At 38.5% G+C, this 122,500-nt stretch overlaps 4 protein-coding genes and 1 long non-coding RNA gene across 14 annotated transcripts in view; 4 read left to right on the top strand and 1 right to left on the bottom strand.

Annotated features, from left to right (window-relative positions):
- LOC128608935 (RNA-binding motif, single-stranded-interacting protein 1) overlaps positions 1 to 23,593 on the top strand; it is a 66,085-nt gene extending 42,492 nt beyond the window's left edge. For all 4 annotated transcript variants that reach the window (XM_053627160.1, XM_053627159.1, XM_053627161.1 and 1 more), the window contains 12 exons: positions 38 to 96; positions 5,268 to 5,359; positions 14,115 to 14,272; positions 15,123 to 15,202; positions 16,383 to 16,498; positions 16,941 to 16,990; positions 17,103 to 17,187; positions 18,650 to 18,700; positions 19,836 to 19,946; positions 20,454 to 20,528; positions 20,640 to 20,718; positions 20,998 to 23,593. In XM_053627160.1, the coding sequence (XP_053483135.1) occupies positions 38 to 96; positions 5,268 to 5,359; positions 14,115 to 14,272; positions 15,123 to 15,202; positions 16,383 to 16,498; positions 16,941 to 16,990; positions 17,103 to 17,187; positions 18,650 to 18,700; positions 19,836 to 19,946; positions 20,454 to 20,528; positions 20,640 to 20,711 (949 nt within the window). In that variant the 3' untranslated portion in view covers positions 20,712 to 20,718; positions 20,998 to 23,593. The remainder of the gene's footprint in view (positions 1 to 37; positions 97 to 5,267; positions 5,360 to 14,114; positions 14,273 to 15,122; positions 15,203 to 16,382; positions 16,499 to 16,940; positions 16,991 to 17,102; positions 17,188 to 18,649; positions 18,701 to 19,835; positions 19,947 to 20,453; positions 20,529 to 20,639; positions 20,719 to 20,997) is intronic.
- Positions 23,594 to 30,384: 6,791 nt separating this feature from the next.
- On the top strand, positions 30,385 to 38,158 carry cd302 (CD302 molecule). The gene is made up of 6 exons (XM_053627157.1): positions 30,385 to 30,554; positions 32,862 to 32,987; positions 33,080 to 33,190; positions 35,204 to 35,389; positions 35,477 to 35,500; positions 37,071 to 38,158. The coding sequence occupies exons 1-6, from the start codon at positions 30,467 to 30,469 to the stop codon at positions 37,271 to 37,273; spliced, it is 738 nt and encodes a 245-aa protein (XP_053483132.1). The 5' UTR covers positions 30,385 to 30,466; the 3' UTR covers positions 37,274 to 38,158.
- Positions 38,159 to 54,398: 16,240 nt separating this feature from the next.
- LOC128608384 (bromodomain adjacent to zinc finger domain protein 2B) lies at positions 54,399 to 88,791 on the top strand (the record flags this gene model as incomplete). The annotated part of the gene is made up of 7 exons (XM_053626047.1): positions 54,399 to 56,663; positions 74,205 to 74,309; positions 83,976 to 84,149; positions 86,092 to 86,232; positions 86,710 to 86,945; positions 87,340 to 87,531; positions 88,543 to 88,791. Coding segments are annotated over exons 2-7 (1,095 nt in total), but the record flags the coding sequence as incomplete, so codon positions are not given.
- Positions 88,792 to 89,836: 1,045 nt separating this feature from the next.
- Positions 89,837 to 94,008, bottom strand: LOC128608933 (uncharacterized). Of its 2 annotated transcripts, XR_008386140.1 has the most exons (5): positions 93,723 to 94,008; positions 92,566 to 92,808; positions 92,234 to 92,364; positions 91,792 to 92,118; positions 89,837 to 91,638 (listed from the first exon to the last, which is right to left on the bottom strand). It is a non-coding gene; the product is annotated as an uncharacterized LOC128608933 (long non-coding RNA). The 2 variants fall into 2 exon arrangements; XR_008386139.1 differs by lacking the exon at positions 93,723 to 94,008 and having other exon boundaries at positions 92,566 to 93,290.
- Positions 91,546 to 115,063, top strand: LOC128608932 (bromodomain adjacent to zinc finger domain protein 2B). 6 transcript variants are annotated; one of them, XM_053627152.1, is made up of 30 exons: positions 91,546 to 91,682; positions 91,812 to 92,090; positions 92,283 to 92,337; positions 92,910 to 93,018; positions 93,785 to 93,886; positions 94,563 to 94,773; positions 95,135 to 95,227; positions 95,668 to 95,729; positions 96,167 to 96,232; positions 98,449 to 98,514; positions 99,113 to 99,157; positions 99,381 to 99,407; positions 100,363 to 100,428; positions 100,778 to 100,918; positions 101,306 to 101,560; positions 102,464 to 102,687; positions 102,849 to 102,923; positions 103,033 to 103,264; positions 103,431 to 103,493; positions 103,635 to 103,779; positions 103,970 to 104,601; positions 105,955 to 106,180; positions 106,286 to 106,441; positions 106,804 to 106,964; positions 107,051 to 107,319; positions 109,008 to 109,143; positions 109,335 to 109,481; positions 109,765 to 110,054; positions 111,348 to 111,491; positions 112,196 to 115,063. In XM_053627152.1, exons 1-30 carry the CDS (start codon positions 91,580 to 91,582, stop codon positions 112,350 to 112,352), a joined length of 4,737 nt encoding a protein of 1,578 aa, XP_053483127.1. In that variant the 5' UTR covers positions 91,546 to 91,579; the 3' UTR covers positions 112,353 to 115,063. The 6 variants fall into 6 exon arrangements, with proteins under 6 accessions (XP_053483127.1, XP_053483129.1, XP_053483128.1 ...); XM_053627154.1 differs by having other exon boundaries at positions 103,970 to 104,631; positions 107,051 to 107,214; XM_053627153.1 differs by lacking the exon at positions 93,785 to 93,886 and having other exon boundaries at positions 103,970 to 104,631.
- The last annotated feature ends 7,437 nt before the right edge of the window (positions 115,064 to 122,500 follow it).

The raw sequence follows: 122,500 nt of genomic DNA, 5'->3' as shown, positions 1-122,500 counted from the left end.
TCATACACCAACACTGTTCTCTTTGTTCTTTTCACAGTTACGGGAAAATAGTATCAACGAAGGCCATCCTGGATAAGACTACAAACAAATGCAAAGGTGTGTATGTTCTGCCATGTCTTCAGCAAGCATGTGTTTCCACTCTTTCCCACCAAAAGTTAATGAATGTTGTAATATAAACTAGAGTACAGAATGCACAAACCCACCATATGGTGCATAGAGATTGAATCATTCAAATGTACAGCGTTTATTTTATGCAGGTATAATACGCTGTGAAGGTATTGTGTGTAGTGTTCTATTTTAAGTTAATACAAACAATATTTCAAAAGTGAGCACTGCAGAAATACCAGCATGCCTCTGTGTAATGTTTGAATTTGTTTAGCCTGATCAAACAGCGTTGCTTGCAGAACTCGGAAAGTCAGCGCCAGCGCCTGTTTCCATGAGTTATACAGATTTCAGTGCCCTGCTCTGACTCATGACTTCTTGGCTGCTGTGTGTGCATGCACGAGTAAATGTATGACTCTGTCACTGCTTTGCTATGTGAGACTGGGAGGATCAGGAAACAGGTCCCAGGCCTTTAGTCTGGGGGGAGGATCAGGAAGTGTCCTCTGTATCTGCATTCACTGCTGTTATTTCTGCTCTGGCTTTGCTGACTGGGTCAGGCCCTTGGTGTGCTTCCAGGGTGGGGGTTATGCAAGAGAGACGACGGGAGAGAGATTGAAGGTGGCATAGCTCAGAATCTGGCTCAGTTCCTGGGTTTGGCACCTGTGGAACAGCCAGGCCGCGCTGCACCTCGCCACTGTGATGTGGATTATTTATGCGCTGAGTAATCTCAGCCTGCTCGAGAAGACTGACACGTGTGTGTGTGTGTGTGTGTGTGTGTGTGTGTGTGTGTGTGTGTGTGTGTGTGTGTGTGTGTATGTGTGGTGGTGGTGGTGGTGGTGGTGGTGGGGGAGGGGGGGGGTTAGGCATGAGCTGTAATTCTATCCCCCACTTGACTCTGTGTGCTCAGCTGGCAACCAAAAGGTTAGATCTCAGTCAGTAGCTTCGTATCTGTCCATAGACGCAATGGAACCTGAGGTGATCCTGTGATCTACACTTATATACCATCCCCATAACCAGTAATCAAATTTTATTTGTCACATGCATAACCATAGGCAGTATGACACGCAGTGAAATGCTTTTTACGACCACACCGATCTATAAAAGAGAATAAAATTAAATAAAATATAATAAAGATAAAAATATAATAAAGAATATAGTATAATAGAGAATATATGAATATATATATAGAATATATGAATAGAAAAATGTACAATTTAGAATATAAAACAAAAATTACAATAATGAAATACAAAGAAATGTACAATTATATACTAATTGGAGTAGAAAGCAGAATAGAAATGCGTATAAATAACTGGCAAAATTGTACATGTGCAAATTGTAAAGAAGTGCAAAAACCTTTGAATTCCTCTGAAAGCTCTGCTTTCGCTTTCTTTTACACTTCTGAAAGTTTAGCCCAGCGCTGTCTGCTTTCTATAATCACATTGCCGTGTTAAAAGGAGGGAAGTCTTGGCTTGCCTTTGCAGATTTCTAATTGTGTAATACTCACGCAATACTCATGTTTCACCTCTGTATCTCAGTCCCAGAGTCAATAGTCATAATCACCTGAATGGGTGGTTGAGCTGCCTGTATTTGCAGTTGGGCGTGTTTGCAGTTTAAATATGGAAGCAACCACAGTGTCCCTGCAGCTTCCACAGCAGTCAAAGATGACCAAGCATCAGACTGACTGAGTCACAGAATACTGAATTATTATCAGCATTCACAGTGTAGTATGTGCATCAAGAGAACCTAACTAATGAAATCAGGAGGCAAACTCCTAGCCTCGCTGGGTGAAATCAGGTATCCGGGCACAAGAATTGCATTTCTACTTTGGGAATTTGCAGCTAAGCAGCTCAGAGAGAACATTCCAGTCGTAAACAGATGTATATTTTATAATGAAACAGGTCTCCAAGTGGAACTTCTCTCCCCGGCTTTGCCAGGCTAATAGTTTTTAGATTTATTTTACTCCTCAGTTGTATTGTACCAAACCTATTTCCCAATTCCCAGCCACTAGCTAGTTCTCCCCTATTATACGACAGATACCACTTGAGGAAGGTGACGAATAATACAAGTTCTTTTGTACTGCTGCTCATGCAACATTACAGAGAAGCTGAAATTGCTGGGAAGACTTGCTAATAAAAATCGCTTCCTTATATACGAGTCCACAGACATCCACAACTGGCTAGTATTGCCATCCTTCCCACAAAGAGAGCAGGTCCAATTAGATTTTCTTGGGATAAGCTCTTACAATCTACCAACAACAGGGTGAACTCTTTTCATTTGCACCACTTGGGATCCCTAAATGCCTGATTTTGAATTTTTATAGTACACTGCAAAGATGACGAGTCGCGATGACAATGTAGCCATGAGCACGTGGACCAATTTCTGTTGTATCAGCCTGAGAAATTGAATCCTGCGCTGCAAATGAGGTCTGAGTTCACTGCAGACTCCAAGCAAGTTTTCTGCTATACTGTGCACTTTACCTGCTTATTACGTACATGTACAGTACACACACGCTTCTACATACAGTAGATGCAAACCCAGTTTAGCTGTTTAATTCATGGATTAAGTAATAACATGATTGAAGCAGTTATTGTGAATAAAAAACTTTAATTACGATTCATTCCGGTTTAGTTCCCCCACGACCATAGACTTGTAAGTTGTTCTAGTAGGCAAAAATTCCATTTCCTGTCTTTTCCTCATATGCAATCAATTTATTTGTTTGTTTGATTGTTTATTTATTTATATGAGATTCCTGTATTGCAACATGTTTTGCCATGTACAGTTTTTGTCTGTTCCTATACTTTTGCTCACCTAAAAATTGGGTGGTCCGTCACCAAAGATGTCATGTTTTAAGTTGTTTAACACATCTAGATGTAAATATGAGGATACGCAAGCTGATCTTCTGATCTATCGTCTCATAGTCATCTTATGATCTTAAACCCAAATGTCTTCAATGTATAGCCAAAACGATGGCCTTGCTGTTCCAGTATGTTCAGAGGGGACTGTAGCGGTTTAACTGAATGAAAACAGAGTGAAATGCAATGTAAATATTTAGTGTTTCATTGAAATTCATTTATAAGACGTAAATACCATTCATATGAATCCAAATTCATATGGGGCAGTGGTGGCTTGGTGGTTAAGGCTCTGGGTTGCTGGTCGGAGGGTCGGGGGTTAAAACCCCAGCACTGCCAAGCTGCCCCTTTTGGGCCCTTGTGCAAGGCCCTTAACCCTCTCTGCTCTCGGTGTGCTGTATCATGGCTGACCCTGCGCTCTGACGCCGGCTTCCTGACATGCTGGGGTATGCGAAGAAAAGAATTTCAGTGTGCATATGTATGTGATCAATAAAGACTCATCATCACTCAGTATGGGCATTCATATCCTAAATATAAAACCAAAAATACTGTACAGTACTTTGAACATGATAAAATCAAGTTAGGCTAATATGCAAGTAATATAAATAAATGTAAATGGTAAAATGATTCAAAGTGAGACATTGCTTTTGAAAGAATGAGATAATCCTGTTATCAATCTCCCACATCAGCCACACTGTCACTCTGATACATTTATTAAACACGTTACCAGCATATTGTGCATTCTGTTTCATAAAGAGGTTGGGTTTTTTTTTTTTTTTAAACTGAATGGTAAATAAAGTACATCTGAGATTTATCAATCAGTGCTTTGGTTAGTCTCCTAATTCAACCTGCTGTCAGCTAATTAACTACTCAGTAAGTGGAAAGACTTGATTTACAGCCGCTCTGGCACAGAATTCAGTCCAGCTTATGTTCAGTAACCTCTGCTGAATGTTCATAAATCAGTCTTTATAGATTTATTAGCCATACATCACCAACATTGTAACATTAATGATTGTCATTAGTAATTGTTATATAATTACCAAGGCAGTAAATGGCAGAACTTTAAGATACAGATTTCAGTAGTTTTAGTTGTTCAGCTAATATTCAGAAGCGCCTACTGAATGTTCATGGCAATAACGTAATATTGAATATATAGCTATGAATTTACAAGCTATACATTTACTATTATTATTATTTTTATTATTATTATTATTAAGCTTGGTTGCAAAACTAAACAGCTACATAGTGTAAAGGCTGTGTTGGTATGGGATGCCTGAACATGGTGCAAGGATAATACAGAATTTGCATGGTTTATATATAGTAAACGCAAGTGGAATGAAAATCCTGGACAATGAGAAAAGTTGACATGAGATTTACATACAATCAATTGGAAACTGTACAAAATTGAATTGTATCAAAGTGTTTTGCCTCCAAGTAGTGGAGTACTGTGGCTGTGGCTCAGGAGGTAGAGTGGGTTGTCCACTAATTGTAGGGTTGGCGGTTCGAAGTGGAGTAAAACACTGAACCCCAAGTTGCTTCTGATGGCAAGCTAGTACCTTACATGGCAGCTCTGCGACCATTGGTGTGTTTGTGAATGGGTGAATGAGAAACAGTGTAAAGTGCTTTGTAGAACCACTAAGGTTAAAAAAGCGTTAGATAAGTGCAGACCATTTACCATAAACACTACATTGTTTTCTTTTTGTACAAATCCTAAATATATTTAATCTATCAGTTATGTAGCTTGCCTGTTGCAAACAAAACAACTAAGTTAACAGCAACAACACCAAACTGTTCACAGGGACAATCTGTATTGTGGCTTCTTTTGATTTGCAATTATATTCAATTAAGAGAAATACTTTCACAAACAAAAGAGTAACCCTTTGATAACCTCTGTTATCTTTATTGTGTCATTTTGGGCTCACTGTGATCTCAGGTCAGAATTCTTTAGATACAATCAGATGACTGGTTCTATTTTAAGATTCCACGTTATCTAGTGTCGGACAAATACTTTCCATAGCGTACTGCTTTTTATCCTGCCTAGTAAGTATGAGAGTGACCTTTTTATGTGCATGATTACTTGTATGTATGCGTGTATGTATGTATGTATGTGCATATGTGCAAATTCCTAAAATGAGATTAAGCATAATACACCAACTTTTCTTGACTATTTTGCTTAAACAGGATATGCACCAGTCACACACCCCAGTCAAGTATGTACTGTATTGTATTGCATACTCTTGAGAGGCCACGAGATTCTATATTAAGTTGTAATCGAGAAGGTCTGAGATTAAAAAGACTGTTGTGTATTCCCAGGTTATGGCTTTGTGGACTTTGACAGCCCTGCTGCTGCACAGAAAGCCGTTAATGCTCTGAAGAACAGCGGCGTGCAAGCACAGATGGCAAAGGTAAGAGTACACCTGTTAGACTATCTGTCGTTTCTTCTCTCTTACCTGTTATTTTCTTTCTCTCTCTTCCTTATTGTCAGATGGTGCTTGTTTGTGCGCGCGTGTGTGTTTGATGGATGTGTGAATGGCACAGTAAAAGTCAGTTCTTTGGTTGACTCTTCTAAAATGAATGAGCAAGATTTTTGTAATTGTAATCAGCCAATTCTTTTTTTTTTTTTTTTTTTTTTTTTGCCTGAATTAAAAGCAGTAAAGCCAAACCCAGTCTTGGTGTCCTGTAGGCTCACAGTTCTGTTTTCATTTGACTGAAAAGGTGTCTTAACGAAAGCCAGATTGGACATGTCAACCGGCCTGTTCTCTGCAGAGGTGTGGTGATTTCTGTTTCTATATACGTCTGTGTTCATGCCTGTAGAACAGTGTATGAAAAGTGGGTGTATGTCTCTTGGGTGGAGAGAGAGAGAGAAGAGGAAGAGTATAAAGATAGTGTGATGACAGCAGGGTGACGATATCCAGTGGGAATTCTCCCTGGGGACGTGCCTCTCACACTCGTTCTGTCTCGCACTCAATACACACACGGAAACACACAGGAGCCTCTGTGTTCCCCTGACAAGGCTCTTCGCTTGCTACAAAGCAGAGACTGTTTGAGGCGCACCCAGCTCTGACACTAACCTGAATGCATGCTGTAATGTTACTCGTTACGCACGCACACACACATGCTTTGCAACTAATGCTTAGGTGTTGGTTGCAAATGGCATGATAAAGCCACATCTGACAGAATCTGGTGGAGAGAGAGACACAGAGGGAGGGAGGGAGGGAGGGAAAGTCACCGTTTTCACTATGGCAACTTCTTAGCAGTCTTCACCCCAACCCTCCCCATTTAGAGCTCTCTATTCATTCCTAAAGAGAAAGCACGGTGGGCTGAGTATGAAAAAGGATCAGCGAGACGAAGGAACGGAGAAAGAGAAAGGGGGAAAAAGACAGACAGACAAGGGAGGAGGGGCAGGACAGAGCGATATAATAAGAGGGATTATGAGTGCAATGGGATTTGCAGCTGTGCAGGTTTTCCTGTAGGCAAATTTGACTTCCACAATTAAGCACATTTCATGTGCGTCTGTGTGTAGGGGTGTGTGTGTCTGTAGCTGTACTCTCCTCTGTAGTGTGTACAGCTGAGCTGCTGCAGCAGCAGCACACTCCCTGCACTTTCACATAGCTCAGCTAAAGCAAAGGAAGTAAATAATTGGCAGTAGTCATGGTAACAGGCCCGCCGACGCCATGCCATCCAGTCTACATATAAAAGCTGAGTTCGGCTGTGCGGAGCTCGACAGGCGGGTACGAGCTGCTGGAAGCGCCCCTCGCAACCTTTTCCATTTCCAATTAGAGCTGCACTGTTCGGGGGGTGACGCGGGCGAGCTTAAGCCTGGCTTTTGTTCCGCACTCACTAGGAAGTTGAGATCTTTCGTTTAACTTTTCTTTTAAAGGTTTTTCTTTCACTGTTAGGACAATGAAGAGCCAGGCTGCATGAACTTAATGAATTCCTTCCCCATTCTGCGAGCTGCTCTTGGGTGCCTTGATGGGTTTCATTCACTAATTTTAATCTCTGTGTTAAATGAAAGGTGTGTAAATTAGAGGGCAGGAACTTCAAGTGGTTCTGGGGAGTTTGTTCAAACACATTTTCAGTCAATGCTAACAGCAGCGTAAACATGGACTATTATACCACAGCGCTTGTTGAGTTCTCAAAACGTATTTGTCACAAGGTGTTGATTTATTTCCTATAACAGAAACTCGGTCATATCCTAGTAGTATTGGATGTCATTCAAATAATAGGTTTATATTAATGCACTCATTCAAATTGTTGAACCATTATGAATTATTATTATTGTTTCTATAGTGACAACTTGTTCATAGAGACATTAAATGTCAACCAAACAAGTAAACTATGATGTGTCATTCTTTAATAAATTAAACTGTAATTGTAATTATTTGGCAAATTCCTGTTACATAAGAGGAATAAACACTACATGGCATGCTGTTATAGGAAAATAATCAACTTACGGGTTGTAACAGTCTTTCACTTTGCATTACACTGCATCATCCCACCCCATCGTTGATTATATTTCTGTAAAGCCATGTCCTCTTGGGTTTTATTCCTTACTTGAAGTTCAACTATAAGCTGCCTGGGCTGGGATTGCAAGGGGACACACACTGAGCTGTAAAAGCGTGTAGCACTTTGGGCAGAGTGGTGAAAATCATAAAGACTTATGAGTGAATCAAGGAGTGTTACACACATCTTTCATTTCTGCAATGATGTGCAAGTGTGTAGAGGCAGTACGCACCTGAATTACCGCGCTTAAAAAGTCTTATGGCCTGCTGACTGAAAGGTCTGTTTATTAAACATTGTACTGCAAGCTCTTTGACTGAGTGTGTGATTCGCATGGACATCTCCCTCATCTCCCTCACCCTGTGCTTTCTATAAGCAGATTGGTGGTTAACAAGAAACATTACTGCTGGTTACAGGCTTCTAACTCCTACACACATTACACACACACATCTTATACAGAGAATCACATGACCTGATTTGATTGAATGGTTAGCTGACCTGCTTCTCTGCACAGATGTCTTATCGAGGTCTGCCAAAATTCTGTCCTGCTGTTATTACGCACACACACACCGTCTCACAAATGTATATATAATCAGCAAAAAAAGAAACATCCCTTTTTCAGGAGACTGTATTTTAAAGATAATTTTGTAAAATCCAAATAAGCTTTACAGATCTTTATTAGAAAGGGTTTAAACGATGTTTTTCATGTTTGTTCAATGAACCATAAACAATTATTGGACATGTACCTGTGGAACAGTCCTTAAAACATGAACAGTTTACAGGTGGTAGGCAATTAAGGTCACACTTACAATAACTTAGGACACTAAAGAGACATTTCTACAGACTCTGAAAAACACCAGAAGAAAGATGTCTAGGGTTCCTGCTCACCTGCGTGAACATGCCATAGGCCTGCGGCAGGGAGGCATGAGGACTGCAGATGTGTCCAGAGCAATAAACTGCAATGTCAATAATGTAAGATGCCTAAGACAGTGCTACAGGGAGACAGGAAGGACAGCTGATTGTCCTTGCAGTGGAAAATTACATGTAACCATGTTTCCCACAAGATGTGATCGGGAACTTGTAAATGCCTTGGTGGAAGAGTGGAGTAACATCTCACAGCAAGAACTGACAAATCTAGTGCAGTCCATGAGGATGAGATGCACTGTAGTACTTAAAGCAGCTGGAGGACCCCCCCCCCTTTCAGGGATTCATTATTCCATTTCCATTATTCCATTTCTGAAAGATGTTCATGTCTCTGTTGTTGAATCTTTTTATGTTAATACAAATATTTACACATGTTAAGAAATTTGCTGGAAATAAAAGCAGCTGAATGTGAGAGGACGTTTCTTTTTTTGTAGAGTGTATTTACTCACATTCCTAGGAGGTAAATTTGTAAATGTTTGAGCTCACATACAGCAAAGGTTCGGGGACCTCTGGCCAAATGACGTATTTTGTTGAAGTGAAAAGAAGGCAACACAACACATTTTTTTCTGCCAGTATTCTGCAAATATTAATGCACATGCTTAGTAACACCCCCTGTATCCATTCTTTCATCTATCTGTTCAGTGTTTCCTGTGCCGCTAGCTGCCACACAAACCCAAACATAGTACAAGGTGTCCCAAAAGTCTCCATACATAGTGGAACTTAACACTTTTGAGCAAAATGTCTTCAAAAAATTTTCATACTTAGTTTATTTTATTTATATTTTTTTTCAGATAAATAATAAAAAATCATGATTAAAAAATGTGCTGATGCAGATCAGCCTTTAAGAATGCCTTTGACAAAAGAAGAACATATTGAAATCATTCTCATGGTTGGATCAGGAAACTGTCGCAAGATTGCGATGGACTTTAACAGTAAACATGGCAAGCACATCACCAGTGACATGCTTTACAATTTTTTTTCCAAAAGACTGGAAGTGGACGTCCACGAACGTCCACTGACGAAGGCACAACCAATGTGGTGCTGGTAAACATAGTCCCCTATGTACAGTATGGAGACATTTGGGACACCCTGTAGATGCACTCCCCTCCCTTTTTTCCTCCACACATTCCTTTGGTGATTATGGGAAAAGAGTCCCATTTTCACTTCGTCAGGATACAGCACTTGTTTCCAAAATGTCTCTGTCTTTGAAGATGGGATGGAAGAGTCATCAGAAGGAAACCTTAGCTGTGACCTCATCACAAAAGTCTTATGTTAGTAAATCATGTTTGTGCAAGGAGTGTTGCACAGTAGAATGGTGCATAACCACTCCTGTGTAAACCTTCTTGCAAGTCCTTAGTTTCCTTTGGGGGTTTAGCTTTGCCTTTCTACGCAGCATACAGGCAATTCTATCTGAGACTTTTCTTGGTCTTCCTAATCTTGATTTGACTTCCACATTTCTTCTTAACTGCCATTTAGTTGATGACATTTTGGACAGTGGAAATTGTGAGCCGGAAGAGCTTTTATATCTATTCATAGCCTTCCTCTGCTTTGTAGGCAGCAATTAGCTTCATTTTCAGATCCTTAGCCAGCTGTTGTTTGTTGTTGAATGTTAGTACAAGGTTTGAAGAGTCAAGAAAATTACATTCTGCAATTTTTATTCCTAATGACAATTCTTGACCTGTCTGTTGAGTCCTAATGAGTCAACTAAGGCTTAACAAATTAATTCAGTTGTGCGACTTTATAATTGGAAAGGTGTCCAAACTTTTACACATGCCACAATTATTATTGTATTATTTTCTGTTTTGTTTTGGGTTTGTTGTTTTTTTTTTTGTTTTTTTAAAGTTAACTCAAAGTAAAAAGCAATTGTGCATTAATGTTTGCAGAAAAATTTTATTTTTGCAGATAGTTTGCTGCAGCTGTTGTGTTGACATCTTTTTAATTAAAAAAAAAATCAATAAAATATGCACATAGTCCCGGGGTGCCTGAACTTTTGCATACAACTGTACCTCTCAGATCAGAGCTGTAGCTAAGGGGAAGGGCACATACTTTATTTTGCCTCAAAAAGCATCCTTAAGTAAGAGATGATGTATTTGAGATCACTATTTTTTATTATTATTATTTTTAATTTTTTTTTTACACATTTTAATTACATTGAAATTCAAATGATAGGCTTAATAACATGAAGTCATTTCAGGAAGCCAGATATCCTGACAGATTAGTTCCACATGCACCCTTTTTTAAAAAAATAAATAAAATGTCTTAGAATGATATTGTCTTAAAGAATTATTCTTTATGATCAGGTTCTTTATACCTTAAGGTTAGTACTTGATGGAATTACTCTTCAGTATGCATTTTCCTAATGTTTTTATATATGGATTATGGTCGAGTAATAGTAAGCTGCGAGCTGTTTGCACGACAGATTTTTCCTCCTTTTAAGGTTTGGCTGTACTTGAAGGAAAACTCCGGCATTTTGTTCAGATTTGTTCATCTGTAGCGTGTGTAATTAGCACAGACGAATTTCAGCATGTTTCCCTGTACTGAGAAAAGAACAGAAAATCCTGTTGACTTAATCATAATTTCAATAAAGTCTAAGGATAGTTGTTGAAGCATTCAGTAAATGGTTATGCAAAGCACACATTTTTTGTTAAATGCTTTCATGAATTCTTCAGTCACACTTCTTATTAGATTAAGCCTGAAATTTGCATAATTCATCCTGTGGTTGTGTGTTACCATAGGCACCAACCTTGATGAAAGTGTACATATAACCGTTTTTGTAGAGTATATTGGTTGTAGTTTTGCATGGGTGTTATATATAGACTTCCATTGAGTAAGTGTTTCTTGAGTAAACTGGTTTTACATCCTTTTCTCAGACCATGGAAGCGTACATGCCGTATGTAGAGGTTAGGTCAAGGGGGGAAGTTTTTTTATTTTTGTTTTTCATTTAACACTAAGGTATTATTTAAACAGATTATGTTGTTATAGTGTTGACAAACTCTGCCTTGTTTGTCTCAAACTCCATCTGCCCCCATGACACCCAAATGCCCCCCACTCCAAATGTTCTAGTTATGACACTATCTAAAATACCTCACTTGACCGAGCCACATGTGCATGTGAGTGTGCGGGATTGAGGAAACCTGGGAATTCCGATGCCTTTCTATCCAAACACACTGTAATCCCTATAAACCCCCAAAGCACTCTCAAGCTGTTAATACCAGAGCTGAGAGCAGTAATTTAGCATTGCGTGCCTGCAGCTAGCCGGCTTCTAGCCATCACTGCTAATCTCCTCTCACACATATAACCACTAATCTGCTGACCAAGCACTCTTCCCTACAATTCCAAATCATATGGTGCACACATGAGGTCAGAGAGCTGTCCTTGATTCCCAAGCAGAGACGTCATTTAATTACCGCTAGAGGTTTACCTCGCTTCCTCTGGTGAAAGTGATGGATCTGTTGAAAGCCAGCTCTGTAAAATAGGACAGCATTAACATACAGAGTGCCATCAAATATGATGGGCTGCGTGCCTGGTGCTGATTTGTGTTAAATGCCCGCCCCAGTCTTTTCTCTCTTTTTAGACTAACCAGTTTCTGACAGCTCTGCTGATCCTCCATCCTGCCTTCCTCATTTCACTGTGCTGGGTTCACACTCTCAGAGCTCAGCATCTCTCAAATCCTCACTGTTCCCTAATAGAGCCATGTTGATCTTTCTGCCAGAGTGTTACTTTGGTAATCCTACCCCCATCTCTCTCTTTCTCTCTCCTTTGCGCTCTCTCTCACTCTCTCTCCCTGTCCTTCCTTCTCTCTGGTTCTTTCTGGCGGGCGTTGAATGCAGTAGGATGTTAATGAATATTAATGAGGCAGCCCCTCACTCTCCTGGGAGCCTGTCTCTCTCGCGCTCTCTCACACACACACACACACACACACACACACACACACACACACTCTCTCTCACACTCACTCACTCACTCACTCACTCTGTTTCTGCTGATGTAACTTAGAAAGCTGATGTGATGCCGCGCAAAAACGACCACGGCTTGCATGTAGATCTCAGCTCATCAGTATTCATGCTGACTGACCCTTTATTGGCAAAAAGCACCTAGCACAGTAGTGAGAATATGAAGCAGTCCTGTGTACATCCATACACCTATATTAAAAACCATATAGTGCAAAAGAGAGAACCATTCTTATTCATCCTCACAGGGCACCCAGCAAATTACTCAAATGAAAACAGTTCTCCATTAATCTATTCCACACCATCATCCTTAATAATTCAGACTGGTTTTGGACAGCGCTGAGTGTCAGATGGAGGCATGTGACACACTACTACACTACTGTCCCTTGCACAATTCAGTGTATTTCATTGGTAATCATAATTTTTGTCTCTTTCAATGAATATAATCAACTGGCATTATCTAAAACTAGCTAAGTGTATTATAGTTAGATATTAGTATTGATCGTTTCCTTTCATACTGTCCTTAATTCGTGGTCTAATTATGTAATGATGTAAATTAGCATTTAAAAGATGCACTCAATTATTATGTCTATTGGACAAAAAGTAATAAGGATTTATAGGCATACCTATGTAAGGAATAAAACATGATGGGCCTTGCTGTTTTAGGAAAATATTCTACAATGGGGTGTTGTGATGCCACCCCATAGTGTTTGACTCCTCTTATACCACTGTTATTTGCCAAGGATCCCAATTTTTCATTTTATTTATAAACAAGACACACTTTTTAACCGTTTATGGTTACAGTTAGTGTTGCGGAATGTCCACGAAACAAGTTATTTCCTGTTCTCACTTACATTGTTTCAGTTATAATCATTCCCTCACCAGCCTCTATTGTTTTCCTCTCTCGAAGTTAATAAGACAAACACAAAAAATATCAGCTTGCAGTAGCAGCATGTTGCTAAGAAAATTGGAAACGCCTGTCGTGAAGACTCTCCCATGGCGGAAAACTAACTGTCTGAAACTCGAAGAGCATAGACTCCTAAACAGCTATCGAAAACTTCACCATATCAACAATAATATGGTTTTATTTAAACCGTTACATAGACACACGTTTCTACATTTAATTGTTAGGCTTATATTATGTGGAGTGTCTGCCATATAAGTTCCTGTGAATCAGTTGTTACTATAGAAACAATAACGTATTGGAACAAGAGCATTAATATGAACCTATCATTTGAATTACAGCTGAAACTACTGTTTGATCCATACCTTTAGATTTGAGAATATAGTGGTATAAATGCATGTTTAGTCGAATTTGCCTAAATTATTGTGATCAAGTATTGTAATCATGCAGCCCTGTATCCATGATTAGGTTTTGAATAGAAAGGATGAAAGGATGAAAGGACAAACTAACAGGACTGATTCTACAGGGATAAGTATGAGAAACCCTGTATGATTCTATCTTCAGGTTTTTAGAGCAAAAGCTTTGTAAGTGGTAAATCAGTCAGTAATGTTCCCAACAGCAGGCCAAATGTGCAGCCGTTAACTGATCAAACAGGAACCTGTGAAGATGTGTGTGTGTGAGAGAGACTGAGCGAGAACTGCATGCTTGGATGATAAGATAGGAAGCGCCAGGTGTTTTTACAGCTGTGTGAACCCAGGTGTTTGTAACCTTTTGCTGATATTTCTGTGCATAAATGTATCTGAAGTGTAAAGCACAAACACATTTCAGTTCTGTTACATTTTATTAACCCCCCCAACTCTTTCTCTCTTTACCCCTATACAGCAACAGGAGCAGGACCCCACTAATCTGTATATTTCCAATTTGCCGCTGTCGATGGATGAGCAGGAGCTGGAGACCATGCTGAAGCCCTTTGGCCAGGTCGTCTCCACACGCATACTGCGCGATGCTAATGGTGCGAGCAGAGGGGTTGGATTTGCGAGGTGAGGCTTTCTCTGGGTCCTGGTTGAATGTTTGAGGCTCAGCGGTTTGACTCTGGTTGTGGTTTGCATTTACAGTGACATTTAGTATATTTGCACCAAACGCACCCAAAAATGTGCTGATTCAGCTTTGGAATGGGGTGAGGTGAAAACTGACTCCAGTTAGAGTGAACACTCCTTTCCAACTGCCTCATAGCTCATCTCTGACGTGCACACTCACTGCAGGTGTGTTCACTGTGTGTGTGTGTGTGTGTGTGTGTGTGTGTGTGTGTGTGTGTGTGTGAGAATGAGTTAGCAGCCAGGATAATACAGTATGTACAGCTGCAGTATGTTCTTTTACTTCACATGCACCTGTCTCAATGTGTGAAGGAGTGTAATTGTATTTATATCTTGGCGGGGAACAAATTTTGTAGGGACATTTAGCTGGCTCCTGTGTGGAAAACGGAATTTGTTTGTTTTAGCTTTTATTTCTAAAGCTAAAAGTGCCCACCTGATTCCTTTGGATTACTGGGGTGAAGGTTAGGGTGAAATTTAGATGTAGTGGAGCATTATTGCATTTATTAACTGTATTAATAATTATATCATTGGGAGGTCTTCATAAGGATAATAAGACAGATGTGTGTGTATATTTATGTGTACTATTCTATTCTGTATTATAAGCTTAAAACAAAAAAAAGCCTTGTAATATTTCACTTTATGTGTAATGTATCTAGAATATATTAAAGTTCCACTTTTTGAAAGAAATTACAGGAAAAAATGAACTTTTTCACGATATTCAAATTTTTTGAGATGCACCTGCATGTGTGTGAGATATAAACGATCTTAGTGAGTTTTGATTCTTCTGTTTTTGTAGGATGGAGTCCACAGAAAAATGTGATGCTGTAATTTCTCACTTCAATGGAAAGTTTCTCAAGATGCCAGCCGGAGTCATGGGTAAGACAGAACTGTCTGTGTGTCTATGCATGTGCAGCTGTGTGTGTGCGTGTGTGTATGTGCATGTATGTGCTTAAATTCGTTTATATATTGTGCTTGGTTGTTCATTAAGACACAGCACGTTTCTAGCTGATTTCTGCTAGAGCAGATTCGTTCTCTATTCATTTGCCTGTAGTCATCCTGAGCTTTCAGCCATGGAGCCGTGCACAGCACAGATCAAACAAATGTGCACTTAGATTGAAGCAAGCACACAGAATCGTGATAGGCTTTGCTGTTACTATAGGCTTAATGCAGGAATAAGTGCTTATTGATTAGTGAATGCAGTTTGTGGCTAATGTTGAACATAGTGTGGAGGTTATCTCTTCTCCCTCACCCTGCCCTTTACAGTCTTTCTCATGCTCTTTCTCTCTCTCTCTCTCTCTCTCTCTCTCTCTCTCTCTCTCTCTCTCTCTCTCTCTCTCTCTGTGTGTATGTGTGTGTGTGTGTGTGTGTGTGTGTGTGTGTGTGTGTGTGTGTGTGAATAGTACAGGGGGCTCCAGTATGTCCAGTTCTGATGTTCACTGCTCTCCCTCACTAAGCTTTGTAATTGGATTATTAGACTGAAATGGTCTCCACTGCTCATGTTGCCTTGCTGAAAAGGGAGGATGAGGGAAAGGGGGATTATGGGAAGGCAACTGCCATGTTAGATGTCTATATTTTTAATATAATGGGAGGAAAAAAGTTTTGAGTGGGCATTCTGAATAGAGGGAAGCATGATGGTGCAATGGTTAGCTTTGCCACCTCACAGCTCCTGACCCTGAGCGTGGGTTACTGTCTGTGATGAAACTCACATGTTCTCCCCATGTCCGTGTGGGTTCCTCCTGGTTCTCCGCTTTCCTCCCTCCTCCCAAAGCATGTCAGTATGTGGACTGGTTACTCTAAAATTACCCCTAGGTGTGACATGCATGTGAAATGCGCATGGCGCGCTCCATCCCACCACTTACTTAGAGTTGCTTGGATAGGCTCTGGAGCCACTGATCCCATGACCAGGATAAAGTGATTACTACAGATGAATAAATGGATGCATTTGGAATAGAAGAGAGCTTATAGTCATAGTTATAGTAAATTATAGTCATAGCAGGCAAAAGACTAGAGACAATTGTGTTCTGTTTTTAATATCCATGTATCTCTTTTGCTGTAGCTCCCACTGAGCCACTCCTGTGCAAGTTTGCAGATGGAGGGCAGAAAAAACGACAGAGCCAAAATAAATATGTACCTAATGGACGAGCATGGGCCAGAGAGGGAGAAGCCAGACTTGTAAGTTCTGGAAGTGTGTGTGTGTGTGCGCGCACCATGAGAAGCCATGTTTTTAATCCATTTAACAAATATTTTAAGAGGGTATGCTAAAACCATCTATAGTGTCATTTTTCAGTTCTGTATACATTGTATTGCATGCATCATGAAGCAGTGAGTGTGTTTGACATGCTGGTATGTGAGTACGCATATAAAGGCGATGTGTACAGTGTATGTATATGTGTGTGTGTATATATATATATATATATATATATATATATATATATATATATATATATATATATATATATATATTTGTGTGCAGATAACAGACGGAGAAACAGAAAGAGATTGTGTGGGAGTAAAGTAGAAGGCTGTAAAATGCTGACTGGAATAAGAATCACAGTCATGGCAAAATATTCATGAGCTTCTTTCTGTCTCTCTATCTTTGTCTCCTTTTTCTCAGGCCGGAATGACGCTCACATACGACCCCACTGCTGCAGCTATGCAGAACGGGTACGTGACAGCCGCAAACCCTTTTCACCTCTCGCATCTACTTGACTAATGGACACGCTGCCAACAAAGTCTCTCATTCTGCCTGTTTTCTTCACTCTGTCTATCTCTGCAGGTTCTATCCTCCTTACAGCATCACCAACCGAATGATCGCCCAACCTGCCATGTCACCCTACATCTCCCCCGTGTCCACATACCCGGCATGTATCGATCCAGTTTGGGATAAACTCTGAAGAATTGGTCCTATTTTCATATTTGTGGACTTTCTAGCAACGTTCATAGAAGTTGAGCTAATGATTGATAAGCTGAGGGCAGTTTCATTTAGACATGGCGTCTCTTCGAGGCTTTCTATCCTGCCCTTTTGAAAATCCAAATTAAAAAACCTAATGGATAAGTCCAAATTTTGGGTTCTAAAAAGCCAAAATAACGCAAAAAAATCGTTTCTTTTGCTTGGCTGATATGGAAAAGTTAGTCTGTTGATAATAACCAGATGAATAAAAATGAAATAAATGTTGACATTGTTGCACTAAATTTTAGAAATCTAAACAGAAGCATCACACTCGTACTGTTTAAACAGACAAATAAAATTCTCGACTTTATTAATGGAAGCAACATCATACATGACCACAACCCTGACCAGGATAAAGCAGTTACTGAAGAAAAATAAACTGAATGAACGAAACATCAAATCTCTTTATCACACTGCTGTTTTAGTGCTCTATTCTTTTAATATACAAGCAGAAACTTTGGGTATTGTAGTCTTTTCTGTCATCTTCAAGATTTTTGCCTGACCTTTTGTCAACTTTTCAGAAATTCATTTTAAAATCAACTGTTCAAATGAAACCCTAACTGTGTTTCCCTTATTTTAGGTTTAGAAACACTTTTACACTTTACTTTTTAAAAAAAAAAAAAATTATTTAGCTCTTTCTATTTGAAAGACGCAGTAACGAAATGGAAAAACTAGCCACTGTTCAGTGAAGAGTTCATTTTCACGTCAGCACGTCCTGAGATGGTATGGATGCAATAAGATGAAAATTCTGAACCAAAGCCAATTACTGATATTTCCACGTTTCTGTTGACGATAATGATACTCGTGTTAATCTGACTGTAATTGTAATAGGGTTAATGTGGTTAATTAAGTGTTATGTGGCTTGTAGAATAGTTGAAAGTGACTTAGCAGACCTGATACAAAAACAGATGTTTTCTGTTCACGATTTAATTTTTGTACAAAAAAAAGGCATTTCATGTTTAACAGGGTCTGCTCGTGCATAGTGTAAGCTAATTAACGCATAATTATGCAGGAAATTATCTGAAAATAGCAGTGTACACCACCTACTATGGTGTATCCATAAAAAAAAATACACTTCATTATCAATAATTGTTGGGTATGCTTACTTTGATTTTAGAACTTCTTTTTTATTTATTTATTTTTTGCTTCTTATGATTATTATACTTATAATAGTCACTTGGAATAGTCCTCACACATTCACACTCATGCACGTCTGTGTATGTATCATTGTGTTAGCTGTGCACATACACTTAACATTTAAGAGGAAGTATCTCACCACTCGGAAGAGCAAGGGTGTGAAACCTGCAGAATCTCTCTCTCTCTCTAACTTATTCTCTCTTTCTGTATTTTCGTGTGTGTGTGTGATGTTTTAGGTGCAAACACCATCCTGGGTCACCCACCAGCCCTACATTATGCAGCATCCGGTAAGACTGCACTGAAAACTGATTCATGTTGTTGAAACGTTAGGACTATAAAGAACTATGGTAGCTAATTAAGATTCTATACACGTACATGCAAAGAGGGCCAAAAAAATCTGAGACCACACTGAAAATATGGGATTCTAACCACCCCCTCCCCCCCGCGCCCCCTGCTTTTTTATTTTTTTTTTTTATTGAACAAAAGCATATGCTCAATATCTTGCATATTCAGTATTCAAGGTTTAGTACCATTTTTAGGTCACTATTTAGATCTAAGCAAATTTATGATATTGACTGTTAGTACTGCTTAATACAAAAGATCAGATTTTCCTTGAGGCTTTAGGTGACTTGATGGATTTGACCTACCACTTGTGGTGTCCATGCCAGCTCAAGTGCCTGCGATTAAAGCAAAATGGGGAACATTTGTACCAAATACTAAGCAATTCTATAGTAAGAATATATATATATATATATATATATATATATATATATATATATATATATATATATATATATATATATATATATATATATATATATAGATAGATAGATAGATAGATAGATATACATATAGATATAGATATAGATAGATAGATAGAGATGTATAGAGATACAATAGGATTGTACTTTTCACTCAAGTTATTTGATGATGATAATTTTTTAAGGAAAATGTTTAGACAGAAAAGAAGACACTATTTAAGAAAACTGTTTGAAATAATATTGTCTTGCAAATCAGCTCTACAAGGTTCCCATTTGTATATTTAACACTGCATTTGTTATGCATTCCATCTAGCCATTTTGCACATTTTCACTAAGCGTGCCAATAAGATATAGATAGCATATATCTCATTACAAGCTCTAGGCCTCACAGAGCCATAAAGGGAAGTCTTTCTGCTTTTTTTTGTGGCAGAACTGGTGAGGGTGGGGTTTATCACTGACAAAGGGAGGACAGCTGATGTACAATGAATGACTGAAATGCGATATAGTCAGTGGAAAAAAGGAATCAGACTAGTGGTTGCTGTAGTGTATTTTTAGAGCCACCTCTAACACACTAGGCAATCCTTTATGGGCAGTCTGAATATTCGGCGTGTCTTGTTCTGTCATTGCGTGATGTCACTCTTGCCGTTTGGTTCCCTTGCAGGGAGCTGTAATATCGCCCTCTATGGATCCCTCCATGTCTCTACAGCCAACATCGATGATGAGCCCCCTCACTCAGCAGATGAGCCACCTCTCTCTGGGCAGTACAGGAGCGGTGAGGGAACACACACACACACACACACACACACACACATACACACACATACACATACACACACATACACACAAACACAAACAAACCCTAGCCATCCAGTCCACACATACGTAATGACTAGACCACTAAAAACATGTGCACACACAGACACACACACATAAGCATAAGTTTAAATGGTCACATGATATAAAAAGGAAGTGTGAAGCCAGGCAGAAACTGTGAGCCATTTTAAACTTAAATAAAAAGATTTTAAAAATGACTGTTCAATAATTATTCCTTGCATACATCAAACTAAATAAATTAAGTCCAAACTGCATATGAGAATTTGTGTTTATAACACTGTTATTCTGTAATTATATTTGATTGCTCACATGAGTTACTACAACTCACTAGTGTTATTTGCTTAAGGTGTGTCATGTGGTTTTACTAGTCACGCTTACATTCTTTGCATCTTTTCTTTCTCTCTGTGTGTGTGTGTGTGTGTGTGTGTGTGCGTGCGCGTTCCAGTTCATGCCGGCTAATGCAGCATTACAGGGCGCATACATCCCTCAGTACACTCCCATGCAGCCTGCTGCAGTGGAGGTTAGTAGAAGCATACTTTTACACACACACTTTTCACGTGCATTATTATTATAAAATACCCAAGTGTGTTTTAGTCACATGGCCATGACTGATTTTTATTTTCATTCCCAGGAGAATAGCTCACAGTCTCAGGTGGAATCAAGTGGGGATCATTCTCCCTACGCCTACCAACAAACCAAGTGATGAAGAGGTATGAGTTACAGTACGACGAATTTAAACCTCAGGTCTAATAAAACATTGACTATAATATTCTACATTACTCAGACATTACTCAACCTCTGCTCTTAGATTCTCCTAATCTGAAAAAGGTTCCAAGTTATTCAGACTGCTCTCTGTTTTATTCAGAAGCTTTTACTCTTTGCCATGTGCCACTTTTGTAATCATTCAGTTTAGTGGATGATACCTGCATGGTGTTGTTGTGCTTGATGTAAAAGATCTGTGTGTGATTGGGTGTGTTACTCTGGTTCAGGTTCCTCAGCACTCAGGAGACTGAGAGGAGCGACAGCTTCAACAATCATGCTTCCTCTGTTGGACTAAGCTCAACCGTCGACTGACGTTTGAAACGATGAGTTTTCTCTGTTTTTAAAAACAACTACCCAGACTATTTTTGGTATAAGTTCTATGAGGTGCAAATAAAAATCTTGATTTCATCAGAGGATGCTAGCTATCTAAGAAGAACATGAAAATGGAAAAAAAAAAGTTTTATTTTAATTAAAAAAAGAGCATTTATTTTTACCAAGGAATTGTCACATGGGTGCAAGACCTCAAAGGATCATGTGACTAGATGTACATGGTAGCAGGTGTTCATTGTTGATATTTTTTATGATTTCAGTTGTGTGTGGGTGTGTGAGATTTTTAATTTTTTTTCTCCATTTTTTTTTCCTTTTTACTGAACTAGTTGTGTTGATTGAAGAGATTTATTAGCCGGACATCCTGAGAAAGACATTTTTGTGCTTGCAGTGTGTGTTGCAATGGTGAAGTGTTACATGTGTCCTCTTGTACAGTGTGTTCTCTCCAGTTGATCTAGAATGATCTTTCTCTTTCTCTCCATACTATTTGCCTTAAGTTCGTTCCATACAGCTGTACATGTAGCCTCTAACTGAGGCTCAGCCGGAGAAAGAGACGTTCAGCTATGGCCTTGTAAATCAGCTGAATAGGGCTTTTCTTAGGATCTAGCTAATGAAATTTGGTTTGCCTCGTTTAAGTGTTTTGCTTTTTACTGATCTCCATAGTGCTTTTTTAGAATAGAAACCATGCTGAGTGATGAAAAATGTTGATTTAAGTTTAAATACGATGTACTGTTTTTGTAATCAGAGCGACAACGCCTCTGGTTGGTTGAATGTGGTAGAATCACATTTCACATTTTAAAAATGCCTTTTAGAAAAGAAAAAAATCTTGCTGTTGTAGTTTAGCTGCGGGGAAAGTGGTGTGACCAAGTCTTTTATTTTTACTTTTTTTTGGGGGGGGGGATTTTTGTTTCGCAGTTTTAACGTGCTTTTATGACCATGTACAGATGAACTAAGCCTTCCATGGCAACTTTAAGCAAGAATTAAGTGGAGGTTTTGAGATGTAGATTGATTTTCTGTAGATTTTAGTCTGCCTAGCTCTTTTTAAGGAAGCAAACAGAACTTGGCACTTTCAAGTTTACTTCACCAAAGACAGTGAGCTAGCAAGCAGAGATCAAATAATGAGTACAACGTCATTTCCTCCCTACGCAGGATAGGCTTTTTAATGGACTGGACTGCAATTTTAAGAATGTGCCTTCTTTGTATATATGCATCCGGTTGTCTTTAGTTGTTGTCTAGGTTTGGACACATGCAAGAAGGAAGATTTGGATCCGACAAGTGCCACATACATCACTACAGAGCACACGAAACTGAAATATGAAACTAGAACATGGAAAAGGAGAAGTTTGAAACTATGAACTGATCAGCACAGTGGTTATCTGCTATGCTTTTGTTCAGCAGGAGAATGCCTTTTTTTTTTCCCTCCCAATTTACAATAGGTTTTTGTTTTGGCTTTAGTAGGTTGTCTTCCAAAAGACTGTTTTTTGAACTGGTGGTCCTATTGACCAATTATCTACCTCAGATTTGCGTTCTCCTCTGTTTCGATTGGCCGGGCTAGCAGGTTCAGCCCCGCCCCTCCAGACCAAATGGCTAGCTCTGGAGCTGCCCACATCTACACTTGTTTTCTTTCAGGTTGTTTTTAAATGCTTTGGGGGTTTTTTTGTTTTGTTTTGTTTTTTTTTCCTTCAACAAATCTTTTTTTTTTTAATGCTAATGTTATTGTTATGAGGACAGATGTGTGTCGAACGTGATTTAATCTTGTCTAGACATTCAGTTTCATAGTTTCAAAGGCAAAAACACTGCTGCTTAATCACAGGATGTTTTGGTGGTCGGCCATGACAAAGAGATGAACGAAAGAAGGAGAAAAATAAAGAGGAACAAATCTAAACTGAAGGTTGTGGTATTCCTCGGATCTGTTCCTGAAACTTTGCCGCTGTTCAGTCCCAATCCAGACTTTTAGCAGCACAACCCTCACACTGCTGGAATGAGTCTGTGTGTGAGTCTGTGTGTGAGTCTGTGTGTGAGTCTGTGTGTGAGTCTGTGTGTGAGTCTGTGTGTAGCAGGAGCTCGTGTGTGTGTGGGCGATTCTGCCAGTTAACACCTGAAACAAGTGCCAATGTTTAGCTGGATGAACGAGTGGGAGACTGCATACAGAAAGAGTCGCTAATGAACATGAAACATCATATACTAGACAGCCATTAAGTTATGGAAAAAGTAATAATTTATGAACAGAGAACTTTGTACAGACTGTTTGAAGAAATAAAAAAGTTTTTTTCATAGAGATATCTATATGAGAGTTATTTTTATTTTATTTTACTTTGTTTTTATTTTACATGTGCTACAAAATTGCCAGTGGTAACTTGTCCGGTTAAAGAGAAATCTTCCTCTGTAAATTTTTTGGTAGTGTTTGTCAAAGCCATTTTTTTTTTTGTCTAGATTGTTCTTTACATTGTTTTTGTCCATTCTTGGATTTTTTTTTTAAATAAAAATTTAAATTGGTTTGTGTAGACTTTCTATCTTTTTATGGTTGAAGTAGAGGAAATACAGTGCTTTCCAGAAATATCAGCATCCTTCATAAAACAAAAATTATAAACATTATAAAGAATATATACATTATTATAATAATAATAATAATAATATAATACATACAATATATATATATTATAATATACATTAGAAAAAATACTCAAACACTGGTATAAACGTTAGTAGATACAATGTTAATTCTTTCATTTCCGCTATAAACTGAAAACGTGTGTGAGATGACTGAGATGATAGATCAGAAAAAGGAAGAAACTGCTGGTGTACTAACAACCAGACATCAAAAAGGTCAGCCAAGGAAAACAACAGCAGTTGATGAAAGAAACCTTATGAGAGATATCAAACAGTGATCTCCCAAACAACCTGCACAAGGCAGAGATGCAGTATCACAACCATTGTTTGAAGAAGAACAGAAATATAGAGGTCATACAACAAGATGCAAACCACGCATCAGCAGTAAGAATGCCAGAATGTAATTCCCATAGAAATATAGAAATGAGCCAACAGTTCTGGAACCAAGTTTAACTTCTAACAAAGTGATGGAAAGGCCAAAGTGTGGAGAAAGAAAGGATCTGCTCATGATCCAAAACATACGAGCTCATCGGTCAAGCATGGTGGAGGTAGTGTCATGGCTTGGGCTTGCATGGCTGTTTCTGGAATAGGCTCATAATTTTTTATTGAAAATGTCATTCATAATGGTAGCAGCAGAATGAATTCAGGAGTCTACAGAAACATTCTGTCTGCCAATTTACAGAGAAATGCATCCAGTCTTATTGGGAGGTTATCATACATCAAGGCAATGACCCAAAACACACTGCCAACACAACAAACTTCATCAGGGGGAAAAAGTGAAAGGTTTTAGACTGGCCATCATCAGACCTTAAATACTCAATTGAGCATGCATTTCACCTCCTGAAGAGGAAACTGAAGGGAGAACATCCCCCATCCCCCAAACAAACAACTGGAAGAAGCTGTGGTAAAAGCCTGGAAAAACATCACAAAAGAAGAATGCAACAATATAGTGATGTCAGTGGATCACTACCTTCATCCAGTTTAAGCAAGCATGGGATGGGCAACCAAATATTAAGTGTTATTTACTTTAATTTACTTTAAGACTATCTGTTCATATACTTTTGCTCAACTAAAAATTGGGTGGTCTTACACCAAAGGTGCCATGTTCTAAGTTGTTTAACACATCTAGATGTATATATCAGGAAATTAAATCTGAAATTCTGATCTATCGTCTCATATTCATATTTTGATCTCAAACAAAATGTCTTCAGTGTATAGCAAAAACCAAAGGTCTGGCTTTGCTATACCAAAAAAGTTTCTCAGGTCTAAAACAGTTGTAAATTTGCCAGGAATTGAAAGGTGAAAGAAAGTTAAAAGATCACAGTAGGCTTGCTGCGATAGTCGGTGTTACCGGTGTTACATGGTGTTACATGGTGTTCAGGTCACACACCGCTTACATCACTTGCCCACTGCAGCATCGCCCCACCATTGTTTTGCCTTTTTATACTAATAAAACCGTTTAGTTCAGTTACAGAGCGGACGCTACTATTAAAAACTGAACGTGTCTGCTCAATTCAGCATGAACCGAATGAGTCAGAGTCGCAGCACAGATCAGAAGGAGTCAGATTTCATTTAGCACGAGTGAGAGTGAGGCGAGCTGACTGACAAGATGATGGCGGAAGATTTGGTTCTATGTTTAATATAAGCAAGTTTGTCGTTGTACTGTTTTGTAGTTGTGTTTTTCATTAAGAATAATAATGAACCCACCATTTAAGCAATTCCTGCCCCCGAATTGCCGCTAATTGGAAGGCGAAAGTGAAATGCGCACTGCCGCATGGGGGAAATTAAATGGCATAAACATGTTTGGTGACAAAAGGGGCCAGCATATTTTGAAACCTGATAGACCACTGTAAACTATAGTGGTAGAACAGTGATGCTTTGGGCTTGTTTTGTGGCAGGTGGTTCAGGGGCTCTTATTCAGGGCATCATGAATTCTGTTAGGTATTATTTCAGCCGAAAACTTGCTTACCTCTGCCAGGAGATAGAGTCTTGGCCATAGAGTTTTCAACAAGATGATGAGCCAAACATACTCCTAATCTATACAGAATGGTTAAAGAAACACAAAATCATTTCAGTCTCCTGATTGGAAACCTACGGGAAACCTGTGGTCTGATTTAAAGAACTCTACATGCATATGTATAAACAAGTTCAAAATGTCCTGCATGGAGGAGTCAGCCAAGATCTCTCTACAAGTGTTTCCAACATTATGAGACATTACAGGGGGAAAAAGTTGAAATAAAACTATATAGTGTCTCTGTAAAATAGCATGTGTCGCAGGTGTTATTTTTTTATTTTCAATTTGCACGAGTCAGAACGTGTCTATTAAAAACCATTATGGTGGTTTCGGTTTCAAACAGAAAAAATAGTATGCACAGTTTTAACTAGTAATGCTGACGTTGCCTTTTCCCACTGTTCTTGCCATGAGAAATGCTCACTGCAAGTGTATTTGTTGGCACAGGAGAACATTACATCTACTTTTGGAATACATTGTTTTTAAGTGAAAATTTCTAGACTGCAGATTTATAAGGATTTATATCTGATGGGAAAATTGGGGCAGGGCCTATTAGCAGATGGGCCTGACAAAGATCTGGAGCTGTTAGGGGGCATGTGTGTGTGTGTGTGTGTGTGTGTGTGTGTGTGTGTGTGTGTGTGTGTGTGTGTGTGTGTGTGTGAGTGTGTCTAGTGGTGTTACGCCACCCTACAGGAGGCCTAGAGGGCCAGACTGAAATTCAGACTGCAGCTGTCTGCTCTCAACCACCTGCCAAGCCCTGCAAACTCGACACACTGTCCAAATGACATCATTCTAACATTAAAACTCAACAAAATGCTGACCAGAATGACGATTACAGCAGAGATATAAAGGGTGTGAGTGAGAATAATGAGACATGGGCTCATGGCACTGTGAACTGAAACTTGTTCATTTTTATGGTGGGTGGAACAATATGAACCAAAATACTTCATGAACAATTTTTGGCTGGTTTTATTTTATTTATTTTATTTTTTTTTTTACAATTTTTTTGCTGAAACACATTCTTGTTACAGATGTTAACTATCATGCTCCCACGTTTAACTCCTCATCCTCTCCCGCTCAGAACATACAATGAATGTACTGTCGTTTTGCTTTGTTTTATTTTAATACTCACTTGCTTTTGCCGTTTCAGATTTCACATGTTTGTGAGATACAAGTATCAGTGTTTGGACAGTCAATTATTCATTGGTCATCAGGCAATTAGAGTACAAATCATAGTCTGCATATCTGATTCACTCATAGTAGTAGTAATAGTACTAGTAGTAGATTTAAAATAAATAAGCTAGTGACAAAGATGTGATAGAGAATGGTGTTGGACTGTGAGACTGTAGTGAAGTCAGTCAAAAATGATCAGCCATGGGATACTGAGAAAACTGCATCTCAGAGCACTTTTAACTTAGTACACCATTCTTGCTTACGTCTCCTTATAAGTGTGCTCTGAATTACAATGTGTTACTGAACACCATGTCTTGAGTCAAGCTAAATCATTTCTTTATTTGAAATCGCCACTAAGCTCATACTAAAGATTTTCCCTGCTGTTTTATATGAGCTGTGAAAGCCGTCGGCCACTTTGGCACACTTTGGGGATGTCTGGAGCAGTAAGAAGCCACAGAGGCTGTGTGGCTGGCTGAGACTGGGTGTAGTTTTAGTGAAGAAGTCACCGAGGTCTTTTGTGTGGAACAGTGGGGTACACTCACACCCCACAGTTTGTTTGTTTAAAATTCAGTGGGACACACATGCACACACACTCCACAGGGTGTGCACTGAGATCTGCTCAACTCTTTCTTCTCGCCTCCAGTCTGCAGTCTCTCACTTCTCTCTCACTTTCTCAAGGCTTTCTCACTCGACTGCATCCATAGGATGTTGTTAGATGATAATCAAACCATGCCAGAACATACTTGGAACAATTTCTGAGAAATACAGTGTTGTCCGTAGTCACAGACATTCTGCTGTTTGGGACAAAGTATTTTGGAAAGGCAGTAAACACACCCTTTATAGAGTACACTTCCTAAGGGATAGCAATATGGTTATACTCCACTTCAAGGTAGATGGATAGTTGTGAAGCTCACTGTATTTATTTTCTCACTTCTTTTCACTGCTGTTACAAACATTCATCAGGAGTCACTTAGCATTCGAAATCCCCTACTTCCTGCTCAAGTTAAGAGCATTAAAGGCGACACCTAATGGCTGTTTAAGGAAAAATCAATCTCTAAAGTGTGTTTCCAAATGGGTCAAGGTCAAGTTGACAATTGATCACGCACAGGTGATTTTTCTGTTTGAAACTAAATAGTTCGTCTCAGCTCACCAGATATGTGACGTTCTGCTTTTTCAGGTGTGTTACAAGAGACAAATCAATATTCTGGACCTCCAGACACTTCAGATTGTATATAAGGTGGACAGTGTGCTGCCACTGCTCCCAACCAATGTGCCATTTTTAAGCCAAACATTATCTAAATTGAAAATTGCTATCTTCTTCTCTTGTATTTATGAAAACGAGTCAGAGCATGACCAGTACGGTCTTAGAACAAGTAACGCATGTACACTTGAAAATATCTAGAAATAGTAGAAATATCTCGCTTTCTCTTTCTTCACCAACAAGGTTTGTTTGTTAGGCATTAAATTTTTCTCTATAGTGTTTGTTGCTTCTTTCCTTATGCAGTTTGGTCTTAGATCATGTAGCGCACGTGCAGTACGGACTTAGATCATATAGCGCACGCGCCGTACAGTCTTAGATCATGTAGAGCACGCGCAGTACGGGCTTAGATCATGTAGCGCACGCGCAGTACGGTTTTAGAACATGTAGAGCACGCGCAGTATGGTCTTAGAACCGTGTTAGAACTGAGAACAGCACTTAGAACTTAGTGACAGGTACACAATACTGTAAAAACAGCACCGTCTTTCGGATGAGATGTTAAACTGAGGTCCGGACTCTCTGTGGTCATTAAAAATCCCAGGACACTTATCGTAAAAGAGTAGGAGTATACCCCGGTGTCCTGGTGAAATTCCCCCATTGGCCCTTCTCTATCATGGCCCCCTAATAATCCCCATCTCTGAATTGGCTACATCACTCTCTCCTCTCCACTACTAGCTGGTGTGTGGTGGGCGTTCTGGCGCACTATGGCTGCCGTTGCATCATCCAGGTGGATGCTACACACTAGGGGTGGTTGAGAAGAAACCCCCCCCCCACACACACACACACACTATGTAAAGCACTTCGAGTGTCTAGAAAAACGCTATATAAATCGAAGCTATTATTATTATTATTATTATTATTATTATATTGTTATTATTATTATTTTGGGTTCAAGCCCCAGCACTGCCAGGCTCTGGGTTGCTGATCGGAAGGTCGGGGGTTAAGACCCCAGCACTGCCAAGCTGCCACTGTTGGGCCCTTGAGCAAGGCAGTACGGTCTTAGATCATGTAAAGCATGCCAAGCATGGTCTTAGAACATGTAAAGCATGCGAAGCACGATCTTAGATCATGTAGAGCCTATGCAGTACGGTCTTAGATCATGTAAAGCATGCACAGTATGGTCTTAGATCATGTAAAACATGCACGGTCTTAGAAAATGTAGAACGCTTAAGGTTTCTTCAGGGGTGACACGGTGGTATAATGGGTAGCATTGCCATGTGATATCTCCTGGGTGTCCAGTTCAGTTCTGAGCTTGGGTTTCTGTCTGTTTGGGTAGTCAATTCCACTATTCTCTCTGCAGTGACACCTACACTCAACTTCTACACTCTAATATGTAGCATCAGTAAAGATTCTTCAGTTTGTATAGATCCCAGGGATTTCCTTTTGAGAAAACCTTAAGTAGAACCTTTTTAGAAGCCAGAACTGTTGACCCTCCAAAGTAGTACTATCATTACTACTACTACTACTACTACTAATAATAATAATAATAATAATAATAATAACAATAAGTTGCTCTTTATAATAACTTTCATTAATACATCAATATTAGATAGCTTCCACTAGTTTTGGTACTGCAGAAAGGTTTATATCTGCTGAATGCATGACTTTCACACTTTAACAATGACTATCATTTCTTTTAAACAGCATGCCTTAAACTGTTTTATTATACTTATGCCACAGCACTATTATTATTATTATTATTATTATTATTATTATTATTATTATTAAAGAATGACAGGTCATGTGTCATTTTTATCAATTTATAGTTATGGTTAATGTTGTGGAACCTCCATCAAACAGGTTAGTTCCTCTGACTGATATAGAGCACTGACACTGGAGACTCCTTCCAAACATCCTAAATAAACGTCTCCTCACAGATATCTTTACAATATCAACGAGTGCACTGTTTTTATTCTGCTTATGTGGATTCCTGCCATACAAGTCCCTGTTGTTACTATAGTTTGAAATGACCTTTTTTGAGGAACAAGCATGATTATATCAACTTGATCTGCCATTCAGCAAATCTGAGTCACTCTGTTATGGAAAATTAATCAGCACCTTCTGACTGGCTGTTGGTGTCATTATCGGCAATTATTCTGTAACAATTAATCAAATCAAACCACTTAGAGACAAGCGTGAGTAAACAAGTCAGCCAGAAGCGGATCGGGCCAGTCTGGTTGTGTGTGTGTGTGTGTGTGTGTGTGTGTGCGCGCGCGCTCGTCTGCGTGTTTGTGTATGTGTGCGTGTGTGCGTGCGCGCGCTTGCCTCACTCCAACTTCCTCACTGCAGCCATGATTTCTGTTCTGCACTGATAAGTATGGCGTCCAGAGTCTGTAACATTTTATCGCTTGTGAGCTTTATTTCGATTTTACTACGCTACTGCGCTCGCGCTCAGGCTAATGGCGGTAAGTAGCAATGTCTCACTCCCGTTTTGTTTAACAACAAGGTTTGTTTGTTAAGCATGAGCGTTTCAGTGTAGTGTTATTTATTGCTTCTTGGCTGCAGTCGAGGCGCTAAAAAAGTTGCGTTAATCCAAAAACTCCTTCGATGACAGCGCTACTAGAGGGTTTTTAAAACGTAGCATTGTTTGTAGCTCATAAACTCACGGTGCACGATGACAGCACAATGCCTTTAGCCTTTATGTGTGTTTTGTTAGTCTCCTCTTGTTGACAATTTAAAAAATAATAATAATTTCCTGAATCAAGCAGATTCGTGCTTGTCACGAGTTATGACGACTAATCTGGAAGGTTCCGTGTAGTGTACTTAAAACGAAGCAGGACGCACAGTACAGTATCCTTGATACACTGTTAGTATGGTAGTATATTTTTTGCACATATATTTATAATATCCACTGACTGACCACTTTGTTAGGAAGGCCAGGATAATACTGGTTAAGACCTCTGTTGGCTCTCAGAACAGCCTCAAATCTTCATGGCATGGATTTCACATATATGGTGTTAGAAACATTCCTCTGAGAATCTGGTCCATGTCGACATGATTGTGTCACATAATTGCTGCAGATTGGTCAGCTGGACATCCATGCTGCGAATCCCTAATACTACATTCCAAAGGTGCACTACTGGATTTAGATCTGGTGACTGGGGAGGCCAGTGAAGTATCCTAAACTCATTTTGAGATGACCATGCCATGAGACAATACTTTGAGACATGGTGCCTTAGTGTGCTGCAAAGTAACCATTATAAGATGGGTAAATTTTGATCATAAAAGGATAGTCTGATTGCATTCAGGTGATGTTTGATTGGTATTAAGAGGCCCAATCAGTCGCTCCAGGATTTTTGCAATTGCAAATTTTGCAATTAATGCAAAATCAAGCAAACTCCGCAATATTCGGAGGAGCTTGCAATTTTAAAAAAATTACCACAGATTTGGGCCAAGATGCGTCATGTGATGTCATCGCAACTCGCATTCAGCCAAAGTCCTCTTTGATTCATGTGCGTCGAACAGGAGTACAGTTAAATAGTCTCACTTCATCACTGCGAAACACTGCAATTTTACCAGTTCAAGTAGTTTTAACACAAAAAACACTCTCAAATTTTGTAAAAAGCCGCAGCAAAATCGAGCATTTTTGTTCACAGCAATCACAAAAAAACCTCTGTGAAATCCTGTATGGACTGGTCAATATGTGCCAAGAAAACCTTCCCCACACCATTGCACCACCATCACCAGCCTGAACTGTTGACACAAGGCAGCTTGGGTCCATAGACTCTGTGCCCTCTGTAGCCTCAAATTTTTTTACTTTTTGAGGCTGACAGGAATGAAACCTGATGTAGCCCATCTCCCTCAAGGTTTTACGTGCTTTCTGATATGCTCTTCTGTTTACCACATGGTTCTAATGAGTAGTTGTTCAGCATGAACCAGTCTGGTCATTCCCCTCTGACCTCTCCGATTAACAAGGTGTCTCTGCCCACGGAATGGCCACTCACTGGATGGTTGTTTTTTGTGTTTTTTTTCTTTCTTCTAGAGACTGCTGTATGTAGAAAATCTCAGCATGTGCATGTTGTTGTCTAATCATTTGGCAAGAGCACAACGCACAAAATCGTGCAGATACAGGACAAAGGCTTCAGTTAAAGTTCACATCAAACATCAGAATGAGGAAACTGTGATCACAGTGACTTTGACTGTGTTTGGTGAGGGGCTGTTTTGGTTTGAGTAGGAAACAGCTGGTCTCCTGGGATTTTCATGCACAGCAATCTCAAAAGTTTACACAGAATGGTGCAAAAGCACATTCAGCAAGCAGCAGATCTGCAGGCGGAAATGCAACTGTCCGGTTTCTGTGAACCAGTGCCCTCTGTAGCCCCAGATTCCTGTATAAAGCAATGAGAGTATTTGTATCTGTTTAGTGCTCAAAGTATTCATATTTGTAGGCCCAATCCAGAATACATTTTTAAAATTACATATTAAATATTTAATATGTCCTGGGAAGCACTGAAAAAACACTGACATTCTGTATTTGTATACATTTATAAGACATTATATGTTCAGTCAGACATAATGTGTTCATATTCAGTTATGTCTCTTATATCCTTATACATAATTTTCCCTCCAACTTCTGTGATCAACATTAAAGAATCAGCATTATTCTCCAAAGTATTTCTATAATCATAATCTGATATCAGACTGCAATTTCTGTTGGTTTCCTGGCTGCAGAGACCTTACTCAAAAATACTCTCACTATCTAAATGTGTTTACAGTTTGCCCAGCTGATGTACGGACATGGGTGCCCTTTGGCCAGAGTTGCTATCACTTTGTCCATGGAGAAGAGGATTTGGCCAAAAGTTACACCATAGAGAAAGCTAAAGATATGTGCCAAGGCTTTGGTACGAGTCTTTGGCTTTTCTGCATACTGTTTATAAGTAGGTGATAAATATGAACTCCTAACCACCCATTCTCTCCATAATTTCTTCATCAGCCCTTCTGACGGTGCGCAGTGCTGCAGTTAATGACTTCATCGTTCAGTACAGTCCTAAGGTGTGGAAAGGCACTGTGTACATCTGGCTAGGATTATATTATGACAGTGACGGTAAGGCCTAATGTTTGTCATTTCAATCTGCAATCTGTAGATTTCAAACAGGTAGCTTTACATCAGTTCAGTGGATATGGCTTTTGGGAGGAACCAGGGATCTGTAATATGAAAGGCATGAGGAAACTTCTTGTGTGAGTTAAGCATGAACTTCATGTACAGGTGCATCTCAAAAAATTTTAATATTGTGGAAATGTTCATTTTTTTCGTAACTTAAATCAAAAAGTGGAACTTTGATATATTCTAGATTCATTACACATAAAGTAAAACATTTCAAGCCTTTCTTGTTTTAATCTTGATGATTACAGCTTACATCTCATGGAAATCAAAAATCCAGTATCTCAAAATATTAGAATAAAGAATTTATAACACAGAAATGGCGACCTGAGAAGAGCTCTAATCAGCTAATTAACTCAAAACACATGCAAAGGTTTACTGAGCCTTTAATCTCTCGGTCTGGTTCAGTAGACACAACCACAATCATGGGGAAGATGAAAATAAAATGTGCAATTCATTTGGAAATCAAGGTCCCAGAGTCTGGAGGAAGAGTGGAGAGGCACAGAATCGAAGTTTCTTGAAGTCCAGTGTGAAGTTTCCACAGTCAGTGATGATTTGTGCTGCCATGTCACCTGCTGGTGTTGGTCCACTGTGTTTTCTCAAGTCAAGAGTCAATGCAGCATCTACCAGGAGATTTTAGAGCACTTCATGCTTCCATCTGCTGACAAGATTTATGGAGATGCTGATTTGCTTTTCCAGCAGGACTAGGCACCTGCCCACTGTGCCAAAACTACTAGTAACTGGTTTTCTTACCATGGTGTTACTGTTCTCAATTGTCTAGACATCTCGCCTGACCTGAACCCATAGAGAATCTATGAGGGACACCAGACCCAACAATACAGACGAGCTGAAGGCCGCTATCAAAGCAACCTCAGCAGTGCCACAGGCTGATTGCCTCCATGCCACGCCGCATTGATGCAGTAATTTGTGCAAAAGGACTAAATCCCCGACCAAGTATTGAGTGCATAAATTAACATACTTTTCAGAAAGTCAACATTTCTGTTTTATAAATTCTTTATTATAATATTTTGAGATACTGGATTTTTGATTTCCATGAGCTGTAAGCCATAATCATCAAGATTAAAACAAAAAAAGGCTTGAAATATTTCACTTTGTGTGTAATGAATCTAGAATAAATGAAAGTTCCACTTTTTGAATTAAATTACGAGAAAAAATGAACTTTTCCACAATATTAAAATTTTTTGAGATGCACTTGTAAACACACTTGCTTTAAAATTCCATTATGACCTTGAAAATTGGAGATTAGTGATTTCATTTGAAGCTTGAATGTATTAAAATGTGTTTAATGTTCTCAGAAGCATGACTCATCAGTTACTCAGCAGGCAGACACTGTCTTTTTTTTTTTTTTACTTCATATTTAATAGTAACTGAAAATTATTTTTGATAGACTGGTGGATTTTAATGAAAAACCTAGTTCAAAGTAAACATACATAAACAAATTAAGTTATTTTCAGACTCACTTTTCAGACATCTGTAAACTTTTTAATGATGCAAAAGAGCAGTGAGAAAATAATGTAGGGAACTCAGCACCGAATACAAACACCTCCAGCTGTGCTGTCTAAAGGGGAATAATACAACTTCCTCTCGCTTCATAACTTCAACATCCGGTTATTTTTAGAGACTTGTCTGTAGGTATGGGCAAAACAAAAGACTCGAAGAACATGTAATTCAACCCAGATAACATTTAAATGTGTATGTGTCAGATATCAGGTAATTGTGTAAAAACAGTGCTAGCATTTATTTAGTTTTATTTGTTAATCTATGTATTCATTTAAGGGAAGCTTTTCTGAAAGTTTGATCAAAATAGGTAGAGTTAACATGTACAGTGTAAACAGACTGATAAACTGAATTGATTCATTTTGCAGGTCATGTTGCTGTCAACTCATTGATTTCTCACTCTACTTGTGTATTTCTTTCTTTGTGTATCTGTGCTAGATGATCAGTTTAAATGGAACGATAATTCTATTGTGAGCTATAAGAACTGGGTGGAAGGGGGCTCAGCTGATTGGGACATACCTATAATGGACAAATGTGTGGTGCTGCACTCCACCACTGGCAAGTGGGAGAACATCAGCTGCTCTGAGACAAGTGAGAATGGAGTGGTGTGTGAAGCAGCCCAGAGTAAGCTACAGTCACATTATGCAAAATTATGACTGCATTGTTTCCTAAAAAATTTATTTATTTATTTATTTATTTATTTTTTGGCAGAGACTGTTGTAATTGGGAAAAAGAGTGAGTATGGTGTTGCCTTTTTTTGCCTAGATTCATCGTAATATTGAGACAGGTGACAGATTAAACGAAAAACCTGTGACTTGCACTGTGGAGTCCATAATTTGTGTCCACTTGTCTCCTTAGAGAGAAGTTACTGCAAAACAGTACAAAGTTCCTCTTGGTGATCTCCTTTATCCTATGATGAAAGAGTCCTATGACTCTGCCCAGATTCACATAGCCTGAGGGCTCACTGAATGCATTGATGAGTATGAAAATAACCTATAGACAATTTTTGAGTGATGTTAGTCAGTGTTCACCACCACCATGGTGGCCCAGTACCTTGGTAAGATATACTGATATATACTGATTTCTTCTACTTTTGTGTATATCTTGTACTAAATAGTTTTAGATCTTCAAACGAAATACAACATAAAACAAAGGCAACCTGAGTAAACACACAATAGTTTTTATTTATTTAATTTTTTTTTTATAGCAAAAAAGTTATCTAACACCTATCACCCATGTGATATAACACCTATCAGTAATTGCCCCCTTACACTTAAAATCTGGTTGTGCCACCTTTAGCAGCAATATCTGCAACCAAATGCTTCAGATCAGATATTCATAATTCTGTGGTGGAGTTTTGGCCCACCCTTTTGTGCAGAACTGCTTTAATTCGGCCACACTGGAGGGTTTTTGAGCATGAACAGCCTGTGTAAGGTTCTGCCACAGCATCTCAATTGGTTCAAGTCAGGACTTTGACTAGGGCACTTTAAAACTTTAATTTAGCTTTTCTTTGTGTCAACTAGTGAATGGCTTATACTTCCGGTTAATAAAAAAAACCACTTGTTTCATTTTAGACGATATCACCTTTCTAAAATTCATACACTAGACTCTAGAGTACACCGTGCATAGTGTAAGTGTATAGTACGTCATTTGGGACATAACTTTGGTCTGTGCTTTCTGATGCATGTTTTTGGAACAGTAATGTAATGTAAACGCACCCCGTGCCACACGCAGACCAACTAATCAACAAAGAGATTTGTTGACAACGATTTTCATAATCGGTTATTATCGATTTTATCAATTAGTTGTTGCAGATCTAATTTCAATCACCTTTTCCCTCATCATTTCTGGAATTTCTTTCAATTTTACCATAGTGTGTTACTGAGTAAGACCTTTTAACCAACTTCATGCTGTTGTAAAAGTTCTATTTAAGTGTTGATTTGATTGAACAGGGTTTGCAGTAATCAGGCCTGGTTGCTTCTGGTCCAGCTGAACCCCATTATGAATGCAGTTTCATAGATTTGGGGAATTATTAACTATGGGGACAAATAGTTGGTATTGCTTCATTAACATTTAAAAACTGTATTTTGTGTTTACTCAGGTTGCCTTTGTTTTATCTTAGATTTTGTTTTACTTTCTGAAACAATTTAGTATGAGATACACACAAAAAACAAGAAATCAGGAACAATACTTTTTCACAGCACTGTGTTTTTGATGGCTTTTCCTTTAATTTGTCACCCGTCAATAATCTCCTAAACTTGGCTATATATGGTTTTAATGTTTTTCTGTTTCGTCCCTTGTTCAGATGGCAGTCCTCTCCTCTCTGCACTCGTCATTCTGAGTGTGATTGCTATTTTGGGAATTTCTGCAGTTGTGTGGTTTTTCAACCAGAGTAGCAGCTCTGGCTCACCATTGCTTCCTTCCTTTGAGTACCATCCTCCTTTTAGATCACCCTCGGCTGATCAGACATGCTTGGTGGAAGCTGAAGAGCTTGAGGAAACTTCCTAAAGCCCTGAGTCTTGGGCCTTAATGATGCCGTTGTGTCAGTTACACCCCATTAGAAGTAAAGTGACACAATGGAAGTTAGATACTACACAATCAGCTGTTCTCTGTATATATGCCACTTATCTAGAGTGCAGTTAGTGAATAGTTCTGGTCCATATGCGTGATCTATTGTTTGTCCGCTGTGGTTAATGTATCACAGAAAGCAGAGGAGTGATTTTGGTAGCTAAAAATTTTTTGGCTCAAATATTTGTAACTATTTGGGAAACAGGAGAGATTTTCCATCTAGATGTTACATAAATAATGACAGCACCTTACCTAATCTTTTTGGTCAAAAATGCCCTAAGTGTCCAGGTATCTGTAAAGCTATTTTGTTTAGGTAACATTTATAGTGTTTTTGAGAATTGCACCTTCTGGATGCCTCCTTTTCACAATACAGTGGTAAAATTTTTTGACTTTTTGATGCTATTCTTTACAAACGGAGCAAAGAATGTAATGGGGCTTTTAAATCTGGTTTTTAACAGGTTGGGTTTTGGAGGTGCTTTGTACACAATATCTGCCTGATTTGTTGAAGGGATTGATTTTTTTTTTCCTCCTGTGCAATTTGTATGCTGCATTTGTAATATTAGCAGTGTAATGTAATTATCATCTAAAAGTAAAATGGTGCCTTAAGAAGTATTCTTAATGAAATAATCAGCACAGCAAAAATGCAAGTCTTTATAGTGTAATGAGCATTAATGTCACTGTTGTATTCAAGATTGCACTTTCATCCTGTCTAAGAGAGTGGTGTTTGTGTGTGGGGGGTGTTTGCGTGTGCACCCTACCTTGTTAGCTTTTAACTGTAATCCGATTGATTTAAAGTTGGAGATGTTTAATAAAAGTCTGAATTTATCTTTGTTGGAATTTTGTTCCTGTATTATACAAGTAAGAGGTCATTTTAATGTAAGACACTAAATACCGTTTGATTTTTGTACATACAAAAAAAACAAATACAGTTTTGTTCACTCTTGTATGTCTTTGTGTTAAAGGATACAATTTGAATTTAATACATTTAGTTGAAATGCAGCAATATAACTTGCACACAGAGAGCTTTAGTTATGAGAGGGATCCATCATGCCATGATCTGGCAGAACAAGTGATTTCCTCTGTTTCCTACGTGTACCTCATTTGCTAGGATTTACACTGAAGTCACACAGAAATTAAAGTACTAAAAATGCCCATGTCTGTAGTGTATAGATGATGAAACTATATGAATTAGTATAGCAGATTGCGGCCGGATTAATTACCCTTAGAGGCATTAATTGATGCACCCTGGAAGTGACATTCTACCAGTTCCACTTCAGCTCCAGTGTCTCTCACTGGCATTCCACAGATGCTAGCATTGCTCTAAGTCTTCAGCTGCTGTAAATACTTCATTACATTAATACATTATTCATGATTAATGAGTGCTTGTGGAATGATAAAGCTAATATTGTACCTTAGATTATAACTGCAGTCATATTGATTGGCAGCACTAATTATTATAGACATGAGGTTTATTGATTCATATTATGAAATTGGGGACATTTTCATGCATTTAGATGCATGAGTATTAGACATACTATCATTTCCAATCAGCAATGCCTTATGTAGGAGTACAGGAAACAGTTGTTACACTTGCTTCCTCTTTGTTGACTCCATTTCAAATAAAGAGAGTGATGTATTGAGTTCTCTGTATTAAATGTCATGTGCATATTGAGTCAATATGGGGATTTACAATTTTGAATAATTCCCACCATGCTTAGCGGTTATAGCAGTTAGGACACAGTGTTTACGATCTGTTTAAAAGACAAATTCAGTGTTTGAAATGTTGTTGTTTTTTTGGTAATGCTGTTAACCATATTATGCTGCTTTTGTCAAGTGTGAAGTTTCTCACTGTTCCTGTGTGCATGGATGGAGGAGTGACAGTTGTTATATAAAGAGTAGTCTGCTTAAATTAAAAGCTTCTGTACTACTCTTGAATATGGAACCCCAGCTTGTGACAATGTTTACAATCTCTTGTGAAAAAAAACTATAGAAACTATCACAGAAATTCTAATGGTTTCCACTAGAAATACCATTACAAACCATTAGCTAACCATTAAAATTGTCATTATTGGTCATTCATTTTATATACTAGACATAACATGCCATCTTTAGAAGGCAACAAATTACCAGTGGAGACCCACAGAGACTATTATATCCATCCATCTATCCATTTTCTGTACCGCTTATCCTATACAGGGTCGTGGGGAGCCTTGAGCCTATCCCAGAGGACTCGGGGTACAAGGCGGGGGACACCCTGGACAGGGTGCTAACTCATTGCAGGGCACTACGGACAATTTGGAAATGCCAATCAGCCTACAATGCATGTCCTTGGACTGGGGGAGGAAACCGGAGTACCCAGAAGAAACCCCTAGGCACGGGGAAAACATGCAAACTCCGCACACACAGGACAGAGGCGGAAATTGAACCCCCAACTCCAGAGGTGAGAGGCAAACTTACAACCATCAAAACCATTACAAATTCTATGAGGGTTTCTATTTGGGGGGGTTTCAGCAGGGATATACCACATGTTCAAGAATGCCTATTGCTTTGTTGTAGAAATGTTAACAAATTATAACATTTTGAGTTATTTGCTCAAAGTCTGTGACAAATCTGCCATGGTGTGAGCATTTATTTTAGGAATCACATTATTTGGCAATAACCACTCGTTTGTTAAGAATGTACAGTCAAATTATGACCACTAGAGTGCGCCATGTCTTATGTAAAATACATTGACCTTTCCCAGTTTTCCCAGGCATCGTCAGTGAAAAGTAGGTTACTGAGTCAGGCAATAACCGTTCAAAGATAAGCGTATATTTGTCCCTTTATAATAATTTATAATAGATTAGTGCAGCGCAGATATTAACATTACAAATGATTGGATTATACTATGACAAGTTATATGATACAAGTGAATCAGTTCATTTAGCATGCGGCTGCCATGAACAACATTTAGGTCTACAATCACAGTCACATTTGAACACAAAACAGAAGACATTAAAACTGACATTTAAGTTATTCTTAATTGTAATTGACTTCCTTGCTGAAAAATCCAGCTTGGCCTGAAACAAAACACACCTGATGTTCGAGACCATTTTCTAGCTGTCTTACTTGACTAAAGTAGTAGATTTTCTAATTGCCTTACTGTAATATTATTTTCTTACAGAATATCACTGAATTAGTAGCAGTTATTCAGAAATTGTTTCCACCTATCAGCATTTATCAGCTGACGAAACTGGTTTGACCATCAGCCTGTGTTTTCGCAGCTGCTATCTGTCAGACTAAACTGGATTTTTCTGCAGGGTTAACATACGTGTATGAATTTGAGGCTGTTGAGAGTGAGACTTGAAGCCTTGAGTGCAGAATGTAATGAACAACAGCCACTTTTGGTCATTATAATCACTGCTCCAAAGTCCACTAGGCTAAGCGCAGGTCAGCATGTTCACAGAGCATGCTGTTGTTATGACACACATATTTCCTGTCTCAATCTGAGCTGCCTTTGGATGCAGCTGAAACTGGATCTTACAGAGGTATGCATGCATTCACGCCACTTCGGTTATGGTGCTTTTTTTCCATTTGCACAAATAGCACAAATAAGTTCCTCTGATGAATACAAGTAGTGCATGAGTAATGTATGCTATGCCCCAGTAGGCATTTTGTAGTATGTCTGATTAAAGAGAACTAACACACTCCTACCATTCCTTCTCTAGATTAACATGTGAGTATCTGTCTGAGACTGGCAGGGTTTAGAGTAACAAGAGTCATGGAACATTGTGTCCTGCGATTTCTCATAATCATGCTCTTTGAAATAGCAACCCAGTCATGGAGTGTGTGTGTGTGTGTGTGTTTTCCAACAGTCACTTGCAGTCTTATCTGCACACAGTGAATCATCAGCAAAATAGCTGTAAGGTCAAACTGTGTCTCAAACACTGAACACCACACACATGACTTCCGGAGGTTTGCCTTCCTGATTCTACAATGTCTATCTACATCTAAGATAAATGGCTATTATAAGTTAAGAAACGTACCCCCTACAACCTCCCACACTTTTTTTTTTATCTCGTTCCCTGTTTCTCCTGCACAGATGTCTCAGAAAGCAAGAATTCTCTGTGACATTTTACCCCCTTTCTTTCTTGTCACTTTCCCAGGGATCAGGGGACCGTTGCAACCTCTTAAGTCCAGACAACAGAGAAGAGATGTGCAAATGCAACAAAAGCCTATTTTATTTGAAAGGAATATAATTACTGCCTAAGAGGGGGGGCAAACCGCAGGGGAGGAGACCCATAACAAACCTGCACTGAAATAACAATGGGAGAAATGCAACTACCCTCTTCTTACATGCTGTCAGTTTAATTTTACAAACCAGCATGCAAACAGTAATCTCAGGGTTAAAGACTGGCAGTGCTGCTTGGAAAAAGCATGATCATGCAGTAGTAGGCTCCCTGCTCTATTGTTGTCAGCTTGATTAAATGCAAGTCTTGCAAAGATGCAGTATACCTAGCATTTTAAAAAACAATCCAGAGTGCAGTATAGCACATTTAAATTTTCTTACCCTTACATATCACATTTATGTCATTACTTTCATAATAAAAACAACGAACTAGACAATAGCTAATATGCACTGATTAAGAAATGAGCAAATTGTCCGTCTTCCTAGCACTGTGCTCTTACATTGGTTTTCTTAAATTGCATGTTTCTTATCATGCGTTGAGGTGATTAACATAATTAATGGACTTCTTGGTATAACTGGAGGAAGGAAAAAAAAAACCATCCCCTTTCCATGCATGAGAATGATGGCCCCAGCTTTCATTCTAATTATCCTGGCCTGCATGGCATGGTGCTTTTTTTATTTTTTTCTTTTCCTTTTTTTTTTTTTTCTTTTTTTTTCTTTTTTTTTCCCTCTCTCTGACAGCCTTCAGCTTTGTCTTATCTCTCCTGTGTCTGCTCTCTCTCTCTCGCCTGCTGTGGCCCGTTCGCCTCAAGATGGATGGTTTGTGGGAAACATACATCACATGAGGCTTGTCACCATTATGATTATGCTTGTAATGGCCTATTTTTTATCAAATAACACGAAAGGGATCTCATTCACACATCCTTGCTCTTCGCCACTGCCTAAAGGCGTTAGCGCTGACCTGAAATTGCTAATTAACATGGACAGTGGTGTGCATTAATATGGCATGCCATCTCATGACAGCTGGCATGGAAACATGATCACAGGATAGGCTATTATAACTGCTGTTGCACAACACCATACATTTGTTTCACAAATGTGACTATCTGATGTTCTTTGTTTTATATATAGTTTTGCTTGCTTGGATTTAAATAGGTTTTAGATTTCAATATGGTTAAAGGTGCTGTAGTGATAATTGCACGTCTATAAAACAAAGACGTACATGCATATAAGTTTTACCACACTGCAGACCAACATTCATGTCTTTGTTACTTGCTCCCCTCTCTTTTCTCATTCTTACAGATGTGCAACCAGCCTCCTGCTATCTGTTTCTCATGCAGGATCTCTGTCCTGTCTTCTGCTCACAGACTGTCTCTAACCCTGACCCAATTAATACAGCAAAAACAATGTGGAATTAAAGATGGCCATCGGAGAAGGATAATAAAGCAAATGGTGTGCCTGCATTCATTTGTCTTCCCACATCAACATGACTCTTCCATCATTTCACAGCTTTAAGTTGAAGATGAAGCTTTGTTTATTTGGTGAAGCACAGCTAGCAAAGTGTGATCTGACCAGAAATGTTTTGTTTTTGTTTTTTTTATTATTATTTTTATCTGCACCACATGCCAAGGAATATCTTTTATATATATATATATATATATATATATATATATATATATATATATATATATATATATATATAAACAGGCTTTCTGTATTGCTGTTCTAAAATTTTCTGTACTGTATTGTAGGTAACATGATATACAGTGCCTTCCACTGATATTGGAACCCTTGGTAAATATGAGCAAAGAAGGCTGTGAAAAATTTCTTTATTGTTTAACTTTTTGAACTTTTGTTTAAAAAAATTCACAAAAATATTCTGCTCTCATGGATATCAAACAATTACAAACACAACACAGGTTTATCCAAAATAAAACATCTTTGTTAAATATAGGTGTACAACTATTATTGGCAACCTTTTAGTCAATATTATGTGCTACCTCCCTTTACCAAGATAACATCTCTGAGTATTCTCCTATAATGCCTGATGAAGTTGCAGAATACATGGCAAGGGATCTGAGATAATTCCTCCATACAGAATCTCTCCAGATCCTTCAAATTTCTACGTCCATGCTGGTGGACTCTCCTCTTCAGTTCACACCACAGGTTTTACGTGTGTTTCAAGTCAGGGGACTGGGATGTCTAAGGTAGGACCTTGATTTTGTGGTGACCGAACCCACCTCTGGTGTTTATTGCCAAAAAGCTCTATTTTGGTTTCATCTGACCATGGAACCCGGTCCCATTTGAAGTTCCAGTAGTGTCTGGCAAACTGAAGATGCTTGAGTTTGTTTTTGATGAAAGTAGAGGCATTTTTTCTTGAAACGCTTCCAAACAACTTGTGTTGATGTAGGTGACTTTGGATTGTAGTTTTGGAGACTTTCTGACCCCAAGACACAACTAACTTCTGCAATTCTCCAGCTGTGATACTTGGAGATTTTTGGTCACTTGAACCATCCTCTTCACAGGGAGTTGAGACAATACAGACACACGTCCAATTCCAGGTTGATTCATAACATTTACAGTTGACTGAAACTTCTTAATTATTGACCTGATTGTGGAAATTTTCAATGCTTGTGCTATTTTCTTATAGCCACTTCCCATTTTGTGAAGCTCAACAACCTTTTGCCGCACATAACAGCTGTATTCCTTGGTCTAACCCATTATTATGACTGACTAAGGGAATTTGGCCTCTGTGTTACCTCATTTTTATAACCCTGTGAAACAGGGAATCATGGTTGAACAATTTCCTGTTCCTAGTCACCCAGGTGTACTAAAAAAATGTAAAATATCAATGGGAATATACTTCAACTATATTTTTCCTCATTTAATTCATAGTGGTGCCAATAATTGTTGCACACCTAGCCTATATTTAACACGACTATATTTATAAGACAGACAAACATACTGTATATTTATAAAGTATAACATGAGGATCTATATGTGTAGGTGAGCAGTAGGTGCAAGATCTATTCCTTAAGCTTCTGGACTTCTGAGATTGACTTGATATCTGTGATATAGATATAGATCATGTAAGAATGTTAATTAGATATCATGGTGATGATAGCATGATTATAGCTTGTGGCCATCACTTCAAGATGAAAAGGTCATTATTAACTGATGGTGCACTGTAGACTGCTAGACTCTGGTGTCCTATGGTATAAAAGTTGAAATGTCACATACTGTATATGAACATCTCAGAAAGTAAGAATCACCAACTTTTTTCTGTATAGTGTATATTGTACATTAAAAGTTAGAACACTACAATGGTGTTTCATAAAGGGCTCCAAATTGAACCATTTTTTGGAAGATAAGAACATGTTGAAAATGAATTATCCAGTGAACACCTGAAGAATCCTTTTTTTGCTAGAAGTGTAGAATATTGACCCATACCTGAGCTATAGACAGATCAATTTTCACTGTCTATAAATTTGCTTAGCTCTCACTCAGTGCAGACATTTTTCTAATCAGTCTATGTTTTATATGAGCAATGTTATTTAAAATACAATACAAATATTTATTTATCAATAGAATCCCCTTTTTAACCAAAATAATTCATGAACATACCATAAGGATTACATTAAAGCATTAAATTATTATGGCCTTTACGGTTTGCTTTAATTTTCTTTTGTGTCTGGCTCTTTTGTGTCCAGCTGTGTGAGAGGCTCAGTAGCGGTGCTGGCTTGGTCGTGTGTGTGTGTGTGTGTGATCGCACTTCCAGCAACTCTCCCTGCACTCCTCTGATGTCGCATCATGACCACGCCACTCTCAGACCATCCATTAAATATTGATATGCATATGGAATGATGAAATTAAGGACATTTCTTATTTATAAATACAAATACAAAAACCATCATCAAGGGACACAGCTTTTGAATATTTGAATACATTGGTTCTTGTACTAAGTATATTTGCTATCACAATCTAAGGGGAAATACATAGTGAAACATGGCAGTAATGTATTCACAACACAACTACAGACATTAGAACAATTATCTAAAATAATCACATTCTAACCATTGAAACAATCAATGTAATGATGAATTATATTTGGTGTAGATTGACCACAGGAAGTAATGCCTTTATTGTGTAATTACTATCTTTCATTAGTAATTAAAGTAACATTTTTAAGAAAAGCTGAGCACAGGTTTTGCCTAGCAAAAGACAGAAATGACATTTCAATTAAATATTTTCTGTTATTTTCTCCAGGTGCTGGAGCTCAGGCTTTCAGTGAAATTATTAGGTAAGTTGAAGGATGGTTAAAATCTGTGTTCTGTAACTGTATTAGAATGAAAATCAATAGCAGAAAGCACAAGCCTGGCAGTTGATTACTCCAGGATGCTCTGTGGGCTAATAAAGAAAAAAAAAAATTAAAAGCAAATCAATCATCACATTAATTTGTTTTCCATCAGTCCTGGGAGAAATCATCTTTATGCTTTCTTTCTGTCTCATTATACTTTTTAATCAAGACTCTTTTAAAGCTGCTTTAAAAAAAAGTAAATAGGCTATTTGCCCTTCCCCCACAACCTACTTGCTTTGCAGTCATTGTACTTGCACTTATTATGCTACAAAGGACTGAGCGGGCCTGACATTTCCACGGCATGCATAAGAGCCTGGTATGCAAGCCTTCTGTGTTAATGACATTGCTTTGAGCTCATTCCCCCCACCATGCCTTCGCTAATCAAGATTCTCCAATACAATTAAAATCCCAGCAGCTCACAGCTAGGGTGACAAACGTGTCAAATAATTTCTCTCTCGGACGGCATCGAGCCAGACGGTGTTGTCTCTTCCTGCATCTCTAAAAGAAATGCAAAAACTGACCCCCCTCGCTCACAAGGATGGAAGATGGGGAAAATCAATGAGGTTGCGAGACAGCAAGCAGCCACAGAAACCTGCTTTAAATTCCAAAAGCTGAATAAGGATATTCATGCATCTTTAATTCAGGAGGGTCTGACTTTGTCTCTAAATGACTTCCACTATGCAATTACCAAGGGCAGCTATTCTCTGCATGGAACTGACTCTGATGTGATAGGAAACCATCAGTAATTTACAATTGGCCATTTTTCATTTAAAAATATAATGTAGCATGATGCGCATTTTTCATGTTCTTAGGGTAGGTTTTAATCAAGATGCAGCATTGTACATTTGTGCCATAGGGATTATTATCCTTCCCAATCAGTGGTGTTGATTCAGCTATTAAAGGAATTCCCATAAGCACTTCACATATCTCATTAAGTTAGAGGATTCTATGCATCCTCTACGTTTCGTATGTTGTCACCATGGTGTTAAAAATATAGCAGTTTACATGCCTTGGACCGTTGACTATCGCTATTATTTTCTTTGCACTGTATGGAATGTTGACAACATGTTGGTATTTTCTTTGTACTACTTCATCAATCTCAGCCCCTTCACTCACCTTTTGTCACTCCTGGCCCTGTCCAACCCACAGATTCAAAACTGGTCACCAAGTCTCTAGTCTTCATTTGCATTACAAAAACTCTTTCGAACACTGAACTTGACAGACAGCCTTTTGTCATAGTATGTATAAACATGTTTACAGTATAACAAATATTTTTCTCCACATATTTCAGTTTGGAAGGAAGTTGGGGTTGTGGTACAGCTACAGAACAGTAGAGTGTTAAGAGCACTGTTCGAAAAACCTGCAGTGGCAGATTGAAGGTGTTTAAATTTAAACTGTCACCATTCTAATCAGTAGTTCAGATTCAAAACAGATGAGAAACATATGCTACATGAACAAGAAGTACGATTTTACACAACGTTTCCCAAAACACATTCGAGGAGTTATGCATATTTTTGTGCTATATGAAGTCCTGTGTACAGCAGCCTTGTAACCTATTATATGTTCATTACCCTGGGCACAATATTTTGTCAAACAAAGTAGTCTACATGTACAGTTGAGTGCAAAATTTTGCACGTGCTTAGGAAAAGTGAAGAAATTTAATTTAAACCAACAGGACATATACTGTGTTATGTTTCACCTATGTTCCTTCATTATGACAACACAAAACACAAACGGTCAAATATTGTATGTTGCTCTAATAATGTAAAAAAAAAATATATAATCTCAAACACCTTAAAACATACAATTTAAAATATTAATTAATAAAGTGCAATGTAATTCTTGATGTATATGTGTAGGTGAAAAGTGGAAGATTCAGCGTAGGTGCTGTTTATTTATTATTTATTATTAAGTGGTCATCACTCCAAAATGAAAAGACTCTGGATAATTAATATAATAATCATATTAATAATAATAATAATGGATAATTAATCTGATTCTTTTCATTGCATGCTGTTTTGGTACAATATTGTAATTTCAAATGTTTTGAATTCTATTAATCTATTCTGAATGTGATAAAGAAAAAAAAATTCTAATAACTTACTCATTTGCTTTTATAGCTGTCCCCAATGCAACATAATCTCTGAGTAGCTTTAGGATCCTCTGTAATATTAATCTCCACTTTGTTCATGACTTTTCTGTTTTAACTATGCCAGATTGCTCATTTTTCTTGACATTTGTCAACTTTACCAGAGGTCCTCCACTCCTCCTCGGATCAGTGCTCCACTCCTCCTCGGATCAGTGCTCCACTCCTCCTCGGATCAGTCCTGCACTCCTCCTCGGATCAGTCCTCCACTCCTCCTCGGTTCAGTGCTCCACTCCTCCTCAGATCAGTGCTCCACTCCTCCTCAGTTCAGTGCTCCACTCCTCCTCGGATCAGTCCTGCACTCCTCCTCGGATCAGTCCTGCACTCCTCCTCGGTTCAGTGCTCCACTCCTCCTCAGATCAGTGTTCCACTCCTCCTCGGTTCAGTACTCCACTCCTCCTCGGATCAGTCCTGCACTCCTCCTCGGATCAGTCCTCCACTCCTCCTCGGATCAGTCCTCCACTCCTCCACTCCTCCTCGGATCAGTCCTGCACTCCTCCTCGGATCAGTCCTGCACTCCTCCTCAGATCAGTCCTCCACTCCTCCACTCCTCGGATCAGTCCTCCACTCCTCCTCAGATCAGTCCTCCACTCCTCCACTCCTCCTCAGATCAGTCCTCCACTCCTCCTCGGATTAGTCCTGCACTCCTCCTCAGATCAGTCCTCTACTCTTCCCCAAGAATGTCATGGCATAACTTCTTTATTTTGGTTATTTTCAAATTATCTGATGTTGATTCTAGGCAGTGAGTAGCATTATATTACCTAGATAAAATGGCAATAAAGATCTACCTAACCTGACGAATGCATGGGCGAACAAATTTTTTTAGAAGGCAGTTGTTTAAAAATAAACAAAAGGGGGTAAAAAAAAAAAAAAACTAAAGAAAAGCTCAAACTGGTCGTGTTAATGCAAGGCTGCATACTGATAATTAAATGCTCTATTGTGAATTATGAACAATTAGCCAGTCTACCTTTTTTTTATTTTTTTTTGCATGATCTCTATGAGAACAGTGGTCATCTGAGTAGCTCAGCAATGCACGCTCTCTTCATGAATACCACTATTTACTAAAAGCCATGACTTTGCAGATAGGAGAGAGGATACAGCGTGTAACCTGTTATGCTAGAAGTTTGGGAGTTGTATCTTGAATAAATATAGGCGTTCAGATCGACAGCGTGACGTCACGGCCGTTGGCCGAAGCGGAGCAGAAGTGAGCACAGTGTGAAGAGTCTCTCTTTTATCTGCGCGCGCGCACACACGCGCACAGTAAGACAACAGCACCGCTCCACTCTCCGGGTCTGACATCTGCTCACTGGCGCGTCGCTTTTTATAAATCAGGAAGAACCACAGATCTGTATGAAGACGCTGGAAGCTGCAGTTTAAAGGCAAGATCCGAGACCTGAAGGTGAAATCAGAAAGGTGAGATTTAATTTTTTTAAGATAATCTTTTAAAATGTATTTATTTATTTTTTACTAAGATACCACCTCTACTACCAAGCTTTGGTAAGGCGGTGTGTTTCTTTCCCTCTGTATATAAACTAGTGCTCCAGCTGCCGTTGTTTAGTGAGATTGTTTACTTTAACGCATTCCCTGATTAGCTCACAGGGTATTAATGCTAACACACACACACACACACACACCATATATAAAAATACAAATAAATAAATCAATCAATCAAAGAAAGCCTAAAGTGTTAACAGATACGATTACTTATTGTTTTGAATTTCTTTAAGATAAAGCCGGTACCTGACCGCAGACCAGCCAACCCCTTCTTGAAACTTGTGAAAGTCTTTTCTGTGGTTTTATTTCAGTTGTTTGTAATAGACCGCCTGATTTGTAATGAAATGAGCAGGCTAACAAGGCTGGCTAATCTCACCAGTGCTACTGACCTCTTTTGTCTAAACTCCAGGCTTCATTCATGTGCTTGGTAACAACTGGGGAAAGAAATACGTCGTTGTGTTTAGAGGTACGTGTAGGGAACAAAAACAAAATATCTATTTTGGAAGTTTCTTGTTGGATTTTTCTTTTCTTTTTTTGTTTGTCAACAACTCTGGAAGTGAGAGAAGAGTCAAGAGGGCGAGCAAGTACATTTTATCGCGTTTGTGGGGTTAGAAACAACATTCATTTAGCACAATTTTGTGTATTTATATTTACTTAACAATGTATTATTAATAAATTCTACCGAGTTTATCTATCTATCTATCTATCTATCTATCTATCTATCTGTCTCTAGTAAAATTAGCTATTTATGCAGCTTTTGAAGCAGCATTGGACTAATGAAATGACTTAATGGATTAATGGTTTGTTTGTTTGTTTGTTTGTTTTGTTTTGAACATTTATTGTACACCCCTTTGCAGATAGTATTCCTCCCCCATTTGAATGAATACCGTGAGCATTTCACCTTGCTGGGCTTGTAACACTCAATCATTGCTAGCTTTTACAGAAGAGAAGTCAGGTGATGGCACCTTGTAAAGATGTTAAAGGATTGTGTGCTGATTTGAGATTGCTTTATTCATGGTTCTTTTGCTATTTTTTTAAACTGATCATTACCATAAATGGCGTAGTTTACGTTTTAGATCTTTTCTTTTTTTTTTTTTAACTGGAACAAAAAAAGTTACAGTTTATAGTCATAACTTGATGCCTCAGTCTAATTATCATGACTCGGAAAGTGTTGACGTTTTCATTATGAAATCCTATTCTTGGGGATTTATATTCTGATCTTAAGCAGTAGACGTACTAAGTTGTACCTATTCTACGAACTCCTAAAAACTAAACTACAAACTTTACTCTACTTGCTCATTTTAATCTTGGTACATGATTTTAAGTCTGAGGTAAGAAGTGTGTTATGTGCTTGGCTGTGTTACATGGAAAACAAGGCTGTGAGCACGGCGTGGTCGAATGGAGATGGATACGGTGACATCCACAAGGTTGGGAGGAGGGGAGAGACGTTTAAACAAGCCTTGTACTTGTTCTGTCTCTTGCTACTTGTGACTTCTTGGTCCTGGTTCCTTTGCAAAAGAGATCTCAACAGGCATCACATGGGTAAATAGATCAGTCAATAAGTAATTACATATTAAATATATTTGAATGTATCACTCGCTGAAGTATTGAGTTGGAAAATAGAGGGTTTTATGTCCTCGTACTTTTAAAGCCGACATTGTGAAATGTGGAGACTGAGCCTTGAAACAGGATTAATTTCTCAGTCTTTTCAGCTTGCACTAACAGGCATTCTTGCGTGTGACAGAGGCTGGAGTTGTAAATGCCCCAGGTCTTTCTCTGGTGAAGAGGGTATTTCTCATCGGTGGAAATGGCTCAGAGGCTTTGTGCTCCTCAGCAAATTGCACAACTCGCGTTACACAGAAAATGCCACTCTACTGATGCAGCTTAACTCTATAAACTACATTGGTACATAAATGTAGTCCTGTTTTATTTAAAACGGAATCTTTCTTGGCTGAGATGTTATGTGCTTCGTGGCAGCATCCACAGCCCTATTGTTCGCTGTTTGTTTTGTATGGAGAGGCTAATATAAGGAATGAAGCATCTGTTCTGCTGAGCGTTCTGATGTGTTGCTCGCCTCTTCTGGGAAATGCAGCTCGCCACTCTGATGCATTCACTTGACAGCTGCTTGATTCTGTGGAGATGCTTGGAAACCATTAGTGGAAATGAATTGCAACCTCCCCCTGCCTTCCCCCCCTTATTCAGAGGCTTGCTCCCTCACTTAGACACACGCACCCACACTCACTCTCTCGGTTTGTAGTGCAAACAAATGGCCATTGTTGCTTTTTGTGGTACAGCAGCTGAACACAAAAGAAGGTCTTGATATACTTGTTGTAGTACCTCAGATGAAGAGCACGAAGGAGAGAAGAGTAGAGCTGTTGGGGCTTGTTTTTGTGGTTAAGATGTTTCCCAAGGAAACTGTGCAGTCGTTTTCCAGGTTTCGATATCAACATCCAACACAATATGCGCCTATTAACCTATCGAAAGTTCACATTTGGGTTGACGTTGCATGGATTTGTTCTGTAGGATACATCTTAAATTTCCTTTCACACTGTGTGCCACCTTTTTTTTTACCACTACTCTTAGAGCAACATTGAAAACAAATCTTCATCTCTAGTAGTCCGTCGTCTTCCCAGTTCCATAAGTAAAGTTAAACGTGATGGGCCATGCGGTTATGTGAAAAAGAATCAATGTCAGGGTGGCGTAATGCAAAGCGGAGAGCCGGTATTATCCCAAAGTGAATTTTCCATTTACAGCACATCCTGAAGTGTTGCACTCCTTTTATACCACAGGAATTTAGCAACGCTTGTATTTCCGTTTCATTTAATGTTGTTGAACAGCTGTGAGACAAGTTAGTTCCTGTTACCCCTTACATTATAACTGCTATAAACTGTTGTTCCTTGACAGTCTCCTGAAATTAATAAGATAAACAAAACACAGCTTGTCATGTTACTGAAAAAGTGCAAAGACAGAACATGTGCTAACAGTTATTGGAGACTCCTTCTCTAAATGCTAAATAAACATCTCACAGAAGGCTTCACCAAATCAACAATATGTATATCTTTATTAAATCACAACGCTTGTTAACAGCCTTGGCTTATGTGGAGCATTTGCAAGTCCCAGTGAATTAGTTGTTACTATAGAAAAGATAACTTATTCAAACAAGCACATAAATATATACTTACGATTAAAATAACAGCTGGAATTACTGTCAGGGCTGCTGTTATAGAAAATGAATCACTGTCTGATGATCAGACAGAATCAAGAATCCGACAGTGCTAAGTAAATGTAATTGGGTATTTGTTTATAAACTGTGATAAAGATTCACTTTGGAATCTAGTTTATTATTTCCACAACCTAAAGAGCCTGTCAGGCCAGTGGTGCAGATGGATATTAAATGCAGATGAATCAAAAAGATGCACAGCTTGAAAGGTCATCACATTACCTCATATTTATTCAACAGTGTCTTTATTGAGAATGCTTTTGGAATAAGGAAACAGTAATGGTCTACTGCAGATTCAAGGACTGTGCTCGGGTATTTAAAATTATGAAAAATAGCACCATGGCATTCGAGCAAGGTGCAGTCCCATGGTCACTGCGACCTTAGAACGCCACACATGGAGAACCGCTTTCATGAGTCGATTCCTCATTAAATGAGGAATATAAGTTGTTCCACATTCAAGTTAGGGCTTGTCAGCAGTAAGAAAATCTGGAGTGTGCTGGCCACCCTGTTCAGGTCAGCCATAACTGGGTTTGGAATGCTTTCAGTTTGTTACTCGATGTTTGTTACCAAGACCACACTCAAAGTTTGCCTTGTAATGAATGGCAAGTACTAGCAATGAGAGAACAGTTCATTTGGATGCTGGGTCCATTACCTGTGAGCATTTAAGTGGTCTTTTAAAAGGAAACATGATTGTTTTTATATAGATATCCTGAGCTTTGATGAATGAGTCATAGCCATCTTGAGATCTGGGATCATAAAGTGAATCTGGAGAGAGGGTGGTGTCATGTTGTTTATTTTTCTTTGCTCATTTCTTCCACCATGGGGTGGGTTATAAAAAGGTGAGCCTATCCGTAATTATGGAAGCATGTTCTCATTAGTCAGAGCCGTCATTTTTTAGCATGGAGGTTTAGGGTGTCTCAAAGGTAGGCAAAGCCCAGAAGTAAATAATTAACTGTTGACTTTATTTATTTATTATTTTTTTAGATTGATGTTTGTAAACAGTAGAGATTTGGCACATGTTCATTTCTAGGTCAGATGTAGGTGACGCTTTCTGATTGATTTAGCAGGGGAAGTTTTATAGAGTGGTGGTTTATTAGAAATGTAATGGGGTGATTATTCTCTCTATTGTTGTCTTTCCATGTCTCATCATTCTCCTCTATCTACCTGTCTGCCTGCCACCTATCCTTTTGATTGGCTGTGATGTTTTGGGAGATGAAGCGGAGTTGCTGCTCTGATGAAGACCTCCTACTGTGTAAATGGGGGTGATGTTTGAAATGCCAGTAGTTTGGGCTGTTTGCCCGCCTGCTACCCTCCATTAGCACCCTGGAGCGGAAGAGTGTGTGTTGTACTCACAAGAGCTGACTGGGGAGAGGGAGAAAGAGCTGTGTGTTGAGTACGGTCTTGCATATTCATAGCCAAGGGACAGCTGCTTTCACTTGAAGCCCAGAATCTCACTAGTTATCTCACACACACACACACACACACACACACACAGCCTGCACTTCTGCACGTAGGGCCTGTCTTATTTATTGATCTCTTTGCATTTAGAATTTGGTCACTGCTGCCACAGAGCGTCTCCATTTTAGCTGTGTCTGCAGCAGACAAGCGACCCCCCCCCCCCCCAAACCAACATGAAACGACCGAGGGAGGGTTTGAAGAAAGTCTGTCCTTGAAAATGAGTGTGTGGCAATGAGCAGAACTTCCTTATGTAGAATGTAGTATGCACATTATACACTCAGGTGTCAGTTTATCAGTAATGTATTAATGAAGTTTTTAGGCTTTTAATGACTGACTGGAGAATCAGTGTTGTGCTGTGTATCCTCTACACCATCCATCAGTGAACTGAAATAGTCATGCTGACTATGCTGGATGTTTACGAAGGCATTTTTAGCATACTGTTTTCCAAGCAAGAGATACCATGGTGAATAAACTGTATCAAATCTGCTTAATAAATTCGAATGAATGTAAAATATTCTAACAGGCACACAGACAGACAGATGTGATTTTGGTGGTTGTAATTCTTGTGAACCCCATAGTCATTTCCCTTAAATCACAGTTTCCTAACCCTGGTCCTGGAGTACCCCTAGAGTACATTTTAGTGTTTTTCCTGCTCGAACACAGCCACTGTTAATTATCTGATTAGGTGTGTTAAACGAGGACAAACACTAAAATGTAAATACTCCAGGTCCCGGGTTGAAATCCTTCGCCTTAAATGATCCATAGAGTCCTATGGCTGTAACATTAGCCATCTTTGCCTGTGTGACGCTTCAAAGACCATTTAGTCAGAGGCATGGTGGTGACCTTCTGTGCTCCCCCACGGCACCAAAACTGAACAGAACAGAAATAAGACTCCTGCATTATTTCAATCTCACTCTCTGTAGACTGGCCGTGTTGAAAGTGGCAGGAAAGGGCTGTCGTGTAGAAAAACATTTTAATGGGAGATGTTTCCTCTGTTCTTTATTGAGGCTGGTATTGATGTGCTGCTGCTGGTCGTTGTGCTTTGATGGAAATCTCCTGAGCACTTCCAGGCTCGCGTGGCTCTCCAACACAAGGCACATATTTAGACCTAAATAAAGCAGGCTGCAGCAAGTGTTAGCATCACTGACTTTTTGGAAGCGATACATTAGGCTTTAAATGCTTCCTGGGGTCTGCAGCTATCACTTGGTAGAGCAAATGAGCCTTTTAACAAATAATATTGTTGTTTTGTGAGTGTGTGTGAGAGAGAGAATGAGCGTCTTGACCTAATGTGCTGCCTGCAGTAATTAGGGATTGAGACTTGAGAACAACATATTGCTGAATTTCAAAAAGAAAACCCATTTAAAAAAAAAAAAAAAAAAAAAAAAAAAAGATTGAGATTATGGGCCACAAAGCATTCAGATAGTGAGATGTTTCAGTCAAAGCCCTGCAGCTGTAATTATGTTCTTTGGTATCGTAACCAGTAATTTGTAAATGTCGAATGAAAGTAAATAGATTAATTATGATTAATCACTGTAATGTCGGTTAGAAGCACGATTGCAGATTTATGAATTTGATTATAAATTTGCAATTGATAAAATATTAGGTTTGTGGGGTTTTCTTTTTTATCATCATAGTCTAGTGAGATTTCTAATCAGCAGGTGTCACAATTAAGGCATTATTGTTAGTGTAGCCTCAAATAGCACATACATGTAACTAGTGAAACCTACAGCTACTATAGGTAGTGCCTGTGTGTGTAAATAAGGTGTAATAGTGCTCACGGGAGGGTATAAATACACCCCAGCAGTGCGGAAGCACACCCAGATGGATCTGTGTTTAGTGAAAATAAGGCAAACCTGCTGGCTCACCACAATGTGTCAGAAGGGGGAGGACAAGCTGGCAGTCGTGCTGATAACCTACTGCCTCATCTAGACTTGGAGAAAGCTGAGAAAGAAACAAATTAATTCTCTTAGTGGGTATTCACCATTGAATTGCTTTAATCTTGGAACAGGTTTGATCTGTGTCCAGAAAAGCTTGGCACCGATCAAATAGTATTGCATTGTGCTCTCTTTTTTTAAATCCTAAGTGAGAGAATCATAAGTTTCCCCTCTCTTAACAATGAAATGGTTCCTACGAATTACATGCTGAATGTATTACCAGAACATCTATTGTTTTTAAAATAGTTTCCCTGTAACTTGATTTTGTACCTTTTGTTACTGTATATTTGTACTCAGTACTGCAGTACCAAGCCTATTGTCTTAACTTTCATCTTGATACTCTAATTTATAATAATAGCACTCTCTTACTCTGATATGGTTCATTTCAGTATGCTTTGATCTTTTCGCTCCTTCAGAGTGGAAGAAAATGAATAACCCAGATGAGATGATCATGTTGATAAGTGTGTATGTGTCTGTGTGTTTGTTTGGGGTTTTTTTTCCCAGGTTGTGGATTACTCATGCCCCTTCACTGACATTCTCTTCTTATAAATCAGTAAGTTTCTGCTCGCTGTGTTTTTTTGTGTACTGCTTATTTTGTGATTCACTGTTAAAGACGTGTGCTACACAGAAAGCAGCTGGTCCTTGCTTAACAATAGAACATGACCATTTAAAAAAAAAATGAATCTTGTTTGTTAGAGGGTGTTTTTATTTCTGCCTTTCTTTTCCACACTGTAATTATTTGATTTGCTCACTTTAATTGCAAGTTGGTGCATCACTGCCATGCCAAATCTGTGTGTCCTGGCAATTCACAGAATCTGTTTTATTTTATTTTTTATTTATTTATTTATTTTTAAATATTGACTTGTGTGATTAGGACTTGAGGAAGACAGCACAGCTTTGCTATAATTAAATGCAGTGAACTGAAAGGTAATAATTGGGTGACAGAATCAGAGGTACATTCTGTCTTGCACTTTGTAGCTTTCAGCAATAGCTGTATGTCTGATTCAGTTATTAATCCTTTATGCAGAATAAAAATATTTAAAAATGGTTGTTAAATATAGCAATATTCTTGATGTATACACTTTGTGCAGGTTAGGACTATTGTAAATGGTGGAGGTAAAAACAATTCGATGATGATGATAATGATGATAATAATAATAATAATAATACTTTGAAAAAATCATTCATGTACAAATATTTAGTGTAGAATTTATGTATAAAGTTTGCAAAGATATGCCAGAGACGTGCTGCATTGGCAATGCCAAATAGTCTAGAAAGCAACGGAAATCAGGATAATGATTTGTATTAAATTACAGTGCCTAATGCTCAAGAGATTTGGAGGTGCTTATATCTTATATTTTCCTAAAAGCAGCCTTAAACTAACTGACTATGTGTGGACACTATGCATGAAAGGGTTAATACAGTGAGCAAGACAATAGGAAGTTATAGAGACTTCTCTGTTTTCAGCATAAAATGATATATGATTTCTTCATGCATGAGTGTGGATCAAATTTAGTGATCAGCAGTAGGTTAAGCCTGACTTATTCATTGTCTTAAACCGCTGGAGCAGAAGCGCCTCACGCAAGTAACCTGTCTACACAGTAACAGTGCAAAGTTCACATTCTGCTCAACACAGACGGGACGAAAGGTGTGTGTGTGTGTGTGTGTGTGTGTGTGTGTGTGTGTGTGTGAGTGTGAGTGTGAGCAAAATACTTCTGTGTGCTTTCAGTTAATGGTGCAGCCTTAAATGTTTCACTGAGCCATGTTGGTGTGAAAGGTGTGCATCTTCATGTGTGTATATATTCTAGGGGTGTGTGTGTGTCACACACTGAGCCTGATTCATTAACAGATTGTTGCCACAGTGTCATGTGTAATATAATGTGGTTGTAAATATAGCAGCTTCCTGCTTAGGAAAAGAGAAGGTGAGAGAGATGGAGGAAGCAGAAAGGTAACTGATTAGGAATAGTCATGATCTCAGCTGAAACATCCTTGTTTTATCTCTCGGAAGGTAAATGCTTTTATTCCAGGTAAAGTTTAATGTATAAAGTCTAAAGTGGAAACAGAATAAGGCAGCTGTTTGTCCATGTGTGTGAGAGACCTGGATGACATGGCCTAAAGGAACCTATTTATAAGTGACTCATGCTTATACTGATATGAGCTGAAGCTTCATTAGATTGGCAGAGCACGGTGCTTTTAATGTGAAACACATTATATTGCCTGTACGCGTGAAAAGAAGAAAACGCTTCGAGAAGGTCAAAAACAGCGGGTGGCAACACACAGGCACACTTTTCAGAGTGCATTGCATCAGCTTAGCATTTTTTTTTTTTTTTGTCATTTCTTTGTCTCATTTTTGACACCCCTAATTTCCTCTTTTTTTCTTCTGTGCTACACCCATGCACACACTAATATGCATGCGCACACACACACGCATACACACGTTAGTACACTTCCATTACAGGCTTCCATGCACTGTTCCCTATAAATAGATACATTAATACTCTCTAGACTGATATACAAGTTAATCTTTAGGATGTTACTAAATGCTGTTAAAAGTGATCCTAGCTCATCCCCCATTCTCCATTTCCAGTAATATAATTCCGAGCCGGGACATAGTGGTTCATGGAGTTGGTAGATTCTCTTCATCGAAGGTGTCATGTGGGGGAGGTACGGTTTCTTCATCCATAAAGCATTTAGGGCAGATCAAGGTGCTGAAGAGGTACACTTTGTCATTGTGATGTCTGGATAAAACAGGGCAGTCAAACTCTGATCATGTGGACCCACACCACTGTCCTGCAGAAATGAGTGTTTTCCCTTGCAAAACACTGTCTGTATCCCCAATATATAAGGAAGAAACATGGCCAGGTGTACTGTTACAGGAAAATAATCAACGATGGCATGGTGCAAGTTACTGTTAGTTGATTAGTGTGTTCGAAAGTGTTTTATTCTTTACACTATAGCAATTTGTCAACTTTTTTTTTTTTTTTACTAAAAAAACGACACTGTACTTTTTATCAATTTATAGTTACATTTAATGTTCTGTAACATCCATGAAACAAATTAGTTCCTGTTCTCTCTTGCGTTATAGCAGTTATAAACCATCATCCACTCACCAGCCTTTCATTTCTTTCTCTGGAAGTTAATAAGACAAAACGCAGCTTGTCGTGTTACTGCGAAACCGGAAAGCACAATGTTTTCTTTGTCCCCAAGACAAATGTAGGAGGAAAACATTACAGAGTGCTGACACCCGAGACACCTTCTATAGATGTTAAATAAATGTTTCCTAACAGAAAGCGTCAGCATATCAACAATTAGTTGTTGTTGTTTTTTATTTGTTAAATAACAGCACATCTTAACCTCAGTTTTGTTATTAGCCTTAGATTAGCACCTACCATGTAAGTCCCTGTGAATTAGCCATTGCTATAGAAATGAACAAGCATGTTTAATATTATATTATATTTAATGTAAATATGTGACTTGATTTACATCCGGAAGTACTTACAAAGCTTATGTTGTAGGAAAGCAACTCCTTCTGACCAATCAGATTTGAGAATTCTGTTGTATATGGTCTGAGTAATTCAGGGGGTGATGAATAAAACAGAATGATATAAGTAATTGGAGTCAGACGTCACTTGTGTTAAATCTTATAGTTCTTGGGTGTTTTGTACAGTGGCATTCATACACACACACACACACACACACACACACACACACACACACACACACACGTGCAGCCAGCGGTGATCCATCCTGATAAAACACTGCCTTTGAAAACTCCAGTCTATTTGGGGACGGCCTCCCAACATGTACTCGCAACTCTCCATCCATCCTCCATGTCTCACTCTTTCTTTCGTTTCATCTCTTTGTCTTTCAGTCTCTCTGGGGTTCTCTCTCTCTCTCGTTCTCTTTGTCTTTTCTCTGGAGAAGCTTGGAGTAGAGGGTAACTCCAAGCCTGCTGCTCCAGTGAACCCAATCCCTCTTAGCGTCTAATGAGACTGTGACTTACACAAAAGAGGAATGACCTCTGTGAGAGTGCAGTGTAGTGTTGTATAGCTTTTGTTTAGTGTCATTTTTAACATTTTAAACCTTTCACATGCCCTCTTATTAACCATGATACAGATTATTTTTGTGATCCAGGTATTAAAGAAAATTGAGCAAATATGTATAATGCCTGGAACACTAATGTGCTTCTAATAACATTTTAGAATCATTGTTTTAAAACAGGGAACTGTTCTATCTGCCCTAATGCCTTATTTAATATGTGTGTATATATATATATATATAATATTATATATATATTATATATATATATATATATATATATTATTATATATTATATATTATATATATAATATTATATATATATATATATATATATATATATATATATATATATATATATATATATATATATATATATATATAATATTATATATATATATATATAATATGTATATGAGTCATTAGTCATTATATTTATATAAGTCATTAGGGCAGATATTTTATTTATTTATCCCCAGACCAGTTGCCCTCTTTTTTGTTTTGTTTCACATGTTATCAACAGAACTAGTTTAAATGTCTAAAAGAGCATAGAAATGAACATCATCATATTAGAAGCACATTAGTGTAACAAGCATTCTTTTAAAGATGACAATAATAATAATACATTCACAGACCCTCGGCTTCACACCCCAGTGCCCAAGCAATGGAGCTAGTCTATGTTCGACCCCCTAATGCAGTATGTTTAGCTTTTGTCAGGTAGTTGTCCTAGTGATCATGGAAAAACTGCATGAACATGGACTGTGTTTGTTCGTAGTGTGATAATAAGCAAAGTTGCATCTGAAGGCTTTGTGGTGCAATTGGGACTTTCCTGATCCTTCTGGGTAATCTCTTTAGTTTGGTGCAGGTTTTTTTTTTTTTCTTTCTCTTTTTTTTTTTTCTCTCTGCTCTTTTTAAATAAGTGCTTTGTTTTGGTGAAGAGTGGGATTGAGGGTTTGACTGCAGGCCTCCGGGCACTAATTACAGACTGGGTAATAAGACACCCAGCTGTGCACCCTTATGTTAATTTACTCACGATAAATCAAAAAAGCAGGACGACTTCTCAGTAAAGTCTGATGTAATTCTGTGTCAGGGTCAGTGTTATCTGATAAAGAAAATGTTAAATGTTTATTTTTATCTTTATTTTTTTTAAAAAGGTTGTGTGTGTGTGTAAGAGTAATTTGTGGCTTGTGACTCTGTATGAGGCTTGTGTGAGCATAGTGCAGATGTTGAGAACGGAAACTGAATTTAGTATTGTTTGATTGCTTCGGGGGTGCAGACAGGCAGCTGGGCATAACAAACACTTAGACATCCTCTTCTCTCCATGCTGACTCTGGCCTCAGACCTGCTGAAATGCTCAAAGGCCACATCCAGCACACAGATAATGCTTTAAACACACACAAGCACAGCCTGAATCACATATAGCAAAATTCACCTACCTTAATAAAGCACACACACATGGCTTCAGTAATATCAGAGTTGATAAACGTGACATGCTTTTAAGGAGCAGAGTAAATGCCACTTAGCTGGATGAGGGAGGGAGGGAGGGAGGGAGTGAGAGAATATATCCCTGCTGTCAGCTCTTCCTTGCACTGATAGAGGTGACATCAAGGTGAAGGCACACTTGGTTGGAAATCATTGATATTCTGACTTGCCGGCTGCAAATGGCTCGGTGGCAGATGGAGTCTTTGTCAGGGAAGAAAAATGGCAGCCAGGGAATGCGGCTGCTGTTTTCTCCCCCCACCGACCCTCTATGCTGGCAGCCTGTGACCTTCCCCTGCTCGTGTGACGATTCTGCATATGCACTTTGATCAATTACTCTGCCTGCATTGTTTTCAAGGAATATGGAAGGATCAAAATGGCGTTTTCCAGACATGCTAGTGGTATACACATGCAGAGTGCAAGATGGTATTGATTTCATGCTTGGAATTCCTAAAACCTACCCCTTTTTTTTTTTTGTTGTTGTTGTTGTGTGTGTTTTATTTTTATTTATTTATTTATTTTCCTTCCCCCCTCTCTGTTAATAATTGTCCACATGTTTCTCATTTCAATGAAAATCTCTTTTATGTTGTGTGTTTGTCAGCTTTACCTGCTTGCTCCATGGCATTGAAGCTGTCTGGAAGGATTTATGTAAAGACATATATTGTTGCTGTGTTTCTGGCATGAGCAGCACACAAATGCGTGTCACTATTTTATCTTGCCATCCTGCAAGCCCTTGGTGATCAAGGGTCCTTGAATTTATTTATTTTTTATTCTTACTGGGTTCTAACAAATGTGATTTGCTTTGGATTAGAACCTCTTTTTTTCATTCTAATTGTCATGAAAGGTTTTCTTGGTGCCTGTTTGGATAATTAATTTGAATTAACTCACTTGATCCTTAAACAAGATTTATATAATGTATAATTATTAATTGGCACATCACAGTGGTGAAGTGGTTAGGGCTGCCACCTCAAAGCTCCAGGGTCCCTGTTCTGATCTTGCTGGGACTGTGGTACTGTGTGTGTGGAGTTGCATGTTCTCTCCATGTCCATGTAGGTTTTCACCAGGTTCTTTGGTTTCCTCCCACCTCCCAAGAACAAGAGAAGGTGGATTGACTACTCTACATTGTCCCTAGATGTAAGCGTATGTGCACATGGGAGCGTGTGTTAGACTCCTGCCCCACACCCGGGATAGGCTCCTGATCCATCATGACCCTGACCTGGATAAAGTGCTTACTGAAGATGAATGAATGAATTATTTTATTTTATTTTATTTTTTCTTAATTTAGTTTTGGCCAATTCCCATCCACCACTTGCATCTCTATCATATAACCGCTCCCAATCCAGGATTGAGAAGGCTATCACGTGATTCCCCCGAGACATGTGAAGCCAGCCAACCACATCTTTTCGAATTGCTGCTCATGCTGCATCGCAGGGTGGCATAACACACTCGGAGGAAAGTGCTATCCGCCCCCTTCTGCATGCATGAGCTTGCGGACACCCATGATTCACTAGTGTTGCTGTGATCGATTGGGAGAGAGTATGCCATCCCTCCCTCCTTCCCACCCCGAAAGCATGGACTGTTTTGGACTTCCGGTCATGGATGACTATTGCATCGTTTGGATTTGAACTAGCGAGCTTCAGGTGATAGTGACTGCTTTTCTGTTGCTTTTACGCTGCTTCTGGAAAGTAATTAATGTAATGTTCATCTTTTAATGTTCACTTGGAACACTACAGTCTGTTAAAGCAGGATTAACTGCTTGCTTGTTTGAAATGAACAGTAAAAACTATTTTTTAAATAGTGTGACTGTTAATTGACATTTTTTTTTTCTTTTTTTTTCCCCTTCAAATTATGTGTGCTAATTATCTGTTATAATATAAGCAGTAGCTCATTTGGCCCTGGTTTGTGTGTAACATAAACAATTAAAACATGAGATGCTCATTCATATTCTGTGATGGCTCATTTAATTTATTATTAACGCTAGTAAACTGTCAGGATTAATCGTCTGTGAGGAAGACGCTCTCTGCTTTCCGATCCTTTACAGAAGAATGCGTGTTGTTCAAGGAAGATGGTTGAGTGTATCACTATTTATGATTTTATCATTTAATAAGACTGTTTGTATGATGTTTTGCAATTTGCAGCATCTCTGGTTTCGAATGTGGATGTAAGCATTCCAAGGGCTGATTTATTTAGTAACTTATTTTAGTAGTAGTTGTTTTTATTTTATTTTTTTTAGTAGCAAAGAATTGTAGTGAAATTCAGTACATGTTTATCGGTCACTAGGCATTTTCAGATAAAAGTATTTGTTAATCCTGGCAGTGCTTAGGCTTAATCTTTGTTAGAAAAATTAAGCCTTGGGGCTAATTTCCCATGCACAAATTAAGTGTAGGCTTTGTTTCAGCAGGTTGAAGTTAAAAAGGTTTTCAATGCTGAATTAGCAGGGACGACCCATTTGATTGGGTTTTGAACAGGAGCATACTGATCTGTGTGGGAAAATGAGTATGTAACTAGAGCAATCTATGTAACATGGATAGATAGTATTGAGTATGAGTATTGAGGGAATAAGTATGCAAAAGGAAATGGTGTATTGGTAGACAGGAACTGGCTCTAAATAAAAAGAATGTGATGGCTATTCTATGTGACTTCCAGTACTCCCAGCATGCCTGCTACTGTACAAGTCCCTAATATCTTCAGGCATTTCTTGGTCACACTACAGACAGAAATGAGGAGAAATAGTCAGTAACTGATATATCAGTAGATATGATGAATGGATTTAGTAACAAAGAAGCTTTGTTTTTCTTTTAAATTGAGGTTGTTGGTTTTTTTTTTTTTCTTTCCTCCAGAGGTTGATAATTTAGCCGATCTCCCCTTGTTGTATCAGCATTTTTCTTGCATATGTGTTCTACCAGAGATTGCAGGATATGGCGGAGGTTAAATCTGATTTATACCCAACAGCTGTCTCTGGCAGGTGTGTGTGGTCTTTCACATTTGAAGGCCGTGCTTTCCAGATGATGTGGACTGGGTTAGAGCTATTAAAAAAAATAAATATATATATAATTTGAATCCTTGAGGTTCAGTAGGTTTCAGGTTTCTCTTCTGTTCTTTACTGTAGGCTGCCTTAAGTGTTTATAAAGTGTCTCGCTGTAATTCTAAAGTAAGCAGATTTTCACCTGTTTGTTATTCACGTTACCTGAACATCTAGACACTTGATACTGTACCCTGAAATGAAATGGATTAAATGTACCTATTACAAATATTGACTCTTGTTTGGTCGATTAAAATCTGCCCTGTTATGCCAGCTAAAATGGAGAATGTTGTGTTTTTTAGTGATTCAGTGATTATTGTAACTTAAACAAAATGTTTAAAAAAAAAAATTAAAAAAAAGGCTACTTGGTAAGATGGATTCAGTTCAGGTCAGCCTGTAATTAAATGTTTGATTTATTTATTTTTAACCTTGAGGTTATAGATGAATAAAATTGAAATATTCTGCATGGAGAGAGTGAGTATAATTTAACGGGTTGCTGTGCCACATTTATTCTTTAATTTCATTCTTAGCTCTTCATCGTACAATGTCTGGTTTGACTAATTAGAAAAGCTTAATCGATCATTATAAGGCTTGACTTCAGCTGGTACAGTGAGAGAGGTCTCCAGGATTAGGTTTTTCCTTTAGGACCCAGACTTTGCAAATCACTTCCTTAAAGTCGCAGTGATCTTTTAGATTGTAAGGCTGAACTAGAATCACCTTTTTTTTTTTTTTTTTTTTTTTTAGATTTTCACTCAGTGCTATTGCAATTCATCTGAAATCCAATGGTGATGTGTATGGTTTCTGTGGTTATGTGTACTTTATTTTGTTCCTTTATTTGTCCTTATTTGGTCACATGTATTTGTTCTGATTCAAATATGCTTTATCTGTGATTCATGTTGTCATGTTTATTTTGTTCTATTGACGTTGCCCTTATTTTGTCTCAACTCTGTTATTTCTGAATTCTTTCATAGATTTTGTAAAGCAATCATGAGCTGCTGGAATATGTAAAGAATGATGAGGGAGGCACTGTATAAATGAAAAACCAAATTGAGAGCATACGTTACTTTAAATTGACTCCGGAGTGAGCAGAAGAAAAAAGATGAGTTTTGGAGACTAACTGGTTTGCTCATAAATTGACTTGTTCCATGACCAATTGTGAAAATGTTTAATTAAAACGTCAGTCACCGTATAGACTATTTGTCAATACAGTGCTTATTTAGCAGAAATTAAGTTCACAAATACCAGCATTCCTGAGTTGCTTGTCCTGTCACTTTCATTCAGTTTAAAAAACAATAGGAGACGTGTGTGTTTAAGCCTTGAGGGTGACTGTAAATGAACATTTCAGATGTTGGTTTTTGTTTTGTTTTTTAAAACACATGTCCCCACTATCATATTGTTTTTTATACAGGTTAAAAAAATATTTATTTTATTATTATTATTATTATTTTATTTTTTTTGCATATGTAGACTGTCTAGGGCTGAAGTTTTCATTATTGTGAATGCACATTCTGTATATTCTGGGGGGAAAAAAGGAAAAAGTTTAAGGTTACCCTGAGAGAGAGAGAGAGAAGGATGTCATACAGTTTGGCCTAGTTGCATTTCCTTTTCAAAGTGTTCAGTGTAATGTGATGTTTCTTTTAATCAATGAATTAGACCACTCATGCAGTAATGCTGCACTAATGGTTAATGCAGAAATAAATTTTGGGTGTAGGTTATGTTTAGGTCACATGTGCCATTTAATGTAATTGCTGGCTGAAAATAAATGCCAACTGATTTATATTGAGAGCATGTTTACGTGCATAGTTACATTAGGCTCTGTTGCTCCTCTACATTACATCAATACAGCTGTTACAAATGTGCATTTAAATTTTTCAGCATAACACTGATTTTGTCTTTTTAAGAATCATATAAATTACATTATGCATGTCATGAAGGTGATCTGATGGCGTTATATTCCTAACATAATGTCCATACATTACAGCTTATTGTGTGTTGTTTGAGTTTTATAAAACTGTCTGTCATGAAGTTCTGAAATTAGAAATAGGACCTTGATTTGCTTTTGTCCTTCATTCTGTATCATAAATTTCTTGATAAGATTTGGTTTCGACTAAGGACAATGTTTTTGCTGCCTTATTTTGAACAAAAATGTTAATGGTGACTTTAGTTGTGTAATATCTATTTTGCAATTAGAAAATGTTAGAGGTTTTGACACAGAGGTGCCTACCAACTCACACATGTGGATTAAATATAACGATGTGCTTTTGACCCACCTTTAGTGCTCATATAAAGAGCAGACCTAGTGTGAAGAAGGTATTATCACTCGTGTGTGTGTGTGTCTTTTTTTTTTTTTTGCTTTTTATTTATTTATTTAATTAATTAATTTTTCTCTCTCTCCTCCTTATTCATATTTCTACGTTTAATCTTTCAATGTCCTCTGGCCTGTCTTAAATCATTTTGGGTTTATGTGAAGACAATATAATTCTGATTGTATCCTTTTGCCTGACACAACTTTGTGTCCTTGAAATTCTTCTTAATATCCACCGATCAGCCATAACATTAAAACCACTGACCGGTGAAGTGAATAACATTGATTATCTTGTTACAGTGGCACCTGTCAAGGGGTGGAATATATTCGGTAACAAGTGAGCAGTCAGTTTTCTAAAAATGAGCAAGCGTAAGGATCTGAGTGACTTTGACAAAGGCCAAATTGTGATGATTCGAAGACTGGGTCAGAACATCTCCCAAACGGCAGGATTTGTGGGGGGTGTTCCTGGTATGCAGTAATTAGTACTTACCAAAAGTGGTCCAAGGAAGGACAATGGTGAACCGGAGACTGGGGCATGGGTGTGTGGGGAGCAAAGACTAGCCTGTCTGGTCCGATCCAACAGAACAACTTCTGGAGCACAAATTGCTGAAAAAGTTAATGCTAGCGGTGATGGAAAGGTGTCGGAACACACTGCATTGCAGCTTGATGCACTTGGGGTTCACGTAGCCACAGACTAGTGCCCATTCTGACCCTTGTCAACTACCAAAAGCGTTTACAGAGAGCATCAGAACTGAACCATGGAGCAATGGGAGAAGGTGGCCTGGTCTGATAAATCACATTTGCTTTTACATCATGCGGATGGACAGGTGCATGTGTGTCGCTTACCTGGGGCGGAGATGGCCCCAGGATGCACCAAGGGAAGAAGGCCAGCCAGCAGAGGCAGTGTGACACTCTGGGGAATGTTGTGCTAGGAAACCTTGGGTCCTGGCATTCATGTGGGTGTTTATTGACGTGTTCCATTTACATTACATTTACATTTATTCACTTAGCAGACGCTTTTATCCAAAGCGACTTACAAATGAGAATGTTCCACCTACTTAACAGTCAGTGCGTTTACATGGACAACAATAATCCACTATTAACCCGATTTAAGACAATACTCTGATTAAGTAACTACCATGTAAACAGCAATTTTTAATTACCTTAATCCGATTAAGGTCATACTCGAAGTAAACACAAATTGTATGAAGACATGTGGAGTACTCCTGTTTTAGTCACATTATCAACGTGTATTACAGACATGTAAACACCTTAATCACATTATTAACGTCGTGTGAGAGTTTTCACCGCGTTTTGCGACAGGACATACATGGCAGCGCTCAACTGTATTATGGCAAAAAAGAGAGCACGGCTGCATCTCGAAGACGAACTGTATGTTGATACCTGAAATTCTGGAGGGACATCGGACGGCGTGGCGTGGTGACGTGTGCCGTTAATCTAATTATGTTCTGTAACATGTAAAACGGGTACATGAAAGGAGTATTCTAAAAGCGATTCATGTAAGCACCTTAATCACAATATTATCTTACTCAGGGTAAGGTCAGTAATTAGATTACTGCTGTCCATGTAAACGTAGTCATTGTTTCAGACCAAGTACACCCCTTCTTAGCAACGATATTCCCTAATGACAGTGTATTCTTTCAGCAGGATAATGTGCCCTGCAACACTGCAAAAATTTTATGGTTGATGTGTATATGGTGTATATAGCCCACGCATTCTTGCCAGTGTAATGTGTGTTGTTTCCAATAACATTTTGAATTACCCATCTGGACCTGCGTTAATGTCAAGCAGATGCTCTTTGAATCCGTTACTGTTCCAGCAGTGTCTTCATTTTAAAATGCATGTCATGAACATTTGCATATCATCATGCCAAACGTCAGATGGCTGGAGGAGGTCTGCTCTCCTTACTTTTCTTTCTCAGACTTTTTATGAGCAAACCTCGTCATTTCCCTTCATTTGACTAAATATATTATTCTCTCAAGCCGCACTGCACCTTGTTCTGGAGCATAGCTCTCAGCCACAAACATGGCTTGTTTATTTAGAAACGAGTTTCCATGTTCAATACCTTTCCACTTTATGGTGCAGAACCTCAGTATTGACATACCTGACCAAGCCAGGTGTGGAGCATATTAGTACTGAGTTTGTTCAGCTCTTTTAAGATGTAGCATAGTCTGTTTATGGCTTTTGATTAAAATAAAATTGAGTGTTTGGGCTCCTGTTTTATGTAGATATTAAAACTTTGTATTTTATTATCAGCAGCAGATCATCATGGCAATGTTGGCAGAGGTAGAGAAACAATTTCTGTAACAATTTAAGAGTAAACAAGATTGGAGAGATGAGCATTCGTATCATTTACAGCAGTAATGAGCAGTTATTTTCTCATAACAAGCAGTTTCTTCATGGCAGTAATACATTTCATAGCTAAGTGTATTACCTGAACTCTATGGTTGCCGTGTTTACTGATGAGAGATTATTTATGTGTAGAAGAAATTATTTAACTCTTCAAAATCTGAAATTAAATATCCGAAACCATCCATGGCTGTAACACAACAAGAATCTTGAGAGATTGAAAAATCAATCAATACGTTGTGGTTGGCTTTTACACAGTATCTAATTAAGACTGAGGGAAGTTTCTATAAAGTCTTCTAAGACTATAATTGAGATCTCATGAGTCGATTTTAACAGTTTGAGATTGATTTGAGTCCAATATTGTTCAAAACGGCACACTTTTATGGATGCGCTGTACACCATTTAATGCTGCACATGTGCCGTAAAAGAAACTAAGGACATTTTTAGATAAGTCTGTTTTGTTTTTTTTTTTTTTGTTGTTTTTTTTCTTTCTTTCTTTGCTTTGTTTTCAGATTTTGTGCTGCTACAGCTTATTGTACACTCTGACCTCCTTTATTTATTCTCTCTGTCTCTAAACCTTATGTGCATTCCTCGCATATACACTTGCATCTTTTATGAAACTTCTACAAAAAGAGATGTATTATGGTGAAGTGCTTTAACTGCACTGTAGGTCAACTTTGTGAAAATCCTCCTGTCCTACTGATAAGCTTCCTCTGCGTTAGACTGTGTACAAATAACATATTTAATCAAAATCCCATAGACTGTAAACATCTAAAGTAAGTTAAAGGAAAAGGGAAGGTCACATTACTGTGGCAGTCCTTATGCTTAAACCAAGCATGATTTATTGAATTTTGAAATATTACAGTAAGCTGCTTTGTTTCAGGGTCGAGCTGCCTTTAGATCTGACAAAGATTCATCAGGATTTATTTAACAGAAGCTCTTGATTAGATATCTTTTCAGGTGCTGCATGTCCATGTGTTTCAGCTCCCACATCCATTATGTGATTTAGTTAGTGCCTTGGAAACTGAAAATACGACCGCTAATGTTGAATGCAGACTCTGGGTTCTGCCTTTACACAGATCTGAAGCCCGTTTGTTTTCTGTAAAGAGCACTCTTCAGCTCTGTCACCCTTTTTTTTTTTATTGTTCACATCTTTTATCTCTCCACTTCTCATCTGGCTTGGTGATCAGGGTGGTGTGAGGAGCTGATTAACTACTGTTTGATCCTGATGGAAGACATTATTATGGCAGGAAAGCAGAGCATTTATTAAGCTATTAGTATTTAATTTCCCTCTACCTTCCTTTTCATAGTATGCAACGTTTTGGGCCATTTATTTTGCTTTTGTTCTTATGAATTTCTGTGTTTAAAAATCCAGAATCATTTAAAATTCATTCAATCTAAGGCACTGAATACAATTCCTGGACATATGATTGATACAGAGATTTGTCACGGATTAATCTCACACAATGACAGCAAATCAGAGGTGGAACTACCTTATAGTAGATGGGTGCAAACTGTAATTGTATAGCCCTGTCAATCATGACATCGTCTGTAAAATTCAAAATGTGTGTGTTGTAAGAAAATGTGGCTTTTGTGCAAGAGTAAAAACCACTGATGGAAACAAAACACTAGTTAAGTAGATCATTGTTAATTTATGAACCCTAGGTGGTGGGAATTTCTAGCGGTCCTAGAATAAAATTGCTGCGGTTAAAGGTTAGGTTTCTCTCATACATATAATGGGTGTGGGATTAGGCTAATAAACCACAATCATTTTTCAACCATCAGTAATGCAGATCGTTCTAGATCTGATGGTATTTGTGGGAAACACTGATTTATATGTTAAATATCATAGCAATCAGGATTTTTATCGTGTTTTCTGAAACATTACCAGCCAGCCTAAATATACTGATGCATATTGTGTATAGTGAAAGTGTTTCTGCCATGTTTCCCACCTCTAATGGCTGACTTTAAATAGCAAGCCATACACATAAAGACGCAGGGACAAATCACAAAGAACACCCTTCACAAATAATTCACCACTTTGTATCATTCCTCCTCTATCTTTTTATAGAGCCCCCTCCTCCCCCAAAATCCCTCCAATAGCTGTGTCTGGGTTCCCCTTTTTCGATTGAGCATTTGTGCTTAGTATATCTGATGTTCTAGGAGACTGGTTCATGTTGCTGGGTTTAGACAGTGGTGTTGTAGTTAAGGTGCATAAGTGACTTAGAGAGTGGCAAGGAGTGCTGACTTTCAGAAGGATTTATCCTTCTGTGTTAGTGAACAGTGTGTGTGTGTGTGTGTGTGTGTGTGTGTGTGTGTGTGTGTGTGTGTGTGTGTGTTTCAATACTGATGTTACATTCTGATGACCAGCCATCTGTTAGCACACTCCCAGACAACACACACAGACAGAGAATAAACGGAGAGAGTCAACACCATTACACTAATTAGCTCCATCTGAAATCAAACCTGAGGAAACCAACTCACCTGGAGGAATATTTGCTCTACACCTCAGAGATTAGTCACAGATGAGGTGTTTTTTATTTCAAACAACACCCAAGTGATCCTAAATTACTGTCGGCCTGCTTAAAATGACATGAAGGCAGAAATGCTTATTGGTCTTATTGACGGTTTTTTAGCATTTTGACTATTATTATTCCTAATGAGTAGGCCTGGGCAATATGACAATATAATGTAAATGTTGTGATAACTTGTCACAATTCCAAGATATAGTGGATGTGAATTACTGAATAGTTTTTTGGGTTTTTTTAAGTGCAGCACTACTATATTGCTGGGAAATTGTTGGCAAACCTTTATATTGTGATTCACAACATGTATCATAGAACGTCTTTGAGAATCGTGATGTATAGTCATTATCACCGAACCCCACTAATGAGTATGCTGGCCTTTTGACTAACCAGTTTAGATTGTTTAAGCTGCCAAGGTGAAAGTTTAATTTGCAAATTATTTTGATTTAGGATCTCACAGCAGAGATCTGTCTGTCTGTATATCTATCAAGAGCTTCAATTATCTTTTCTATTCAATGATCTCTATGACTTTAATGTGGCATGGTGGTTGGTACCAAATGCGCTTATTTGAGTATTTCATAAACTGCTGATCTCCTGGGAAGTTCTCACACAATACTCTAGAGTTTATACAGAATGGTGCAAAGAACAAAAACCTCCTATGAGAGTAGGGTCTGAAACACCTTGTTGTTGAGAGAGGTCAGAGGAGAATGTGAAGACTGGTCTGAGCTGACCTGAAGTCTATAGTAACTCAAGTAATCACTCTTTATAGCCGTGGTGAGCAGCTGAGCATCTCGCACATCAGACCTTGAGATGGATGGGCTAGCAGAAGACCATCTCAAGTTCTACTCGTGTCAGACAAGAACAAGAATCTGAGGCTTTCATGGGCACAGACTCGCTGAAACTGGACAGTTGAAGACTGGAAAAAAATGTTTGTTTGTCCCCCCCCCCCCCCTAATCTTCATCTAATCTGTCCAGTTTGGGTGAGCCTCTGTCTCAGATTCCAATTCTGAGCTTTCCTGCTCACCACAGTTATTATATCCTTCCTGGCAGCTCGAACCAATCTAGCCATTTTTCTCTGACCTCTCTTACCAGCAAGGCATTTCCACCCACAGAACTGTCGCTCACACAGTGCTTTTTTTTTCTTCTTCTTTTTCTCTCCATTCTGTGTAAACACTAGAGACTGTGGTGTGTGTGTGTGTGTGTGTGTGTGTGTGTGTGTGTGTGTGTGTGAGAGAGAGAGAGAGAGAGAGAGAGAGAGAAATTCCCAGATCAACAGTTTATGAAATACTCAAACCAGCCCATCAGGTACCAACATCCATGCCATGATCAAAGTCAGAGATGATGTTTTTCTTTGTTTTTCATTGTGAATGTTACCTGAATCTCTTGAGCTGTATCTGCATGATTTTTTTTGCATTGCGCTGCTGCCACATGATTGGCTGGTTAGATAACTACATTCATAAAGTGGACAAGGAATATGTATTGTAATCTGCATTTTAATGACTGTTTTCAATCATGCAAGTAATTATTCAAAGGATATAAATACATATAAGCATATTTAAACCAAGCTAAAAGGGAAAAAAAATGGTAATTTTTTTCTTAAGAAAAATGGTGAATGAAATATTACTCTGGAATGTTCTTAAAGGTGGATGAACCGGAGGAAAAAACATAATGTTGGCTTCAAATGTGCAGCACTAGGCATATCACGGATTTCTGCTGGTCAGCATATCTGCATGACGCAGTGTTGCTCAATTATAATTTGCAATGTATTAAAATGTGCAAATGATATTACAGCCAATTTGGTTGTTCTGCGCACACAGACATTCACCTAATGCATAATAACACACTGTGAATGCATGTGTGTTTGATTACGAGCAAAGATGCCTGAATTTATATTCCATGGAGTAATATCTGTCCATCTTCCTAATTATGGTGGGTGTGTGTGATATATATATAAAAATTTGTGTGTGTGCACGTGAGAGAGAATGAGCGCGAACAAGGGCCACTGTTATGCTGTGTTTCTTCTGCTCTGTCAGCTGGAACACCTACTGTGCATGTATGTGTCCAAGTCTTGCCTGCTCCTGAAACCCAGCTCATGAAACATGTACACCGAATGAACAAACAAATGCCTTGTAATTTCATGCACTTTTTATATTCATTTTCATTTTATATTTATTTTAAATGTAGTGTATTGACATGATTGCACACACACACAACTTGTAATTGTTAACTGGACATTTAAATGTAACCAATGAAAACATTTCAACAGTAGATGACTTTATGCTAACATATAATGCACAAAGATACGTTATTTTCTTTATATGCGTGTGTTGATTTCTTGTGTGCAATGTATTGCAGTTATGGAGTCTGGAGAGAGATTGCCATCCTCCACCCACTCCCAGCCATCCATCAGCTCCTCTGCTCCACCTCCAGCTTCATCACCAAACATAACGAATGATAGTGGTAAGACGATGGCCAGTGCATGCACACACAGAAACATGTACACAAAAATCACAATTTTTTTTTTTTAAAAAGGCAAGAGCCTATATACATTAGCGTAAAGAATCCCCACACCATTGAGCTCCTAACCCTATGAGATTAGTGCGTCGTGCTGAGTGTGTAGTGTATTATAAAAGTTTGAAAATAATGCAGAATTCAGTAGTAGTGTTGAAAAGAAATTTGGTGACTTTAAAATGTGTTTTTTTTTTTTTTTTTTTTTTTATTGTTTTGACCAAATTAGGGTGAAAATGGCACAGATTTACGGCACTTTTCTCAGTCAACTATGACGAAACACACACACATGCTGTACCTAGAGCAACCTGAAAAAAAAAAACATAATTTACAGCATTTTTGTCAGATTTTAACAGCCATTTCAAGTAGTGTTTGAAACCTCATCTTGTTGATCTGTTTCTGGTAAATGGGTCTCTCCCTAATCAAGTGGATAGGAGCTTGGTCTTGGATGACCGAAAATAACCGCCTGGGAGTATTGCCAAGATGGGACGCCAAGTGGACAGACTATTAGAAGCACTTTGGGGACACTTGCAGTCATATGTTCAGTTTTGTGCAGGATTAAACTGACTACACAGTAATGGTTGAAGGTTTAGACCAGTGTGTATTTATGCCAAGACACCAGTTTGCTGTGTGTGGAAGGTGCTCTGTTGTTTATTTAGATACAGCTCTTCAAAGCAGGAGTGTATATAGTGTTCTTTTGCTGCCAGTAGCCTAATTCCTGTGTAGGAAACCTGAACCCAAAGCACACATGAGAAAGGTGTATGAATTTGAGTTCGGGCTGGATGATAAAACGGTATCGGTATTTATCGATGGTACACATTTATCGGTAACGATAGAAAAAATGTTCAGTATAATGCTCGATAAAAAGTAAACAGACATGAAGAAGTTTGTTTGCCTTAACAACCCTCAAGTGTGCGCTGATCCTGGATCATAAACAGCCTATCATATGCCTTGTTAAATGAGTGTGCTAGGAGTGACAAGCAAACTGCCAATAACAAGTTGCGTATCTGTGGGGTTCGGTTGCATCATCGCCATGTGACATTAGAACACACGCAGAAATTAGTTCAGAGCCTGCTGAGGAGATTGTAAATAAAAAAGGACATGTCTGCTCGCCAGTGTGACAGTTTTTTTTTTGTTTTGTTTTTTTCCATCTGACCAACATCAGAACACCACTGTGTGTAAGATTTGCAAAAAAAACCGTCCTAGCCAAGTATGGAGAAACAAGCTGTGAGAGACTTGTAGTGCACATGCGCAGCGCTCCACACATGTACAGTGCGTGTGACTCTGAACAGCGGGCAAGGAAGAAATCTGACATTTTGCCGTTTTTTGTGGTTTCTGTTAAAATGTTGTCTCTGGGGGGGGGGACAGTGAGTGTCCTCGGAGCAGGAGCTCGGCTCGTCAGACGCGGACCTTAGCACGGCGTTATCCGGAAGTAAATGTTAGAGTTTTAGACGAGGCTAGGCTAACTATGATAACAGGCTGAGCACAAACCAGAGCACCACGAGTCCCGTTCTGTGCTGTAATGCGATGTTGATCTCCCTTAAAGTTTGCCTTTTACACTGCACACATTTTGTAACATTTTATTTATTAAGTTCAAGAGTTTCTTTAACACTTATATCTTATATGAAGATTCAATAAATAAGAGAATATATTTGTTAAAGCTAAAATGATTTGTTCTTTGCCTTACTAAAGTGGGCAAATTCAAACCTACTGGTCTTTTGTTTAAAAAAAAATTCAAATGTATCAGTAATTATCGATACCGAACGATATGAAAAGTTATATTGTATTAATTTTTTTTTTTTTTTAGCTGTACCGCTCAGCCCTAATTTGCGTGCACACTTTCCAAACATAAAATGCGATATGTGCAGGGGAGTGTAAATGCGAACTTGCGCATAGGTTTTTTGTGTAAGAGCAAAGCAAATCTGTCGTGAGCGGGATTGATTTTTGTACACAAACTTCCCATGGAATAAACTAACTACATAAGCACTGTGCTATGTTAATGATGTGTGTGCTATTACAGCTGAGAGGGAAAGCCTCTAGCAGCCCCTGCTAACACATTTCTGACAGGTTGGTTGCAAAAGGAGAAGCTGCAGCTTTAATGAATGCCAACAATTAAAAAGCCCCTCTTTCTTTTCTCTCAACTGCTGACAACCTTTAGCTCCTGAGAAAGAGAGCGAGAGAATGAGGGAAACTGCTTTTCTCTCTGCAGCGATTGTCTAGTGGGTAGGCGAGTACTATTGCACATTATGTATATGATTTTACTGTTTGATTTCCCAAGTTATAAAAAATATAATGCAAATGTTCTGTGATTTGTGACATTTATTCATGATAAGAACAGAAAGAAGCTGTCTTTCCGTGCATTTCTGTGCATACACACTGAATGTGTGTGGGAGATCATTTTTTTCACCCAGGCAGGGTGGTGATTAAAGCCGACAGTTCAGTGACACCTCTGAAGTCAGTCCAGAAGAAATAATGGAGATTGCTACTCATTTATCTGGTGGGTGCTTCCCTAAGGAGCACATTATAGAGCACATTATTTTACATCTGCTGAAGATTGTATCTGCTGGCTGTGTGTCCTTTGGTTGTTAATATGCTCAATTGCAATCAAGTTCTTCCACAATTGCTTTTTCTCATGACAAGCCTAACCAGTTAATCAAAGGACGTTTAGTTTATTGATTTGTAAAGCACATTTAAAACAACATATGATAAAACCAAAGTGCTGCACAAGAAATATAGAACAGAATTAAATCACATTAAAAGAGTAAACAAAAACCAAAGAAAAGGCCAATGAAAAATTTTTACACCCTCAATTAAAACATAAATAATACAAGTAAGTTTTCAAGGAGGATTTAAACACAGAAATGTAAGGGGAAGATCTAATGTGGAGAGGAAGCCACCGAGAAAGCCCAGTCACCTTTAGCTTTAAAATGTGAACAACTGTTTGAATTCATGCTGATTCCATCCATGCAGGTATCTTTTTATTATTCTCATGTGTTGTGTATTGTAAGAAGATTAAAGTAGGTAAGAGTTAAAAATGAGCATAAATGGACACCCCCCCCCCCCCCCCCGGCTTTGCGAGGCTGCCCACATGATGAAAGAAGAATGTGTTGATTGGGACAAAATGACACCCTCTATTCACTGGTGATGCTGCAGTGTCCGAACACAGAGAACTAACTGTAGTTGTGTATGTGGAAGTTAGAATTTAATTGTTCTGAGGCTAGAGATAATGATGCCATTAATATTAAAAAGGTATTTACTTATGCCATTGTGGCATGCTGAGGAGACTGAAGAGGAGGAGATGGATGTTGGCCTCCTCTGCATTCTCGTCTCTTCTACTCTGCTATAGACATCAAGGCCCTTGGAGAGCTGGCTGATAAATATGCAGCTCATCAGAATGAGAATGAAAAGAGGATATTTTCCTGGTGTATATGTAACCTGGCATGAAGGCAGCTCAGTGCAGGGAGTCTTTTGTTTTGTTTTTCTTGAAGAGATTTTTTTTCTATCAGCTTTTGTCTGTCGTCTTGTCTGTGCAGTAAAACTAGAGATTACACACATATTCCACTTTCTTGTGTGTGAGACCCATCTTCTTGGTGGCAGCTCGTGAAGCGAACAGTGGCTCTCTCCTTCCCTCCATAGTGCTAGAGTCTTTTCCTCGGGCAAGGGAGAATAACCCTTGAGCCCCCCTTATGAGGGTTACAATTATCTAGATTATACCTTTTGCGCACACCTTTTCCATCTAGATGTGCTAATATCATCCTTCATGTCTCTGTAAGGATCCAGACTAAAATAGATCCTCAGTATCCCAATACTATTCGCAAAAGGTGATAAAAGGGGTGACTTGTTTGCTGTAAGGTGTGACCCATCTTGATGGAGGAAGAGATCCTGGTGCCTGAGAAATATGATTTGCTGTGGCTACCACTGTTTCAACACTGTACTTATGCTCATACTTCACCTAAACAGGAGGTTGGAATGGCTCACTCCAATCCATTGGCTGGTCAAAACATGCTCTGAGTTCTGTGATAGCTTAACAACTGCTAACTTTCCAGAATTCCCAGTAAACGTTGGCTAAGGGTCAATCGAGTGGATAGAGAGAGTTATAATCTGCTTTACCTGCTCGAGTATATTATTTTTATAGCCCTGATGTATAATCTGGTGGAATTCCGCTGTGCTGTGCATCCCTGTTTTTTGGGCAAGGTGAGTGGGGAATAAGGATGATGAAGCAAAAAACTTCAACTATGGCTTCAAAACACTTCCAAAAAGCGGTTTCTAGACTTTGGTACAGACTGCATCTTAGAGAATAAATGTTTACTCATGCCAAATAGTGAAGAGTGAACAAGACTGATAATCCTCGAAGCAGTATCACCAGATATAGCAATCACAAAACTTTCTCCATTTGCTGTACATAAGGGTATCACAGGAATAGCAGGAACTGTAGAGGTGAAAGTTACGATCTGGACAAATTCTAGTGGAATGCTGTAAAAAGGCAAATGCAGAGAATTTACTACGAGCCACACTACTCGCTGGGGTTCAGATAAAGACATCACCTCATCCAACATTAAACTACCGCAAAGGAGAGATCCGCACTAAAGAATTGGATGATGCAGAGGATGATGAAATTTCCTGTGAGCTCAAACCCAAAGGAGTAGTAAATGTGAAAAGGATAATAATCAAAAGAAAGGAATAAGTTATCAAATGTGAAGACCACAACATGAAGAGCTTCAAAAACCACCCAAATTCTATAATTGTACAGGAGACCATTTGGCTGCATCAAAAGAATGTCCTACATGGATTAAGGAGAGGGAACTACAGAGAATCAGATGCACAAAGATCAGTTACCACGAGGCACGGAGAATGGTAGACGTGGTCCCTCCTCCTACACTGAATAAAACATATGCCTCCGTTGTCAAGAAATCTGTGAATCCATGGAACGCCAGACAGACTTCACCTGTATGCACAAAGATAAACCTCAAAATGTTAACAACAATAAAGCTCTCCAAAGGATCAAGAATACAGGAACCCAAAGTGAATCTATCGCAATCAACTCTCCGCCTAATCCGAAGTCAACAGAAAACCAAACTTCAAATAGAGATACAAGAAGATTAAGTTGTTCACAAGCAAAAGATGAAATGGCAAAGACAAAACAAACCAAAGATGTCGAAATGAAAGAAAAGGATAGTCGGAGTAGAAGTTCATCCCCGGAAGGAAAAATCAGGGGAAATATTCCTATTTTTCCTACATGAGCATGGAAAATATTTTTATGCAATAGAACTGTCATGGACTCAGGGCAAATTTTGCAGAGTTGCAACGCTTAGTTTCAGTTCTCAACCCCCCCCCACCCCACCCCCCCCCTTCCAGATTTTACCTTCTCTTTTTAAAAGGTTTACAATTTTAAATACTTTTGGTCCTACTAATAGACAGACATTTGGTGGCACAGCGATTTTAATCAGAAACGATGTGATTCATAGTTGCATCAATGTGAAGAGTAATTTACAGCAGTGCGTTTAACCCTGCAGAGAACCATTAAAGTATGTTACATATACATCCCACCAAACCTTACTGTTACACACAAGGACCTGGATGACTTTGTAGCCCAACTTAATTCTCCACATATACTCATGGGAGACTTTAATAGTCACAATACTCTATGGGGAAATACCCATTGTGACACTAAAGGAAAGCGTATAGAAGAATTCCTAGACAATCACACCTTATGTCTTCTAAATGATGGATTCAGCACTTACCTTCACCCAGGGCATGGAACATCGGCAATTGACCTAACAATTTGTGAACCTCAATTATTTTTAGACCTTTCATGGAAAGTATGGCATGATCTTTGTGGTAGCGACCACTTTCCATTAATGCTAACGCTAAAAGGAAAAGAAGAAGCTCTAAAAATACCAAGATGGCAGTTTAAAAAAAATTTAAAGATATCATTTTCAAACACTTTGCTGTGAAAGGTTTAATGAAGCCTCTGAAGATGATCCAGATGCTATTAAACATTTCACCAGTACACTCCTCTCCATAGCAAAAGATACCATTTCAAAAACATCCAAACACAAAATGCAAACGGATACCATGATTTGATGATGTATGCAAGATGGCTATAAAAGAATGGAAGAAGGTTGAAAGACTATTCTTCACAAGGCCAACAAGGGAAAATCTTAAGGTTAAAATAAGTAGGGCACAAGCTCAAAGAATAATAAATGAAGCTAAAAGGACAATTTGTATGTTGTCTGACATCAAGTACCCCAACAATAAGGGTCTGGAATCTGATTCGCAGGATGAAGGGCAGGAATGATGGAGCTCAAATTCAGCACATCAAATATCAAGACACTATTCTAACTTCAAAACTTTTGAAAAGAACTCCTCCAGTGGAAATTGCCTTAATACCTTCCAAGTTTTCTTAGTACAGGATGAAAGGTATCATTTTTTCATGTAATAATAAGGAAATTTATCAGCTGTTCACAATGGAAGAATTGACACGAGCCATAAACAGAGCACATGATACGGAAGTAGGATAATATCTACTACCAGATTAAAAATAAATAAATAAATTTCCTTCGCATTGTACTGTCTTTACTGCTCAAACTTTTTAACTCGATTTGGATATCAGGGAATATTGCACTCTCTTGGAAAGAAGGATCATAATGACCCCAACATTACCGCCCAATAACCGTAACAAGTTGCTTATGCAAATCCATGGAGAGAATGGTTAATGAACGTCTAGTATGGATCCTGGTATCGCAACATCTCTTAAGTAAAGTTCAGTGTGGCTTCAGAAAAGGAAGAAGTGCTGTTGATAAGCCTTGAAAGCTACGTATGAGATGCTTTCATCAGAAAAGAACATGTTGAGAAAGCTTATGATGCCACTTGGAAGTTCGGTATTTTAAAGGATTTACTTCAACTTGGTTTTAGAGGACACTTTAAAACAGTGTCCAGACAGACATTTTAAAGTCGGAGTAGGTAATATCCTATTTGACCCACATAAACAAGAACTAGGAGTACCATAAGAAAACATTTTATCAGTTACACGTTTTAGTATCAAAATATACGGCCTTGCAAAAGCCATCGGAACGGATATCCATTACAGTCTTTATGTGGATGACATTGGCATTTGCTACAGAGGCAAATGCATGAGTAACATTTGAACAGAAAATCCAGCTGACAATTAAAAGAATGCAATCCTTAAAACCATTATCACATGGTTTTAAATTTTCAAAGACCAAAACTGTTTGCATGCATTTTTGCCAGCTACGCCCTCTCCATCTTGATCCGGAGCTATTCATGGATGGTGAACACACCAGAGTGGTCAAGGAAACCAAATTCCTTGGAATAACTCTGTAAACTGAGTTTTATCCCTCGCATAATGATTTTAAAAGATAAATGTCTTAAAGCCTTGAACATTTTAAAAGTTTTAGCTAAAACAAAATTGGGTGCAGAATGTTCAGTTCTTTTTAAATCTCTTCAGAACACTAATCCGATCATGCCTGGATTATGGATGTATAGTATATGCATCAGCCAGGAAATCATATATCCGACTCTTGGACACAGTGCATCATCAAGGCATACAACTGGCTTTAGGGGCCTTTAGAACATCACCAACTCAAAGTTTTTATGTAGAAGCAAATGACCTTTCTCTGGAGAACAGAAGACTCAAACTAGCCCTGCAATATACAACAAAGCTGAAGATCAACAAAGAAAACCCAGCTTACCATCCTGTTCTCTCAACCCCTTCTTCAAGCCTATACAAACAAAAACCAAGACATATCTGACCTTTTGGACTACAGTTCAAACCACATTTACAAAATCTCAAAGTAGATCTGAGCATACTGGAATGGATGCACTTCTGTATAATCCCCCCCGGACCTAACAAGAAATAAAAAAATCTGAAACCAATTGACTTTCAACAACTCCTCTACATAAGAAAAATATATCCATCACATACACTTGTATATACACAGATGGATCAAAATCTGAAGACCATGTATCATCTGCTTTCGTGACCAATCACCAAAAAAAAAGGAATATCCATCTCCAACCACAGCTCAGATTTTCTAGCAGAGGCAAACGCTATCATCTTAGAACTGGACTTCATAAAGAATATGCAATAGAAAAACTTTCTGATAACTACAAATTCCAAATCCTGTCTTCAAGCAATGTCATCCCTAAAACATGATCACCCAACGCTTGTAAAGGTTCTTTGCAAATTGCTGGACCTGGAGGCCCAAAATTTCAAATCTGCTTCTGCTGGGTACCGGGACACTGTGGAATCCTGGGAAATGAAGAAGCAGACACTGCTGCAAAAGAAGGATTATCAGCGGATTTCAAAAAGTGTCCAATACCTCCCACTGACCTAAAACCCATAATAAATTCCTATATTAACATTAAATGGCAAACTGAGTGGGAACAATGCACAAACTCCATGAAATCAGCCCTGTAGTTGGCAAAAGAAATGTTTCTCTGTTTTCAAATCACTGGGACCAGATGGTCTACACCCGCTGTCGAATAGGTCACTTCAGGATGACACACAAGTTCTTAATATTAGGAGAAGACTCACCAACATGTACCTTCTGCCAGAATCCATTATCCTTGAAACGTGTTTTATTAGACTGCACTGGTCTTAACCCTGTGAGAAACCTTTTTTTAATTTTTATTTATTTATTTATTTATTTTTTATTTTAAGACAACACTGAGAAATTTTTATCAAAGTCAAACCTAATACAATTTTAGAGTTTTTAGGAAAAGTAGATTTTAAAAACCTTTTATAGAGTCCCTTAGACAATTCTCACTATGAAAATAGCCATAGAATCTGGCATGATGTTTAAAAAAAAAAAACAAAAAAACAACAAACAAACAAACATCTTCCACTCCAACCTTAGCTAACCATGTCTTTTATGGAGATGGCTTTATGCACAGGGGTATTGTCATGCTGGGACACGTTTGCTGCCCTTTAGTTCCAGTGAAAAGAAATTGTAATGCTACAGCATACAAACACATCCTAGACAATTTTAGCAACAGTTTGGAGAATGCCCATGTGTGGGTGTGGTCAGGTGTCCACATACTTTTGGCCATATATTGTGTGATGGCGTTATCTTGTCAAGTAGAAGGATTTATTTATTTATTTATTTATTTATTTATTTAATGAATAAATAATCAAATAAATTATTGCACTCTGAACTGCGAATAGATTCTCTTATGCCATGTTCCTCGTCCTCTGTCTTGTACGGATCATCATGTGCATGGCTGAGAACGTCAACTGTCATTTCACTTGCCACTCAAACCCCCACTCACAAAACTGTCGCAGTATTTATGCATGGATACAGATATTCATGTGTGCCTCATTTGTGTTTTTTTTAAATTTATTTTTATTTGTTTATTTTTTATGTGGTTTATTCTGTGTTCTTCACAGTATGTGTGCCTATTTGACCTGTTACTAATTAACACACTAAACACTCTGTTGCTTTTAATCAATTCGCCCAGATAGTGTGACAAAGACAATTAATAAATAATGTACAGTACACGCATTGTTTTGACTGTGGTTTATATAATACTGTCTAATGGAGTGTAGATTTATATGGAGTCCTCTTTCTCTTGTTCTCTTTTGTTTTCTCTCTGCAGGACATCTGTTTCAGCTGGTTAGCGATCCAGGTTTTAGAACATCTTTCCCCATGTTGAGCCATCCAGCATTCAGGCTGTATGCTCCTCTGTCTGGATGCTCCGATTTCAGAGGTCTGGGGATTTTGGGATTTCAGGGAGGCTTAACGTCCCACCCACAACTTGGAACGTTTCCAGGTATGTTGCCAGACAGTTGAGTGCAAACAGTTATATATGCTGAGGACTAAATTGAGAAAATGGGGGAAAAAATCATTTATAGCGTATTTGCTAAATATTTTATGGTTAACTATTAATAATGAGTGATCTAAAAGATGAGTTTAAAAGTACTCTTTTCTTAATGTGATATAACTCTGCTAATCTATATAGCTACCCATTGCCTTTATAACTGCTTTTGCAATCTTTTTCCTATCCTTTAGTTTTTTTTTTGTTAAATCTCATCCCTATTCTTGGGTTTCTGCCAGATTGCTGGGAAAATCATTTGCCATTCTTATTGACGTATTTGTTATACAGTCCCTCCAGGATTTCGTGATTTTTGCGTTCGCGGAAATTAACACAAAATCAAGCACATGGCGGAATATTTAGCCAGATTTGGGCTAAAACGCATCATGTGATGTCATCACAATGCGCATTCAGCTAAAGCCCTCTTCGATTCATATGCTTCAAACATAAGTACAGCTAAAAGGTCTCATTTGCAAATAAACATCACTGCGAAAGACAGACGTGCAAAACAATTTGGTGCAATTGCAATGTCCGCAGTTCAGGTAGTTTTCCGCAAAAAAAAGCTAATTGCATTGCAAATTTAAAAAAAAAAAAAAAAAGCCACAGCCATTTCAAGCATTTTTGGTTGTAACAATACCCAAAAACAAAGCGAAATACTCTACGTGCTTATTATTGGTGTCTCATATTGCCTTCCTGAAATCTGGACACAGTGAGGGTCTTGACAAAACTTTGCTTTCTTTGTTGTGGTTCTTTTCCTTTTTATATCCAGAATATGTGGGAAATTTTTCATGCCGCTGTTTTAAGCATATTAGTCTAATTTATCATCAAACATACTTTTCCCATGTTAAGAATTTAGCTAATATTTTTGTGTTGGCCTCTTAACCCATGAATACTGAATGAATGATGTGCATTTCATTGATTTCATCTTCAGTGAAACATTTTAAGTGTCAGCTGTAACTGGATGATTTTATATTAAAAAATCTTTTTTTCCTTCCCTCTCCATATTTTTTCTGTTAACTCTGTGGATGTGGCAAATGTTCCACATATATCACCTTTTGCTGTATTTTCCATCGGGCTAGAGAGGACATTTATATCAAGTGTTTGGGGTCAAGGCAATGCTTTGACCTCACCCTGCACACAATTGTAAACGTTTCTAAATATGACATGCTGTGCTTTCTGCTGTGTGGGGGTGGGAGATACAGAGCCCCCCTAGTGTCGGGTAAGAAAAAAAAACACAGCCATGTGTTAACCATGCCCTCAGATTTGTCAACCGTGCCCTCAGATTTGTAAACCGCGACTTTAATGTGAGAAAATTTAAAAATATATTCAGTTGTGTTGGTTCTGTGTCCACTCAATACACATTATTAAGAAAATACACATTATGTCCTATTTGTGTGTTTATTTCTTGAGAAATAGAAGAGAGAAGCTCGAATGTACAGCGAATGTCCAATATAAACCCAACTTTAACGCGGTGCACACGGTTTACAAATCTGAGGAAATATTGAGTATTTGAGGTCCTGAAAATTTTAGGGTTCACCCCAAAGAGTAAATTTGTTTAAATTCAATCGGATTTGGTATTGTACTGCTTTAACTGTCCTTTTGGAAATTTTTACGGTGTTGCTCCTTTAATTTGTTTCCCTGCCTTTTTTTTTTTTTTCTTTCTTTCTTCAATGATTTTGTTCTGAGTTGGTCTGAGTTTACTATTTGCCCTAAGGTGGGTGGTAAAGAAAGTTGTTTTCACAGCTGGGTGGCATTTTGATGGCACTAACTGTTTCACATTTACATGTCTCACCAGTAATGGCCTGCAACAAAAGTAGATGGAATGTGCAGGTTGTCTGTCTAGGTTATTGCTTACTCTGTATTTACTCAAATATAATTTCTCTACTACTCAACCATTTAGACTGGTGGAGGGCGTCTGATGCACAGCTTCATGGAACTGCTGCGCTCTTTCCTCCTCTCCTGGGCCTGCCTCCTCTATTCACCCCTCCATCACTGAGCCAGTTACATACTCCCATGAAGAGTACACGGGGCTCTGCTAAAGGTAGTCTGGAGCCTTGGCATTTCTGTCTCAAGATTATTTCTTTTCTTTTTTTTAATTCATTAAGATACATACTATCTTACTACCATGTAAGATAGTATACATTTTTCCAACTTTGCTTGGGCAATTTATGGGGACAGTGCTGTTAGCAGTGAGCATGTTTATAAATCCCCTCCAGTCTATGATATGAAATAAATGACATTGCCACCAGTGGCAAAATACATCCACTTGCGGTGTCTAGAGTTTGAATTGAGATGATTGCAATTACATGGTATTTGCTGTTGTTTTAAGCATCAGAGGATTTAAGCTGTTTCTAGCCCCAAAGTGAAAACAACATGCTGGTCTGTAGGTATGCTAAACCTGAAGTGCTTAAACAGTGTATTACCTCTACCGGAATAAAGAGATGTAGAGATGTATAACGCAATTTAGTGAAATTGATGTAATCCATATGGTCCATGTGTGCATTTGTCCATCATAAAGGGTTGAATGGTGCAGTCAGTGGCAATGGCAAAGCAAAATCTGCTTCCTCTGGAGCAAGCTCTACTTCCTCCTCACCCTCACCAGCTTATACAACCTCTGAACAGAACAAGACCACCAAAGCCATCCTCAACCTCTGCAAAACCGAACAGTCAGCCAGCAATCCTCCAAACTGGAGCAGGAAGCAGAAGATCAAGACTGATCAAGCCCAAGAGAAAGCCAGCCGCAAAGCAAAAGAGGTATGATCATTCCAGACCCTGCAAATGTTTTTATAATTACACAAAAATGCATACATATTAATGTTCAGAAACTATAAGAATGTGTCTATTGAGAATGTGAGCTTTATGCCACATACAGTATATTGTGTTTGATGATTATACTCTAAGATATGCAGTGTGTATATAAATATTATTTTGATATAATAACGTTAGTGCTGCTCTAGTTACTGTTCTAGGCAGATATGGTTTTCACGGTCAGAAAAATCTGCAAGTACTTCTGTTTGTGGAGATCTCTGACAGGTTTGCTGGAAGCATGGTTCAGATTGATTGATGAGATACATGTGTGTATGGAAAGAGAGAAAATGAGTCGTGTATGTGTGCAGACTATATGATATGTCACTTCTTTCCATGACAGAAACTCTGTACAACAGTGCCAGACATTTCCAGCAGCAGTGATAGCCAATCAGGATCCAGTTCTGACAGCTCTAGTGACACACTCAGCAGTTTGGGCTCTGTTGACCTGGAGAATGAAGATGATGAGGATGTGAGTGTATGCAGTGTTGATTCTGGCTCTCAGAGGGGACAAAGAGTGAGCAGGAAGGTTAAGGTGTGTCATCCAAACTACTATTGATGTTGTATTGGCAACTTTTTGGATGGTCTTTAGATAATTAAATGTGAGTAGGTTGCTGTTGGATGTTACCTGGAATCCACACCAGATGCTACAAATAAGCAACACACGTGTATAGTATAAAGGGACCTTCTGTGTAAACCACAATGTGGATCAGTTCCATTCTATATATGCTACTGGCAAGAAAATCGCAAAAGCACATTATGAAGGAAATTAACTCTTGTAAGTACATTAGTGTCGATAGACTATTGAAGAAACCTTTTGTATTACGGTTCCCTTAACCGACATTACTAATGCATTAGTTAACATGAGCAAACCATAAACTTCATCAATAATACCCCATAAATAAAATCAAAGTAACATACACTTGTATTAATTTTTTTTAAACAATAAACCAATTTACCTTAATAGAACATGTTTGCTGTTGTTAAGTGCCAAAATTTAAGAGCTGAGGCAAGTTAATTGTCACCATTTAGTAACATACTGTAATTTATTTAAACTTGGGTTTAATCTTAGATTTAATAAACTTTAGTCAGTGCAATTATATTTTGTTAACAAAACCTGACTATAAAAGCACTACCAAAAAAAATGTGACCGGGGGCCAATGAGCTGCTAGCATATTTGTGTGTATTCCTATCCACATGTTTGAGTTGTGAGAATCATCACATTCTGCTCTGTAGCTACAAACTGTGCAATCATAAAGTAAATTCAGATTTTTAAATGCAATTTCTTTAAAGCTGTAGTAAATGGATTTCAAAGGCCTTTGTTTTTCCCACACATACAATTAATAGATGGGATTGTGCTTTAACAAATCTGCAACCCACAGAGTTAGTGTGAATAGAATCATTAGGTAAAACAAAAGCACACCTGTTCCTTGAGACAGAACCGCTGAAAATGCTCAGTGTGCATGCTCGGGATTCTGTTTGAGAGAGGCTATTGTAATAATTGGGTGGATCTTGTGTGACCCATTCCTGTCCTTTCCCCCATCAGAACTCCTCACACATGGACCAAGCTAAAGGTTGCTTTTCTGATAGACCAGATATGTGCTCTATGGACCCTACACAATCCCAGGCAGCTCCATTACTCTTCCGCAGCTCAGAGACCAGAGAAGAGCACAACAAGCACTCCAGTGTCATCCAGGCCACAGGAGTAGCAGGCAGCACCAAGGCTTTCTCCTTCCCTCCACAGCCCAACCGAGATGCCTTGTCCAAACCTTTGTGTCTCACCTTGTCTCCCAAATCTTCCTTGCTATCATCTTCTCCCAAACCTCTCTCTGTGTCCTCATCTCCAAAGCATCGCTCTGTCTCTACACCACCAAAGCCACTTTCTCATGCCCGCTGTCCAAAGCAATCAGCTCTCTCCTCTTCCCCCACCACCTCTAACATCACTTCCTCACACAAACCTTCATCCTTAATGAAAGCCAGGCGTTCTCCAGACGAGTCCCTCCTGCACATCAGTGACTTTAATCAGCACAAGCAGGTAATGGTCTGCCCCTCTGTGTGTGTGTGTGTGTGTGTGTCTCTCTCTCTCTCTCTCTCTCTCTCACGGCTTTACACTTTTATCCATCTCACTTTGACATTTCTAGCACTGGATTGCAGATCAGAATCAACATCTAAAATTATAATGAATGAGTACATGAGAAATGATACTGGCAATATTATAATGATGCACAACATGAGTATAAATTGAAGCAGACTGTGTATTCCCCAAGGTTCTTCTGTGTAACTTACCATAACACCATGTTTTATTTATATTACTTTTCAGTTTATTCTTAAGAGTAACTTGGTTTGTGGAATGCAGCCTTGAAAAGGCCAGTGAATGTACATGTGTCTGAGACAAATGTGGGTCAGACATGCAGGCCAACCCTCCTCTGAAAATAACAAAAAAGCCAGTAGACTACCAGACTATCCAGATTTTGATAATGTTTCCTTTATTTTTGTCTTTCTTTTTCTTTTTTTGGAGATCATTTATTTTAATTTTGGCCCAAGTAAGATTTCTTACACAACGCATTTAGTGAAGGATGTTTTGCGGATGAGGGGGAAATTGGAAGACAACCTCAGGCTTGTACATGAGATTGTATGCATTTCTTGGGTAATAATAAAATTTTTGTAATAATTTGGTGCATTTGTTCCAGTCTGTCAAGGCAGGGGGTGGTGGAATTTCATAGTGCAGGGTTAAAGTTATCCATCTTTCTTTTCCACAAAGAGGATGCTGGCTGATGCAGAAGGTGGTGACTAATGGATGAACCCCTGCCTTAGGGTCTCATTGATTTACTCCTACATAGCAGCAGTTTCCTTGCCAGATTAGAGCTGACTCAGAAGGGCAGCAGAGTAGAACCTGGAGATCAGTGGCACAGTCCCATGAGCAATGGAGAGGAAGTCCTTTAGCTTAGCCCTTAAAGACCCTAGGCCAGGGTGTTGTACGCATGTGGAATTTCATCCCCCACTGGGCCATCTACAACTACACTGGAACTGGATCCACAATCCTTGCATTTGTGTGACCAAGCTACAATTTCCCAGTAGGTCTAATAAATATATGGGTTGTGGATCTCCAGCCATGGTAATTCCAGAGCAGACTACTGTGGTAAGGAAAGGATATAAATACCAAGGTTTCATAATGGGTAGGTCGTAGGCCTGCTTGTGCCAGCAGGATTGCCTGCTAGTTTCTAGTTAGCTATCCTTGTAACCTTGGCAATGATATTTTCCCAATTACAAACATGTAGGAATCCAAAAGGATGAGGAAATGCATTTTATTAAGAATTCACTGACCTGTAAACACAGACAAGGACAGTCATACCTGCCTCCCATGTGGCAAGCTATTTGGATATGAAGGTGTTACGAAGGTGGCATTTATATGGCCTATGCTGAGGTGGTGATTGCAAGCATGTGCTAGTACTCAACGGAGTAATGGATCCATTTCGAGCATAACTCTTTTCAATGTACACATATGTTGAGTAATACAGGAAAACTTACGCAAGACAGGGTTGTTGAAAATGGCTAGAATTAGCTAGAAACTCAGTAAATACTGTTGTTAGTTAATATCTTTGTCTGCCTGTGACTGTATTATTCTAATTGTTGAAATACTTCTATAATGTGGATTCTAAAAATATTCTATACTTTGTAATTTTTCCTGTGCCAGAATAAGTACAAATAGACATTATTTGAGTACAGATACCCTTAGTGCGTTATGACGGAGCATTGTAGTTGCAGCAGAGTTGCCCGTTTTAGCAATCTTAGGTCTCATAATTATACAATAATGAACATTGCACAACAATATCATGTATTCACGTATTTTATTAGATCAGTACATTTTTATTTTTGCCAGGAAATTGGAAACTTAAGGGCACAAAGCCATTTAAAATAAACATTATTCAACATATAATCATTTTGAAATTTTTCCAAAGCATTAAATATGTATTTTGGAGCACACAAGAAAATTTAATCTCAAAATGTAATCCCTTATAGAAACAGTCGTTATTTTATTACATTTGTAGTTATATTACGCTATTAACTTTGTAATAAAAGAAAGTTCTTTCTGGCAGTGCTTCCATCATTTCCATTTAATAAAAGTAACATGAATTAGTTAACATACTTGCTCTGTTTTTAAATGTTGTGTACATCGTTTCCCCTCGCAGGCAAAGGACCACCAAGAAGCAAGTAAATCCCTGAAGAAAAGTGCGTCATCCTCCTCACTATCACCTCAATGTAGTCCTAAGCTCAATTCCCCCAATCCCAAGCACTCCAATCTGTTTCTCACCTCCACCCTGCTGAAGAACTCCCCTAATTTTAATGGAGTTGTTCAGAGTACTGAGCAGGATGCACCCCTGGCACTTATTACCAAATCTCGATCTGACAGCTCTAAAACCCCAGATAAGCCTTTACTAGCAGCCACCAGTCCCTGCTTTAACACCCCCATCAACCTGAGCACAGGAGCCAGACAGTCTTATCCTGGACCTCCTGCCTCAGACCAAGCCTCTACACAGCGAGAGTCCTGCAGGGTGAGCGCAGGATCACTGCTCCAGGGAAAAATGTTCAGGGAAATGGAGTCTGACATTCCCAGCAGCAAAGACTCTGATGATTCGGGGGACTGTGAAGATGATGAAGAGGAAGATTTAAGTGACAGTCTGTCAGGTTAGTATAGTTACAATGTGCCACATTAGTGTGAATTTGTGTGTAGAAGTTGTATTGTTTGTAATCTGCTTTTAATATTGATTAGATTTGTCATAATGAAGTCACTTACAGTTCCTTAATTCTCTGTAGGCTCTGGCAGTACCCTGGACACTGACTCTGATAATGATGATGAGGATAGTAAAGATGAAGAAATGGATACTGACACAGAGAGCCACACCGAGAGCATGCCACTTAAACTCACTAAAAGCCCAAACCCTTTGGCAGACCCTTCTACTGGCAAGATCAGCAGCTCCAGTTCACTTAACCTGCAAATCCATGAACCTGCTCAGGTTTTGCAAACTTTGAAAAGATCTTGGGATCCGACCAATCACAGCACCCCAGGCTCATCATGTGTGGTCACACCCCCAGGTGATAAAATACCCTCAAAACAGCCTTCCTTAGAGTCACCATAAAACAGTCTTTTTAGATCTTAACCTGTTTTCATTTACCATTAAAAAAAAATTTGGAAAATACATGAAATTAGATTATGCCAACATAAGAAAAGATATTACTTTGTGAGTTTATGAGCTCTCATTACTGGTGGTTCTCTTCCACTTTAAGCAAAGAGAAGAAGAGTGACCGATGAGCAGGCACTGCGTAGACCTCTCGAACATGGGTAAGAGATCCAGTCACTGTAAAAGAGCTGTAATGCAAGCAAAAGATACACGTAACACATCAAGAGTGTACACACAGTAAAAGAAAGTCGGTGCAATGATCAAAAAGGTGTGTACTTGTTAGAGAAAATGAAAAGCCAAGCTAAAGATATGAAAAATAGGCAGGGTGTAGTCTCGGCCCATGCCCCACATTAGTCAGGCTCAGACTTGCTTGACTAAAGCCATGGCACCTGTCCAGAGGAGAAAAGAAGAAAGCGCCACTGTTTCTGGCTTCTGCCCATCCTCCACCCGTCCATCCGTACTTCCTCCCATGATGGAGTCTGTTGGCACTCAGACACAGTGACCGCAGGTCTCTGGAGTGTTCCAGTGTGTGATTCACAGCTGGCCAAGCCTGCTGCATCTCATTTGAATAACTGGTCTGAGTTGTGCCAGGCTTTTGTAGTGAGTGAATCTGACAACTTCACTAAGACGGTCTATGCAGGTAGAACAAGACAAATTATTGTGATTACTTACAGTGTGTGTGCATGTCAGTAGTGTCATGGGTACAGTTCTGAACCAATTCAATACTTTCTAGGTGGAAAAGAGAGACCCGCATCAGGAATATCTGTGGGCGTGTGCAGGGAGAAGTGGCCTACTACGCTCCCTGTGGCAAAAAACTAAAAAAATGCCCAGATGTTATGAAGGTAAGGATCAGTCCTGCTGGAGAATGATTTGTTTACAGTTTCTGTCCGGGTCCCAATATCTACAGTTCTTCAGCTCACTTTATCTTGTGTAAGAACGTTCCAGTTTTATTTTGCAATAACAGCACATCTTGAAGTGTTTTCATCTTATACCACAGCAGTCTATTATTTACAGTTGATGTGGAATTTCTTGGAGACAAGCTACTTCCTGGTATCACTTATACTATTAGAGCTATAGACGGGCATTCCCTCAATAGCCTCTCTTTTTTTTTTTCTTCTGTCTCTGTCTTAGAGTTAATAAGATACACACCTCTGTCCTGAAGCCTCTCCCATGGCAGAAAACATACTGACTATTACAAAGCACAGATACCAGGGACTCTTTCCATAAATGTTAAATAAACAACTCCTCACAGAAAGCTCCATCATATCACTGATTATATGTTTCACTTTGTTAAATAGCTTTCTTTTTTTCATTTATTAGGCTTGGTTTATGTGGAGCACCTTCCATACAAATCCCTGTGAATGAGCTGTTACTATAGAAATGATAACAGAATGAATGCATGAATATAAACCTGTGATTTAAATTACAACTTGCACTATTGTCAGAGCTGCTGCAATAGAAAATAAATCACCACCTTATGGCCAATCAAATTCAACAGCACTGTGGTATAAACGGTGATAAAGCTACATTTTATTGCTAAACTTACTTTGATAATGTTTTCCTTATGCTGTCTCTCTCTCTCTCTCTCTCTCTCTCGTACATTGGTAGTACTTAGCCAGAAATGGAATAAGTGAGATCACACGTGACCATTTTAGCTTCAGCGCTAAAATAAGGGTTGGCAACTTCTATGAAGCTCGAGAAGGACCAGAGGTGATTTACTGTTCATTTTATATTCATTGGCAGTCATTTCAGTCTTATTTGTTAATGAGGAATATTCGTTGGTCTTACTACATGGGAAATGTTGTGTTATAATTTTGTGTGAACACTTTTTTTTTTTTAAACAATTTTGACAGTTAAAAGTGAATTATGCAACATTTAGAAGTGTGTCTGAAAGAACATAACAGGAAATGCTGCTTTCTGTAATAATATGAAACAATCACTTAGCTGAACAGACCCTTAAAAGGTCAGGTTTTTCCTCCCATATAACAGCCTTTATTAACACTATTATAACAGTATTATTTCCACCTCCTGTGTTAGGATTAGCTACTGGTTCTTACTCACAAACAGTCTGACAATTGCAGAGTTGATGAGATAGATCATGGAAAATGGAGATTAATATACAAAATGGTTTACAGTCCAGAATGCAGGTGGGGAAAAATGAAAGATTCTTTACAAGTTCCATTGTTGGAACATTGGTTTGTTTTTAAATGGTTGCTATGGTGATTTAAACACCTTTTCAAATGTCTGATGGCCTAGTTTTGGGTTAAATTTATTCATGTACTCCATCATTAATTATAGAATGAATTGTTTGGAAAACAGCGTTGTTTCTATGCCGCTGATGAGTGACTTGTGTTTTGTGGGCTGATTATGTCCTGCTGATTTTCAGGGTTTGCAGTGGTGCTTGCTGAAAGAGGACGAGGTTGTTCCCTGTATCTTGGCAATGGAGGCACATAGAGGTCATCCTAAGAGTCTGGAGCTCCAGCGTACTGATGATGCCTTCCGTTCTCACCAAAGGAAAAGAAGACCACTTAGTATGGGTGAGACTGATGTGGCTAATGCTGCATTGATTAAACTACAACGGAAACTGGAGGCGCAGGGTAAGAATACACCTCCTTCAGTTGCTCTTAGGATTGTGAATGGCTTTCTGCTCACTCTAGAGCTTTAACATGATAGAATAAGGCTACTCAATGTGTAAGCTGCAAAGACAGGATATTTTGTATGTAACATATGCGTCTGTATTGTTTTAATATGAGCTGTACAAAATCCTCTGTAAAATAAATATGGATATTGTGCAATTACAGCCATTGGTGAGGTATCATTAAGACACATATTGTAAAGCTTATTAAGCAAAAGCAGCATGCTTCCTGTATTTTTTGCTACTTGTTTGCCTTTTGGACATTATGCTGGGCAAAGTGCAAATGAACATTCACGCTCCACTTCCTGTTTTCTCTGGGTCAGAAACTGCACGGCAGGCTGCTCAGATAAAGATGATGCGAAAGCTGGAAAAAAGGGCTCTTGCACAAGCTGCTAAAGAGGCCAAAAGGCAAAAAGGTAAAGCCATTATTCACTGCACAGCTTGGATGCATTTTGTATTGACAGGTCTGCTAAGCATACATTTTACAAATCTTTGCGTATATACAGTATGTTTGCTTATAAAACCTGTGTGGTGCTGCTTAGTTTTTAGTGATGAGAGAGATTCAGATTATGCGTCATGAGTCAGATGTCACTGCACATGTAACTCATTTCTAGATTTAAATCCAAACCACCTACATTCTTCCAATTTACCCATGTTCATGTTCTGCCATTGTGACTCACTCTCACTATGACAGGGCATGATTTAGCAAGACCTCAAAGTCTAAATAAATTGCCAAATCCAGGGTTAAGAATCATGCAGTATCATTTGAATCTCTCTGATCACTAATAGCTAGGCAGCCCCACAGCTTAATCTGTAGCATAAAAACTAGGTCTAAGCATGTGTTGTGTGATTTCAGCCCTGCTGGTAGCAGAGGAGAAGCGCAAGCAGAAAGAGCAGCTGAAGATTCTAAAACAGCAGGTAGAGGCTTCACTTGTTTTGTTTTTTTCTTCCTCACACTGATGCACACATCCTGCACAACACCTCCTCTCAGAAGAAAACTCCACATTTCCACACTTGTCCTGCACTAGCAACATACAGGATAATTGTGGCAGCTGTTATTAGTGGTACCTCGTTTCTATTCTGAATATGTTTTGGGGGATTCACACACAACAAACAAATGAGATTTTATTTGGTGTGTGTATGTGTGTGCGTATACATTCTGGGATTTATATCAAATTTGGGGATTTATATCAATTTATATCAAAATCTCAATTACCAGGATTTTTTAAAAACAGTTTTCAGACTGTATTAACATAGTAGAGGCATAAATAAAGTTAACATCAGCCACCTGATCTTGTTCTTGTTTTTGCACTAATTTTTTTTTTCCTTGTTCACTCTCCATCTGTCCCTAACAGGAGAAGGTCAGGAGACTTGAACAAGTTCGTGTCGAGAAGGAGCTTCGAGCTCAGCAGATACTTGAGGTAAAAAGATCCACATCTGTAGTGAAGCTGAATTATGACAGATCAGAAATATAATGGCATGTTACAAAAGAGACTAATCATAGAAATGCTTTTTTTTAAGAAAAAAAATGAAAACCTACAAGACGCCTTGTACATAAACAACAACAAAAATAACAAAGATCAAATAAACCTAAAATATTTTTTTCTTTCTTCAAAATACTGTTAAGAAAAAAAGCATACTTCCTGTCACAGATACAAGTCACATTTTTTGTTTATATATATATATATATATATATATATATATATATATATATATATATATATATATATATATATATATATATATATATATATAATTCAAAAAGAACACTCTGAACTGAGTGTAGAAGGAAAAAATTTAATTGAAGACTACAATCAACTGAACAAATTTTATAAAGGTCAACAGGCAAATGCCTTAATAAGAAATAAAGGGTTGGCATTTGTGGAAAAACTTGTCCGTACATCCCCTCATCGTACATTTTATTTTCTCAAGTTTTAAAAAGCAAAAACAAAAAACCATCATGTCCTTAAGCCACTGGGAGATGGATGGATATGTTGCTTTGGAAGTCTGCTAAATAATACTTTTATTAAAAGTTTTAACCTTGTTCTCTTCAGAGTGTTTTATTCTTTTTTTATACATAACAGAAAGCTATACCATTGTTGAAGGATTTTAAAAGAAAATGCTCTTTCACTAGTTTTTGTTTCTTGTTATTGTTCAAAATATCAGTAATCTTTGAATGGTGAAATTAACCCTGGACTTATTCTAGACCAGAACCTGTAAAGTCAGCTGAGTGAAATTGAACAAGCTCAGAATTGTCTACGTTTGGTTGCCCATAGTGTGAAGATCTAGCCACTTGTAAAGCAAGCAGTTACATATTTAAATCTAAATCGAATTATACTTTTTCTGTTATGCATCTCTTTAAATCTCCTGAAGTGTTTTTTCATGTTCAAGTTAATGGAATGAAAGTATGATTAGCTTCTGACCTGGGGTACTTTGTAATATTAATCAGCCAATTCTACAGAAAGTTAGAGTAGAGTTCAGTATCCTCACCCAGACAAAACAGGAAAACTTCAACCACGATGTTCAGATTGCTGTTGAACACAACTAGTAAAATGCCCTTACTCGTTGGGAAACTTTACACTGTATTGTGAAATAAATATCTCTCACCATACATCTGTATATTACATTCTCTGACTTACTAGTATGGCTGCAGCAAACTATTGTTTTACTGACTAAGGTGTTTACTTTGTTTGATAATCAGGTAATCTAGTAATCATCTCTGTTTCAATGCCGGGAAGATATGTTTAAATTACAAATGAGGAATTTGATGCATTTTGCTAATGACACATGAAGCTAAAAAAATGTGAAGATTCAGCTGAAGTATGTTCATCTTTCTCATTGCACTGATTGGCTACATGTAGACAAAATTGCACGAGTTAAATTTGACGGGCCTTTTAAAAACATGAAATTGCTACACTATTATTATATATTTTACTACTTTGGCTGTAAAATTGTGAAAACATCAAGCGGCTTCCAGAAAACATTATGTAATATGAGGATAATGTTAACAAGCAGGAGCCAGATACAAGGTGCTTTCATTTTAACGTTCCTGTATCATTACATTCATATAAACTGGCTATTATATCACCATGCAAATGAGTGTTCTGTGTTTGGTCTAAACACACCTGACTCCTAGTGAGTAACCTATGTAGTGCTGCTGATAGTCTGTTTCTTGTGTTCACTGAAAGGAAAACCTCAATAGTATATTGTATTGTTGGAATGAGACCAAGTGAGTTCATTAGAAATGTAGGTACAATCAAATATTTATGAAAGACAAAAACAAACAAAAAAAAATACAAGAGCCCCAGCTTCTTCAGTAGTATATTCCATTCTACGCAAAAATAAAGACTGCATTTCCACCCATAATACATTTCTTTATGGTTGGTTAAAAAATCCACATCAACAAATTTTCATTATTGACTGTCTGTTTTGTTGATTGTGTTGTAGGTCTACTCCTCAGTAAATAGTATTGAATAATAACATATTGTGTCATGGTTGGTTTGTGGGGTCAGGTATTCGGGGGTACCATCTGTATAACTAGATTTGCTGTAAAATAAACCGCAAACACTGATGCCAGACTAGCACTTACTTTCAGCTATTTAGTTTGATGGATAAAACTCCTTGTTCTGTTTTTCAGGCCAAAAGGAAAAAGAAGGAGGAGGCCATCAATGCAAAAACACTAGAAGCTGAGAAACGAATGAAGGTGACACTCATTCATGACAGATTCTTTGTGCTTGTGTGTGGTGTTCTAATGAACTCAGTTGGCCCATACTTGTGTGGCTTTACATCAGGGGTGTCCAATCTTATCCGGAAAGGGCCGATGTGGGTGCAGGTTTTTATTCCAACCAAGCAGAAGCCACACCTGAGTCTATTGAAAGCCAAGATCAAGTGAATAAACAGATGGAATCAGGTGTGGCTCCTGCTTGGTTAGAATGACAACCTGCACCCACATCGGCCTTTTGCGGATAAGATTGGACACCTCTGCTTTAGATGTATTTCTCAGATATGACAAGCAAACCTGTTCTAAACTAATAACAGCACTGACTCAGGTTCTGTATGTTTGAGTAACTCCTGTCTTTCCATTGTGCTACACTTGGACACACACTTACACATAGACACACAATCTGAAGCTGCCACACTGGGCCAGCCATGTTAACAAGGCATGTTTTTATATATTTAAATTGAAATCAGATTATTCTGTCTTGAGTTTGTCTTTAAACCTCTTGCTCAGACCTCATGGTGGATGGGTGTGTGTGTGTGTGTGTGACTGTTTGTGTGTTGATTGTACGGTCTTTGATCAGGAAAAGGAACTGCGCAGACAACAGGCATTCATTCTGAAGCAACAGGTATGCAGTAACAGGTCTTTCAGCTTTCGTCTGCTATAAAGGGCAACTTAATCAGAAACATTGTTCTGTGTCTCTCCCTTGGATATCTTCCATGTTTCAGTGCTCATTCTTTTAATGTTCTTGTGGTATTTGGGGTACCGCCCACTTTGGGAACTCCTCATGAAGGTGGTTAAATGTCGTTTTTGTCTCTCTCTCTTAATTCTTTGCCAACTCTTTCTGGCAGGAATTGGAGAGGCATAGACTAGAAATGGTATGGGTATGTTTACTTTTGTACATCTCCCACTACGTTGTGACTTATTTGTGATGTGGTTGCCCATTGTAATGCGTAAGCAGGCTGCTGTCATGCCTACATTTCCTTTGCATGGCTCTTGTTACATACTGTACATTTTTCTGGCTGTGCCAGGGAGAGAGAAATAGTGTATATACTCTTGCAGAGTGACCAAGTAGTATTACCAAGAAAATTATTTTCACTGATCTGTAATTCATCCAAACCATTTGTAATCAGTTTGTAGTAAAATAACGTGATACAGCTGTCCAAATGTAATCGGTACCATAAGGACTTGCACTTTTAATTATTACTATTTTAGGTGAATTTTTCCAAAACGTCTGTTTTATTTGTTGTCCACTTACAAGTCAAACAGGTTTAAACTAGCTTTACTCTGGGCTCATAAAATTACACAACACTGACAAGTTTCACATATCCACATAGAGAAATTCTGCTATCGAATCAGTTTAATGTCTGACTTGTTTGAGTGATGTATTTTATTAAACAACTGGGAGGAAGGACACTACTTATTGTGAAGGATTCTCCCACATCTCCCTCCCTTGTTCAGCTGACTGTACTCTAAAGGGCAGCATGTAGAAGCCTTCAGTTTAATGAATAACACTCGTCTGTACCAAAGATGGTTTTGTACGTTTTAGTGGCAGATGTTGAAGATCTAATGAGTACTGACTTTGCATATTTGCTTTATGTATACATCTTCGCAATACTGCCTCCATACACTGCACTGTATGTCTAGCATCTACCTGTTGCCTTATTCTTTTTCATTTGTTACATTTGATTTAGCTTTCTTGTGCTTTTGCTAATCTAAAATGCCTTGTATTCATTTTCATTTATGTTTTGTACTTTATTGCTATTTATTTTTTGCATACATGTATTTATGTCCATGCGTGTGATGGTAAATGGTGTGTTTGTGGTGTTGTAGGAGCGGGAGAGACGAAGGCAGCACACGATGCTGATAAAAGTCATGGAGGCTCGGAAGAGAGCTGAGGTGCGTCAGGAATTACACAGTGATTACCGTGTTTGTTGTGTGAATTCATCCTAAAATAACATACACTTTTTTTTTCAGCAACGTAAGAAATGAAGTAGCGCTTGTCTTTTTTTTGTTTTTTGTTTTTTGTTCAAGTGTTCACGCAGATAACACAATTAACCGTTGTCCTACACCTTTACCTCACAGCTGTCTGCCACTCCGTCTGTCTCTCTGTCTCTCATTTCTAAAGTGTATGAACTGTGAATAAAAGTGTAAATGCATTCCTCGAGTAATTTCCAGTGCAAGTGCCAGGTTGAATAGTAATGAATTCTGGCAACAAACTATTCCCTCTTGTGTACTCTGGCTACAGGAACGAGCACGTCTGAAGCAGGAGAAGAGAGATGAGAAACGCCTAAACAAAGAGCGCAAACTGGAGCTCAGACGGCTGGAGCTAGAGATTGTTAAAGAGCTGAACAAACCCAATGAAGACCTGTGTCTGTCAGATCAGAAGGTATTTGTCCCCTCATCACTCCCCAGTCACCATTTGTCCAAAAATGTACAAAATTTAGAAAATTTTGCTTTTGATTCTTCATTTGCATCCTCTATTACATTACCTGCTATATGTTTAGTACTGTCCGTATGGGTCTGTGGGATTTGGATGACCGCATTGCCATCTAGTGGCTACAGAACATACTACAGCTCAATAGATGACCTTTACATATAAGTTAATTGAATCTGGCAGTATTTGCTAATTTGCTTTTTTGAGGGGAAAGATGCCAGTGCAGAGCAAGCTGTGCATCAGTAGAAAGCTGCACATATTGTGGGTGACTTTTGAGCATGTGGGTGTACCTGATAAAAATAAATCCTCACCTTCTTTTCACCCAATCATCTCCTGTAGGCTCTGCCTGAGCTGTCGCGGTTACCAGGTCTTCTGTTACCAGACAGCTGTTTTGGGGACTGCCTGATGGTGATGCAGTTCCTGCGCTGCTTTGGGAAGGTGCTGCATTTGGACCGCAGCACTAAGCTGCCCACCCTTCACATGCTGCAGGCAGGACTCCTCAATCTGAGCCCCAGTGTAGTTCAGCTGCAGGATCTGCTCATTGGCCTGCTCTCTTCTGCAGTGTGTGATCCAGGCTTTCCAGCAGGATCAATGGTGAGGAACACACACAAACCTTCACTCATAAATGTGATTCAGATCAAATGGTGCCCCCACAACCATTGCCCCACACCAACAGTGGCAAAAGAACTGATGTTATGTGTAATCATACTGGAGCCATCACATTATATAATGGAAGCATTGAAGTAGAGATCTTTTAGGCTTGTGGAACAGAATAGTGAAAACCCTTTAGTACAATGTGTAATTGGCAATATTCCAGGGCTTAAGTGCATGGGAGGTGGAGAAGGAGGTGGTTTATTGTACCTACTGCAGTAAGACAGGGCACCTAGTGAGCAGTGCCAGTGGAAAGAAAGCAGCAGGGGCATTAAGAGTCCACGAGTATATATGGAAGTAAGCCCTGTGAAACTAAGGGCAATGTCAATTATACAGGTCTCCAAGCCATACATGATTAAATTGGGCACATCAGAGGTCAGGCTATGAGCCATATTTCTTCAGCAACATAATGACAAATCATGTTCTATACCATCAGGAAACTGGATATTCAACCATAGACTGGATATGTCTGGTGATTATTTGGGGGGTGTTGGGAAATTGTTCAACTATCTCTATGGTACATATATAATCTTACAATGCTGTAAGGGGTTGTTTTGTTTTGTTTAACATTGTTGTGTATTTATTTTCTATGACATTTTTGGTTTCCATCAGTTTGATCTTTATTTTGCCATATCATTTATATCTTAGCTATGCATCATAAGACACTATTGACACTATCAACATGAACCCTGACAAAAACCATTTGGGATCTTTCTGGAAATACTGAAGAACTCTTACCCAACATTCTAAGCTTTCATAAACAGCTTTGAAAAAGTATTTTATCTGTTGTCACTTTATTCCGTATAATTTAATTGCTTTTATTCTTTTATGTATGTTGTATGGTAGGCTAAAACAGCTCTTGGTGAGCATGTTTCCAGTGTGGAGATAAACCAGGAGAACATGTCAGAGATTTTGCAGATCTACATGGCCACTCACTGCAGTCAGACGGAGCTCTCACCGTTGGTAGAGAGTTTAAAGACCAAAGGCTTTCAAGCCCACACCCCCTCTCAGAAAGCCGCCATGATGGCTTTCTTGGTCAACGAGCTGGCCAGCAGCAGGAGTGTGGTTGCGTAAGCGCTTTAACATATCTCTCACTCACGCACTCACACACACACCAAGAAAAGAAAAAAAGGTTATTAACCTAATTACTGTGATTTGTACTTTTTTTTTTTTTTTTTTTTTTTTTTTTTTTTTTCTTTTTTCTTTTTTCTTTTCTTCTTCTGGTCGGCAGGGAAATCGACAAAAGTATTGACCATATGACAAACTTACGGAGAGAAAAATGTGTCATTGAGAGTAGCCTTCGCAAGTAAGTATTACACTGGAGTAGTTTAGTTTTGATTCATTGAAGATATGATTTCAGTGTAAAATGACTGTCAGCTCACATGTAAGTCATTAGGATAAAATTGTGTGTGTAGACTGAGAAGCATCTATGCTAAGCGGACTGGGAAGCGTGATAGCAGTGTAGGAGGCGAAGAGAGTCTGGCTTTGGGAACACCTAACACTGGTCACAGACGCAAGAGAAAGGTTGGAGGCATTGAGGAAGATGACGATGAGGATGATGACAGTAATGACCAAGGAGAGGAGGATGAGGATGAAGAGGAAGATGGAGGGAAGAAACGCAAGAAAAATGATACATGTGAGGAAGAGGTATGTAGGAACATATTAGGCAAGTGGCTATGAAAACAAATGGAGAGTCAAAAACTCTCATCCTTCACCAAAACAACGGTTTCCTCATAAATATTTATGTAATCATTGGCTTGGTAAATATTAGACTTATATCTGTTTCATATGAATAGCTGTTTGCTTTTTTCAGGATGATGAGGATCAAACAGCCAGTGTGGAGGAGCTAGAGAAACAGATAGAGAAATTAACCAAGGTAAACGCATTTATAAACAAATAGGTGGTGTTATTATTATTATTATTATTATTATTATTATTATTATTATAGTGGGATTCATTTGAGGTGATGGTAAAAGATGCACTACATAATTTTAATGGCAACTCTTGTCCTTTGTAGCAACAGCTTCTTATCCGCCGTAAGCTGTTCGAGTCCTCACACTCCCTGCAATCAATGATGTTAGGGCAGGATCGCTATAAGAGGCGCTACTGGGCCCTTCCTCAGTGCGGAGGGGTGTTTGTTGAGAGTACAGTGAGTAGAGAGGGTAAGAATAACTTTTATTCTGAATGTCACTTCATCTAAAACACACACTGACAATTAAAATACATATATTTTATTCAGCAGTATAGCATTAATATTACTAATATTACTTGCTAGTATAGCACTAACTATTGCGGATCTTTATGTATGAGGTGATATGATGACTGGGGTTTTGTCTTTGTTTGTTTTTTCAGATTCACAAGGGGTTCAGCAAGAGTCAGAGAGGTTACAGAGTGCTCAAGGGATTTCAGTGAAAGAGGAACCCACAGAGGTACCTGCTAAGAAACCTTATGACAGCCCACAGGCAAAGCTTGAAAATTCCTGTCTGGATCTACACCAGGAGAATGGCTCGTTCAATCTGTTCCTGCAGAAGCCAAGTTCTTTTTCCAAGCTGAGCAAAATGCTAGAGGTCGCAAAGAAGTCCGGCAGTGATCCTCAAGGTGCCATTTCCACTGTTCCCCACTTATATACAAACACTTCAACAATGTTACCCAACAGCGCCTCTACTAAATTAAACCAGGAAATTAAATCTGAAGTCAGCACTCTTTTACTAAGCCCTGTCCTCGCTGTCAACCGGCAACATCATCTACATAGTGACCAACTCTATAGGACTCTGGCAGAGAAACGTGCTCACTGGTTCAGCCTGCTGCCACGTTCACCATGTGATGAGTTCTCTTTGACAACCAGTTCTACAAATCCATCATCCTGCAGTGCCAAAGCCACATCACCTGCCACAAGTAACAGCATGACCCAGTCCACCTCCGCTTTCTCCTCCGGCAACAGCCAGAACATCACCTCTTCTGTCAGCCCTTCTGCTACTGCACCAGTCAGTAACTTTTTAATAGAAGGACTTCAGGTATGTGTGCTGTTTTACCCTGCATTCACACAAGCAAATGACAGTTACAGCAACAAAAGAAAAAGGAGAGAGAATGAGAATTAAGAGATTTTCTCAATTCATTATGTATGTATGTACAGATACATACATAAAAAATTTTGAATATCGTGGAAAAGTCAATTTTTTTCCTGTAATTTAATTCAGAACATGGTACTTTCATATATTCTAGATTCATTACACACAAAGTTAAATATTTCAAGGTTGTTTTTTTTTGTTTTAAGCTTGATTATGGCTTATAGCTCATGGGAATCAAAAATCCAGTATCTTTAAATATTAGAATTTATAATACAGAAATGTTGACCTTCTGAAAAGTATGTTAATTTATGCACTCAATACTTGGTCGGAGCACGAATTACTGCATCAGTGCAGCGTGGCATGGAGGCAGTCAGCTTGTGGCACTGCTGAGGTGTGTTGGAAGCCCAGGTTGCTTTGATAGCGGCCTTCAGCTCGTCTGTATTGTTGGGTCTGGTGTCTCTCATGGGTTCTCTATGGGGTTCAGGTCAGGCAAGTTGGCTGGCCAATCAAGCACAGAAACACCATGGACAGAAAACCAGTTACTAGTAGTTTTGGCACTGTGGGCAGGTGCCGAGTCCTGCTGGAAAAGAAAATCAACATCTCCATAAAGCTTGTCAGCAGATGGAAGCATGAAGTGCTTTAAAATCTCCTGGTAGATGCTGCATTGACTCTCGACTTGAGAAAACACAGTGGACCAACACCAGCAGGTGACATAACACCCCAACTCATCACTGACTGTGGAAACTTCACACTGGACTTCAAGAAACTTGGATTCTGTGCCTCTCCACTCTTCAGACTCTGAGACCTTGATTTCCAAATGAAATGCACATTTTACTTTCATCTTCCCCATGATTGTGGTGGTGTCTACTGAACCAGACTGAGAGATTAAAGGCTCAGGAAACCTTTGCAGGTGTTTTGATTTAATTAGCTGATTAGAGCTCTTCTCAGGTCGAAATTTCTGTATTATAAATTCTTTATTCTAATATGTTGATATACTGGATTTTTGATTTCCATGAGCTGTAAGCCGTGAAAAACAAAAAAAAGCTTGAAATGTTTCACTTTGTGTAACAAATCTAGAATATATGAAAGTTCCACTTTTTGAATTAAATTACATAAAAACATTAATTATTTTTTTGAGATGTGTATGAATGAATGAATGATGCAGCTTATTTGTGTTTTGTTTTGGTTTCCTAAAATGTGACTTCATGGAGTTGTTGGGTTGGGAATCCGTGAACTGCCTTTTAAAAGTGTATTACTTTTTATTTGCAGATGAAGCACATGATGGGCCTGCCATTTCCTCTCTGGCAACCTGAAGTAATAAGTCCAAATATGACCTTCAAGGGCATGTCCATATGTTCCACACTAGGGGACCCCCTCCTGACCCCCATTGTGGACACCAGTAAGAGTGAGTCCCCAGTACCATCGGGTGAGAAAGCCCCTGTTCTAGAAATGGCCAAAAGCCAGGACCTCCCCTCCCCACAGCTTATTCCAAAAGGTAGGGCAGCACCACTCTCAACTGCCTTATATTTCTGTGATAGTTACAGATTTTGCTTCTGTGGTTTGAATGCTAGCTTATATGTACCATATGTGTATGTTGTAGAGATGCACACTGGGTGGTGGAAGGTGTCTAGCTCTGAGGAGTTAAGCCGTATAGTGAGTGCCTGTCACCCTCGTGGGATCAGAGAGAGAGTTCTACAGAAACAAATACAGAAACACATGGAGTACCTCACTCAAGTCTGTGCCAAGAACAAAGATGGTAGACCCTACACCTCACTGATCATTAAAGCTGTGCACTGTAATGTTTAAAAGAGTTTCTAGACCTCTAATAATATTTTTCATAATTTCAAAAACACCTAAAACTGTCATTTGCTACAGTACCATGCAGTGGATTTGGCTAGTTTGATTATTCTGTTTCAGTTTCTTCCAAATTGCTCCTTTAACTAATCTGGTAACTAAACAATTTATAGCTGATATGATCATTTAGTTTCCATCTCCATGAAGCAGCTTGTGTAAAAAAAAATAAATAAATAATAATAATAATAAATCAATTAAAAAAACCTCACTTATTTTGGGCGATTTGTAGACTAACCACAGTGTTTCATCTCTGTATGTGTATAGCTGCTGTGATTGATGTACGTGAGCTGGAGCAGAGCCAGGTGTGTGTGGAGACTGTGCAGAGATGGTGTGTTGAGGAGCATGCCATGGATATAGACATTGCTGTGCTGCAACAGGTGGAAGAGCTGGAGCGCAGAGTCACCTCCGCCAGCCTCCAGGTCAAAGTAAGTGTCTTTTTGCTTCTTCTACCAGTTCCTCATATAGACATTTTGGTGCAAAAGTACATTTTCCAATCTTTTCTGTTGATCAGGGCTGGAAGCCGACAGAGCCACAGTCGGAGAGGGAAGACCTGCTCTATTACGAGCACAAGGCTGTGGGCAAGAATGAAAGCACAGACATTGTGCGACACACAAATAACCCACTGGACATAGCAGTGGCGCACCTGTTCGAGCTGGAGCGGAACATTGAGAGAAGGTACCTGAGGAGTCCCTTAAGCACCACCATCCCGATCACTCTGGATAACCGGGGTATGGTTAGCATACTGTCTCCCGCAACAACAGCTAGTGCCGAGTGTGATGGGTAGGTCATCCCTGAGATCCTGTCGCTAAAGCGGCGGTCACACTAGGCTTTAATCATGCATATTTTTCAGACGCTGCGGCGAGCATGGGTGGGAACAGGATATGACATCATCAAACTTCAGGGCACTGAAGTTTTCATTTGTAATTACATTTCACAGCAGTAAAATGTCAGTCAATATTTGAAGCAATTAAAAAATTATTTTATGTTTCCATGTGTTAAATATACCATCTGTTCCCGTTTTCAACAACACAAACCTGGCAGACTCTCTAAGTTGTTTTTATAATCTTTCAAAGCTGTGTTGTACAGGATAGCTCGATACCGATAAAATTAGCACTTCCATTTTTTTTATTTACTTATTTTTACTAAAAAGGTCATTCAGTGACGTCGAGGTCATCTAGTGGTCACACGTCTTCACGTGATACGATTATGCAGGTCAGAGTTCACCAAATTTGAACTTTCCTCACACAGCGTAGTATGAAAATTCTACGCATGAGCTTGGATTTCAGGTCTACCGTTTTCATATGTGTTTGAATGGAAGTCAATGGAGCACAAAAGCCTAGTGTGACTGCCGCTTTATGCTGGCTGGTCTTCCTTCTTCCACCTGCCACCTGTCACCTTCTCTCATCTCTTTTCTCTGAGTATATGGCTTGCAGTTGCACTGTGAATGACTTGTGCATTATATTTGCTTGCATCACATGTGAATAATGTAAACTTGGTTGATAACACCCATCAACAGCTTTGCCATATACAAACTCATTGCCATATACAAACTCATTCGTGCACTAGATTTCTGACAGGGAAATAACATTTTCGAACATTTTAACAAGAAGAAGCTATTCAGAGCAGGATATACTCGCTGGAATTAATAAAAGGTTGTGTGGTTCATGGCATCCTGCGTTCAGAAGAGCACCACACAAATACGATGATTGATGTTAGTATTATCTAACATAATGTTTTTCTGGGTTAAAAGTGAATGTGAGTACATTATAACACAAACCCTTTGCTGTAAGAATACATGGTTCTTGGCCAAAATGAGTGATTAAAATGTCCAGGTATTTGGCTAGGCTTTCAAGACTTACCTGTGATATTCACTTTTCCAGTTACATTATCATGACATTATAATGATACAGTAGTTAGAAAATGTTGCACCTATATGTCTTTGGTGGCATTTTAGCTAGTAAGTCAGTGTGTCATGTTTGGCAAAATATAAAGGAACTCTCATCCCTTAAACAGAACTGAAACTAAATAGAAGGTACGGGTAGTGATGATCTGTCCAAGATCACTAAATAACACTACTACTAAATAACACTATACAATCAGTAATTCACATATATATATATATATTTATATATATATATATATATATATATATATATATAAAATATTTATATATATATATATATATATATAAAATATTTATATATAATATTTATATATATATATAATATTTATATATAATATTTATATATATATATAATATTTATTAATTACATACACACATACTGGCATAGTTCATCGGTGGTTTGTGCTGTTTTCTGTCTTGTGGTTACCTCAGCTCTGTTGTGCACTTTTGTACATGTAATGTGTTGCTGGCCCAAAAGGACCAGGTGTACCTAAAAATACTGTTTTGCCTAAGTAAATGCACACACCGTTTCCTTTTGTGAACACTGTTTCCTTTTCTCATACAGAGTTGGAGAAGACTTGGCCCCAGGGATGAAGCTGTGGAGGAAAGCACTCCGTGAAGTGCGTAGCAGTGCCCAGCTTTCACTCTGCCTACAGCAGTTACAGCGCTCTATTGCATGGGAGAGATCCATCATGAAAGTGGTGAAGAAGATACATATACACTGGAACAGTCCACAGTAGTATTAATTTATTCCAGTTGGCAATTATTCCTATCTAAAGAATAGATAAGAGCAATTATGGCAGTCATAATGAGGATTTATGAAAGGCAGGAGGAGCTTTGCTTTGTTCCCCTGATAATGCTAAGTGTCAGTGCTGTGTTGTGTTGCTGTCAGTACTGCCAGTTATGCCAGAAGGGGGACAATGAAGAGCTGCTGCTGTTGTGTGATGGCTGTGATAAAGGATGCCACACTTACTGTCATAATCCCCAAATCACTACTATCCCTGAGGGAGATTGGTTCTGCCCTGCCTGCATAGCCAAGGTTAGGGAAACTGTCCTTTGAGTTAAAATAACAGCAACAACAACAACAAATGTACAAAAAAAAAAATCTAACATTTTGACCTCATCGTTAATGTGATGCATGACAGGATGTTCAGTTTACACAGAGTTACACAAAATGTTCACTGCTTGTGACCTGAACCACAAACTTAATGTTTTCAGCAATGTGTTCTTCTTTCCAAAAGACATCTGTGCACCTTATGTTTTTTTTTTCTTCTCCATTTTAATATAATTGTCTCTCTTCCCACATCACACTTTCTCTGCAGGCAAGTGACTTGCCTCAGAAGAGTAAGAAGCAGGCCAGTCGGAACAGTGGAGGGGGCGAAAAACTGTCTGGAGGCAAACGCAGCAAGAAAGCCTGTGTGACAGGAGAGGACTCGGAGAACGATACAGCCAGCACCAGTGCCAGCAGCACACCCAAGAAAGGAGGAAAGGAAACAAGAAAGAGAAAAATGGAGGACAACCTTTGCACAAACAACACTAAGCAGGAGAGCGCAACACAAGTTACAAATTATAAAATAATCCAAGACAACAGTAAAGACCTAGAGCTCTGCAGGTATCAGACACTTCACACAAAGTGTACACACATGGGTAGTATACAGTGGTGCTTGAAAGTTTGTGAAACCTTTAGAATTTTCTATATTTCTGCACAAATATGACCTAAAACAGATTCAGAGATTCAGTTTGTGAACAGATGTCCTGACATTTTCCTTTATAAGTCACTGGTATACTTCAGAAGTCATTGTTCCATCAACTATAGCAAGTTGTCCTGACCTAGATGCAGCAAAACAGGCCCAAACAATGATACTACCACCACCATGTTGTACAGATGGGATAAGGTTCTTATGCTGGAATGGAGTGTTTTCCTTTCTCCAAACATAACGCTTCTCATATAAACCAAAAATTACATTTGTCCACAAGTTATCTTTAGCAAATGCAGACAGGCAGCAATGTTGTTGTTTTTGGTTTTTTTGGGGGTTTTTTTGCTTTTGTTTTTTAACACCAGTTACTTTCTCCTTGCAACCCTGCCATGCACACCATTGTTGTTCAGTGTTCTCCTGATGGTGGACTCATAAACATTAACAGTAGCCAATGTGAGACAGGTCTGTAGTTGCTTAGAAGTAACCCTGGGTTCCTTTGTGACCTCACAGACTATTACACATCTTGCTCTTGGAGTGATCTTTGTTGGTCAGCCACTCCTGGGGAGGGTAACAATGGTCTTGAATTTCCTCCATTTGTACACAGTCTGTCTGACTGTGGATTGGTGGAGTCCAAACTCTTTAGAGATGGTTTTCAATCTTTTTCAGCCTGATGCACTTCATGATTCACTTCCACAAACATATGTTGTGAAGATCAGACTTTGATAGATCCCTGTTCTTTAAATAAAACACTCACATCTGATCATTATCCCATTGATTGAAAACACCTGACTCTCATTTCACCTTCAAATTAAACTGCTAATCCTAGTGGGTCACATACTTTTGCCACTCACAGATATGTAATATTGGGAACATTTTCCTTAGTAAATAAATGACCAAGTCTAATATAATATTTTTGTCTCATTTGCTTAGTTGGGTTCTCGTTGTCTACTTTCTGGATTTGTCTGGTGATGTTTTAGATCATATTTATGCAGAAATATAGAAAATTCACAAACTTTCAAGCACCACTGTATCAGCTACTGTTTATATATGCTGATCAGGTTTTTGTTTATATACAGCACTTGGGTCAACAGACATTATTTTAAATGTGCTGTATAAATATAATTTACTTACGTTATATAATTGAACATTTCTTGGTTGGATTTTTATTTGGTAGTCTAAAAGTTCGTGTGTGCATTATTATTGTGCAGATTGCTTTTGGCAGAGCTGCAAACTCATCAGGATGCTTGGCCGTTTATGACACCTGTCAATCCTAAATCAGTCCCTGGATACCGCAAAGTCATCAAGAAACCCATGGATTTCTCCACCATTCGGGAGAAACTTTCCAACAGCCAGTATGTATCTCTGCACAAACAACAGCTTTACTAAACGTGAAAAGTAATACACGTGTGTGGTGGCCTGGGAGAAACCTTCAAATCATGAGATTTGTGTGTGTATATATAGGTCTGAGAACTACAGGTTTTTCGGGACTGAAATGTTCTAGCATTTTAAAATCTGGTTACCTCCACATGTGAAAAGAGAGAAAATTTGCCAGTATCTGATTGCCAATAGAATTGTTTATGCTTATGTCCATTTCACTATGGTCATAGCTATCCAAAAAAAAAAGCCTGATCAAATAATGACATGCAGTCTGTCCATACTTAGCTAGCAAGATTTTAGACATATTTAGCTTGTTTTTAAACTGGCTCTTTAACCAATACGATCATTGCAGGACATTTCCTCATCATTTTGGTGAGGTATATTTATGGTTTCTTAATGCTGAGGCGTCAGGGTAGATAGAAAACCCCTATTTTAGACAAACAGATTTTTGCGCTTTTTTTTTTTTGGCTGTTTGATAGATTTCAGGAACTGCGAAATCAAGCGGGTTTTCTCAGACCACCACTCGTATCTTTTGAAGGATCTATTGTCTTCAGCAGTTATAATTCACTTACTGGTAGTTTTGTCTTGCTTTTTCCTAAAATGCGGTTTGTAGGGAAGCAGATGCTATGCCCTGTGCCTATTCTTGGAAGTTCTAAAAATGATCTATTTTAATTTTCAGATACCTGAATCTGGAGACATTTATCATTGATGTTAACTTGGTTTTTGAGAACTGTGAAAAGTTCAATGAGGATGATTCTGACATTGGACGTGCAGGACACAGTATGAGGAGGTTTTTTCAGCGAAGATGGACTGAGCTCTTGAAACAAATAAACTAAAACTGGCTGAAAATCTTCTGAAACCTTTAACTGACTACTGAAAACTGCTGCTTTACATTTGTGATCAAGCAAGTCTTCATCTTCAAATTTATGATTTACCCACTCACTTCACTGGTTTTCATCATAAGCCAAAAGTACAAGCATTTCAGCAAGTCCTCATGCTGATATGATGTGGCATGATCACATTAATCCAGTGTTTCAGATAATATAGGGTGTCTCTTCAAGTGCAATACAAATTCTGTTTCTTTACAGAACTTTTATTAATTATAGCTGGGACTGACGAGAGCTTTCCACTCTGTAAAAATATAGTTGATGTTTTTCTCTTTTTTTTTTTTTTTTATTTTTGTTTTTTAATATAAGCTTTACTATTATAGTGAATGTATTGTATTTATTTTTTTTTATTATTTATAATTCATTTGGTATTCTTTTTCTATGAAAAGGAAGAAGATTTTAAAAATGCATTAAAGCATTTTTACTGAAATATATCTATTAAAAAATGTTTACACCGTTAGGTGCTTTTAATTGTACCAGGAAACACATCACAGTATTGCTGTAAAACTGAATTAGCAAAAAATGTTTTGACCATTGAAGAACAGAGACCATTAGAGGTGTGTGTGTGTGTGTGTGTGTGTGTGTGTGTGTGTGTGTGTGTGTGTGTCTACATGTCTAACAATATGTATGTGTGCAATTTTGCAAACATGTTCTTTGCCATTTTTTTCTGTTGTCTTTTAAGTAGCATACATTTAAAATCTTAAGTTGATGAAGAAAATAAGAAAAAAAAAGATCATAGTTCATACTGGGACTAAATCGAAATGCCAGAATACACAAAAGTATGAATGATCTACAGGACAGAGTTGAAAATTAGCATAGTGTTGAGGTATAGTGTTGAGCTGTGGGGTGTAAATTCTGGTTCAAGCATAGGGTTGATGTTTAGGAGCATGGCGCATACAGTGAAAGTGTAACATTAAGGCATATCATGACATTAAAGTGTAGACATGAGGGTTGAAACATAGTAACAAATTTTAGTTCAAGTATGAGTTTTATATTTAGTTCAAGTTAGTGCATAATGTTGATACATGAGATGTAGTACTTTTAATAATAAGCATTCCAACAAAGTACCTTTATAGACATCCAGATATAGATCTAGGAGCTCCAGGTACAGTGACAACAGTAGCATGGAAGGACTTCCTGAGAACCTTGAAACAGCAGGAAGAAGTATATGTTAATAGGGGTCTTGATAAGAACGTAGTACGGTTCATGGCAGCAGTTTTTGGAATGTGCAAGTCCGTAGAGAATCCAGGTGATGATATCCACTGCAGCAGCAATGTGAAACATAAGCTTAGGTTTGCATGGGTATCTAACTGAGGATGGGTCAATTAAAACCGCAGATAATTCTGAGATGAATGAGCAAGAACAAAAGCTGATTAATGTATGCATGGTCTTGATGCTCTAGTGTTGCCACTGTGCAAGTGGAGACTCTGCCCACCATAGGGATGACAGCATAAATAAAAGGTAGCACCAGGACACAGCAAAAGTACCACAAATGCAAGGACTCCTTGAGACATCAGCATCCCGAGAGGGCACCGTCAACAAATCTGATGATTATATGAGAGCGGTAGGGCAACAGCACCAACATCAAGTTTATGGCAAAGCTCTACGTCTAATAAATCCTAGATTTGCATCTTCATGTGGAACTAAGCCTAGAATTAAAGAATGAGGGTGTCTCCAAATCCAAAGCATACTAGAAAGGCTATTTTATTGCTGGGGAACTTCTTATTAAATGAAAACACTAATAAAGGCTGCATTCTGGACTAACTGGATGTGCACCAAGTGGAACATCCAGGATTACAATAGCCCAACCAAAAGTAATGAAGGCATGAACTAGTTTTTTCTGCATCCTGTAATGATGACATGTTCCTGTCTTGTTCCCAGGATAGCTGTTGGATCCACTGTGTCTAAGGTGACAGTAGTTACAGAAGATAAATGGATTAATTGATTACATTCCTTCATCTTCAGTAGGCACTTTATCATGGTCCGTGTCACAGTGGAACCGGATGATCCAGAGCCTAGGCCTGTAACATTAGGTTCAAGGTGGGAATACACCCTGGATTTTATGCCATTGCACCATGCACACACTTACACTTAGGGAAACATTAGTCAGGTCCTTCCAGTATGTTTTTGGGAGATGGAAGGAAACCTGAGAACCTAGAAGAAACCCACACAGACATGAGAACATGTGAAACTCCACACAGACAGTAACTGGGATTGACATGGGGGAACCTGGACTGTATAATTGGATGAATGAATGTTTTAAATTTATATATAGTCACTGCTATAGACTGTTGGCATCAGTGTTTCAGTGGCTGTCTGGCTCTTGGCTTTTCTATTTTTTATTGTACTGAATAAAAATTTATCATTGTTTTTACTGTCTTCTACTCAAATGGAGTAGTATGTTGTGAGGCAAACCTGCTCTGACTTGATAAAAAGACAGATCCAGACATCCGACTCCAGTGAACTCCTTGGACCAGTTCTATGGCCTAGACTGTATATTCTTCTTCACTATTTTAGTATTGTTTTAGTATTGGGTATTGTTGACTACCTCATATACTGTATATTACATATTACATCTAGACTGTTACTGTTTAATACAAATTCTGAAATAGTTTTACTGTTTAAATGTAATAAAAATGCAACTTTAATTAAAAAAACAATTGCCACCAATTAAGGAAAAGCATAAGCCAGTAATTTCAATACAGATTTTAAGTATTTATTTGTAACTTTGCCAACACAGTATCTCAGTGTGAATATTTAACTACTGATTAATTGTTAATCAGTTGGGGAAAAAGATGAGCCCAGAAAAGAATTGTGGTGAGAAATACTTTCATTTAAACATAGAGTAAAATTAGTGAGTGCATTACAAAACAGCTGTATGGGGGATACAGAGTAAACGCTTTGCTAAAAATGGCCGTAAGTGGATACCAACTTGCGAGTCTTCCAACAAGAGAACTATAACATGGAAGGGTTATTTATTTATTTATTTATTTTTATCATTTCGTTTCATCGCCTGTCATGTAGGTTAATGAGTTTTGTAAAGCGCCAGTACTAAAAGTAGTGATATATAGCCTATACACACTCAGCAAAAAAAGAAAGGTCCCTTTTTCAGGAGACTGTATTTTAAAGATAATTTTGTAAAATCCAAATAAGCTTTACAGATCTTTATTGGAAAGGGTTTAAACAATGTTTTTCATGCTTGTTCAGTGAACCATAAACAATTATTGCACATCCACCTGTGGAACAGTCCTTAAAACACGAACAGTTTACAGGCGGTAGGCAATTAAGGTCACAGTTACAATAACTTAGGACACTAAAGAGACCTTTCTACTGACCCTGAAAAACACCAGAAGAAAGATGTCTAGGGTTCCTGCTCACCTGCGTGAACATGCCACAGGCCTGCTGCAGGGAGGCATGAGGACTGCAGCTGTGTCCAGAGCAATAAACTGCAATGTCTGTAATGTAAGACGCCTAAGACAGTGCTACAGGGAGACAGGAAGGACAGCTGATCGTCCTTGCAGTGGAAAATTACATGTAACCATGTGTCCCCCCCCAGACATGATCCAGAACTTACAGATGCCTTGGTGGAAGAGTGGAGTAACATCTCACAGCAAGAACTGACCAATCTGGTGCAGTCCATGAGGATGAGATGCACTGTAGTACTTAAAGCAGATGGTGGACACACCTCATACTGACTGTTACTTTTGATATTTGCCCCTTTGTTCAGGGACTCATTATTCCATTTCTGTTCGTCAAATGTCTGTGAAACTTGTTCAGTTTATGTTTCAGTTGTTGAATCTTTTTATGCTCATACAAATATTTACACATGTTAAGAAATTTGCTGGAAATAAAAGCAGTTGAATGAGAGAGGACGATTCTTTTTTTTTTTTTGCTGAGTGTATAAATAATAATGCACCGCAATATAATATATGGATGGTGATTAATGCACTGCGAGAGAAATAGTGAATCTGTGAGTTCAGAGCTGGAACACAAGGGAGGAGAATCATTCCCGCTACTACGCACTTACATTAATTTTACTGCTTCAGCGGGACAACGTCTACAGTCGATGACAGCAGTGACGGCGGCTGACTACGGTTGTCAGGGGCAGGGAAGGCTGGAATTCAAATAAAAATGCACCAATTATAACAAGGAATTGCACAAAAAAACAAAAAAACAAAACAAAACATGATACAGTTAAAGATAAAGCTAACACAAAAGTAGATTAGGTATTTCTGAAGCAGCTAGATATGTAAGGGATAATCCACGTTTATGGTCACCAGCATTGACGAGTTAAATCTGTCATGTTTACAGTGCAAATTGTGACCAAAAACAACGGTTAATTTTTGTTAATTTTATATACGTGTCGTTAGATCTAGAATTCTGCCCTAAATCATACACAGAGATAAAGTAGTGTGATAAGATTTACATTTATTTGAATTAATTATAATAAATAGTTATGAGAGAGAGAGAGAGAGAGAGAGAGAGTTTGTGTGAGAATTACCTGCATCTGTGATGCGTCTCTACTAATAATGAAGTTGTGAGTTTAACTGTATGCAACTGTTACTGTATGTTACTATGGTTACAATTGTCTATAGGAAGCGCATTCATTTATAACGGTGATTAAACTGACTGGAACTACCTGTGCATTACATGATGACAGCATTCATACAGCCAAATTCACCACAACACTATGCCTGTGAGCCCTCTAGATCTACTCCTTTACCTAAGAAAAAAAAACTTCACAAAAAGCTTGACTAAACAAATATGTTTTCAGCCTAACCAAAATACATGAAAAGTATGAATGATCTATAGGACAAAGAGTTGAAAATTAGCATAGTGATTAGGTATAGTATTGAGCTGTGGGGTGTAAATTCTGGTTGAAGCATAGGGTTGATGTTTAGGAGCATGGAGCATACAGTGAAAGTGTAACATTAAGGCATATCATGACTAGGGATGTCATGAGAACTGATACTTAGAACGTGACGGTACTTGTTTTTCTGCATTAGTGTAGGTACTGTTGGTAATGAAGGTACTGAGGTTGCAATTCTTCCGGAACTGAAGTGGGCAGCAAATACGCGCAAGTGTTTTAGTCGGTCCACAAGTGGTAAAGAAGAAGAAGAACGCCTACAAGCACACGGGAAAAACTACAGAAGTTTAGCTCCGCCCCGACTCGTTGCGAGGAAATGTGGTAAGAGTTAAATATGGAAATACTTCACATTCGAGGCGGATGACAACAAACACACAATTGATTCTCTGAAGCTGGTGTGTAACCGATGTTCGTTCATTTCAAACAAAGCGAGAAAACACCTGGAATTTGGCGAAGCACCTGAAAGACGGTCCTATATTATATTTGTTTGAGGCAGCTGCATTGTGGCGTGAAACCAGCTAACGTTACGCTCCATGTAATGTTAGCGATAGCCAGTTATTTGTTAACGATGCTAACGCATTGCAGTGTTATAAACTACCTCCTAATGGGCCACCATGCATCGCCATTCAGCCCGTGTCCTGTCAGCTAAATGTAGCCTAATGTCACTAATAATTATTCACATGTTCATGCTTTTAATAAATCTTTTTGGTCTGCCACCATATCAGTGAATTTAAACTAATGCTTGCATTCAGAGTATAAGGGGTGTGTGTGTATGTATGTATGTATGTATGTGTGTGTATGTGTATGTGTGTGTATGCGTGTGTCTGTCTGTGTGTGTGTGTGCGCGCGCGCTTAGCAGTTTTAGCCTCCACTGTTTTATTAGTCATTGTCAGACAGTGTTTGATAACTAAAATCTCTCTCTCTCTCTCTCTCTCTCTCTCTCTCTCTCTCTCTTTGCCAGTATCAGCTAGAGGAAGATGTACTCCAGGAGAGTTTTTAATTTTATTTTTAAAATTTTATTTTTAAACGATACCATGGTATTGACTTTGGAAATTAGTATCGTGTACTTTTGGTGGTATCGGTACCGACTACTAGATTTTTGGTATCATGACATCCCTAATCATGGCATAAAGTGTAGACATGAGGGTTGAAACATAGCAACGAATTTTAGTTCAAGTATGAGTTTTATATTTAGTTCAAGTTAGTGCATAATGTTGATACATGAGAAGTAGCACTTTTAATAATAAGCATTCCAACAAAGCAGCTTTACAGAAATCCAGATATAGATCTAGTAACTCCAGGTACAATGACAACAATAGCATGGAAGAACTCCCTGAGAACCTTGAAAAGGCTAGAAGTATGTGTTAATAGGGGTCTTGATAAGAACATAATACAGTTCCTGGCAGCAGTTTTTGGAACTTGCAAGTCCGTAGAGAATCCACGTGATGTTATCAACTGCAGCAGCAATATGAGATATAAGCTTAGGTTTGCTACAACTTCTTCTAAGATGTTTGAGATAAAGGGGAGATTTGATATTGGTCTATAGCTGGAAAATTGTCAGGGGTCGAGGTCAGGTTTTTTAAATCAGGTTTAAATGATTTAGGTACATAGCCAGTGCTAACGGAAGAATGTATTATTTTTAGAAGGAGTTGGATTACTTCTGGAACAATCTGTTTGAAGAAACATGTAGGTAGGGGATCTAGTATACAAGTTGATGATTTTGATGAAGGAATTAATGAAAATAATTCGGTCTCTCGAATGGGAATAAAACATTCTAATAGTTTATTTGATATTGTTATATTATTATCTACAGTGTTAGTTATAAAACTGTCTGGTTTTAAATTAATAGTCTGAATTTTTTGTGTAATATTTTCAGTTTTGGCGGTGAAAAAAATCCATGAAATCATCGCTGCTGTATAATGATTGTGTGCATGTTTCTTTGGTGGGTTTCTTTTTCATGTTTCTTTGGTGGTTTTATTCCTAGTTACTTTTGCTAGGATTATTTTTGTTATCTTCAAATAAGATGGAGCGATAGACTGATCTAGCAGCACTAAGAGATTATCTATAGTTCAGCAGGCTCTCCGTCCATGCTGTTTGATGGATTATTAATTCATTACCACAAATTTATGTGCCTTGAGTGGAATTTGTTGAGATGTTAATCTGTAACGACTGACAACAAAGAGCCAAGTTGAATTGAGCAGTAGTGTTAAAACATACACCTATATGTGGGCCTTGTCCAAACTGTTGCCACAAAATTGGAAGCACAGAATGATCTAGAATGTCTTTGTATGCTGTAGTATTACAGTTTCTCTCCACTGGATCTAAGGGACTTGATCTAAACCTGTTCCAGCATGACAATGCCCCTGTGTACACTGTATGCCAAGCCGTCATCAGTGCCCTGGTGTCTGAATGAACACAAATCCCCACAGCCACATTCCAAGATCTAGTGGCAAACCTTTTATAGCAGCAAATGGAGGATCAACTCCGTATTACCACATATGGTAACAAGCACATAATATGGCTGCCATGACCAGGTGTCCACCCTTTTAGCCATATAGTGTAGAGTTAATGCATAGACCTGGAAATAATGATTAACACAGAGCATTGAAATATTTTGTTGAATTGTAGCATTGGGGCTTTGCACTCAACCATAATACTGTAGCATGAGACTGAAGCAAATGTGTTGGAATGAAGCATAGGAAGGCAGAATGAGCAGTCTCTGTCTATGAATATTTATGACATAATATTTACTGAATTGTATATCTATGCTATTATAAAGGTACGATGGTGTCCTGTTTATTCCGGATCTGTTTTCCCTTTTAGATCATTCTCTGGCCTGCCTTTATGTTACTGTGGTAACAGTCATGGCTGTCTGTACATTTTATGTCGCTTCCTTCTGAGACTGTCCCAGGGCACTTGTTTCAGATAGACATATGCACACATAGGGTTAAGAAACAGTGAGTTACAGGAGTGCTGTGATATTCTTTATTTCTTGAGAAATTGACAGTGCTGTAGAGTAAGGTGTGTGGATGTGCAGTTTTGAGAGGTTAATTAGTCTATGCAGCACACCTGTACTGTATAATTCACAAAGAGCTCTCAAATAGAGTGATTCACACAACAGGTTGGCTATTTGTTAGCACATGTCTACAGAATGTGGCAGTTAGTACTCTCTTCTAGGTGTGTTCATATGTCCAATGATGTTGCATGACCAGAAGTTTAAAACAATATGGTGGCTGACTTCATGTGTATCAGAGAACACTTTATATAAGCATGGATTTCCCCATTGGTCAAAAACTTCTTGTATTTTTCCATTTGTCAGCCTGATGGACATTATGTTGTGCAAAGAGGAAATGAACATTCACGCTCCACTTCCTGTTTTATTCTGGGTCAGAGTTTCCTGTTTTCTCAGGACCAAAAAAAGAGAAGCTGCTTTAGGACAAGCTGCTAAAGAGACCAAAAAGCAAGAAGCTTTAATGAGTCTGGTATTCACATGTCTGTTAAGTGTGTGATTTGGAAACCAAGTGTGTGTGCAGTATGTATATAAAAGCTGCATGTGGCTGCTTAGTTCTTTAAAGGATGTTCACGAAGAATAGAGAATAGGTGATCAAATTGATTCCTCATGAGTCAAATGTCAGTTCACACGTCATTCATTTCTAAATTTAAATCCAACCCACTGGCATTCTCCCAATGTACCCCTGTTCATCACTGTGAGGTGGGATTCACTCACTGTGGAAGGATGTGACACCTTCAAAATAAATCTCTAAATTCCAGCTTAATCTGTGACAGGAGAACTACAGTGCCCTCTGAAAGTATTGGAACAGCTAAGCCTTTTCTTTTATTTTTGCTATACACTGAAGACATTTGGGTTTGAGATCAAAAGATGAATGTGAGATGATAGATCAGAATTTCAGCGGTCATATCCTCATTTACATCTAGATACTAAACTCTTTTACAAACAAAGAGGAAATAGAAGGAGGAGGCCATCTATACAAACATACAAGAATCTAAAAACATGTTCTGTGTGTGGTGGTGTTCTTGTTGTTGTTGTACACCGGAATATTTGTCTCAGACATGACAAGCAGACCTGTTCTATATTAATCGCCGACTGGGACGTTCTGTGTTTGATAGAATCCTGTCTTTCCACTTCGCTACACTTGGGCACACACAGACTGAAGCTGCCACACTTGGCCAACCAAGTTAAAAGACTTTTTCAAAGCATGTATTTACATATTTCAGTATAAACTGAATTGTTCTTGCATTGGTTTTGTCTCTCTAAACCTCTTGTACTGACCCTGCATTGCTGATATGCTTGCTAATAAAACCAGAGAGATTTCATTTAAAAAACAAAAAACATGTCAAGCATTGAAGCAACAGGTTTAAATGTCAGTCTCCTTCCTACAATTCATCTCCTGTCTGCTGCAGAAGGGCACTTCCTCAGAAACACTGGCGATATCCAAGGGATCAGTGTTACAACACTGTAACAATACAATACAGTTGCAATACTGTTACACATTCTGTATATTTCAAAGACTTATTGGTATTCCATATCTTATACCCCAGCTGTTTATAGTGCCAGGTACAAGCCAGCACTTTAAAATTTTTGCTCAACATTTGATCTATATTGTATGCAAATGATTTGTTTTGTATTTACATTCCATTTAGTCATGTAGCTCATGAAACTAGGCAGCACTAGCAGGTTTCACATAGATAGATCGATAGCGTCTATAGATTCTCCCATCAAATCACTGTTTCATGTCTGACTTGGTTAAGTGCAGCATTTTGTTTAAATGACTGAGAGGAAGACACACTGCTTACTGTGAGGATTTCCTGCGGAAGCTCGACATCATGTTTGTTAACTAGTGGAATGCCGGTGTGAGCATTAGACTGTTCTGTGTGTGCTGACAGATAAATTGAGTTTGTCCTATTCCTTTATACATTCCTCATACATTGTCTGTCACTCAGTCAGTCTCTCACTCTATCTCTCATTTCTAAAGTGTATGAACTGTGAATTAAAGTGGAAATGCGTTCCTTGAGTAATTCCCTGTCAAAGTGTCGGGTTGAATAGTAATGACCTCCACTGCTCTGGATACACACTAATCACTTGAGTGTACTCTGGCTGTAGGAACGTGAGCATTCGAAGCAGGAGAAGAGAGCGCAAACAGGAGCTCAGACGACTGGAGCTAGAGATGGTGAACAAACCCACTGAAGATCTGCGTCTGCCAGATCAGAA

This window comes from Ictalurus furcatus, chromosome 6 (genome assembly GCF_023375685.1).
Source record: "Ictalurus furcatus strain D&B chromosome 6, Billie_1.0, whole genome shotgun sequence".
In the NCBI taxonomy this organism is placed as follows: domain Eukaryota; kingdom Metazoa; phylum Chordata; class Actinopteri; order Siluriformes; family Ictaluridae; genus Ictalurus; species Ictalurus furcatus.
Note: the sequence above shows the minus strand (reverse complement) of the source record. Positions and strands in the feature narration are given on the sequence as shown.

Bases quoted from the DNA above. Each gene is read 5' to 3' on its own strand.
- cd302 (XM_053627157.1), top strand. From the start codon at position 30,467: ATGGCGTCCAGAGTCTGTAACATTTTATCGCTTGTGAGCTTTATTTCG. The intron at 32,988-33,079 runs GTACGAGTCTTT...TTTCTTCATCAG, and splicing joins AGATATGTGCCAAGGCTTTG to CCCTTCTGACGGTGCGCAGT. The intron at 35,501-37,070 runs GTGAGTATGGTG...TCCCTTGTTCAG, and splicing joins TGTTGTAATTGGGAAAAAGA to ATGGCAGTCCTCTCCTCTCT.
- LOC128608932 (XM_053627151.1), top strand. From the start codon at position 91,580: ATGTTCAGGGAAATGGAGTCTGACATTCCCAGCAGCAAAGACTCTGAT. The intron at 92,091-92,282 runs GTGATAAAATAC...TTCCACTTTAAG, and splicing joins ATGTGTGGTCACACCCCCAG to CAAAGAGAAGAAGAGTGACC. The intron at 104,632-105,954 runs GTATGTGTGCTG...TTTTATTTGCAG, and splicing joins TTTTAATAGAAGGACTTCAG to ATGAAGCACATGATGGGCCT.